Consider the following 117,033-nt stretch of genomic DNA (forward strand, 5'->3'; position numbering starts at 1 on the left):
AACAACACTTTGCTCTCGCACACCGACCATCCGCCGGTATGGTAGCTCGGGCCTCTTACTTAGGTATTGCAGTCATCAGCTCATATTATACAAATGGGGACGAGTAGGTTTGTTCACCAGAGGGAAGCAATTCAAACCCAACAAAATAAATAGGAAAATTTGTGAGCCATTTCTCCTTCCATAAATTTCCTTCTGGTTTGAGTCTGGTTGCTCCCGAGGCAAGCGAAGGGCCCGTGGGCGGTGTGGGACGGCCCGGGGAGCCAAGCAGCCGGGCGAGCTGGCACAGGGTGGGCTCACACCGTGCCCTGCGGTCCCCGAGGGGCTCGGGCTGCCCTCGGAGCCGTGCCACTGGCTGCAGAGCCCCCTGCCTGTGGCTCGGCCCGGCCCTGTCCCCAGAGCAATCCCCTGCCGGCCTTGCTAAGGAAGAGTGATTTTCAACAGATATAAATCAAAATGACTGTTTAGCAGTGCTGATTAGCTTGAAATGAGTACTTCTGGTGGCACAACAGCATCTAAACATGACATATCTATCTCGGCTACCATGGCATGGCACATCTCATTCAGTCAGTGTGCCCATTTGTATGTGCCCTTCAGTGCCTCCAAAGGTTTAAAATGGGAAGAAAAGAATTTTATCTCATACTGAGGATAATCCTATTTCACATGCACCAAATCTATACTCCAGCGAGTGTAATTCAGGATCAGAGCACACGTTCTTGCGGACACAGGCGTACATCATCTCACACCCGAGGCTGCGCGAAGCCGGCACCTAACAGGGCAGCTGACCGGGCATGGCCAGCCTTGTGCTGCCGCGGCTGCCACCGCGCTCCTCTCTGTCCTTCCTGAAGAGTAACTGAGCAAATGAACTCGCTGCACAGTTGCCCTGAAAAAGCGAAAGCATGAATCCTGAAGGCACGGAGCAGAAACAAAGAGGTCACTGCCTTAAAAAACGCTGCTGGTGCTGAGTGAAGCGCGTGGTGCTGGGGTGTCGGGTGCCTGGGCACTACTACCAGCGCGTGGGGCAGCAGCACCCGGCCGGGTCTCTGCACCAGCCTGCTGGCGGGCGGGAGCACTCGGGCTGGCCCCCAGGGAAAGACCAACAGAGACCCCCCTCATGCACAACGCAATTGGAAACAAGTGGGGAAATTGGTGTTGCTTAGCAATTTGCTACAGCACGCTCGAGTACTGGGGAGCAGGCAAAAGCATCGTCAGAAGCTCCAACATTATTATCATTACCATTTAAAGGTATCCCAGATGTGCAGGGCACTTTACAGACAAAAGTAATTGATGGGCCTTGCCCCTGAAGCTGAGATAACACAAGATCCAGCCACAGCTAGCACTGGGCAAGGGCTGCAGAGAGACGGCGTGGAGGAATGGACTGCGCACGGAAGGTGGCTGGCTGCACCTACTGTCACGTTCCAGTTTGCACTTCACCCTGTCCCAGCTGAAGCCATGGGAATTTTTTTCTCCAGTTTTAGTTGAACATGCGATGGCAAGGAGCAGGTGCTGATTTACATCATTTTGTACCTCCCTACCCGAAGCTGCCGAAGTGCAGGCACAGCTGCCGGTGCGCGGTGCTGCTCTGAGCCAGCAAGCCCTGCCACCGATGTGCACCTAATTACTTTGTTACCCGAGTGGCTGGCAAGTTCTGCCGCTCTCTGTAGGAACGGTGACATGTTCTGAAGGACTAATTAATGGCTCTTGTATTTTGGGATCACCTATTGTGTGAGGGTGTCCTTCTGCAGGCCAGCCGTGCGCGCTGCGAACTGTGCCAGCTGCTCGTTGGAAGAGGTGGATTTTTACCTCCTTGTGCGGACAAATCAGACTGAATTACTTTAGCAATGGTTTAGTATTTATGGTACAAAAGTGGTTTTGAATATTAACGGCACAGTACACTTTTAAATGCAGTGCATCGGGGAAGCTGGGCACTTCTGCCTGATGGCCCCGTCTCTGCTGAGCTGTGCTGCAGAGCCGCAGCGAGGTCTGGGCCAGGCCTGGGCCAAGCAACCCGGAGCCTGTCCCCAAGCGCCCCCGGGGCTGGAGCAGCGCGGGTGAGGGTGCTGCAGGCATCTGCCCTGCAGACATCGCCCCTCAGCCCACCGCAGGGTGAGGGCAGGCGTCCCAGCAGGGTGAGAACTGACGAGCCCACCAGGGTTGCAATAGGGGTAGCGACACAAAGGCAGTGTCCTGGGATATCTGGGGCTTGTACGCTGGCCTTACGGCTCTTCGGGGCTCTGCAGTCTGCGCACCGACGCTTTGCTACAGAAGGAATAAACATACCATTGTATTAGAGCAGTCATGGTAGTAAATTGCTGAACTCCTTTAAGTGTCTCCAAGATTGGGACCCAAAAATACAATGCAAGCTTGATCCAGAACACATCTGAGATAATGGAAAGCTTCCTACAGCTTTTATTGAGTTCTGGACTGGCACCCAGGTCGTTGTTGTGCTGTTTTGTGAAATTACTGAGATTTATGTCCGGCTTTCTAATACCAACCTGACCAAAAAAAAAAAAAAAAAAGAAAGAAAAAAAGACCCGCCTTTGCTCAGCTCTGTGTCTGGTGACCGCTGCTCCCCAACCAAAGATTTTAATTTTTTATCCTGTTCATTTTTTTTTCCCCTTTGCACAGATATTTTTTCTAATTTGGTGATCTCAGCAAGATGTTTTGGATGCACTTGACAGAGCATAATGTATCACCTGTCGAAAGATCCTGTTTTTTAAGAAGTTAGGAAATTACTGGTGTAATCAGGCAGTAAACACTTGTCTGGGGCCGGGGAGCTGCCCGTTGCTCTCGGGTGGTCTGGGAGCCTGTCCTCCCCGAGCCTGCGCGAGGGCAGGGACCGCGCTCCGGGTGCTGACGGGAGCCTGACAAGCGGTTTATAAACCAGGCCTGCCCTGCTGCTTGGAGAAGCTTTATAACTGATTGTTTTAATACCAAAGTGACACCAAAGGGGGGTCAAGTAAATAAATATGCATGCCTCACCAGTTCAAAATAATAAAATTCCAATGTGTGCAAGCCTGCTTGTTGAACATATGTTTGCGGCACGGCTAAGCCATCTGGCTCAATGTCAAGCATTTACACCAACTGCAGTCTTACACTACCTGACAGCAGAAAAGCTTTATTCCCTTGGTGTTTGGGCACAAATGGAGAAATATTATTGAAATGATTATCTGCATCAAGACTCAGATTTGGTTTGACATTTAGCTGGCTCTGTTTAATCCAAAGGGTTGTCTGAATGAATAAAGAGAAGGGTTCCTCCAGAAGATGCTGCAAGCAGCCAGGGAAAGCCAAATGATTAATGAGACTGAAAGGCTGGGTGGACCCTGCCCACCTCCACCCAGACCTCGGTGCCAAGAACTGCATATGAAATTAGTCTGAGGCTTTCTGCAGCTTGTCAGGAGGATGCTCGCGACCGGAGGGGCTCTATTTTTGGACCTTAAGAAAACAAAAGAAATAGCCACGGTGCCTCAAGCCGGGAAGGAAAGCTCTGTGTTCTAATTAAAAACAATCTCTGGAAAGTCGTAGGTCATCATCATCACACCTCGGCTGAGCAAGACGCACCCAGGGCCTGCCTCCCTCTGCCCCTGCGGCCCAGGGAGATGGGGAGGTGGTCGGCAGAGGAGCCGGCATGGGGAGCAGCGTGCTCCCTGCGTGCCCACTGCGTGCCGTGCACCCCGGCCCCTTGCACCACGGCTTCTGTGTGCTGGCAACACGAAGGCTGCCAGCGGCCATCCTGCGGGGAGCACGGTTTCGTTGCAGGCAGGGTGGCCCAGTTCTCCTCTAACATGGGAGTGGAGAAAAAGAAAGAAAAAAAAACAACTGAGAAGTTTTGAGCGAGTCAATAAAAAAGAGTGTGAGAAGGATCTGTTTGAAGTCAAGGGGTTGCTGAAGGCTCAGTCTGGCAAAGACAAATTTATCTGAGAAATCAGACATGCTATATTTTAAAATAAAATAGGATGGAGCTGCAAAGCACAAGATGATGATCAGCGTTACGGTCCAGAAAGTAGTTCTCCTTGGGAGTACTAGAGCGAAAACTCCTTCCCCCTTCCCACAGGAGAATGTACTGTACTGCTTTTTTTTTTTTTTTCTTTTTCTTTATATTTCCACTTCTGATTGCTGATTTGGATTTAAAATTAATTTGGTGATTTGAGTTTAATAAGAATGTTAGACATGATTTCCTTCTCACTCTTACTTTTAATTAACTTTTTAATTGAGATTTAAATGAATTCTAATGAACAGAATTGGTACCCTAATTGATTTGTTGCAGCAGCATAGTGAGGGATCAGTATGCTGGCAGCATTTTGATATATTACTCTGTGATGTCAAACAGTTTACAGGTTAATTTTTTGGCAGAGGTTACTTAATGTCAGCAGAAAACAATAATTTATTTTTGATTTATTAGTAAACAGTTCCTCGGAAGTGAATGGTCTATGATTTTTAAACAAACTCATGTTTATGCACAGCTGCCTTTGCCACCTACTAACGTCTCATTAGAAACTTGTTCTGGGTGTTTGTACGAGAACGAACAGGTTTCACCCAGATGTGCCCAGAGACAAACAGGTACGAGATGATTTGTAGTGCAGTCACAGGCAGGCGGGGTAGATGGAGTCTATGTACAGTCGGAAGGAGGTTTTCAGCAGCAGCTTTGGTTTTCCTGAGATACTGGGATCTTAAAAAACTTTGTCCCACAAATGACTTGCTGAGAATTTTAGTTCTTAGTGGATAACCCTTTCATGGTTTTCTCAGATAAATCCCTGAGAAAATACATTCTTTTATTGTGTTAAGAACAATGAGCAGACGAGGACACGCACTGTGACAGAACTGAGCATGGGCTATAATTCCTAACTGCACAAATCTTGTGTTTTCCCCTATTATGATCCAGACAGGCAAACTGAATATTTTTGAAAGAAAATGACCAACGCATGATTAATTGCAAGCTCGCAGATTTTGCAGCTTCAAGAGTAAATCAACTGCTAAGAAGTGCTAACTTGCTAAAATATAAACTAATTTTAGTCCCCAGATATTAAAACATAATCCATCTTCTTCCTCCACTGGGGAAGCTAATTAGAAACCATGACTGGCACAAGGGGAAGAGGCTGAGAAAACTGGGGTTAGGTCCCCCAGTCTGAGCAGAGCCTGGCCAATTTCGTCTACACATTCCAAAGCAGGTGATAGCCCAAAACCGCATCTGGGCACTGGCATCCCCCACGTGCATGGGAACAGGCACAACGGCTGTCCCTGGCCAGGGACAGCTGCTCCAGGATGGGTTATTTCTCCTGGATCTCCTGCCGCTGCCCGGGTGCTGCCTTCTCCCCTGGCTCCAGCCTCTATTCCTGCCTCAGAAAATATCTGTGCCCAGCTCAAAGGGCTCAATTTTCCTCTTGTCCTAGGTGTAAATCAGAATGATGTCGGACCTCTATTGGTGTAAATGCAAAGCTTTAGAGAAATTACTGCAGTCAGAGGATAAAGCAGGATGTATGGAAAAGGAGAATGGGGACAGTGTGAGAAAATAGGATGGAAGAGAGAAATATCACCCGCAGCGTCCAAAATGGTTTGAAATATAAGATGCTACAAAACTTAAAGAATCGAGTTTAAAAGTTTCAATCTATGGTTTGTAAGTATTTTATGTGAAAATAATACTCAAAGACTTGCACTTTTTTTTTCCAAAATACCAAGCAGTTGGCTGGTGAGAGCCACCCCTGGAGAACAGTAAAGGCTGCATTCCCCGGTGGGCGCTGGTCCTCGTACAGGCGATGCAGGCAGAAGGCTGACCCTGCTCCGGTGCGCCCCTGGATCGAGGACGGTTTAACAACACTGATGTTCTAGAGGATAACAAATCTCTTAATTACGTGCTTTCAATATATGAGCAAAGTATAAAAAATGCCATGTAGCCCTTCGGTACCCCTGGGTGCAGTGCTGTGCACCCGAGCGAGGCGGGAGCAGTGCGGCTCCTCGGGGCAGGCTTTGTCCTCATTCTTCGTCCGCCTGGCCCGAGGACATGGGGGCTCTGGGGGGCTCTGCCCCGCGGCCGGGCCGGCCTTCCTTAGGGTTCTGACTTCCGTGGGACGGGGGGAGGATAAGTTCACACCCAGCAGAGTCCCACGCTTTGGAGACGTGAAATTTTCAAATCACCCCCAGCAGCACCTTATGTCTGGTGTTATCTAAATAGAATAAATTGGCAAGTTGAAGGAGAAATGAAAATTGTTGATATCCCTTTTTGTTTCTCTCCCAGATACTGTGATTTTTCAAACATAAAATAATGAAACTCATAATTTGCTTCAATATGTTCCATTTGGAGTATTTCATACATTGAGATTAAGGATAGAGCCTTTCTCAAATGCAGCTTAATTTTGTTTTCAACTTCTTAAGCTTCTGTTAACACCTTTTCTGTAATCAGTACAGTATCTTTTGAGTTAATTAGTTCTGGAAAAGAATTACTAGTATAATTTGTGGTGGGACCTCCCCCCCTTTCATTCACCAGACAGAACAGCATCTGATTTAGATAAAAAGAACCACTGGAGGCTTCTTTAGTGAAGAGAGATGGTTAGATATGAGCTCAGATACATCTTCAAACCATTTATCCCTCCTTCAGCTCTGTAAGTGGGGAGAGCCCACGTTTAGCTGGCATGAAACATACATTTTAATAACCGTCGCAGAGTTTCCTTCTGAACTGTTTAGGTTCTGAAACAGGCCGTGTCCAGCCCTCTGACACAGCAAGCACCCGCCGTGCGGTCAGTGCCAGCCTTCTGGCGGCCGCCCGTCCCATGGCACGTCCATGTGGGAGCCCACGTCGCGCATCGGGGCCGCCCCTTCGTTGGTGCCGGTGGGCACCAAAGGCTTGGGTGGTGCCCCAGATTAACTCAGAGAATTCAAGTCATTTTCCATGTCTCGCTACCTGTCATAAAATCCTAACTTCAAATCTGGCATCATTTCTAACTGGAACTGTAGGTTAGCACAGTTCTGTTTGAAATTTGTCCGGAGGCACCTAACAACACGAGTGACGTTTGTTCGATGCTGCAAAAGGCTCCATGAAGCCATCCATGAAACTGAGCTCAGTTTTGGGCTCTCCACAGACCTGCATGGGGCTTAAATGTTTAAAATTAATTGTGTGTGTCATTGGTTTGCTGAAGAAGGCTGGGTGTTAGCAAAGCTAGAAGCCCCATGCTGTACCTTCACACTTAGCTTCAATTTCAGTGGCTAAAGAATCGGTCCTGAGTGAATGACGTCCACCGGTCTTATCAAATTCTCCGTGTGTCCATGTACACCGGTATATTTTAACATACAAGAACTGTCACAACTTTCACAACATCTCTTTGACTCACTGTCAAGCTCAATAACAGCAGAGATCAATCGGTAGTGCATAAATTTACCTTCAAAGAGGCCCAAAAGCTAACATGTAAGATGATGAGCATCCCGTTCTGAAGTGTTTCATCTCCTAGCAGGGAACAGAAGGGACAGTTAGAATCTCCTGTGCCTCCCATGCTGATGAAAGCCCGGAGATGAAGCTCTGGTGTTTGGCACAGGTTGCTGATGCCAGCTGTAAGGACGGGGCCGGGGCCGGCAGCAGGCGGCAGAGGCAGGCTCGGGCAGCCAGGTTTTGGCAGGCTCCTGGCGTGGCCTGAGGCTGTGGGGAGGGCCCGGTGTGCTCCTGACGGGCTGGCAGCTCCGGGACCCACCGGCGGCCACCAGTGCCCCTCGTGCATGCTTGCCTGGCTCTAAGACATAGCAGAAATGTGATGGTATTGGCTTCCAATGCTAATACTTTGAATTAAAATGATTAATTAAGTCTCCATGGAAACCATTTATGTAAATAATAAATTTCTCTCTCCATTTTTCACTATAAAGCCTAGATACAGCGGTGCTTAATCTTTCCTTTTTTACAGAGCTGGTGTTTCTAAGTGTGGTTACACTCAACCTTCCTCCTTTGAATGGAAGGAGGTTTATTCATAATTTGCAATACTCTGGGAAAAGCCTGGGTATTTGGCAAGAAACACAATGTAGTTGACTCTGACTTAGTTAAATGGTTATGCTGAATTAGCAAATAAGCTGGGAGAAAGTTTGCAACAACTGGAAAAAATAACTGTATGAAAACTGGCTACTAGCTGTGTCAATGGAAATAAGTTTTGTTAACCCATAATTGAAAGTAAGGATCTAATGTTTTCTTATACCATTGTCTAAGTTTTCAGAACCCTTATAATTTCTGAAATGTTACTGACAATGAATAATGGAGTACACAGATCAGAGCTCGGTTCAGTTTTCAGACAGTTAAGAATTCAGCCCAAATCACTGGTGCTTCCTTAACTTGCGAGGGTCAGGGCTCTGCTGACGTTCGTGGTACAGGGTCAGAGACAAGAAAATGATGAGCAAAAGGAGAAACATCCTCTGAATTCTTGCTGCCCCTTGAGGTAATATAATTTGTTAGAAAGAACGCAACAGCGAGAGCTTGTTCTGCACCCGTTCCCTGCAGGGGGGAAGCAGCCTGTGCTGCCGGGCAGCTCTGCTCGGAGGCAGGTCTGGGGTTTGGGCACCACATGCCTGCCCCGCTGCATCCCTCCTACTCCTCTGCTGCATCCCTTCCACTCCTCCAGGGGACCTGTGCGTTGGGATCCACATTTCTGACCTCAGGCTGTGGATGGCCGTGCTGCTCTGCAAAGCCCATCAAGCACAGCAACTCCATCTCTGTAGGTCCAATAGGTTTTACCTATTTGTTACTGGTAGCTACCTGTTGTGTTTCTGTTGTCTGCTCCTCTGTTTTTTTCCAGGCTGCTTTCTTTTAAGGCTGGATTATTTTGTAGGATGGGCTGTGTTCTTTTTTTTTTTTTTATATTTGATCTTCTTTAATTTTAAAATAGGCACACTCTGCATGTGCTCTTGCAGTTCACTGCTTCATTAACCAAAGCGTATCTTCTGTGACTAGATCCTTCCTATTAGCACCTAAAGTTTGTTTAACAAAGGGCTATTGCAATTTAACTGCCGTGTTCCAAATGGTCCTGCAGCATCTCCCATGGTCCTATTTCAGCACTAAATGCATTAGTAGAGTATTTAAATATGAGAGCATCGTGATAGACCCCTTTCATTCTCAGCAAAAGGCTTACCTTTCTGCTAGCTTTTTTGCTAGCAAACAGCTACAGAAAACCATGTACAGCAGTCAAGTGACTTGCCTGGCTTTCCTTCGAGCTTCCTGGGACAGAGGCATCCCACCTCCCACCATAGTGGCCGTGGAGGGTTCCTTGTCCCTGTACTCCGGTACTGGTGCTGGTGCGGGCGCAGTGCCGGCTTGGCAGCTGGTGCTCCCCGTGCAGGATGTGCATGACCTCCACACCAGCCCACTCATCCCAGCATGGAGCATGATCATTAGAGAGGTGTTATTTAATTTATTTTTTACATACTGCAGTTAATTACACCGTCTCTGATTGTGCTGATCATTTCTGCTCCCCCCCAGCCCAGTAATCAACACTTACTCGCAGGTCTTGCGGCAATGCCAACGCGCAGGACACGGCGACTCGATATGCTCCTGGTGTGAAGCCAATTCAGGCAGCCGCTCTGGGATTTTCCTCATGGATCCCCGCTCCCAGTAAAGGGATCTGGCATTTCCATTTGTCCCACATACCCCAGGGTGCCTGGTGCTGGGCACCGGAGGGCTGAGAGGTGGCTGAGTCCCTGCCCGGCTCCTGATGGCCATCACCACCTGCACCCGCGCGCCTGGGGCTGCCAAGGGCTCAAAGGCAGCCCGGAGGCTGTGCCCATGGGGAGCTCAGCCCGAAAGGGTGGGCGCCTGCGAGGACTGAAGACAGGAAGCTAATGGCCCGAAGCATTTATGGCTCTCCAGTCCTCACACCGCTCCTGTCCCGCTGCGTCCCCACAGGCTCGGTGCCTCGCCAGGAGTGCCCCTGCGCAAAGCCCGCGATTTCGTTTCATGCTCTGCACCGCTCTCAGTCTCAGCGCAGTCACAGCCTCAGCATCCTGTGCTGCAAGTTTTCAAGATTATTTTTTTTAACACGCCTTTTTGCCAAGGCATGAGAGCTAGAAACTGAAAAATGCCAGGAAACAGTGAGGCTGGAAATGAGCAGAGTCACACAGACTATGATTCTTCAGAAAGAATCATTATTCAAAAAGAATAAGAAAAAGGTGTCTATTTTTTCCTTCAGCAGCACAGAAACCAGTAGATGCCTCCAAAATGATTTCAGCTCGCCTTGGTGATACGAGTTTACTTACCAGGAGGGTTTCCTCATGTACGTATCACTTTTTTTTTTTTTTTCCTCTTTCTTTTAAATGATGCTCTGTAACTGCTTACATGATATCATCTGCCAAGGTCTTTCGAATTTCTGCTCTGCATTAAAGACAAAGAATTCTCCACAATTAATGTGCTTTGAGGGTTTCCTGTCACAGGAACATAATTAACTCTTTGCTGGCCTAACTAATTTCTGCATTTTAAAAAGTAGCCTGATAATGACAAAAGTGGAGCACTCGATCCACAGGATAGCCATTAACTGCACTCAGTTATTGTGCAGTCTCAGTTCAGACCACAATTACTGTCAGAGAATTGCACTGGAAGCTACTCCGTGTACGCAAACAAGAATACTATTCATTAAAGGCCACTTTCAATAAAATACAATCTATATTTTTAATGAATATTTGAGAAAGAAAATACGATCTCGGGTTCAGAAATCTGCAATACAGTTATTATTCTTTTAATAACAGACTTTCTCAGGTACAGCTACTGACAGGTGCTGTAGAGGCAGCAGAAATGAGATGGCTGGTGTGAGAGCTTTGGCTGCAGAAATGAAAAGCAGAGCTCGCGCTGTACTAAGCCCATGTTAAATAAGGCTTTCCTAGAGCCACCTACACCACACACAGCTCCCCCCCCTTTCCCCTCAGGGCTTTTATTGACGTCCCCGGCCTAGGACACTCCTCAGGCCTCCCGTGCCCGGCTGCACACCGGAACGCGGAGATGCAGCGCAGCAGTGCCCGGGCACTGCCGGGACAGGAGCGCGGCAGAGCACGCCGCCGCCTCCCCTTTGGCGAAGCGAAAACCCGACGTATCCAGAAAATAAACGAATACGTAAATAACTAAAATCTCGGTTTTTTCCCCGCGGCCCCCGGGCGCTCCTCGGGGCCGCAGCCCGGCAGCGCCAGGCTCCCCCCGCTCCGCGCCCGGGGCCGGCCGCCGGCGGCGGGGCTGGCGGCGGCGGGGCCGGTTCCGCACGGCAACATTGCCCTCTTTTGGCCGCTTCCCGGGAGCGGGCGACGGGCACGGGGGCCCCGCCGGGCCCCGCCGGGCTCCGGGCCCGCTGCAGCGCGTCCCGGGGGCGCCCACGCGGCTCCGGGCTCGTCGGGGCCCGGGGTCGGGGAGAGGGGCCGGGAGAGCCGCGGGTGAGGCGGAGAGACCCGGTAACTGAGAAGCCGGAGCGTTCTGCACGAGTGTCTCCCTGTGATGTTCTCTCCGCGCTGCTCCGTTTTGTTTTATAGATAGGCGAACGCAGCTGGAAATCACCAATCCGTCAGCAGCATTTGCTACGTTTTTATTCTTAAATGTGTAGAAATGTGCATATAAGCAAGGTAAAATTACCACATAATAATGCATTCACTATCTGTAACATTTGGGGTTAAATACATTGCAAGAGGATATATCTGCCTGATCTTATTTAACTCAATCTATTCTTTAAAAAAATGAAATAAAATAAAAATAAAACCAGAAGTAATTAGCGCAGTCGCATGGCCCGGCTCCTGTCCTGCACCCCGCAGCAGCTGGCACCGGCTGTGCCGGGCTGGGCACAGCGCCTCCCCTTCTCCCCTCCCGGCAGCCCGGCGCTGCCCCAGCACGGCCGCGGCCGAGGCTGGGGGCTGCGGGCTCGCACCTTCCAGGGGAGCAGAGAAGGGTCCGCAGCACTTCTTTGTGAACCTGTTGGCACGGAGCAGGCTTTTTCCTTCTCTTCTGCACGTCAGACTTTTAGCCAGCTGACTTTTTAAAAAGGTAAAGCAAGCGAAGTAAAATGCACAGCGTATGCATGCGGGCGAGGGACGGAGCACGTCGGTGCAGAGCTCAGCTCACACCCTGTGCACTGCTTTGTCAGGCCCGGGGTCAAAGGCAGTTTTCACTTGTTTGAGGAGCGCAGTGCCGGAAACAAACAGGGACCTGAGTCAGGACTGCATGCTCTGGGCACACAGTACGGGGTGCTGTTTATAAAAGATGTAACTATATGAATTTGATAGGCTATATTTTAGAAGATGATGCTGGCTGTGTGTAAGTATGTTCAGACATTAGCAGACCAAATGGCTGCTCCTCCCTGCACCCTCGGGTCACTCTCTGACCAGGGCATCATTCAGAGCCATGGGGCTGTGCTGGGCACTGCGGGCTCCAGTTCCATGCGCGGAAACCCACACCTGATACTTCAGGGGACTTCCGAGGCAATTGCACTGTGTCTCATAACTCAACTGGTACGTGGCCTTCCTGACATCTTTCTTGTCTTAAATATGCTGGGCAGTCTGTGCTTCTGCAGCACAGACTGCCCGGCACAATGTCTGGTGTATGCCCCTGCAGGCAGGAAGGTCTGCAAGGGCTACTTGGCAGCACTTTTATTTTTATTATTGTAAAGCAGCCTCAGCGTCGTGCTACTGATTTTGTGGATTTTTAGCCTTTTGGCTAAAGTTGTAAATTGGTTTAGAATTTGTTTCCAACCTTCCCTTCAAAGAACAACCAGAACTGGAGCTCGGCAGCAGTGTGGCTGGGCTGGGCTGCGGCTCAGCCAATGTGAGAGCAGGCGCAGAGCTGCGCTGGGCAGGGGAGCGTCGGTTCTGTGAGCCTCCAGGTCCAGCAGGGCCCCGATCCCCTGCACCCGTCCTGGGCTTGACAATAGCCAGGAGAAGAAAGCAAGAGTCCGGTGTCTTTGTCCATCCTGACAAGTAATTAAAGGTGAATGTGTAAAAAACAAGCAAACAAACAAACAAAACAACAGCAAAAAAAAATGAACTTCTTAATGATTACATGGGGTTACATGGTAGTATTTCTTCTGCACAAGTAAGAATTGATTAAATTATGAAAGAAATCAGTAACGATTCCAGTGTGGCAGTTTATATAGCTGAATATGCAGAGTAGCTAAAGAGGGAAATTTCTGTGACTGCAGAGCAATTACCTCCCGGGGAAGTAAAGAGTGACGTGGAGGGAGGAGGGCTGGAAGGATGGCGAGCCTTTCTCTGCATAAGTGGTCATTTCCAAAATAACTTTTGTTTCCCCAATACCAAAACTGTATTTAGTTAAGAGTTTACAAATGAATATCTTAATAGTCATGAAAAGGAGAAATAAAAATATCATTGTCAGTGTTAAATACTAGCATGGCTATTTAACTTAATATGACGGCACATGCCGATAAATCATGAGCGATCCCTCCCCCTTTCTCCCTAGTGGGATAAACAGGGTTTGTCACATTGAGAGAATGTTCTATAGTGCAGGAATAATCAGAACATATTGTTGGACCCAATTTTCTATCATTTACTTTTTGATAGCAAACAAAAGTAAAGCTCGGTACACAATTTAGTCATGGGTGGAAAGAGAATTAGCCATATAATGTGGACTACTTTTGAAAGTAAAAGTTGAGAGATATGTGGCTTGCACTAATTCACATTGTTCGTTGCCCTTACTAATACGATGAAAGGATTTTGATTTTCATTATTATGTACTTTGCATGTTGCTTGTATCAAATCAATGGGCTACTTACCTCCTTGCTTTTCCTGCAGCAGATCTAAAAGGCTTTCTGAAAGAAAACCGAACTCACAGAGACAAAGACTGATTCTTCATCCGTCTGACATGTCACGCCAACAAATGGGTTTTTGTGCACTCTGTCAGTGTCTTAATCAGAGTGTCACACCAGCCCGCAGCACCTCCACAGCTCGGAAACCTCTCCCAACACTTAATCCTTCAACTTGTATACGTTGTAAAGACATTCAGATGGGGGCCGATAATACAGGAGATTTACATGTTTCTGTCATCGCTTAGATTTGTCACACATCATAACCGGGCGGCCTCCCCGCCCTGGATCCGGGGAGAGCTGCTGGCTGAGGGGAAGGGGGCAGGAGCAGCTTTGTTCTGTTCTGGCCGGAGCATTTTGCTCCGGCGAAGCACCTCGCCTGATGGGTTTCACATGCCGGCTGCGGAGGGCTGGCGCATGAAGATGGATTGCGCGCAGCCGGTGAGGGGGGAGGCCGGCGCCACGTCCCTCGCCCTCGTACCGCCTGCCCCAGCCCCAGCTCCGCGGTGCCGGTGCCCAGCCCAGGCTGGGGCAGGTGCTGGGGCTCGGGGGGGGTCTGTGGGCCAGCATCACCCCGCGCTGCCCCGGACACGAGGAGGGGCCGGCAACGCCTTCTGTGCAGGAGCTTATGAAGGCGGGCGTTAACTCGTTAGAGTGCTCGCACACCCCATCGGCCTGGCAGCAGGGCGGCGCGGTGCTGCCCACAGGGCTCCGGCCACCCCTCACCTTGTGCTCCCTGTTCCCTGTGGCTGCGCGGTCAGGGAGGTGCATTTCCCTCGGCTTGGCTGTTAGGCTGTGCAAATGTAGACGGCTACTGCAGCAGCCTCCAAGTGCTTTAAAGATGCCACAAGCAAAGGCCTGGGTGGATTTGAGTTACACCAGTATAAATATGAAATAATTTGGTGCAAAGGAGCAGTACTGAAGTTCCCAGCATTTCCTCCTGCATTCAGATGAAGACATGCCTGTGACTTCCCGGTTACACTCAAACGTCCACAGATTTCCAGCCGCATTGCTTCTGCCCGGGTTATGCTCATGGCAAATTCCCAGGTTTGCTTGTTGGTGCATTGTGATGAACTCACCTGTTCAAGCAGGCTTCTGCATTTCAGGCTTTTTGCTGACAGTGCAGCAATTCCACTCCTAAAAGGAGTCATGGGGGATTGGCAAACCTTACAGCAAGCATCAAGGGTTCAAGGAGCACCACGGGGAAGCATTAGTGCGAGTCATCCCGTTTGTGGCATGTGGGATTTGTGTAGGACTTACAACAGCGAGTGAAAAGTACCAGGTACTGCGTCTGTACGCACCTGCTGCTAATGAAAAGGAAGTCACCAGGAAACCAGTCCTCGTGGGCAAGCACATCTGATTCCTTCTGCAGGACTTTCAGTAAGGCTCTGGGCACTCGGTAGAAAAAACAAATGTCTGGAGGGAACACATGAAACCAAACTTTTATTTCCTTTTTCAGAATTCCACCAAAATACCAGTTAGAGCCCCATTTTGCTCTTCCTGTGTGGTGAGTGGCCCCGCCAGCCTTTCAGCATCTACTTTATTGTTGTCTCCTAAAATGTGTAAATACGGCCAGCTCTGTGCACCACACACAATACTTAAATCGAGCTGCTCTTTGTCTGACATCCAGTTTGTCTGGCATCTGACATTAGCATTGCTAAGTACCTAATTGCTAAGTGCTTACCAATTCAGATATTGTACCACCACATCATTCATCCCGTCCAGCAGCCAAAAAAACAAAAAGGGAAAGCCAAGAGAGGCGAAAGACTTCCTAGCCAATGGGGTGCTCCCTGAGAAATAAAATATGCTAATGTAAAGGCTTCAGAAACGGGAACGCCAAGAAGAAAGTATTCTGTATGGGCTCAGATACGGAGCCGACGACTCGGGGCTTCCCAGGGGAGCACACTGCCTCCGTGCCCCTGGTGCGGGTGATGTCCTCGGGGACACTGATCTCGCGGGGTGCCCTGGCCATCGCTGTGGTATGGGGACATGGCCACGGGTGACCCTGACACTTGTGGGGGAGGCCCAGAGCATCGCTGTGCACCCATGGCCCAAGTGCTGCCAAGCCCCATGGGCTGCCTCCCGTCCCATCCTGTCCCGTCCTGTCCCGTCCCATCCCCAGGGTCACCGGTGTGGTGGCACCAGGCAGACCCGCTGCAGGGGGAGCCCGGCCCTGCTCCAGGCTGCAGCGTTACTGGGCTTGTGCTGGGTGCCCTAAAAAGTTGTAACGCACGGCAGAACAGAGGGTAACATCTACTCTGTGCAAACGTAATGCTTACATGTAATCACTTGGACACATATTTTAAAGTACATTATGCAATACATAAAAAATAATGATTTTGAGACAAATTAAGCCATAACAGCCTCAAATCAGTTTGCCTACACAGTTAATATGTTGATTAATGTCCTGTTAGGACTGAGACACTCATTTTTATCTCATTATTCAACTCAGTGTTTTCCCATAGCTATTGAATAAAAATGTAATTATTGCTCTAAATTATGTTATTATTAACTTTCACATGGTGTTTCTTGATAAACAGCAGCACAAACAGAGGGCTGCTGGTGGTGAGGAGACAAGAATAAAAATACTTAAACAGAACTGTTTACTAGCAGGATTTTGCATGTTAGCATTACAAAAACTACACGAGTAAGAAGTGGACAGTGTTTTAAAAGCACACAAACACACCACAGGAATGGAGTGCTTCAAAAACCGACATGATGGATCACCACAGTGCTTTTTTTCAATTGAAGTGCTCCTGACGTGAAAAATACTGGGCCACCCTCCAGTGGGCATCAGCCTGGTGCGCCCCGGCCCTGCAGCAGCACCTGCCCCGTGGTGCTCACGGGCACCGCGCTGCTCGCCCGCTGCCCGCCCTGGCATCGCCCCACTGCTCACCCACGGACACAGCAGGGAAACCTAAAATACGGGGAACCCAGCACGGCATTACATAGTCAGTGCGTGCTCCCACAGCGGAGGGCTGTGGAGGCAGAGCCCTTCGTCATCGGACTAACAGATGCATTTTGTTTCCATTTCTGTCTCTTATCCCATATTTATGGGGCAGTGTGTTACCTTGTCAGTGCCAGAGCTCTTCTACCTGTACATGTAAGTCATACGCGCTTGTCCCACGCATCAGTTTTCTTTTTCTTCATTCACTGAAATTGTAGCTTGGCTCTAAAATACACAACTGTTATTCAGAATGATAGCTATTGACATGAAAAATAGCACGATGGTCTGTTTTAGCACTCATTTTCTTTTTAGAGTTACCAGAGTGCAATTTAGTTGACAAGTCGAGAGCTTAAAACCCTTGAAAATGAAAAAGAAAGAAAATTTTCTTTCAGCACTTAAGTTTCACGTGGAAGGAAAACCAAGGTTTTCATGTTTTTTGATCAATTATAAAATATTTTTTTCAGCTTTGTTTGTTTGTTTATTCAGTCAAACAAAGCAAAATTCAAAATAAAGAAAACATCATCCCTGGTTCTTGTTTGATCTCTCTTTCTGGACAGATTTTTTTTTAATGCTGAAGGGCATGGAGACTGCAGTGTCAAACCCACTCCTTGTCTGGATGTTCACTTGAAGTCCTGTAAAAAAGGAAAAATAAAACTGTATTCCTAAAAGAGAATCATATCTACTGGGGGACCTCAGCTCTTCGAGAACCTCTGAGGCACTCAGGCTGTCCCCAGCAATTCCTGAACTAGAGCTGCCCGACGCCTTCGGGCCGTCCCGCTGGTGGCAGCGGGGCCGAGCCCCGCGGTGCGTGGTGCCGCCTGCCTGTCATCCCCCGAAGGAAGAGCCGTGGGTGCACAGCCGTTGTGGAGGAGGTATAAGGGATGCTTAGCTTGATTGAGAAAGGTTAATTACATGTGAAATGAGACTGGGATTCAGACTATGTTTGCTCTAGATTTTGTGTAATGTTATATCAACATTGGGATTCTCTGTTATTCTATTAACAAAATAAACTCATTTTGTTTGGTTTCATTTTACTGTTGTTTTAATCCCACTGAACATTTATACTGTTATTTAATTTTACTAAACATGTGTGGATAGTAAAATACCTACAGAATTAAACTACCCAAGGATATTAAAGTGATCCAGTTCTCATAGAGATTTGATCTGCTAATTAGCCACACCAATTTTATGGATCATTGCAGCGCACTTAAAATGTATTGTTATATGTTCATAATCTTTTCTTAATGAGCTTTTATTGAGAGCATAGGCCAGCCTCAGTGCAATGTTCAACAGAGGGGTTTTTTTTCAAACCCTGTGTGCCTGCGCCTAGTTAATCACAGCACTGTGCCGTACGAGGAGCAACCAGCTCAGATTTATTAAAACGGGCCCTGATGTGCAAAACCCGGGTGGGTGGCAGCCAGGGGGAGGCACGCAGCCCCCGGGGGACTGGCAGTGTCCCCAGGGATGGCGCCCATCCCCGCAGCAGCCCCGCTCCACGGTGCAGTCCTGGGACCATGGGTGGTGGTCCCATAGCACCTGTGCTCCTCTGCGTCCCGCTCCGGTTAGGCACAGGAAGGTTTCCAGCCACGTGCAAACCTGATCGTGTTTATTCAGCGTGTCAGTGCTGATGTTTCTGTACATAAAGGGACAGGTGAGGCTCGTGAGAGGGCTGGGGATGCTTTATGCCTAGGCAGGCGTGCTGTGCGGGCCACGGATCTGCATGCTGGGGTGTGGGCCTTTCTCCATGTCTGGGTTCCTCAGCCTCCAGCCGCAGAGAAGAAATCCATTGCCAGCCCCTCGGCACGAAGAACAGAAATCAAGTTTAAGCTTTCTTACCACCAAATATCATTTCAAGCCTTAGCATGCATGAATTAAATTTGGAGGCTGCTAAACGTTGGCTGTCCCTCAGAAAGGAGGGAGATGAAGGAATGGGGAGGACCTGGTGACCGTGGATGTTCAGATCCGGCGGTTACAGCCCTCAGTACGGGACTTGCTCCCGGCAGAACCGAGGCTGACCCCACATCCAGCAGCACTTGTCCCACAGCGTGGCGCAGCGCAGGGCCCGTGCCCTGGGCTCATTGTGGCCAGGCTGGCAGCCAGCTCCCTGCCCGGGAGTTCTCAGCACCCCACACACCTGCAGACCCGGGGGTGATGTCCCCACGTCGCCCCCTGCACACATGAAGGTGAGGACAGTAGTGCTCTGCAAGCCACCGGCACCGCCCGGCTGCGTGGTGTCGGTCCCTGCCGCCTCCAGCGTGGCCAAGGTTCGTCCTGCTGCAAACGCACAGGGTCCCTGGAACTGGACAGCACTTCCTAAAAACCACAGGAAGTTTTGTCTTTTTTTTTGACTCCTGGAGTTCAGAAGTGAGGATTTCTGGGGAAGCACCTCCCGGCAGATGAGCTGTGGCCTCTGGGCCTGTCCCAGCCTGGCGCGGGCACCGGGCACCGGGCACTGGGTACCGGGCACCAGCACGGGGCTGAGCTGGGTGCTGCGGCTGGTCGGGGTGCAGGAGGGTCAGGGTGCCCCCTGTACCACCCTGGGGTTACTGCTTAATTAATTAGGATGAAAGAATCGAGACTTAAGGAGCGCACTGCAGATCACGGAGCGAGCTGTTCGGCGCTGGCGCGGGCTAATTTAACAATTCAGGGGTCACTACCTGCAGAAGTGAGGACACAGCTTACAAGCATGCGGATCCAGCCAGTTACAATGTGCGCATCGGGATAATGAACTTAAAACAATTGCAATTAACAGGCTAAGACAAAGGATTAAAATTAAAAATGAATGGTGCAGTGCGTGCGGCTGGCTTGTAAAACAGCACTAAGCCAACTTAATCCATTTTAATTCCGAGTGGAACCCGCGGTGCCGGTGAAGCGGTGGCGGGGTCGGGTTCAGCTCCTGGGGACGCGCGATACATCCACCTGTGACAGTCCTTCCCGGCGTGATAAAGTAAGGGAAGTCTCTCAAGAAGTGCGCCCGACTGCGGGGCGTCCCCGGGGAGCAGGTGTCAAAGTTGTCCATCAGATGCCTGAAAGGGAAGAAGGGGAGCGCTACTCCGTGCTATTGTGAGACAGTTGTCATTGACTGATCAGGCCTTTTAAGCAAGCTTTCACAGTCAATGAAACCACCTGAATAGATGAAAGCCAGACAGCTTCTGACAAACAAGGGGCTGTGGAATATTCATTGTGCATCTGCGAGGGAAAGATTAATGTATTAGAAATTAAAATGGGGCCGGGACGTATGATCTTGCTCTAACACTTGGCCAGACCTGTGTCACCCATTGCTAGTGCCTGAAGTCGACAGACAATCCTGCCAAGGTAACGGGAATCATTAAGCATCCTGCTATTGTGCACGGTGAATAATAAAACTTTCCCCCTATTCTTTGCCCGGAGCTGACAATGAATAATTCTGGAGCTATTTGCAATGTTAACAGCACCTATCTTGCCCATCCATTCCTTTACGATAAGGATGGAAATATGCATTTCAACAGTCTGTACAGATACTGATTCACAGGCATTTCAAAGGACACCTGTCACTCAAGTGAAGGACCTGTCAGTCTCCAATGTATGACGGTGCCAGGAAAATGGCGAAAAAGATTATCTGTACTTTATTTCTTTTTTCCTCAGATTATAACACTGTTACATTTGCCATCAACTGACAAGTGATTTACACTCGCAACTGTAATGTGTTTAAGCTAGAAAAAGCTATTCTCTTAGGCAGCCCTTATTCTTTCAAGGTTTACAACTGTATCAAATATACTATCGCAAATGTGATCTAGACCATACAGAATGCCATTATGAGAGATATTAGAAGCATTTAATCTGTTTGCTAACATAAAGGTGACATTGATAAAGCCGTATCTTTGACGTCAGGACCAGGCTGGCTAAACCTACCTTTCCAGACCACAGGGTCAGCTGCAGTCCTGGAGGCGTGCCGGAGCGTCCCCAGACTTCTCCGAGCCGGGCACAGGGGGTGCCCGGAGCTCCCTGGGGCCTCCCAAGGAAAAGGGCTGACTGGAGCATGTGGCCAGTCTCCTGCAAGCAGGCAGGTGAAGGACAACTGGAAGTGTAAGCGGGCTTTGGTTTGGAAAAGTGTCTGGTTTGAAGAGGTGTCCTGGTGCAGGACAAGGATGAAGCCCTCCAGCAGGCGAGCTCCCGGTGGCAGCGCGCCCCATGGGTGCCACCCGGTGCCACCCGGTGCCTCTGGGAGCGAGGTACCCGCGGCTGCGCCGTGCGAGCAGGTGGAGCCGGAGGTGTAGGAGCTGTCCATGTGTCAGCTTGTGCTGGGGAGCCCCTCACAGTGGGAGAGTTTTGGTCCCATAGCCTTGGGGTAGGGCCAAAAGTGTAGGCACGTCATCCCCGAGAGCTGCTCCTGCACCTGGGGTCCGACCATGGCAGCACCGCACGCACCGACAAGGGATGGACCTGCAGAGAATGTGTGTTCACGAGGGGTTCAGCTCCCGGATTCAGCACCATCATTTCCTGCAGGTCCTGGTCTCACCTCTTACCCAAGAAGCAACCAGAAGGATGAGCCCTGACATCCAGCACTGCCGATCCCAGCGGGGGACACCTGGCTGGGCTATCCAGGTGGCAGAAGATGAGAGCAAGTGGTGAAAGTGAGCGGAAATCTTTGGGACCCCTCCGAATGCCTCAGTGCAACCTGTGGAGCAGCCCCGTGCACCTCTCCCCTCGCTGCCTTTCAGCAGTGTGGGCTGGAAGGTGTCAGCCTGCCGTCCTTCGCAGCAGGTTGTGCTCGGGATGAGATTTGGTTCAGAAGTGAAAATGAGTTTGCTGCTCCTCTTCTGCTCCCTCAGTCGCACACCTGAGCCATGCAGGCAAAGCCATGCGGGTCACCTCGGTGACATACATGGGGGTGTCCATGGGGCCACGGCCAGGCTGTGCTCCCATGGATGCTGAACACAGATAACACAACCAGCAGTGTGCCTCTAGAGCAGTTACTGCCCCTGAAATACACATGCACACACATAGTTATGTATTTATATTTTTATTTTTCCCCACACATTGCCATCCATGCCGTCGGCGCCTTCCCCCGTCGCAGCCCCCCGAGGCCAGCCGTCCCGCAGGTGCCTGCGCCGCGGGGATCCGAGGCTGGCGGTGATCCTCGAGCGGCTCGGCAGCTGCTGCTGCTCTGCTCCGGATTCTCCCAGGGAATAAAAAAATAACACTCTGTTCACATTTATCTTAAATATTTTCCAGATTATTTGCTTCAAATTTTTCCTCGACAATCTTCCTATTGTGGCTTTTAAGTGGACTCTGCAAGCAAAGAGGCTCCACTGGATGAATGTTCACTTTCTTTCGCCATCCAGTAGGCAGAAAATACCGCAACGTGACTCAGAGCTTCTGTGACTGTGTTCGAGTTCTTTCCAGTTTAGAAACAATTTTAGCTCCAGAGGAACAAGCACTGATGTGTTGTGTGCCCCGTCCATGCGGGCAGCAGCCCAGGGACCGGCCATGCCAGGCGCCTGGGGGGGCTGGGGATGTGCTCAGCACCACGGGCGGGCATCAAGGCCCCGCACCAACCTGCCCGGCGCACCCAGCCGCCGTGGCCATGCCGGCAGAGGCAGGACGGGGGGTGCCTTCAGGTGCCCCGGGGGGCTGAGCGTCTCTGGAGCTGCGCTGAGCACCGGGTCCAACGCAGTGACCTGGGCAGTGTGGGTGACACCCAGCCGTGGCTGACCGGGACACGCTAACCAACCTCGTTTGCTCAGGTAGTGAAACACAGATTTATTAACGACTGAATCTGAACCTAAATGGAACAACTTGGAAAGAGGCAAATGCAAGACCCTTGTAGCTTGCAAGAGGGGAGGTTTTGTGCAAGCCCTGGCGCTGCTGCTGGTGCCGTGCTGGTGCAGGGCCCCTGTCCCTTGGCACGTCCCCGCAGACCGCTCCTCCCTGCGAGAGGCACTGTCCTCCCACCAGCCCGAAGATGCCTGTGCCGGACAACGCCAGCCTTTTCCCCGGCTCCCTGAAGCCCTGACTCACAGACGGGGACCTACAGGGGACGTTGCTGCCGCCCTGCAGGTGCACAGTGCCTGCCTGCAGCCTGCCAACGTCCCGCCTGTCACCAGCAGCTCCGCACACGGGTTTTCCCAAGCTTTTTGGTGTCGGATCCAAGCCTCTTCCATCATTAACATGGGGCCACTTCCTACCCTCTGCTACCTCACTTCTGACACCAAATTAATTGAGTCCGTTCTCCATTTTGCCACAAAACATGGTAACCTGAATTTGTAGGGCCTGCTGAAGCAGAAAGAAGAACAAATTTAGCCACTAGTCATTCGCTTGGGAAGGCATAGCGATTTCTTGATTTACACAGTAAATTTTTAAAACCAAATAAGGGGAGGAAGAATGCCCTGAAATGAATAGCAGGCATGTCTTTGTAAAGGGGCACCAGAAAAGCCTCACCGCCATCAGCAGATCGTTTGCTGCCTGATGACAAGGCAAAAATGCTGGTGACAGAAGTGATAGCACCGGTGACAGTGGCACCAGCAGCTACATGAAATGGTTTCCTGGCGTTGACCATCGACTCCCTGGTGACAGGGCCCTGTGTCCCACCTGGGGACTTCCACTGCACACACCATTTCCATTAGTTGCCCAGGATAATTTACATTAATTAGGGGGAGAGCGGAGTTGCCCTCAAAGCAGAACCAAGATGTTTTTAAAATGCCATTGCTCAGGGAAAAAAGCCAATGTGGGAGAGAGGGAGTGGGAGAGAATCTCAAGAGTCAGAGGATGCTGCAGAGTAGGGTGGAAATCTCTCCTGGGAGAAAAAGTTTAAAACTAACCTGGCTCCCCTCCCTCCCTGCAGCTCCTCTTTTGGGATGCGCTGGAACATATCTGCTACTAAATGCCCTCAGCAGCTTGCAGCAGGCTATTCTCTTTGCTGGTGGTAGCTATTTCTAAAGTAGCCAGGTGGACTGGAGGGGAGCTATTAAGGTATTAAGGAAAGCTGGTGAAAACATGGTGCCTGCTGGACATTTTTTAAAGCAGAGCACAGGCTGACCCTCAGACTTGCAACCTATCTGCAGGCAAAATTTGCACTGAAATCAGAGCACATTTTTGCATGTTGCAGGGATGCCAGATCAGGGTCATGGTTGCAGGGATGGTAAATGGCACCTTAGCATTTCATATTTATTCTCTCTCAGTGACTCCCATATAAAATTTGCTCAGCATAAAAGTCAGAGCCAAAGTTTTATGACTACGAATGCTGCAAACTTGACCTCATACCTGAAAAATCATGCGGTGGTCTTTTTGCTTTGCACATTGCCAGCAGTAAAGATTTGAGAATCAGGACCTGGCAATTTCATTGCTAATTCATGAGAGAAGGAAAAGCAATTTGCTCGCTTCTCTCATGGCCAGATTTTGCTGTTGAGATTCCAGTTTGTGCGAGATGACTCATTTCTCTGCTGAAGCCGGCAGCTTAGGGAGCGTCCCGGCGATTCCTGCAGCACCCTGCAGCACCCTGCCAGACGGCGCAGGCGTCAGGGCCGGCTGCGGGGGGGGTCAGGCACAGCTCGCACCGCGGGGCTGGGAGCGAGAGGCTCCCTGGGATCCAGAGCAGGACCCCCAGGAATGCCTTCTTCATTTACCTTTGCCTTAACGTGAAACCTCAGTGCTCCCTGACTTAAATATCTTGCAGTTGGTCCTAGCTTGAGGTTCTGATTTAGGTTTTGCCAGAGAGCTTTCAGAAACATTTTTATTATTTTTTTTTTCAGCCCTCAAGGTGAGCACAGAGAGCAGCACAGGAGCCTTAGGACAATTGAGGGCCTTCTTGCGAAGGTCTCTTTCTGGGTCTTCTTGGAAAGCAAGGTTTGATGTTTGGGTTTTTCCCCCGCCGGGTCACAGTCAGCTCCGCAGGAAGGAGCGCTTGGAGCCGTATGAGTGACCAGCAGCTGTGACGATGCTGCGTGTTTGTATTTGTGTTATCACATTTGACGCCAGTCCTTGTGTGTAAGAGGTGCAGCACTGCCTGGCTGCATCCCAGCATGCGAGGGTGCCCCGGGCAGACCCACCTCCCGTGGCACTGGGGCACATCTGCTGTTGCTGAGCCCTTGTCTTCGGCTACGGGTGCAAACCCGTGCGGGGCGGAGGGACTGGACCATGCGCCCCCCATGGCTCTGCCTACGCTTTATTACAGACTCCCTGTATCTGGCTGCGGGATTTATTCACATTCACACTTGTCCCCTCCCTCCTATTTCTGCACGTGGTTGCCTGTTTCGGAGCCAAGGAAGCCCAGGCAGATCACACTCGGCACCAACGCCACGCTCCTCTCTGGTGCAGGGTGAGGACGCGCCGGGTGCACACCCGTGACTGCCACCACGAGGTCACCTGGCAGGCACAGCTCTGCTCTGACCTGGCACGGCAGGGACTGGATTTTGTTTCAAATGCTCCGTGAAATCCTTGTGATGCCAAAATTTAATTTTTCTGATGTTCATTTGTCCAACTTCCTTGTGTGGAGATGAGTCGTGAAAGATCTACTTTCAAGATACAGTGTTTACAAAACAGTTGATATTTGTCCAGCGGCATGAGAGGGTTGAATTGTCTGATGGAATTGGTACTTTGAAACAAACAATTTTTTTACCTTTAAACATTTTCAGTTAAACAAGGGAGTCGCAACAGTTACAGGCTACACTTCTGTGTTTCATTTAATGTGCTCACTGTCTGCCAAGGTCAGAACAAGTCCCATGCCCCCATTTCTCACGTAGATAACATGCTTTCGGGTGCTGTTGGGGCTGGATCCCAACCTGGCTGAAGTCAGCGCATCCCCCCTATGTCCCCACCACACCCACGGGTGCTTCACGCCTACAAACCGCGGTGGCAACACCCACACAGCCCCAGGCGTGAGCAGTGCCACGGGGAGCAGCCCCGCAGTGCTCGGGTTTGGGGCCACCCGCAAAGCCCTGCTCTGGCACCTGCACCCACATTTCGGGCAGAGGGAATGTGTGACAGCAGTGCCGAAGCACCAGCCCGCCCCTGCCAGCACACACGTGGCAGCACGGGGCTGGGTGCCCGAGTCCGTGTCTGGCCCTCGGAGCTCGCCCCCTGCCTCCCTGCGGGCCATAGGTCAGGTCTGACGCCTCTTTTTTGGAAACGGTGACCTGCAATTGTCACCATGGAAGTGTAACCGCTTCGATGAGGCCCCGGCAATAAAGGGCTGCACTGTTGGGCTGCCTGGGTTTTGTTTTTGTGCTCCTTCCAAAAAGCAGCACATAATCGATCTCATTATGCAACAGAACCAAAAAGGAAGAAACGATGAATCAGGTTGGAGCAGTGCCAGTGGGTATGAATAAAGTGGATTTTGTTCTAAGGAAGTGGTATTTTTCAGGCCGTCTCTTTGACCTGCAAGCAGGTTTTGGGGTCCCCACAACGACGTTCGCACAGCGCCTGCCTGTGCCGGCGGCTCTCCCCCGGCCCGCGGCTCCCTGCGGGTGCTGCGCAGGACCCGTATCCGTGTCTGCCTCCTGGCAGCATCTGCTTGTACACAAAAGTGCAGAGCAACATGTGTTGTAGGTTAAGAAAACACACAACGATCCCCTTTCCAGCCGATTTATTCTCCTGGATGAGTGTGGAAAGCGATCTCTTTTTATTTCTCTAGATTTTAAGCTTAATAGAACAGTGAATTCAGCCTCTGTCCCACTAAATTATCCGGCAAGGGCTGAACCCTATTTTTCTTTTGAAGAAGAACAAGGGCGCTGAAATAATTTGTGGATCTGGGTTCCTAATATTAAATAATTCTTACCATTTAAAACAGTTTTTGTAGGAAATATTTTATAGTTAGAGAAATAGTTTTTGACATTTTGGGGGGGAAAAGAACAATGGACCGTTTACAGGTCTACACAGTAGATTAATGAATCTAATTGAGTCTGTAGGGAAATGCTTCAGTTTAACTACTGGAACTAATTTATACATTCACTACATCGTAATAAGTCAATTTAAGTTTCTGGAAATAAAACTGGATATCCTGGGTATAGATTTGAACTATAAATTTCTGCAAGAAAGGAGTCTGTGTGTTCATTATACATTGTAAAATTACCATATGGACCTGTCAACACTTCTTAGCACAGCTTTGTAATAATGTCATTTAGTTTAACATTGTAATGTGCCAACTGAATTAATGCGTATGACACAATGAATGCCTCCCAACCGCTGGTTCTGGGGAGGTTTGCAACTTTTAAAAGATGTTTCTTATGCAAAAGAGTTTTGCCTGTATTTACACAGCTAATATCTGGCCTTTGATCAGGTATTATCAGCGTTAATGAGTGTCAAAGAATTGTTTAACTCCCAGCAACTACTTCTGAAGTTTCAGGAATGAGGACCGGTATGTTACAAATACAACAAAATCCTAATCGCCAGTAGCTGGACATGGTGCCCGTGCTCCTCTTGCCAAACTGCATCTAAAATCACACGTTATTTCTCTTGCCATTGCTGCCCGATTTCCCCCTCGCCCTACTGTTATTTATTGCTCTGAAAGCCGCTCTGGTGCTCCTCTGTTAGCCGTACTGCTGATATGAAAGACGCCCATTGTTCTGAATTATTTTATGCTTGCTACACTTCTCATTCCCCACTTTCTATAATTTTGTCATAATACCCTTTTCATTCATTTATTCAAAATAGGAAAAGTCCTCGGCAGTGAGCGGAGTCAGAAACACACGCAGCGTGCTCCGGTCCGCTGCTCCTTACGAGCTATATTAGGCGCTGGTGCGCTGCCGACGTGGGAGCCTCCAGAACCAAATTTAAACCCGCGGTGCGTCTCGCCAGGGCTGCCTTCCGCACACTGCCAGCCCGAGGCAAGCTTTGCCTGCACCGAGCGGGGACGAGCTCCGCGTGGGAGCCTCAGCGCGCGGCGTCCTGCCCGCGTGGGCTGTGCCACGTCTGGCTCCCAGGCGGCCCTCGCTCCAGCAGCGGCCTCAGCCCCGGGGCTGTGGGACAAGAGCTGCCCCGCGGGGCTTTGGGCTCCATGTCCCACTTCTCAGCTCTAGGGCGGCCCAGCGCTGCTGCTCGGGGCTGCAGACCAGCCGGCAGCCCGCGGGTGAGTGCCAGCACTCTGAGCGGCGACCTGGCGTGAATGGCACGGGGCAAAAAGCTGAAACACCCCTCCTGAGAGGTGCCTCCAGCCCCTGCAGGGTATTCCCATAGCGGGAGCTGGGATTTAGCGGTCCCACTCACCAGAGCTACCCTGAAGGCAGCAGAGACGGAGGGCGATTGAAGGGAAACTCCCCCTGCACATCTCGGGACAGTCCCTGCCACGATTACTTCTACCCCCCTGAAGTCAGAGGGAGTTTCTCCTGGGCGTGCTCTACATAACCTGAGTCACACCTTGCCCTTTGTCCTTTATTTGTCTGCTTCTCTTCCTTCATCCCCTCCTCCTTACCTCTACCAGCAGCCTTTCTGAAGGGACACTGGAGACTCACTGCAAAATACTGCAGTGTGTGGCTGGGTGACGGGTGGGGAGTTGGGCTGCTGCTCCAGGGTGGAAAAAAGAACTTCCCAACCCCTGTGCAGCTGGGCCACGGGCACCGAGGTGGGACAGCCCTTCCCTCCCCATGTGCGGCCATCCCGGCTGCCTCGGGCAGGACGACCCTAGTCCCGTCCCAGTGGGGGCTGCCCAATTCCCCCCAGGACACAGTCTTAAGGATTAGTCGAACAGCTAAAACTCCTGCCACCATGAACGAGCTGAACAGGCTAACCCCTGGAAATAGACAGGATCTAGGATTTGGTTCTGGGATTTTCTTACCCAGCAGCACAAACCCTTGCAGAGCTGTCCCGGAGCTGGGGAGCCCCGGGGGGAGGTCCTGGGTCAGTGCCGCAAGCCCGCGGCTCCGCTCCCCTCACCACAGGTCCCCGGGCTGGTGAGCGTGGTGAAACATAACGATTTTTTTGTAATTAAATACTGCAACTAAGGTTTCACATCACTAATTACATATTAAAATCCAGTAGTTATTTACATTTCTGCACTCTGATTTCTACTTAAAGCTATAATGGTTAATGTCACTACTTATGCAAACCTGATGGCATCTGCCTATAAAAGGATGATTATAAAAGATTAGCGCCTTACCTATAAATTCATCTCACTAATAAGCAACATGCTCATGATTGAAAGTCAAAGAGACTTTTTAAAGTAGTTAGATGTTTTATTTCCTTTTAAAAAAATGTGACGACAATGAAACAAGTGCTTGAGAAGAGCGTGTATGTCAGAAGTATTAGTGCCGTGCGTTCAATAATTCTGGAAAGAGTGATAAATAGTGGATCCTCAATTACATCTTTGCTTTATTCCCCAAGTGACTTGTATTTTGGTTGATATACAGTCAATGTGATTGCCATTGTTTCCCAATGCAAGGAAAATGCCCTTCATGAAAACATTATTAATTACATAGAGCTATAATTGTAGGGAATGCTTCAGGAGAGGCAGGCGGCTGACACAGAAGCAGGCCCTGTTTGTGCAGCACTAGACTTTGCCTGGATCCCTCGGCCAGATCTTCATGGCCTGCACCTTGCGTCTTCAGTTTCTTTGTGGCCACAGACACAGCTGACACCAGGACAGAGGCAGCACGAGCGGTGTTGCAGTGGCAGGAGGATCGTGGCCTTTATTTCCAGAGGTGTTTCCAAATAAAGCTGTGCCTGTACCGCCCCGGAGTTTTGTGCCAAAGCTATTTCTCTGGTTCATGGTGCTGATCAGGAGCAGCAGGAGCAGCAAAGGTTCCCAGAGGTTTCAGCACAGCGGAGGGGGCTCAGCCCTGTCGGATGCTGGGTGCTGCGTCCTGTGCCATGAGCTCAGAGCTCAGCGGTGCTGGGGGCACGGCCGGGGGTCCCCTTGCTGGGGGCTGGAGCAGCACCACGAACACAGCAGCGTCCCACAGCTCCTTGCAGCCAGCTGCTGGGGCCTCCTCCAGGAAGGGCATCAGTGGCAGTGGAAAGCCACCTGGGAAACTCGGGTAGTCCTCTGGTCCTGCGTGGCTGTGCTGTGACGGTGCCTTTCAGGAAGAAGCCCCAGGCTTTGAGCTGGTCCACAAAACCCAGTGTTATGCAGAGAGCCCTTTCTGTCCCCAGACTCCTCGCTGGGCAGACCTTTAATGCCTCCTTCACACACTGTGTCATCCTCTGCAGTGCACAGGCAAGTATCCGTGCTGCCAAGAGCACAAGACAACAGGTCTGTCTCCATACCTTCATTCCCGGTGGAACATCGTGGCTGGAGCTCCAGAGGTACAACCCCTGCTGAAATTGGTTTGGCTTTGTTTGAAAACTTCCACTCACTGTCCCTTATAAACCATTTTTTTTCCATTTATCATTTGGTCCTTGTTTCCCTTTAATACATTTGTAATTGTACATGCTCAAGGATATTTGCTATGCTTCATGCTTCGACATCTCCTGCGTGAACCTTATCCAGGTTAAGAGAGGTCACTAGTCAGTAATGATTTCCCAAGAGCCCCAAAACAGAATCTGTTGGGGTTTTTTTGGAATGCCTTCTATTTAATTGACCACCGAATCAGGCAGACAGTGTTCTGTGAACAGCCTACTGGTACAAGAAACGTTTCACTGAATTTCCATCCAGGGAGTTTTCCTTCCCACAGAGCAGCCCTGCTGCATGTTTGTGGGCAGTGCCCACAGCACCCGCCTGCTGCTTCCTTTCCCCCCCTCTTTCCCTCTATCTCTTTTTAATTATGAAAATCAAGGAACCCAGAATTCCCATGACAGCTGTGACTACATTCAGACTTAACCATAAACTATGAAGCAAATGCTTGGTTTGTAGAAAATCATGTTCTATAACATATGCTTCTCATTATGGGGTAAATTTGCAAAAGAATAAGGCTCATTTCTTTTGCAGGTGCAAAGCGAATGCATGCATTTCCTACTACCTGGTTTGCACCTGCAGCCCAGCATTTGGAGATGCAAGGACCGAGGCATGGTTGTGTCGGTACGGCAAGGGAGGGGAGCTGCCTCCTGCACCTCCCTCTGAGACCTCGCAGCCACCGCCCAAGGAGGAGGCACCGCCTCGCAGGTCCTTCAGTGCGGAGCCTTCTGCCCACGCCTGGCCAAGGTCTGCCCTGGTGGCACCGCTCAGCACAGTCTGGAGCACCAGGCAGATCTCCTGCTCCTTCAGAGCCCACCACGGGAGAGCTGTCCCCGCAAAATTGCAGGAGCAAATTGCTGTGGATAATTCTGTAGAGAAGTGTGTTGAAAAAAGATTTCATTATGATGGCCCCTCTTTGGTTCTTGCAAAATGAGATTACCTCCTCCTGCAGCACCAGCCAGACGAATAAGTCTAACCTAAGTCTACCTTGCAAGAATGTCCTTGGATAGCATATTTGATCCTCAACACTCCATTTTTTTCATTTGAAATCTATGCCAATTGGGATTGGAAATATAGAAAAACAAAGTATTAGATGCACAGAAATATGCTTTCTTATGTACATTACAAAATTGCTTAATTCAGTGTAAGACCAGAGTTGCCATTAGGTATTAACTAGACAGGTGTTAGCAATAGTCTGTGTCTCTTTTTTAAAGGAAATCAATATACAACACAAATGCAAAATCAAAAGGTTCTTCCCCAGATGGCATCATCTTACCAGCGCTGAACAAATAAGCACCACATCACCTTTTACTGCCTTCTGGCCCGTTCATCTTACTTGAATTGCCTGAAAGTTCCAAGCTCACACCCTGGATGTGCAGGGAGGACGGCATCCACGACACGCGTGAGCTTCTGAAGATCACGGTCCTGCCTTCGGCAGAGCCACCCCGAGGCACCTGTGGGGACAGATGTCCCCGGCTGCTGCCATCAGCCGTGCTTGGTGCCTGTGGGTTCCTGGCACACGGGGCAGCGCGAACACCTCAGTCCTGTCATCCTCTGCACAACCACACAAAGGCCAGGAGTATTTTTTGTACAGCACACCTCTGAGGATGAGTGGCTTTCAGACTCTCACAAGGACAAATAGGAGCAGCCTGTTTGTTTCAAGACTTCTCAGATGGATGATGGTGTAATCCTGATAGCCGAAAGAGAAAAGTGTTTTATATGCTGTATCTTCTGTGTCCTCTGTGTGCTCCATGGGCGCAGGAGGACCGACGTCCCCTTGCCTGCCCCAGCTGTGCCGCAGGACTGCCTGCGCACACTGCGCGTGGCTGCGGGCGAGCCTCTGCTCCCCGGGGCCCCGAGCCTCAGCACAGGCAGGGGGCTGCGGGGCTAAGGCCAAGCACTGACCAGCGCGAGCGTCCACCGCCGAGCGGAGTTAAAGCAGATCGGCCGGACGGATACGTAATCTCATTTTAATGACTAAGCCACGGGGGTGTGCTACCTCCCTGGAAACTGTTCCATATGTTTAATTATGCTCACTGCTAAGAAATTACATTTTCTTTCAAGGCTGGATTTGTCTAACCTCAACTTCCAAGCATAATTTTAAATGAAGAATAAAGATTATATTTTTAGGATGTGTGATCATTTGCTCAGAGGAAGAGTATAGAACGCATATCAGGAGATGTTGCCTCATTAGATTAATTAACTTGTGCAGGCAAAGCCTTACATGCCAGTTCTAGAAGGGTCGCAGAGCCCTCAGCTGCCAGCGCTTTTGGGGAAGCGGGGCGTGCGGGGTCCTGCAGGAACACCCGGACTCCCGCGAGCTCAGAAGGGCAAAGCCCAAAATCCTCAGCATGAAGGAATACGCAGCTTTTCTTTCTGCCCACGCTGCCCCTCAGGAGGTCCTGGCGGCTGAAGACAGGTGTCCCTGCGGCCCCTCGGGGAGCACCCTTGCCCTGAGAGCTGGAGGGTTTCGGGTCCGGCCGCCCCCACCCCTCTGCCTCCCCCCTTATCGGCTGCCAGAGGAACAAAGGGGACGAGGCTGATAACGTGCGTCCCCTGTCCTGCCTTCCTGCGGCTCGCAGCCCGCTCCCCTCCTATTGTGGGTAATATAATTCAATGTCAAGGGGGCTTATGTAATATTTAGGCGTGTATTACACTAAATTAATCTTAACATGAAAAATCTTTTGATTACATAGTATGTTTTTGTCATTGATTGATTAATTCATTTATTCATATAGTAATGCTATGTCCGACTCCTATTTATATTCAGTTGTAAGAGAAACTTCCTATTCGTGTCAGGGGAGATGAATTAAAATGGTTATCACTGGTATTTTCTAACCTACTTTTTGTAAGGGTCCTTTTGCAGCACCTACTTTCTCTGCTTCCTTTCCCACGCAAACCGCCCGCCGTGGGTCCCTGCACTACCAGCCTCTCCGTGCCACCCAAGCGACCAAGCCCACACCGGCGTGCCGAGCTGTGCGCCGGAGCGGGGCAGGCAGGACAGGACGGAGGTGTGAAGCACTGTGTGCCCTCGCCCTGCTTCCCTGCCCTGCGACCTGCACCCTCCCAGGCCGCCGAGCCCACATCCCCGGTGGGGCAGCCACGGACACCCACGCAGCCAGGCTGAAAATTGAGGCCGGCGTGACACCTGGTGGCTCACGGGACCGCGCCACCAGCACCCCGGCGTCTTCGCATCGCCAGCTGTCGGTGCGGCAAGATTTGTTCCCTGGCTGCGATGCTGCGGAGTTGAGCAAGTGAGAAAGGCTTGGTTGCCATGGCATGGAACTGCCCTGACATGGGAGAGATTTTTCTTAATTTAAAAATAATGTTTAATTAATTGTAATTCTTTTACGGGCTTAACCATGCCATTAAGGCAGAGCTGCTGAGGGCCCCGCAGGGAGGAAACGCCAGGGATGTGTGGGCCCCTTGCGTCCCCTAGCCCCCCGGCACCCAGCCCCGTGTCCCTTCGCCCAGCCCTTCTGCCCACTGCAAAGCTGCAGCAGCCCAGCCCCAAGCACTGTCCCCTGGTGCGGGGACGGAGCACACAGCTGGGGACCTGCTGCTCCACCAGTGCCCGCCTTCCCTGCACGCTCACTAACAATAAAGCAGGCTAAAATTATCATCAATATGTTATTTTAATTTCACACACAATAATGAAGCCATTGCAAAAGTGGTGTGTACACATGAAATATACCTTCTGCTATTTATATGTGTTTTTCTAAATTAAAGGGAATATAAAACCGGTGAGAAATCAACTTGGAAGCATTCCCCTTTCGGGTAGAACAAAATACATCGAGCCAAGCAGTACTAGCACAGAAAAGAGAGCCCACTGAGTGGCAGCTTCATGTCTTGCCACCATTCGTGCCGGCAGCAGGGAAGGTGAGGCTCTGGGCCCTGCAGCCTTGGGTGCCTGGCAGGCAGAGGCAGCACCGGCCGTGTGGGGACCCTGGCACGGGAGCCCCCCGGAAGCTGTGCCCTGCTCTGCCTGTGCTCAGCCAAGGGGATGGAAAATGAGCAGAGGGTGCACTGCTGAGCTAGAAACCACAGAGGGCTGGAGATCTTTATGAAACTCAAAATAAGCCAATAAGCATCCGAGGTGGTGCCAGAGGTGGCTTCAGCACCTCCAGAAGTCAGAACTCACAGGCAGGCTCACGGGAGCCCAGGTGCCCAGCACGCCGTGTGGTCTGGCTGCAGCAGGCTCACATCGGCCATCAGCTGGGAGACTTGTGGCTGAAGGGGGGTGCCGGGGACACAGGTGGTGACATTGGGGGTGCTGGGGACATCGGGGATGCTGAGGATGCTGCAAGGGCTTGGCCAGCCCTGTGGCGTATGCTGCTGCTCCCTGCGCTGACTGCACTCAGCCAGTCCTTCCTGAACGCGTCCGCAACCGATCCTTTTTGGATACAGAGCAAGAGATAAGCAGTACTTAGTGTGTTTGCAGGCCTAAGCTGGAGCTGACTGACAGATGAGAGCTGTTGCACCTTTCCAGCTGATTTATGCAGCAGGAAATCAAGTCAGCTAACGAGGACTTGGCTACCACCTTCTCATTTCACTCTTAGCCTCCTGAGCGGAGATTTATGTTTAAAACTACTGTGCTTTGCTTTATTTGAAAACTGGTGTTGTGGTTTTTACATACATACAGTTCATTCTGTTCATCAATATTTTACATATGCAGGTGTACATAATCTTCATTTTTATGCAAATCTCTCTGCAGCCAGACAGGTGCGTTTTCTGATCTCTATTCATCATCAAGAAATCCAATAACTTGGCTGTGTACTTACATCTGGTTAGGGGTTGACCCAATGTGCACTTAAGCATGGATTTCAAATATGGGCAGCAGGGAAATAGCTTATTTCCCCCCTGGCCTTTATAAAATTAAATGCAAAACCCCCCAGTGTTAATGCAATGTTAATGTTGCAAGATCAAGCATTTAAAAGTCAGGGAATTCCGTAACTTGTGGTGGCTCCAGCGATGCTGAGCTGATACATCACCCATCCCATGTCTTTTGTGGCATATGATAAACAGTATTAGAATATTGCTAGTACTTCAGCTAATACCAAAATAAAGGAAAGCTTAGTAGAAAACGCCATGTCTACTAGGAGGCCCTTCAAGATGCCCTTCCTTGCTATAGATAATGGTCTGACAAAGTGGTTTTGAGGAGGTAAACTGGAGTTTTGACAAAGCAGTGTGCTCGGGGCTGAGAAGTGCCCTTTCACCATGGTGATTTTCCAATTTTCTTGCACGAAAACAGCTCAAAGGCAGAGGCCTGGGGAAGGTGCTGGGGTGCTGCTGCCCTCCAGGCAGCCGTGCTGCCTCCCGGCCTTCCCCTGCCCTGCGCGGCGCCGCCTGTGCCACCGCGGGAGGACACCTGCTGCACGGCTGGTTCCAAACACCCTAACTCTCCTTTCTCCCTTTAACGATATAACAAAAAAGAAAACGAAACAACAACCCAAACCAAACTTTGCTATGGGGGAAAAGCCCTGAGCTGTTTTCTCGCCAGCCCCACTGCCGGGCTGTGCCTGAATCTCTTGAAGCCTAGTGCTCGCAGGCGGCAGTGAGGAGTGTATCCACACGGCAGTTCAGTGCTGTTCTCTGAATTGTGATGCTATTGTTAAATCAAATCTGTTCAAATTCAGAGAAAGGCATCTGTCCTCATTGGGGGCTATAATGGAGCATGCCAAACCTCAAGCATGGTAATGATTCTGCTATCGCTGTTTCTTCAAAACACGTCTCTTTGTTTTTGTTTTGTTTAAGTGGGAAGAGTGTGTTTCCTTTATTATCTTGGAAATACATGAAAGAAGATCAAATTAATTCTTTGAAAGAAGAGGAGCAAAAGGCCACGTGGCTTTGGGAATGGGCCAGGTATGAAGCCCTTCAACCTAAAGGGGGAACATTTCCTAAAGACAGGCTTTAAATCCGCGACGGGTTGGCTCCGCTCCTCTCCTGGGGGCTGAGGCTGCGTCGCTCGGCGCGGCACCTGGGCTGGGGCAGCTCTGGGGACACCGGAGGTGCCAGGGACTCTGAGCAGCGGCAGGTGGGCTCCTGCCCCCAGCGGGCACCGAGCGGCCCTTTGCAGACTGCGCCTCGTCAGCCCCGCTCACACCCAGCAGCAGAGCGGGTGCCTGGTTCCGCAAACCTGGGGGGCCTCAGGCAATGATTTTGGCAAAATCGTGCAGAATCATGGCAAAATCGTGCCACGTGGTGACCGTGTCTTCATGTACAAGCCTGCACAGGTCTCAAACGCCGCTCTTTGGCACTCCCAGACGCCGGTGTCAGCCGGAGAGCAGCAGGCGCTGGCTGCCAGCTCCGTGGGCCCTGCGCCTCCCGCGGGGAAGGGGAACGGCTCCGGCCCCACCGGCCTCTGAGAGGTGTCAGCAAGGTTTCGGGTCGGTTTTGACTGCAGCTGCTTCAGAGCTGCAGTTTGTATCGGGCTGCCACATACAAAGTACAGGTCGCATGTTACGGCTCTGATATCTTATTAACTTTTACAGGTTCCTTTGAATAACCAAAAAGACAGAACTGCTTTTGTTTCCTGCAATTCACCAACTCCTCCCCCACAAGAAAAGAAGGGAGGGAAGAAAACCCTTATAACTATACAGTGGTCTACTGCTCGGATTAATTTAGTTCACCAAAACAGTGACCATTGTCAAATGCCTTGCATCTCCATGGAAACAGTTGCCTTGGCCATAGACAAAGGTCTGCCTACAATACAATGCCATAAGAGTTTCTGAGGATGTGGACCCCATGTTTAAATCATAGTGCAAAGGTATAAGGGTATATCTTATATTATTCCTGCCTGTCTGCTGCAGCTGCTACGCCTTCATTCCAAAATAATATTTTTTCAAATGAAGTAGCAGAAAACAGCTTTACATTTTTGTTATCCCTTCAAGCACAAAATAAAAAATGCCTGTGCTGCCACTACCTGATTCAATCAAGTGGAGTACATTGGATACCCACAGGCTACGAGTACTGGAAAAAGCTGACTTGTATTTTAATTAATAATGCGATGCAGTGTCTCAACAACTAGGCCTTTGGCAATATGCTGTGCTTTGTTCATTATTTGCTGTAAACAATTTCCAAGCAATGCGTAGACAACCCTATTTTTTAATTTCTGCTAATTCATAACATTATCAGAATGCAGGATTTTTCTTGTGCAATAAAGCAAGTGATTAAACCTCCTTTCTAGCATGTGAAAGATTTCAGACTGGTTCGCTGCGTGACCAAAACACGGAGAGCTGCTCAGCCCAGTTCCCAGTACCCTGCAGGGCGGCTGCTTGGCGATGGCCAGAGTGGGGAGCAGGCAGCGGGGAGCGAGCAGTGGCTCTGGCCCCAGCGACAAGCTCAGCCCCAAGCTGGGCAGGTCCGGGGGCTTTGGTGGCCAGGATCTGTGAGCAGGCCCCCAGCCTCCAGCGCCTCCCTGAGCTCTGCCTCTGCCACACCTCCACGTCACGACCTGCCCGGCGCGGGCACAGCGGGCCATGGGCTCAGCAGGAGAGCCTCTCAGCCACGCTGACATTTTCTTGCAGAGAATAACTCATATTTGGAAACAGGCTGCACGCCTCCTAGTCTGCTTTCCCTGCTATTTGGCAGGCAGGGAAGGCCCTTCCAGCTTTTGCTGTTCTGCAAATCCTCGTGAGCACAAATAGCAGGCTCCCTGCGCACGGCAGAGCCCTGTTCTTAATTAACGTCTCTTTCCGGGGCCATCTGCTCAGCGAGGATGGGGCTCAGCCCCCCCAGGCCCCACGCATGGCCCAGCCCCCGGGCAGGGTACCGGGGGTCGCACACCACGCGCACCAAGCACACCGCTGCCGCTGCCTGCCCCGTGCGTGCCCCTTGGCGCGGTGCACGCAGGTGTGCGCTCCAGGACAGCACGACACGAGGCCGAGCCGCCCCTGCCTCCCGCGGTCCTGCCCCACACCTCGTGCGGCCCGCTCCGACGCGAGGCACGTCCAGCCCCACGTGCGCTCCGCTCTCCCCAGCGTGAATCAGCCCTTCTGCAGGCTCCCCGCTAACGATTTGGCAGCAGAGTTGCTATCCGATGCTACCAGGTAAGAGGCAATTGGTCAGAGCGCAAAGTAAAATGTCACCCAAATGTCACAGCAATTTCCTAAGTGTCCACAAAATGGCAGATGCTCCCTCTCAGTGGCACATGGGCTTCTTGGAACAGCAGCACCTTGCTGGTACCTGCCGTCCCCGTTGTCATTGCTGCGCACTAGCAGTGGGTGCTGAGGGACAGAGCTGCCACCGTGCTGGAAGGAGAGGCATTATCCCACCAGGAGAGGCCCCTCCTGCTCAGCGGAGCAGCTGTGTCCGTCTCAGCCCCCGCCTCTCCCAGCTTGGCTGGGGAGCCGCTGGTGTCCACTCGGCAGCTGATGCAGACTGTTTCTGCCATCCTTGCTTTTCTTCCCCAGCTTGTTCTGGGCTGCCAACACCCTTCACCCAAGGCTGAACGAAGAAACAAGTCCAAGCTAATTTTAGCAGGGTGAAGCTGAAAGGTAGCACGCTGACACCAGCAGCAAGCATGCACAAACTGGTGCCCGCACTGGCCTCCGTGGGGCTGGGACACTTCACTGCTGTGCACTCTCATGTCCATGAACCTCCCTCATCTCCTAAGCCAAAGGCAAACCCTAAGGCACTCCTAAGGCACTGGATTAAACACCGTGGTCACCAAAAACAACCCTGGAGCCTCTTAAGCATTTCTCATGCTCCCTCCAGGATGATTGCTCCCCAGCCTCTGCCACAGCTGTGGAGATGCTCTCTGAGGTGCACTGGAGTTCAGAGCCACGTGAAGTCCTTCCTGGAGGCTTCCAGGACCTGCTCATGGTCAAGGACCAGGATCTGCTGTACTCATAGCACCACTGCCCCACACCTTCTTTGGACACCTGAGGTTGCCTGGGCTGCAGGGAGGAATAGGTGGGGAAGAGGGGAATTGCCTCCAACTTACTCTGTTCCCAAGCCCCGAAGGGCTGTGAGCAGGCAGTGAGGTCTCCCTGCCCCGGTCCTCGGACATGGGGGACATTTTTGTACTTCTGACTGGTGCAGGGCTGGCTTCCACTGAAGATGACTGGGCCAACCCTGTAACAACCAGGGCTCCTGTTAGAGAGCTAGCTCTTCCTTTTGGTGCTGTGCCTCCTGACTAAAGGTTTCCCAAGGCAGCAGCATTCACAGAGTCCAGGTGGTGACCTGGGGCAGGGCTCCAGTTCAGTGTCGCCTTCTCCTGTGCCTGGCCACCTTCATACAACCCATTTCTGGTACTGCACTTGCTTCAAAGGACCAAAGATGCACTCCAACAAACGTAGCCATGATAGCATGCTTGTGAGGTGGAATCATCTCTGTAACTGCTACATTCATGGTGTCTTGCTGTGCCTAGCACTCCGGGTACAACACGCACTGCTGATGTCTGAGCTGGAATATTTCTGAAGGCGCTGGCAGAGCCGCCCAGACTGCTCTCTCCTGGCAGCACACTTTCTTGGACATGACCTCATACGACTGAAAACACGTTGCACCAGGAACACCTCTCCTTCTATCCTGCTCATCACCAGAACGTATGCAATACAACACAACAGTGACACATGCTCACAATGTAAGACAAGTGTCAGAAGCAGCGAGCTCTGACTGCTCTGATGAATATGTAAAAATATCACTAGGAGCCACATAGGAAAATGGACCAGAAATAAGAATATGTATTCTGAAATAGCACACCATCTGCTGCATAAAAAATCTTACACAACCACAGCCAATCCATTGGTATGTGGTGATGGAGACAGATCTCCTCTTCCCAAACTTCTCCAGTGGACTACTCTAAAGCCTGGAGGAAAGCTACATCTTCTGCATGAGCAGAAGACCCAGCAGAACGTTCCTGCCATAAACGTTTTGTTCTTTCATCTGAGCCCTGCACTCAGCTGACAATGACCACGCTGTCACTTCCACCGCAGCATCAGCACACAGCTATAGACTTGGTGGAGGTAAAACCCGGGTCCTGTCCAAGTCCTAGCAGAGATCCCATTTATGTGGCTAGGAAGATGCAAATTCTCAAGCCGAGGTTGAGGCCAGCATGTAGAGCTGCAGCTGAGAACCGCAGGCAGTTGTTGTGCTGTTGTCTTGCCTGTGATCACCCCATTACTTTGTGCCATTAATTCATCAGATCCCTTCGTGCTTGTATGTGCATCTAATTCTTGTAACTTCCAGATCAGTTTTCTAAATCTCTCTATAAAGTATGCATAAATAGCTATACTTTCTATTTTGCCTGCTTAGCGTACTAAGGACTCCAAACACTGCTTTAAATGATTTGTCAGACACCTACGAAATGTGCATTGCCATCAGAGCGGGTTTGATGAGCTGCAGTTTGATGAGAGCCCCCACCACCGCAAATACAGGAAATGGTAGTGTTACAGAAGGCACAGCCCTGTGTGGCAGTGCTGTAATTACACAACTCCGAACAATTAAGTGCTTACTGATTATGTGTTGAGAGGAAGCTTAACACCATCAGATCATATCATCGCTGATTTATTGAGTTGTTATTGGACACATCCTGAAGCTCTGACTGTCCTTACTTGATCAAAACTCCTCATTTACCTGAATAAAGATGAAGAATTTTGCCCTACAGTATTTCAGGCAATAGTGTATAATCTCAGAACCTTTTCAAATGCTATTTATAATCCTGAAGCATATTGTTTTATGCTTGTTGAGTTTTATAAACAACTATTCTTCCTGCAAGGATAAAAATAAAGTCAGCCAATGGCTTCTGCATTTAAGTCAGGTCACCACAAAGTGCAATAGGCAGGATTTTAAAAGGTCTGTTTTTAGAATTTATTGAAGACGAAAGAAAGATGTCTCTTGAAAGCCTACTGATTTTGTGTGCACCACAGTACATTATGTATAAAACAAGGTCATGTATGTATTATCTTTATGTCATACATTGGGAATGAAATGAAACAAGGCTGACAAGCCATTTTCTGTGTGTTTCTGTTAATATCACAAACTTAATTTAGGTGCTAGAAGACTCTTTGCTTAGAACTTGTCATTGTCAAAAAAAGGTACTAGACAATTGTAAAGAGAACAAGGTAAGTGATCTTCATTATTATTATTATTTATTCCATCTCTTCTCTTTTTCCCCATTAAGCATTTTACTTGGAAATTCACTGGGGAGAAAATGGGAGGAAATGCATTCTGCTTTCCCATCTGAATATCCTTAAGTCACATATGTTATAATATATTTGCATTTTTAAATAAATACCCCTCACAAAAACAAATTAGAAATGATTATTTATGTCTTATGAAGCTATGTTACCCTGCAGTGCTGTCAAAAGGTCAACCATTGCCTCTAACTTTGCTGTGCATACAATGACCTGGAAGTACCATCGATAATGACCCTATGGCTGCAAGTCTTGAAGACTTAATCATCTGACATACAAGGAGCCCTAAGGCTCTTGTACTTGGCATTTGCCTTATTGAAATGTACACAGACAATATGCATTTTAAACAATTCAAAACTGCGTGCCTAAAATAGTCATTGGGCCACAGATCCCTTTCCGAAGCAGGCTTCTCGCTATTTCAGCTCTCTCACTTTGATGAGCAAGTCAGCTAACGAAACAATCTGATGCATCTGGAGCTAGAAACTAGCTGCATTTATTATTGGCATTTGCTCCATATTGCAAGGGAAAGTTATCATCTGCGTCATCTGGAACTTAATTACTATCTGCCACCAGCCAAATTTGATTTTAAGCCTCTTTAAGAGAGAGTTCATAAAACACAACAACAAAAGAGGGGGGACCAGTGGGGAAGGAATTCTGCGTTAAAGAAGAAACCCAACCAAACCCCAGCAAAAGCAGCCGCCCTGGAAGCCTGCCTTAGCTTTGCTGGGTCAGCGGGTTCTGCCCGCGGGGCTTGTGCCAGGCATTAAAATGGATCAAAAGAAAAAAAAAAAAAAGGAAGGAAAAAAAAAAACAACTACAAGGAGGGAGATGAAAACTCCCTTGAATACAAAAGCTAAAGTCAGCATCAGCCATTACGATCACGAAGGACATTATTTAATGATCCCCTGTTTGGGGACACTTTTGCAGGACCACCGTGTGTTGCTGAGTGAGGGCCTGGAAGGAACAATGTCCGAAACACAGCCATGGGCAGGCTTTGCTGGAGAGTGTGACCTCACCTGGAGAGCTGGCAGAGGCACAGGGGGGACTCCCCACCACCTGCTGCAGTTTCAGCCCTCCCACCAGATAACCAAAAGCTTCTACGGCAGAAGCCGGACCCGCAGGCTCCCCTTCTCTGCAGGTCCGTGCCAAGCCCTCCAGGGGCACCTCCGCCATCCTGACGAGGCCGCAGCCCGCACCCAGCAGGGACGAAGCCCCTCCTGGCCGCCCGGGGCTGTGGGAGCTGCCCCCACCCCGCCGCCCGCTCCCCACGCCCATCGCAATGCACAGGAGGACGCGGAGATGTGCGGGAAAAGAGGCAGCATATGTCAGCGGAGTGGTGGCTGTGTTCTGTTACGTGTTTACCCTCCTACATACCTTCTCGGAGGCTTGAAGGAATTATTCTTAATGCAGAAAGAGACGCGAAAAAAGTCAGAAAGAAATCTTCCCTGTTCTACCTACCCTTGAAAAATATGCCAAAGCGATGTCTCTTTCTGGTATTTCACATCGCTGGGAGTCAGGAAAACTAGCCCATGCACTTGCCATGTCTTCTGTTTTAATAAACTGCACATTAGTTTCATTCAGCAGCTCCAGCCTCTGGCTATCCATTGTACTGTATATTAGTTTTAAATACACATTGCTTGCAATAACACTGGAGCAGGAAGCTGTGCCTCAAGTTAAGAAATGGTTAGGATTGGTTTACATTTGCAGTCTCATTGAAAACATTTATTCAATCAAAGGGAAAAATAAATGTGGTCCCTCCGCTCTGTCAAGTATAAACTGTTATTGATCCCCTAAATGAAATTTGTCCATGCTGATCGATCAAACACATTATCTTTTTTTCCCCAGTCTATTACCAGCAATTGGAAACTCTCAAGCATCAATAGCAGCTTGCCCACACAAACTGCAAACTTAGCCTATCAGCTCCCAAAATGTGAGTTATTCCGGTCCCCCTCCTTTCTCTGCAAACAGCTAGACCCCTGCATGATGACTATATTTTTCCCGAGCTGAAGGTTAGAAAAAATTAAATTTAATAAAGCGCTGGAAATCATTTGTGTCGTGTTAAACTCCAGCCTCATGGTAATGGCTGGGCACCGGCTGCAGGGCTGGCGCACACCCTGGCTCTCTCCTGCAGCCCCTGCTCGGGCTGAGCCGTGCGGGGCTCAGCCTCTGCTCCTGTGGCCCCAGGAAGCTGCTCCTCAGCCACGGCTGGTTGCATTCCTTCCAGTCCCTGCCCTTGAGCCGGTCCCCTGTGAGTGCCATACGGCTCCCACTCCGCCAGAGAGCAATGGGATGGGGCACATCCAGTGTGTCTGGGCTGAAAATGCAGACACAGAGCATAACAGCACTTTAATGGGTCACAATGTTACCTACCAGCCCTCTACGTGGCGCTCCTCATCTTCACAACCTAGAGAAAAACTGGGGAGGAGAGGAAGTTCATACATGCTTTTCTGACTAACGGGCCTTTTTGCCTAAAGGACGGCTGTGCAGACAGCGGTGCTCTCTTGACAAGGAGAAGACCAGGGACAAGGGGTACAAGCTGCACCGGGAGAGGTTTCACCTTGGTATAAGAAAGGGATGTGGTACAGTCTCCATCACTGGAGGCTGTTAAGATGCGATCGGGCTGGGTGCTGGATAATCTCATCTAGGCTCCCTTTTCCCATGAAAGGTCAGACCCGGTGACCTTTCGAGGTCCCTTCCAGCCTGGGCTGCTCTGTGGTGCTATGATTCCGTGATTCTATGAATTAAGTAATGATGAGGAAATATCGTGCCACGTGAGCTGGTTTATTCCAGGGTTCGACAGATTCCTCTCCCAGCAGCAGCCAGTGCTTTCTGCAGGGGAACCTCCGCCACCCCAGGGTGAGGCGCATCTCACGGTGCTCTCTGCGGGAGGGTGCTCTGGTGGGCAGTGCACACGTGTGCACGTGTATCTGTACCCACGTGCTGCAGGCAGCACTGCTCCCACGTGTGCACGGAGAGCACCGGGCCACCCCACTCTGCTGGTGCTCGCAGCACCACCACCACCTCCCGAGGACGCAGCCTCGGTGCACCTTTCTAAATCAATTTGCTTCAGAGACATTTTGAGGTTGTCTGAAGTGAACTCCCAGCAGCTCAGCTGAGCACCGATCTTCAAAAAGAACTTAATTTCAGGTAGGCTGTGAAAAAAAGGTAACTCTTGTCTCTTAATAGCCATCACGAGGGGCTTACTCTCTGCTGCTGTCAATAGCTCATATGTTTGTCTTCTGTCTTGCTGATAGGTAATAATTTTCCAAGCAAGCTTAGGGAGCAGTGACTCTTTATTAAAACTAATAAGGGTGAGAGTCACGGGTTTTTAAAAATCACTCAGGAAATTATTACTGACAACTCTTTCTTGACTCACCATGTAGAAGGAAAGCAATGAGTAGTTAAAATGCCTTTCAAGAGGTAAGCTCATGGTTTTGCTGCCACATACACTCAGGACATAGAAAACTTTATAATGTAATTCCTTGCAACAGTGGCAAACAAATACATTGTGAACAAAATCCTGAAATTTCACCTGGAGTAATAAAAGCTTTGAATGCAAGTTTTGTTGCAAGTGGCTAATTTCAATTAAATGACAGAAACAGCACATTAAGGAAGTAATTAACAGCGAAATATTTGGGGTGCTTTTAGCATCTGCTCAGGTACTGAACATTCAAACACAGAGGAGAAGTAGTGCCAGACGGCACCGACAGCGTGAGGTTGGGCAGAGCCCTCGGCTGGGCACGCAGCGGCTCCTCGCGCCCAGGGGCAGTGGGAAGGGGGCAGCTGCAGGGCCTTGTCCTCCTTCGTCCCCCTGCTCTTAACCCAGCGTCCGGAGCCCGTCTCCTCTCCAGATCCCAGACCAGTGACACCGCAGTGAAAGGACACCCTGCCCTGCTCACGTGGGGGAAGCTGCCCCCAGCCTGCCCCGCGCGGGATGCTAGCATGCAGTCAGGGCTCTTTTTGCTCCCAGACTGAAAACTTCAGCCAGTGACTCCCAAATCAAGCTCGTATCTCCTGTTTCAGTGTATCTTGCATATCTTTGTAAAAAACAAACAAACAAACACTATCTTGCCACAGCACAGGATCGGCTCCGTCCCCAGACAGCCTGACTGTTAATTGCCCTCACAACCCTGGGCTGTGTTTCAGCCCGCACCGACCCAGCTCGCATCCCCCGGCTGCACTCCACCACGCGCTCTGTTCCCCAGGGAGGCACAAAAGCCCTGCCGGGAGGTTGTTGCTTCCCACTCGTGGAGCAAGCCATGGCAAACCTGCCCTGCCATGAGGAGCTTGTCTGGAGCTCTGGCTACTCCCACAGCTGTTTTCTGAGCTCTTTCATGCTTCAAAATCTCCTTCCCGAGGAGCAGAGCCCAGAGCTGGACATCGCCCTGCTGTGACCTCCCCGCCACCCCCGTCCCCCCGGGCGGACGCCCTCACCCCTCACTGAGCTCCCGCTCCCCAGGTGCCCGCCTTGGTGCTGGGCACTCCTTGGGGCAGCATTTAGCCCAAAGCTCCCTGCTGCTCTTTCAGAGCTCAGCAGGAGCCCGTGCGCCAAACCCTTGCCTTCTGCAACTGTACGAGCTGGTCTAATAAAGGCGATGACCTCTGCCTGTGCTTCAGCTGGGAATGTGATCTCAATGAAGTTACTTTTATCAATCAGACTTTTAACCTAATAAAAAAGATGGGGAAATGACATAAAGACCAGTTTCTTGCCAATATTGTTGCATTACATACTATTATAACAATCTTCTGTGAAAAAAAAGAACATGAACACGTGTGGCAACATCCATTTCTGTCCTGAAGGATGTTGGCCGAGGCGCTGCCTTATTGCCGCCCGGGATCGTCCCTCCGGAGGCAGCCATCCTTTGCTGTTACTGGCCGGGGCTCGCCTTGGTCACCTGCAGGGCTCCTCTGACCAGCCCCACAGCGGGGTTTTCCACCTGTGCCATTTCATAACCAGGCTATCATACAAACAGCGGCATGATTTCTACTTCACTCACAGAGGGAAAAAGAGCCATTTTTTTCAGAATATTTTAAAATATTGATGTTGCCCTTGGAACAGCAGAAGCACATGGTGGTTCATGTACACACTTCTAAGCCACTCATGGTGCCCCCCCAGCATGGAAAATGGATCCCACAAAGCAGCTCAGCCCACTTCTGCCCAAAGGCCGGGCCATGGCACCCCAGCTGCTCCAGGGAAGAGATGGGGGAACACACTCAGACCCGAGGGGATGTTTCTGAACCATCTTTGAAGACCAAAACTTGCTCATTTGTCAGGAGCTATGAAAGGCTGCTGAAATATGGGGAGCAAGAGGCTTTGTGGCAGCAGCATCTTCATCCCCAGTCATCAGCCTACCAGGTTCAATGCTTTCGTGCTCAGTTGTATCTGCAGGCTGGGCAAGAGTGCCAGCACCTGACATTAAAACTACTTTATCTGCACCGCATGCTGTCAGGCGCTTCATTTAGAAAAATGCATGGGCTTTTTCTGCTTTCTTATTTTTGCACGCCTAGATGCAATTACTTTGGAGAGACAGCAAGGTGTTCCTGCTGTCAAATGGCTGGGGCAGGCCCCCCTGACAGCGCTGCCTCTGTAAATTATAACTTACCAACCGGAGCCCCATACCAGCTAATTTGCGGTGGGACTGACTGGGAGCGTCTCCAGTGCTGGATTCACAGGAGGAAGGAGGACAACGGAGAGGAGGAATAGGATGCACTCCCTGCATTTCACTCAGGTGCCTGCACTTTGGAAGTGAGCAACATGACAGTGCAATCACAGTAATTCGCAGTATCAGCCCCACAATCCTATAAGGGTTTTGCATTAGTATTCCACTTTTCCACTGCCTGCCTTTTGTGTTTCATTTCCAGGCTATGGGAACGTAAGTCCCCCGGGTTGGCGGCAATGCTAGTAGCAGCCCAAAGCAGAGAGGTCAGGGGCATGGGTTGCCACACATCCCCAGAGGGCAAAGAAAAGTGGGCTGGAGCTGCTGGAGGCACTTGGCTCTTTGGGGAAGGAGCCCAAGGCTTGTTCTTGGTGTCATGTAGGTTTAGGGGCACCTTGTGACAAAGTCCCCTATGTCCCACGGATGCTCCGAGTTTCTGCTAACAAAGACAAAAGGAAAACAAAACTCCCACGGGCAAGGTGACACTCGTGGTGATGCTGGCCTCGATTTGCAAACGGGCTTCCCCAGCCCCTGTCTCTCAGGGGGCAGCGGGGACAGCGCTCAGCAGCACGCAGCAGGTCCCGGACCGCTGCGGGTCCCCGCCGCCCCGAGTGACGGCCGTTGGCTCGTTCTTAACCACAAAGCCAAAGTGGCGTGGACTAAGTCCTGAAGCTGGACTTAAAAAACAAAAACTTCTAACTTTTCATATGCCTCTTGCTTTCCTCCAGATTGTCCAGCTATGTAAAACAAAGGGAAGTGATTATATTCCTGTGCCCTTTTGCTTGTGACCGCTTTGGCTTTTTAACAAATTGTCACAAAATGTGGACCTTCTTCCCCAGAACACCCCCTTTTCTCTTTACCTTTATTTTTGGCCATGTGCCTGTTCCATTTCCCATGCGAGTGCCAAGTCCTTTTACCTTGAAGCATTGCACAGCTCTCAGGATCCAAGGAGCAACAAGAGGAACCTTTCTCCCACCCGCATCATTTTTGCGGGCGGATTTGTGGGGTGCCAGGTGCCCGCAGCAGCTCCAGCAGAGATCCCTGGGTCTGGATTTGCAGAGGTAACATTTATTTATTCATTTTAAATTCTAAGCAAAGAGAACCATGCAGCATGCCGTGAACTCCTCTCGTGCTGCCAGTTTTGCCATCCGGGTGCGCACCTCTCGCTCCCAGCGCTCCGGCTCTGCCTCCCTCTGACACCCTGGGCTCGGCAGAGGCCTCACAGTGCTGAGAGCCAGAGCACACCCAAAAGAGACTTGGCGTTACCGGGCTCCCAGCATCTCCTAATTCCATAACTTATAATTATACAAGCTCTATAATTACAGAGTTAGCTTTGGAAAAAAAAAAAGAGAAAGAAACCCAGCAAAGTCAGTCAGGTTCTATATATGATATTTGCTGGTAGATAATTCAATTATTGTAAAAAATTATTTTAAACATTAAGATGCACAAAGTTCAGTTTTTCCCCGTTTCTACTACTATCATACAAGCTATTGATAAGATGTCTAAATTTATTGCAGAATAATTCTGCAGGAAAAGAGATAAAAGGTTCCTGAATAAAATATGAGGCGAGAGCTGTAAATTGTAGCAATGCATATCATTTCATTCAAATGTAGGAAGCAATTACCATCTGCTATACTCATCAGTTCCCTCCTTTATGACTTAATTATATGTTTAATGCTATCAGATCAAGGAAAGGGCACAATAGATGAATGAGTGAAAGAAATAGAAAAGATTCAGCAACAAGACAAAAGGCAGATGAAAAGTAACCCAAGAACAGAATTGATTTCATTTGTTGGGAGAGAAGTTAATTTAAATAGTATATTCTATCATCTCCTGTGCTGTGCCGAGATAATATAAATCATGTGTTTGTGAATTTGCTTCATACAATTTTAACAAAAGCATTCAAGTTTCTGAAAACCTAGGGTCTGCAGGTTTTGATTTATTTATGAAACGAGTAACATTTACAAAGAAAGAGCAGTGACTGACAACCAAAGCATTTAAATTATTATTAACAGTACTTTGCTGTACAAGTATCAGATGACAGCGGAAAAGCTGACAAGCCCTTCTTGTTCCCTCCCTCTCCGGGTTAAATACCCAGGGCTCACTGGCGGCCCCCCCCCCCCCTCCATGGGACCTCCTGCAAGTGGCCGGGTGCCGCAGCGGCTCCTCCACGCTGGATGGGGTGCCCACACCCTGCACCCTGTGCTCCTGCACCCCCTACCCCTGCTCTCCCCACAAGTACAAAGTTGCCCTCGGTACCACCCTTTCCGTCCTGCTCGTTCTTCCCTTCCCCAGGCCCTGGCGCTGCATTGCGGTCCTGGTCTCCCCAGGTTAAGACAGACCACATCTCCCGCCTTTATCAGCGGAATAACCATTCACACATTGCAGAAACCTCCAGCACCACATGTTTTGCACTTACACACTTACAAATCATCCTACCTTTGAAGGTCCCGGTAGTTTAAAACATTTACCAGCAAAGCCCGACAAGGTACGTGCCTGCTAAATGTTGTTCCTGCGCTCAGCAGGCTGCAAACACACTTACAGCCCGGCTCACAGTGCCGCCTGAACGAGGCAGGGTGACCTTGGAGGAGGTGGCGCTGCCCCAAACCCACACCTCCTGTCCTGCAGCAGCCCCTGGAGCACCAGAGAGGCCAGACCCCAAACCCTTGCTCGTGGAAAACCTCGCATTTCATGTGCCATGTGCCAGGGTGGGGCAGTGGTCCCACCTGCAACCGGGGCCGCTGATGGGGCTGGCACGAGCAACAGGTGTGAGTGGGGACCCCACCAACACAGCCCTGACTGCTCCTTCCCCTCCGAAAGCTGAAAGTGCCTTCTCCTGACATTTAGAAAGGATAAATGCTTGATTTAAACTAATCCACTTTAGCCAGACCTAGTCTGTAGGAGATTGTTTTGACAGAACAGCGCGGCACCCACCAAAAGCCCGGTAAAGCGGTCGGAAGGAGAGCGCCTGGCTCCAGCGCCCAGCCTGCCTCACAGGGTGCTCGCTGTGCCCCTGGGCCTTGCAGCACATCCCCTGCGCTCAGGGGAGCGGTTCCCAGCCCCGCAGCCTGCAGGGCCTCTGCCGGGCAAACCCTGCCACGGGCAGGGGCTGGGGAGCAGGGGGAGAGCGGCCGCAGGGGGTGCTCAGGGGGGACTCGATGCCCGAGCCGCTCGCGGAGGGCAGGCGTCTGTTTTCTGGTTATCCCCAGAGCAAGCAGTTGTAAGTGCCTCTGTAAGACAGCTCTCCCCGTGCTGCCGGTCTTCTTGCTGCTTCTGCCAAATTCCAGTCCGGGGGAACTGTGGCTGGTGGTGCTGGAAGAAGACAACCGTGACCAGGTCTGAGGTCCTCTTGTCTCCCTGGTCTTTGTCAGAAAAATTGGTTGCCTTCAGATGCCCTTGTTTTCACACCTGTTATCCTTTGAACCCATCTGAGTACACTTTGAATATCCAAGGCAAGGCAAGGGTACCACAACGGGCAGCCCAGAGCATCCAGAATCCCAGGAGAGCAGCCACCACCGGGCTGGTTATTGTGGTATGCTTCATGTGGACGGAAAGTTAAACAGGTTCTCTACTGCCTGCTATAGATAAACATACAAAGGCAAACCCACGGATGGTTTGAGATGGACAGAGGGGTGGGAACATGGGAAACCCACGAGAAACCCAAGCAGAAGCCATCCGTGCGGCACGGGTGAAGGCAGCCCTGTGGGTCCCGCCCGGGCTCCCACCTGCAGCTGGCAGAGATGGGAGCACGGCTGCGACGGCCCCACATGATGCTGCCCCTAGCAGAAGGGCAGCCGCCGCCTGCATTAACTTCATTTCCCCAGGGGTTTTACGGTATAGCCCCACGTTGAGCCTATTGCATTAATCTGTCCTTAATGGCGCTGCACACTCAGGTATTTCATTAAGTGATTTCGCTTTATGTATGTGCTCTCACTGATGCTGATGGGCCTGAGAAACTTGCCATTGATTTCAGTGGGAACAGTCTGCTCCTCTCCGTGTGAAATGCAGTCTCTTTTCCAGCTGCTATTGGAAACAAAAATTGAGGTACGGGTTCTCTCTTCCCACATTTCCAAGCATTTACAGAGCTGTGCTGGGGCGCAGCAGTGAGCTCCGTGAAGGGGAGGCTGTGAGACAGCAGGGCGTTTTTGGAGGGGTGATGTGGAGGGGTGGAGAGAGAAAGGCGTAGTGCTGAGGGATGCGAGGGGGCCCAGGGTGCTGCGGGGATTGGGATGCCACGCACCGCTCAGCTGGAGCCTCGGCCAGCCCATCCCGTCCTCCTGGCTCTGAGCAGCAGTGGCAGCACCTCCTGGCCCTTGCCCCAGGCCCGTGGCTGCGGTCAGCACGGGAGCGAGCAGGCGGCTTGTGCAGTGCTGCCGCCCAGCAGCCTTCCAACCGCAGCCGGCCACAGAGAGAAGCAGTCATGGAATCGTGTCATTTGCTTAAATATCGCGTGGTGGGGTTAAAACACAAAAAAAGTGTGTAGTCTTTTAACATACTTTCTGATGCCTTTAATTTCCCTTACTGGTTTCAGTAATGTGCAGGTGGCAATTACACTGCTGTCTAAAATTATGGGGTTGTAGGAAATAAAGCAGTAAGCCCTTTTAGAAAACCCAGGCAGAGCTGGAGTTAGACGCAGTTACAGGCACAGAAGCAGCCCCACGGGCTGTATCTAGAAGTGCTCATCCCAGGAGTTAAACATGATGAGCTCTGAGCGTTCCTTCAAAAGAGTAAAAAAATAAAAAATCAAAGTTTTTACTAGTTTTTATTTGAAGTTTGAATTCAGGTTGCACTCAGATCATAGCATCACACTGTTCCTTGCAAGCTCTAATGATACGGTGTTTGTCTGCAAGTGATTTTCTCTCTGGAGTACATGAGGTGTGCATGACGTGTACCTTCGTCCAGCAGCTGATGGCCCCCCTGGGGTCTTCCACCCTGACAGACCAGACCTACAAGCAGCCAGGAATGCACTGGGGAGAAATTACGCCTCCCAGGGGACGCGTGGCGGGGCCAGCCCTGCCTCCCTCGCTGTTGGAGCAAGGGGCAGGGCCCGCAGGCGCCGTCCCCAGTGCCTGGCTCCAGGCTTGGCGCCCACGCAGCCGCCCGGGTGTGCGGGACACTGGAGGTTTCCCCGGGCCTGGTTCCTTCTCCAGGTTCTGCCCAGGCAAACTCTGACGGCTGCTGACAGACCACATCACGGCGCCAGCACCTCCGGGGTGATTTCCGTGTCTAAAGTCCAGGCTGGCAGGTGCTCTTGACCTTAATCCCCACGTGTCCCACTTCCCCCTCTACAAGGTGCCAATACTACTTTATTCCTGCTGTGAATACTTCGGGTGCTTAGCCCCGTGGCAGACTGCCACGCCAGCCCGCCCTCGGTCCTCCCAGCACTCGACCCCGCTGCGCTGGCAGCACTCTCCTGAGCGCAGGCTTGCGTGCAGGACAATACATCCGTCACAGCTGGCACCAAGGCTGTGCGGTGGTGAACAAAACCCACATGGAGATGCTTTGGCTCCAGAATCAGGTCAGGGCTGGCTGAGCTGGAGGTAGGGGATAACATTTAGTGAAATGGCCTCGGTTTTGGACCTTCCCTCCGCTAGCACTGCTTTACTCTTCTGTATTCCCACGGTACAACAGAGCACTGGTGGGTTTGGCTGCCAGGAAGGGCAAAGGTCCAGAGGACAGCTAAGCACAGACAATCCCGCTCTGCACTTGCGGCTGCGGGGCTGCCCTGATGCTGTGCTCTTGTTCCTACATGGACACATGCAGACCATTGCCTTTGCACAGGATGGCCTTACAGAAAGCACATGCATGCAAATATGCGCTGGGAAGTCTACGAAGAAAGAACGCAGTTTTATACTAATTCCCTTAATTTATTCACACCAAATGTCAGTGCGGTGTCATATAAAAATCTTTAATGATTTTAAAACAAATGGTCCCTGAGGCAGGAAAATAGTTATAGTGTCATTTCTAAAATTAATTTAATTCCTTTGGAATAGAAATAAAAAAGAGTGCCTGCTCAATTGCATATGCATTACAAATAGCATTAGAAAATATCTGAGGACTCACCCAGCCACGACCGAGCAGGGTTTCCCAGCCTTGCTGCCGGTCCCCTCGACATGTGGCCGCCGGCCCCTCGCTCTGCCCGCGGGCACGGGGCCGCGTGCTGCAGGCACTGCTCCCGCTGCCGCTCCGCACACCATAAAGAGCACCCGGATTAATTAGTACCTGTTATTTTCTTTACACAGTAGCAGAACCTATTTTTATTACATTTCTAAATGACTCATAATTGTGTATCTTCTTGCCATATGTGCACAAGCTCAGGACAGCATTGCACTGATATTCTGGGCCTGGAATCCTTCCTCTCCGAGCTCATGGGATGATCATATATGGTCCCGCTTTGCTGCCCACCACCCCGCTCAGATGCTGCCGTACCTACTCACCATATGCTGTGCTGGTCTCACGCTGGGGCGCTGCTGGCAGCGGCTCCGACGGGCAGCCAGCCCCCTGACCCGGGGCCGGTTCCCCGTCCTGGCTGCAGGCTGCGCTCAGCCGGTGGCCACGTGCCTTCCCGCAGGCACCAGGGCAATGCAGCAAAGGGAAGATAAGCAAATGTGGTTAGAGCTGAGCTCAACCCAAGAAACCGGTAGCAAAACCACAGTTCCTCAGCTAGAGCTGCCATACAAACCCAAGGTTTAACCGGCTGCATGGCAGCTCTACCGATCAGCTGGGACCTCTGGGGAAACACGTGATAAACACAGCATGGGCACCAAACGTTCAGGTCACATCACCACCCCCAAGCCCATGAGCTTATCTCAGAAATCAAGCACTTTTTTTAAAGATCACACTATGATACTGATTTTTCACCTGCATTTTTAGATGCTTTGTGTGCCTCACCAAGTCAGACCTTGCTGCCAGACCTCCTAAATGCCCTGAAGGAGAAGAATTTGGAGCTAATAGTCCTCCACGCTGCTTATCTGTGCCAATTGCCTTCCAGCCTCTACCCAGCCTTCCAGATCCTAACTAGGATCTAGATTTTTCCTCTTCCCCAGCCCTGAAATTAATTACATATGCCTTGGTGGTCTCTCACCGAGAAGCAAAGTAACCCTGATATTTCCTAAATGTAAAGAGTTTGTCTTTGCAACCCAAAAGAACTGATTTTCTAGCTTTTAAAATGATGGTTTTAAATAAAAGCACCATTTATCCTCTGCAGATTGGCCCTCTGAAGTCAGAAGCTCTTCTGTGCTGCCACTGTTGAAGCTGCTGATTCACCTGCTCCTTTCCTCCGCTGCTCCCACGGGCTATCTCCCCTCAGGGAAATGCTTAACAGGAAAACTAGGCGAAGGAAAATTGCACCTCGCCAGATTCTGGACAGAAGCCTAGAAGGGGCAGCGTGAGATGGCACTGCAGAAATCAGCCGCCCCTCCCCGGCAGCAGTTGCGGGGTGGCTCTGCGGGCAGGGACACCTCCCACTAGACCAGGTTGCCCAAAGCCCCATCCAGCCTGGCCTTGAACACCTCCAGGGATGGGGCATCCACAGCTTCTCTGGGCAACCTGTCCCAGTGCCTCACCACCCTCTGAGTAAAGAATTTCTTCGTCATATCTAATCTAAATCTTCCCTTTTTTAGTTTAAAACCATTCCCCTTGTCCTATTCCTACACCCCCTGACAGGTGCTCCAGCCCCTTGTACATCTTCATGGGATCAGTCAAGGATATCCCAGCCTGAGATCTGGTCCTTGCAAGACAAGGCAAAGCTGTCTGCTAGGGAAAGCAAAGGGAAGTGTTGGCTGTAGTAATTTTCAGCACATTGAATAAAGAAATGCTTCTGCTGCCTAGGAGGCAGCTTTGCTAAAAGGCTCTGTTAGTAATTCCACAACACCTGTAACTGGAGAGTTTGCTAGGGTTTTCCCACCTGTAGCTGAGATGACAAAAATGTGCAGTGCTTTCTTCCAGGCACAGAACAGTACCGTTATCCATGCTGCTGTTACACGGAGACTGAAGCCTTCATTTCATGTCCTACATGCATGGTTGCAGCATTAGACCACCTGTAAATGCAGACTGATATTAAATATAGCAACCCGCTTAGAGAAAGGTGTCTGTGATTAATAAATTGGATATTTGTTCCATAATTTCACCTTGTAAGTACATTTCTGGGAAAGCACAGGCACAGATTACTGAAGGGTAAATCTCTTCCCCAGCCTTGCCATCATGGTTGTGATCAACCCATGTATCGGGCCAGGAGAGGAGGTGGGCTGCTGAGTATTTTCTGTAAAAGTATGCTAGTAAAAACAGCAGAGCTAACCCATACCTCCCATTGACGCGAGCATCGTTATGGGCACTGACAGGGAAGCATTAGGAGTAGTACAAAGGTGGGAGATTTCCTGAAAATTGCCAGTGTGGATAATTAAAAAAATACCCAAACACATAAAATTATGTTCAGTGACTCAGTCCACACACTCCCACTCTCTCCTCCCACATGCCTTCTGATGCTCTGGGAGAAATTAAGCGCTTAAGGTTTTTTCATGTTTTGTACTTACAGCCTTGCATTTTCTCTCTCCTTCTCATCTGAGGCTACCTTCAGCATGACAGTGAGTTAGCAAACCGACTGGAGATGCCTTCACCCATCCCAGCTAACCCGAAATGCTTCTGCAGAGAAGACTCACAGCAGCACAGATGCATTTTTAAGATAATGACTTTACATTGCTTATGGTTTTATTTAAAGTACCCAATTCACAATGGGCTTTTTAAAAAACCGAGCGATCATACAATTACCAGTTCCAAGGTTCTGAACAGGGCTCAAATTTATTGTGAATTATGCTCATTATGATTTTGATGGACTTTTTGCAGAATAATGTGGAATCCTTTTGCTTGTCTCCCACCTGTGTGGTTGAAGTAGTTCACAAATTGTTTGTGTTTTTGCAGTCTGTTGCTGAATGCTTTGTTAGTGGAGATATTTTCCAGAAATGTTCTCATGGTTCTCCTGGAAAACCTGAGAAAATCACACACACCTGACGCGATGCGAGGCTCCTCTAGCTGGCATGCTGGCCTTCGCCCGGAGCCAGCTCTTCCCATAGCATCCAGAGGCTTCTGTATGAGAACAATCACATTAAAGTCAGGAACCTAGAGGGAAAGAAAAAGGGAAAATTGCTCTTAAGTACTTTAGTTTGTTCTTATTTCTTCCAAATCCATTACAATATATGCAGTTTTATTACGGAGGTAACACTATGTTTAAAGAAAAAAAAAATCCAAAAGCATAGAAGGCACAAGGTGCCTACATCTCTTTTGTTTTAATTAAGAAAAAGGTAAACAAATCTGCTTAAATATATATATCAAAGATCTGGTGTCAACAATTCAGTGTCCTTATTTCCAGCATTGCTGTGAAGTAAGTTAAATACCATGACTTTGAATTAGTGGCTGCACTTAAACTGAGGTGCCAGGTTCTAATTATTAACAGATTCGATAGCATCCATATGACAGTAGATTACATTTCAAATGGAGATTTGACATTTTAATTTCAGCTGTGCCTTTAAATTTATTCAGGTGGAAAATAGAACAAATGACCATCTCCAAATATATCATTAAGCCATATGTTCTTAGCCTGACTCTTCTTTCCTTTTAGTTTAAAAACTGGGCTAAAACGCAAGAGGACTCAGAAAAAACTCCAATCCCAGCCAGCTAAAACGCTTGATTTCACCCAAGGTGGCCACTGCACCTGGCTGCTTATCAACAGACAGGAGTTTCTGAGCTTTCGGGAAGCCTGGGGACTGGACAGAGGTGTCTGTATGCGGCAGCACGCCTTGTAGCGAGGGCATGTGTGACATGAGCCGCCGTGGTGCCAGGAGCTGGACATCTCCCACGTGTCAGGCACCTTGCACATCTTCAGCCTTCAAGAAACCTGTCTGCATAGGATGGGGCTTTCCAAGCGCTGCCCAGCTCTGAGGCACAACCTCTTCTGACTCACAGAACTCCATCGGCGGTGTCTGCGTACTTGCCTGCTAAGGACAACTGTTCCTCAGTCACAACTGTGTGATTCGCTAGTCCTTGGGACAGGCCTCAACAAGGATTTTCAAGCTCATCTCCACGCTGCAGTGAATATGCCTTGCAACAGGTCTTGTGTTCCAAGATCCTTTAAAGCATTCTTAAAAATCTGTCCCTGGGGTCATCAACTCCTTCCACACTGGCAGACCTCTGTAGGATGGGAATAATTCTTCAGACATGAACATCAGGAAGATTTGAACAAATAGCATGCTGGACAGATGATTGATTATCATTTCCAAAGCCACCAGTTCCATCTACAATATGTGCAATTCAGCAAAATAATGGGGTGATTAACAGGTCAGGGCATTAAGTGCAGGTAGCATATTAGCTGGTGACATGTGGAGGGTCAGTCAAAGACATTTGTCTGTGCATTGGAATAGGCTATTATGGCTCCACACACACAGAAGCACATAGTTTTAGCTCTCAGATCTCTCTTGAAAGTAACTTTTGCAAAAAGTCTGATTCATTTTAACCCACTGAAAAGTGGTACTAGTACTCACCCAGGAGAGCCCCCCAATCTGTCTCCTGATGGAGCCGGAGGCGTTGTAAAATTAAAACAAATTTATACTAAACTCTTAGAAAAAAAAGAAAGCTAGCTAAACTTGGGACACGTGAAAAGAGGAAAGCAGTGTTGTTTCCACTCTGTTTAACATTTTTGGACAGAGCAAGCCAACTGTTGGAAGCATGCCCAGCCACGACCTGGGAACTTGTTTTTTGCCATAGCACAGCCCTTGCTGACCTGGTGTGGGGCTGGCTCAGGGCCGGTGGTCACGGCGGGGAAGGGGCACACCGTGGGGGTCTGCTCCCACCAGGACTTGTCCCTGTGGCCGTGGAGCAGCCAGGCTCTCAGGGAGTCCTTGCACCCTTGCTGAGCGAGTCTGAGCACGGCCACGAGCGGCTCTTGCTCCAGCGCAGCACCGCACGCTGCTGCCAAAGGACAAGGCACGGGATTGCTGGGCTTGTGCCTCGGTGCCTGAAACTCCGCTGGAGTTGAATAGGAAATGACAGCGCTGGTGTAGGTACTTCAGTGTCCTGTGGAAAATAAATAGGCAATTAGAGCTGTGTTACAAAACATTCTGGGACATCCAATAACACAAATGGAAAATGTATTTCATTTACGTGTTAGCTGAGCACGGCTCACCTGGGCTGAGTCACTAGGAAATCCTGACAGACTTTCCCACACGGAGCAGGCTGCGAGGATTCGGAGTCGCTTCACTTGTTGTTTACACAGAAAGGCTGCACGGCGGTGACCAGCGCCCCGGTGACCAGCACCCCGCGCCAGGCAGAGTGCGGCCTGCGAGCCCTGCCGAGCCCCGGCCTGCTGGCACGGCCCGGGCAAGCGCCTCGGCCCGGTACCGCACCGCGCGGCGGGGGCTCTGCGGAGCCTAAGGACAACTGCTTTGGTCCCTAACGATTCTTCTAAAATTAAAGACTTTCGTCAACAGTTCCCGAGCTATTTTTGCTGTACTGCCAGGCTATAAAGAGGGCAAAAGCACCACCCTGTGGCTAGAGGAGAAATACTTTTCTCGACGAGGCACTCGGTTGGACAATCGCGGTTGTTCTTGCAGCAGCTGTTTTCTGAAAACACTGCCCATGTTCCTCGCTAAAAAGTGCGCGTACCTCCCTTGCCCAGAGCAGCATCAGATGTGCCGGGGGATGCCTGCTGGCTCCTCCAGGCTCCTGATCCTGCAATGGAAACGAGGTAAATGCATCGCGTTACTCTACGATAAACAGTATTTTCAGCGTAAGCCCTTAAATCCGGGCTCTGTCGATAGTCCACCAAAGACGTTCTCCCAAGAAGGCCCAGGGCTGGTGCCAATCTCTCAGGCTGATGCAAGCGGGTGTCCCGTGGGCAGCCCCTGCCCTGAGGCAGCTCACACCAGCACCGACGGGCACGGCTGCCTGTCCCGTCATCAGCCTTGCTGGCTGCCAAAAAAAACTCGTTGCAGTGGTTTTGCATCAGTTTCCCTGCATGTACAGCTATGGAAGATCTCGCTCTGACCACCCTCAGTAGGAAGGACCAGTTTCTCAGTTTACTACCCCTACTGCATTAAAACAACTTTAAAATATCAGGCCCTGGTTATTTGCTTCTTCCTTTCTATGCAGGGTCAGCAGAGGTGGCCTGGTGTCCCAGCTCCTTGCTACAGGCACCCGTGTGCAGTGGGGACACAAGATTTTATTTTGGATGCAGCAGAAACAAGATCAGGAGTGCATTTTCAAATAACCTATGGGCTTTTGAAATTGCTTAGGAAACCATTTTGATTGGCAAGTCTAAACAGTACATTACGTATTACTGATTACTTTCCCCAGCTAGCAATAGATTACTGATTATTTTTACTTTCTTATGCATCATGCATGCGAATCGCTCAGCAAGACAATGACAGACTGCCTTATGGCGATCATGCTGACTATCTTTACATGACATATCGTTTCATGGCCATCAAACTACCAAAACATCGTCACTCATTCTCAGGACAGGACTGTCAAGTACAATGACCGCCTGGTTACCCCGGATTTCATGGCAGGTTTTTTTAGATCGATCCATTCCTGTGACCACTCTCGTTAAAATATTATGTAAGGAACAGGCATTTCCTGCTATTAGCTCTTTTAACATTTAGAATATTTTTAAAATATTAACATATTGCACGAGCAATTGAGGACATGTAGCATGCACTGCCTAGTGTCTTCCAGGACAGATGAAGCTTAGCTCAAAGGAGCCACCGCAGCGGTGCACTGGGGTGACGTGCTGCTATACATATTTAGGGAACAGCTGGGCCTTTCTTTCCCACCTGCAGAAACTTCCAGAAGACTTTACTTCCTAAGTTACTTAAACGATTTTGCAAATTTTATCCAACATCACTCAGAGGACAGGAGAAAAATCAATCGGTGGAAGCAGAACCTCCCAAAGCGAAACTCGGCTCCTGCGGCTCGCCGAGACACAGGGCAGGCAGGAGACGCACGGTGAGGCGGCACCTCCATTCAATTCAGGTCGCTGCCCATGGAATGAAATACAGGAGCGACTTGACGAGGCAGAAGTGTGACTGCAGCCAGACAAACGTCTCCTAAACCGTGTTTGAAGACATTTGTCTCAATTCCCCGTGGCTGCATAGGTCAGCCATGTCCCGGTCCCCCAGTATTTGCTATTCACCAACATGTGTGTGCCCGGTCCTGTTCACGCAAATATTAGAGGAGCGTTGCCTTTGGTGCTAATGTCCACTTCCACATGCAAACAAAGGTATACATGATTGCACACCTATAATTCATCATATATTAGCCAGCACTTGTGATACGTTTATTAACGGTTTTAGCCCTTCAGGCAGGAGGCAGAGAAAATAATGTATAACTTAGGAGAGCAGTCAAGTACCTCAAATATTAAATAATTATTTTGAACAGGCTTTGAACACCCTACCTTGTGAGCTGAGCACATACAGAAGTATATATTTACAAAAATCTGGATCCCTTCATGCATTAATTAGGATCAGAATAAAAGGTTGAGCTTGCCTGCTAATGTATTCATGGTGGGGCTGTCATCCTTGAAATACAGAGCGAGCAGCACCGTGAAGAAATGGCTGGGCTACGCGCTGTGTGCCCCAGCCTGGGGGCTGCCTGCAGCCACGCTGGATTGCAGCAATATTTTGGGGTAGACCATGCAGATTTCAATATTTGGAAGCAAAGAGGGAGAAAAAGATGTGCCAAGTAGGCAGGGGGCTGCTGGCAGCTGCTGGGGAGGGAACAGCGCAGGGAAGTGTTGTGGTGGGTGAGATGGAGGGGTGGGAGCGGGGATGTCAGATGAGGAGTGCCTTCATCGCAGAGCAAAGCTGAGGACAGGGCCTTCGCAGCACTGATGGGTGGAGGTAAGAGGTAGGATGGCCCTGGCAGCAGGGCTTGTCAGAAAGTCTTGGGTGGAAGCTTCTCATCAGAGAGCACCCATTTGCCCCGTCCTCCAGGAACTGCTGCATGTTGCTAAAATTTAATTTAGAGAAAAAAGGAAAACCAGCCCTAATTAAATTAACATGCTTATGCCAATGTTGTTGCACCATTGTTTCTCTTCTAAATTTCCTCCTTTAATAATTCTGAAAATAATTTCTCTTGTATTCTGCTTCATGGAAACGCCTAAAAGTAATAGTTAAATTAATATATTTTGAAGTTATTCTAAATGTTTTGCTTTTTTTTTCTGGAATTTTCTTGCAAAGCTGGACACTTTTGATAATAATTTGAGCTCAAAGACATTGAAATCTCAAAATCCTCGGCAAAGGGAAGCCCTCCCCCTCTAGAAGCTGTGCTCGTTAGGCCAGCCCTGACGCGGGAGAAGCACGGGATGGTGATGCCCTGGGTACCACTTCAGCTGCGGGAGGAGAGGAGGGGCACTGACCTGGGCTGTTAGCAGGAGGGCCAGCTGGGCTGAGGACGCAGAAAGGTTGTGTACTCCGTATTTCTTCGGGTTTAGTCAGGTAGACAAGGAAAGATGCAACGCTGCCTGGCACCGGAAGAATGCCCTGAAAGCTGCCCAGCACCGGGAAGGAAAGCACGCATACCACCAAGCACAGCAAACAATGCTTCCACTCCGGTGTGGTGTTTCTGCTGGCCTCCAAACGTAAGCTCTCCTTGCCGTAGGAAGGCCAGATGTGGAAGCCGAAGTCTTTCTTTCTTAGAATCAGCAAATCGCCCTGCCAGGGCCCTGCCGCTCTCGAAGCAGCTGGTACCTGCACGGTGCTATCTGTCTGGTTTTCTTCGCAGAGAGATGTCGGGACAGCAAATCGCCTCTGCCTTCGGTGCCTGCCGCGGGTCGAGCACCGTTTCTCCATCAGGCGTGTTGGCACCTTCCCGAGCTAGGCACCAGCCGTTCCCATCCCTGCTGCTCACGCCTCCTCGCCTCCCCGGCCCAGCAGAGCCAAACGCCGCCGACCACCGACCTGCCCGGGGGGTCCCGCGCCGCGACGGCACCTCCGAGCGTCCCCAGCGCTTCGCCGACAACTTGACAAATTTCCTTTAACTATTTTGATGTAATAACGTAATTAGGTAAAAGGGTTCAGCAACCGATTGCGTTTCACTAATTTCAACCATCTGCTTCAACATTTGTTCCTGTGTGTGCCAGATTTCAGAGTGTCTTTGCTCTAATAGTAATTAATGAAACTGTTAATAAGCTACATATATCATATTATGCTGCAATAATTTATCAAAGGATAATGTTATGAGACAAATTATATATAACAATTATAGAAAACGGCTTACATTACTAAACGTTGCACACTGCTAACTAGTTTCTTTACTCTTCTCTTCTTAATGAATTCCCTAATTAATTTAATGCATACTTTATGCATAATTTGAAATTTAAAAACATCTCTGGGTCAGGTTTTAACCATCCTCTTTTACATGCTGTCTGCTTCTACAAGACACATATTAGCAAAACATGACCTCTATGCAAATTACAGAGACCCGCTGCTATTTCCATTCCCAATCCCGGCGCAGGCGCTGGGGCGCACTCCCTCCCGCGTCGGAGCCCCGACCGCCCTCGCTGGCATCCCGGCATCCACGCTGCACAGCAGCACACGCACCCGTGCGCGGCCCAGGAGAGCCACTGTGAAAGTAGGTCACTATTTATACCAAAAAAATAAAAAAATAAAAAAAAAATAAATGGCTGTTCTAATCTTTTATTACATAACCAGCTCCGTTTTGGGGAAAGCTGTTCTCAGTTATAGTTTGTGCAAACAGACATCTAAAAATAGAGCTTCTCCACCATCATACATCAAAAATCACCCTGTCCCCAGAATAATGGGGTCAGCTTAAACATCAAGACATCTTTAAAAATGGAAATGTAAAGTTTAGTGTCTTAATCTTCGGATGTTTAAGCCTCCAACACATAGTTTTCCAATATTCGCTAGTTCTCTACATCTACAGCTTGGCAGCTTTACTGCAGAACAAGACCATAAACTTTCCTTTCAGAGCCAAAGCTTCTATTCTTGTCTGACTGTAGGACTAACTATTTTGTGTTGGGATTTCAGGAAAATCACCAGCACCCCGGCATTCCACATAAATTACAAGCATACTCCAAGTTTAACGTTTCCTATTTTTTTCTTCCTGAATTTCCTTAATAAGAGATAGAAGATACCGCTGAGCAGGACCCCACTCAACCACAGACGTTACAGCGTGGTAACTTACGGACTGGACCACTAGCGAAATCCACAGAGAAGGGTGAAACTCCTTTTTGGCACACACAGGAGAAGCAGAGACTTGGCTCAAGTTTTGACACTTGTCTGTGACTTGCCAACTTACCGTAGGACACATCTGGTTTAGGTACTGCACATACCTGCTACTTCATTACAGTAACACCATGTTACACTTTATTATATGTTATTTAATAAAGGGCTGTGAATTTTGTCTAGGAGCAGGCTCTCGGCGATGCAGAGGGCAGATGTTTGTTTCTGTAGCACAAACATTTGCTGACGCACAAACCATCCGCTCTGCTCCTCATTCCAGGGCTAACTTGTTCCACTGCTCGCTATGGAAAACTTCACGGGTTCAAGTTTCTGGACGCAGCGACGCTGCGCGGACGGAAAGCAGACGCTGCGCCATGCCGATCGGCGCTCGACGGCTTTGTGCTCTCTGCAGGCTGTGATGCCTGAAGCCTCTCTGCAGGGCTGCCTGTAAATACATACAGCCCGCGCTTTAATATCGAAAGGAGAGAAGCATTTCCTCCCAGCAGTAACAACTGTTCAGTAAGCAGGAGCACCGACGTGTTTGGGAAGGGCTGCACTACGAGCCACAGACCGCAGGACAAGTATCGCATCGGCCGCCCGTGCCCCGTGCCCGCCTCCCCCGAGCTGGGGGAGCCCCTGCCCCATGCCGCGGGGAGCACGGCCAGGTCAGCTCATCGCCTGCACGTCCCCCGCGTGGATTCCTGCCCCGTTACTCACTGTCTGGAACCCAGTCCGGCGCCCCTGCCAAAACACGCTCAGCGCCTGGCCAGGGAAAGCAGGAAGCAAGGCAAAACAAGTAGCTCCGCCACGTGGTTCTCCCAGCCCCTGTGCTCCCAGATGTCCCGTATCGCACTGAACAAGGTAACAGTCTGCTGCAGCACATCCTGCTGCTGAGCCCTTCCTACCAGCCCTCCAGTGTGGATTCTCTGATGCCTAATAGTGTGGGTGAGCAGTCGCCTTTTCGTTCAGCGGGGTGCTGAGCTGGGGCTGTCTGTCCTCCACTTGAGCACCTAAGGTCTTCAAGGTACGTACTGCTCTGTCAAATTCAGTAAAGGTTAATCAGCAGATGCAAAAGCTAGCAGACCTCAGAGAAGGTGCACGGACACAGAGAAAGATTTATCATACATTCTTAATTAGTATAATTAATAGCTTATGGAACTCAATATCTTAATAAACAAACCATTCACAAATAAAGTTATTACGGTGAGTTGATTATCATTTGGTAGGCACGATTGTATTTCAGAAATGAAAACGTGATTCGTAACTGGGAACACATACGAAGGTACGGCGTGAGCTAGATGGAAAGAGCCAGAGCGCTCAGGTGGCTTTAATGACCGAGATGCCTGGGGTGCCGGGAGGAGAAGGCGGACCCGTCTCATGCACCACCGCTGAGAAATGTGTACAAAATTTAACCTTCAAATGTAGCAAAAGTGATGATAGGATACATACACCAATTTCTGAGTAAGATCCTTAAATGCAAAGTTTTCCCTTCTTCTACTGGCGTTCATGCTTATGTACATCTAAACTGCTGCTGTCCCCTTCTGTGCACAGCGCAGGGTTTCTTTAAACGAAGGTGGTTCTCAGCATGGCTTGCTTAGTGCAGTGCCCGTGTCCATATCCATGTCAGAAGTGATTAAGTCATCAAGTAATTAAGATATAGCAGATCCTGCCTTATGGCAAGAGGAAGAGCCTGATGGCTTTCTGAACTATCCATTTGCACTATTTTCTGCTATTTTCAGCCAAAAGGGCCCTTGTATTCTGCATGGTATGATTAACCACAGGGGTCTAGTCTTGCCATTTGTGGACCAAGGTGTTGTCTTCAGCTATGTTTGGTCTCTTATGCTCCAGAGCAGAAAGACAAGTTACCAAGCCAGCCTTTAGTATGGCATCATTCCTCCCCAACTGCTCTTCGGACAGTATTTTTTAATACATTAAGAAAATATTATACAGAGAGCCAGAGCGATGTATTGTAATGTTACCTCACCTTCTGGCACACCTCTGGCTGGAAAAAAATGTAGAGTTTTCATCTTCAAGTTAGCTTGCTTCTGTGCTTTTCAGTCTGACACTTTAGATTATTTTAATGATGGAGTAGCCTTGATTAAATAATTTCTCCCTACAGAAGCAGCTGTCTTGTGTCAAGGAATCTGTTCAAGTATCTGGAACGTTTATACTTGCCAAGGAGGAAAGCCAAGGTGTTGAGCTAACAGTGGGAATGCCTGACCATACCCAACCAGTGACGACTTTGTCGTAACTCAAAAAACTGAAGCTGAAGCTTGGGGAAACATTACAGACCTCCCCTTCCCACGGGTCAGACATCGTGGGGACAAGCCCAGGGGCTAGGGAAGCTTTTCCCTTCCCTTCCCTTCCCTTCCCTTCCCTTCCCTTCCCTTCCCATCACAGAGCACCCCGCAGGGTCAGAGGGGACACGTGGCCCCGCAGGGACATCGCACCACAGCAGGACCCCGAGCACTCCTGCCGCTGGGACACGCAGACAGCAGCAGCAAGGGAAGAAACCAGAATAAAAACAAAGAACTGGTGCCAGCGTGGTAAAGGAAACCACAGTCTGTGGTCTCTCTTAAATCTTTACTTCTAAACTGAAGGTATTATTTGCGTTTAATCTTGACTCAGAGCTATCCTAGTCTCAGACAGCTACTCATTTTTTCCCTTTTAACAATCCCTTTGCAACCTTATCCTTCACTCCCTCTTCCTGAAAGTCCTTAAATGTGTACCACCCGCACAAACAAATCCTGCTGAAATCAGATCTGCCTGGCACGTCTGAGTGAGCTTGCTTTACAAAGAAAAGTCTTGGAAGAACAACAGAATTGCCATTTATTTCAAAAAGGTATGCCTTAGATCTCACAATGTAAACACAGGCTGGGCTTTGAAACTACTATTTTTTCTTAAATATGAATAGGAATGCAATTTTTTTCCACTTATTTATTTCTTTCAGTATTCATATATGCACTACAGTGGGTTGAAGACTTAAAAAATGCTTTAAAAATATGTTGTTTTGTGATTTGGGATACTGTGCATTGCTCTTGAATTTGTTAATACCAGATTTTAAGAGAGCTGCAAAATATTGACTTGAGCTTTTCCCTCTTCCACATCCGTACCCATATCCTGAGTTTTTGCAAGCGGTGCCCATACACCACGAGCGGTGCCCATACACCACGAGCGGTGCCCGTACACCATGAGTGGTGCCCGTACACCACGAGCGGTGCCCGTACACCACAAGCGGTGCTCATACACCACGAGCGGTGCCTGTACGCCACGAGCGGTGCCCGTACACCACAAGCGGTCTCAGCTCTTTAAGCTGACCGTGCCTACAGGCTGCACCTGCCATGACAGCGACCGCCCAGCGCCGTCCCCGCTCGCTGGCTGCCCTGTGCATCGATGGATGCACCCAGACCCCACGCGGCACGTCTCCTGAACACCCTGGGCCCACGCAAGCCACCCTACGCGACCATCTCTGCAGAACAGCTTCTGCTGACGATTCAGCGGGCTTTGTCCACACGCAGCCTGGGGGCCTGGGCAGCGGGGGACACGAGGGGACACCGCACCCAGGCGTGCCCACAGCCGTAACCCTGCTGTGCCATAATCCACAGCCACGGCCGTGCAGACCAGCAGCACTGCCCTGGGGGTGTTTACGGAGCTCCAGGAAGCCCACCGTGTCCTCACCCGCTGCCCAGGGCAGGAGCAAGGCAGGTGCTTCCCCAGCCCTTTTTTTAGCCCAGGCTCAGCAAGCACGGCTTCTGTGCCAGCTGCCCGAGCCAGCGCCGTGCACTTGTGGCTCGCGTGCCCCGGAATTAAAGCGGCGTGGGACGAACATCCACATGTTCAGCAGAGGCTTAACCTACACGCTGCGGCGACAACTGCCACGTAAAACACACACCAGCGCTGCTCCGGGACCGGGCCGTGCCACTGCCAGGCAGAGCCCTGGCCACATCCGTGCTCCCCCCCGGGCTGCCCCGTCACCCGCCGAGCACCGGCTGCAGTACCTAAACCAGACACCTTGCATCCTGTTCCTCTTCCTCACCCGCAGAAACCCCGTGGGCTGGCCCGGCAGCGCGAGGGCCGCTTCGTGCCTCCCCCGCGAGCCGCTCCCGTGCGCGCTGCGGGAGCGCTGCGGGGAGCGGGGCTCGGCGGGGGCAGCGCCGTGCGGCCGGGCGGCGGGGGGCGGCGGGGGGCCGCGGGCCGGGGGGAGAGCTCCGGCTCGGGCAAAGCCCTGCCTAAACGGTTAACAGCCGGGAGGACCCGGGAGGTAAGAGCCCGGCAGAAAGTTTGCTGGGTAATGGCCTGAAATAGTTTCCTTATGCGAGGAGGTGTTGAGTTACAGCGCAGGCTTTGAGGGCTGGGTGGAGAGAGGGAAAAAAAAAAAAAAAAAGAAATCTGCCCCGCCACCTTCCTTGCTGTCCGGACAACGCGTGCAGCAGCCGGGCCGGGGCGCGGGGCGCGCTGCGGGGCCGCTCTCCCTGCCCCGGGCCGGCCGCAGGATGCCACGCAGGCAGCGGCCGGCGGGCGGCCGGGGCTGAGGCTCCCCCCGCCGGGCCGGGCCGGGCCGGGCCGAGCCGGGCCGGGCAGGGCAAGGCAGGGCCGGGCCGGGGGCCGCACCGCCCCCCCCACGGGCCAGCGGCCCCGGCGCCGCCCGGGCGGACGGGGATCGCGGTGAGGATGCACAAGCTCCGGAAGCTTTTCCGCGGCAGCGGGAGAGCGCTGGCCTTCGTCTTCGTGGCCTCTGTCGTGTGGCTGCTCTTTGACATGGCAGCGCTCCGGCTCTCCTTCGGCGACGCCGCCGGGCAGCGGGCGCTGGCGGCGGCGGGACGGGGGCAGCGGGAGCGGGGCCGGCTCTGGCGGGGCCCCCCGGGGCCGGCGGGCGGCGGGCGGCGGGACCCCGACCCCTCCAGGGCGGCGGCGCCGCGGGGGCCGGGCGGGGGCCGAGCCGCGGAGAGCGCGACGGCGGCGGCGGCGGCGGGGAGCCCGGCCGGGGGCGCGGCCCGGCGGGCGGCGAGCGGCACGGCGGGGCCCCCCCCGGGCGGTCCGCGGGGCCCGCGGCCCTCCGCTGCGCCGGGCCGGGGAGCGGGGCCGGGGCCGGGGCCGGGCCGGGCGGGGGGCTCCCTCGAGCCGGCCGCGCCCCGACGGGACGGGCGGCCCCCGGCTGCGGCGGCCGCGCGGAGCGACGTGGCACCGGCGGCGAGCAGAGCCCCGGCGCAGGCTGCGAGGGCGGCAGCGGGCACGGCACCGAGCGCCGTTGCGAGCGCGGCCCGGCTGCCCGGGGCACCGCCATCCACGGCAAGCGCCGGGGGACCGTGGGACGAGGCCCGGACCCCGGGCCTGCCGGCGCCTGAGCCCGCGGAGCAAGCCGGGGCTGGGGCGGCCGTGCCGCAGGGAGCCGCGCACGGGAGCCCGGCGCCCCCCGGCAGCCCACCGCGGCCGCCTTCCCGGGCAGCGGGGCGGGGAGCCGCGCCCGGGCACCGGGGAGCCCGAGCGGGAGAGGCAGCGGCGTCCCCTGCGAAACGCTTCGTCCTCATCAGCAAAGCGGGGGCGAAACCCGGCAGCAGCGCAGCGACCCCGAGCCTCGGGTCCGTCACCGTGGGAAACTCCTCGCGGAGCCCCGAGCCGCGCCGAGCACCGCAGCCCCGAGCCACGAGGCACGGCAGCGCCCTCGCCACCGGCACCACCGGCAGGGCCGCAGCACCGCGCTCCGCAGCCCGCGGCTCCCCTGGGGCGGCAGGGGCAGGGGCAGCGGGAGCTGCCGGGGGGGCAGCCGAGCGGGGCAGGCAGGGGGCGGCGGGCAGCAGGCGCGCAGCCCGGCCGGGGGGCAGCCCCGGGACACACAGGGTCTTGGCCGTGGACGCAACGCTGGCCCCCAGAGACCCCCAGGCTCCCGGGCAGTTTGGGCATCCTGTGGCGGTCCCTGACGACAAGCAAGAAGAAGCTAAAAGCAGGTGGAAGGAAGGAAACTTTAACGTCTACCTCAGCGATCTGATCCCTGTAGACCGAGCCGTGGCGGACACCAGGCCTGCCGGGTAAGATGTGCTTCCCTGCGCAGGGGCTGCGCCGCGCTGCCGGGGGGCTCCCGGGGAGGGCAGCGGGCGCACCGAGGCCTTGGCTGCGGGCATGGCAGCAGTGAGAGGAGCTCGTTGCTAACTTTAAAGCTGGGTAAAATTCCCAGCTCAGCTATTCCCTGCTGTCCAAAGAGGTTGGGGCGCATGAGGGGCTTGGGCCTTTTTGTGCCTTAAAATGTTTTATTTGTCTTATTGCACCGAGCATTGCTTTGTATCGCTCTCCGTGCGTTTGGTTCCTCAACCACTTCTGCACGCCACCAACGTGCCCGGGCAGCTGAAGCCCTCCCTGCCCAGGAGCACTGGTGCTCTCATGCCTGGAGCTGCCGCTGCCCGTCCCTCTCCCCCCGCAGAGCTACCCCGCTGGCCTACCACCTAAAGGGCACGGAGGGGACTCCTGGGCAAAGCCACCTGACGAATGCTGAGACAAGGACTCGGCACGTGGCTGCCTGCAGCTGAGGCAGCGCTGGGACATCCGTGGGATTGCTCCTTTTTCCCCCAGCATCGCTGGCTGCTGCATGGCACTTTTATTCTTGTGCTGCCCAGCACCACGTGGGTGTGCGCTGTCTGAGCTCGGGACCCGTGGGCAGAATTGTGATTTGGTAAGCAATTGCTTCACAGCCATCCCCCTGCAATGCGTAGCTGAGTCTGCAAATGTCAGTATTGCACTTTGAAAAACAAACCAACCCCCTGCCGTAGTCCACATACAAAAGCAAAGCAAGATGTGGGCAGTACCTTGCCAACAGAAGGGGCAGACGTTCACAGGGCTCCTTTCTAGAGCAGCTGTGCCTGAATAACTGCAGACAAGGTCTAGAACAGGTGCAAATTCAGGTGAATCCTCCTGCCCCCACCATGGGAGCAGTGGCACGGGCTTTGTGCTGTGACCCGTTCCCCATCACACAGGACAGTATGCAGGTGTTCCTGTGCCGCTGTCGTTACTCGCTTTGTGAGCCAAGGTGGAGTCCTGGAGAGGCAGGAGCAAGGCAGGGAAGGAGCTGCAGCACCTTTCCAGCGTGCAGAAGATGCCAGCTATGGGAGCCAGCTGCATACAGAAAAAGAGCCGACGTGGCTCAAAACCAGACTTGAAAGACGAGCCCTGGAGAGCTGTAGAGCAGAACACCTGCCTTCCAGGAGCACCCACCCGCCTCCGATGAATCAGGCACCTGTCGGGAAGGAAGGCGTAGCCGCTGGGGTATCCGGGATAACACCTTAGCCAAACAGGGGCTGGTCCCAGCACCCTGGCTCCGGGACGTGTGCTGCCACATGGGGTCAGGCTGCACCCTACGGATGGTGACGTGGGGAGCACCCGCGGGCACCCCAGCGCTGGCAGGAGCCGTGCAGGCTCTGAGCACGCAGCCTGTTGGCACAGGGAAAGCCGGATGTGAAGGCCAGCTCACCGCAGTCTGTCTCGATCTTGCTGAGCATTACTGACCAGCACTGGTGCATGCTGAGCGCCGTCTCTCTGCAGCGATGCATGCAGGCAGAGTCCCGCCCACAGAGGGGCAAGATGCAAAAGCCACGCAGCCTGGGTTAAATGTCCCAGGGCAGCCGTGACGTTTGCAGGCAGAGCACTCGATGCAGAGCCTGGTTCAGGAGCCCTGCACCCTGCCTCAGCCCAGGTGCTGGCAGCACAGTCCCCTGTATGCCCCAGGCTTCTCCCAGGCTACCACGGTAGTTTCCGTGGAACAATCAATTTACCTGGCTTTAGATAGGGACCCAGATTTCATGGCTTGGCAAAAAAAAAAAAAAAGTGCTGCAAGCCACTGTACAGTTCAGTGAGTCAGCCCTGGGTGCCAGCAGGCATGGCATGCTGGCTGCGCTGGGCAGGTGGGGCAGAGCAGGGCTGCAGTGCCAGGCTGCTGCCGGGCTCGGGAGCAGGAGACCCAACGTAAAGATCTTCCAAAGCAACTTCAGCAATGTAAGAGCCTGCACTTGATTGACTTCAAGGATGAAGTTAGCCAAACACAGAGGCTATGGACTGTTTTTCTTTAGAAGCCTCTCTGGGGGTGGAATTCCAACAGAATTTGACTTCTGCTTAATAGTAGTTATATATTAAGCATTACACATACATATGTAATATATGTATTTATGTATATTTATGTAATTAGCAAAGAAACAGAGCCCAAACTCATATAGAACATTGTGAAAAACCTTTAGCTGTGGGTCAACAGTAATGAACCCACCACTCTGCCTAGAAGGCCTATTTTTTATGTAATGGAGAAGAAGGCACTCCTCACATTGAGGTTGCCTCAAAGAGCTGCTTCAGCCTGTTGCAGCCACTTCCCTCCACCACGTGCTGCCTTGGCCCCGTCCCGCATCCTGCACAGCTGCCCCTTGGAGGCAAGGGCCCGGTGCTGGGGAAGCTGCCTTGTGAGGGGTCTGTAATTCGGGGTCTATTTTCACTTACCCAGAGCACTCCTGGTTAGCTAACACCTCTGAGTTTTCTTCAAAGCACCGCGCGTGCTGGGCTGTGTGGTGCCCTGGTGTCAGCATCTGGGCCGGCACCAGCCGAACCCGAGGACCCCTTCATCCAGACGAGAGGAAAAAGTCACTTCTCTGTACAGGCCCACATATATATATATGTGTGTATATATATGTATATGGCCCTGTTTGCTGTCCGCTGTTGATAACAGAGTGGACAGGAGCTTTCATTCACCACTGATAAATTCGTTTTCTGCATCCGCAGGCAGGCTGGTGCCTGTCCTGCCTGCAGGAGGTCTGCTCTGGAAGAAAGAGAGGAAAACCTGTTATCAGACCTCAGCTTATGGATGAGAGAAAGCAAGTCCCAGTGCGTCATGAATATTCTGGATAAAGCGGCGCATTCGGGGGCGAGCAGCTCTTCCTTGAGGCGTCCCGGGTGCCTCGAGATGCCCTTGGAGATGGATTGCTGCAGGAGCCCAGCTCCCCGCAGGCAGGCAGCGAAGCGGTGCTTGAATTGCAAATAGCGATGAGAAAAGCTGCTCATCGACCTTTTGTTCAAACACTGCAGACACAGGCCTGACCCAGCCGTTGCGTTTTGGGCTGTCACAGAAGAAAATGACAAACTCACAGGCAGGGGAGAGATGTTATCGCTCCCTCAGCCCCCGGGACGTGTGCTGCGGGCGGTTTGCGGGGGACGTGGGTGCTGCTCGCAGCCCCTGGGCAGGGCTGGGGCACGGCCGGCGGCGCTGGGTGTTCCCGGGGAGGTGTGGGTGCTGGGCCATGAGATGCAGGGTGCTGGGGGAGCGGACCCGCCAATGCCGGTACACAACAGGTGGATTTTTGGGCATCTTCCCGTCCTGCACGGCAGTTAGGTGCGGAGGTTGGGCCGGGAGACCCTTCCTCACCATCTGCCGGCTGCACAAGTTGCCCTGCCGAGTGGCCCCTCATGGAAATGGCCATTCCCTGCACTCTGAGCGTGCTGCTGACTTTTCCCTGACAAGGCAACCTCCTGAAGCCCGGGGTCCCACGCCTGCAGGTGCTCAGAGCATCACAGCAGGGCACCCTGTGCACAGGGGTCCTTTCCCCGCAGGTGTCCCCAAGACCAGGGTGCAGAGCTGGGACCGGCCTCGCTCCCCAGCACCTTCCTATTGCTCATAGGAAGGAGATGTTGTCACCTGGGGGTGGGGAGGAAAAGAGAGGTCCCTGCGGGAAAGAAAGGGTGGGTGCATCCCGTCCCCGCAGGGCTGCCCCCTGCTCTCCCGACCCAGCCCCGTGGCGGGCCGAGCCCCCGTGTTCCACGTTTCCCGCTTCCCCCTCCCTGCGCATTTTGCAGCAGTGCTCAGCCCGGAGGCGTTCAGGGCACAGCAGTTGTGCTGCCGTTGCAGGTGCTCCGAGCAGCGGGTCCATGACGACCTCCCGACCACCACCATCATCATGTGCTTCGTGGACGAGGTGTGGTCCACCCTCCTGCGCTCCGTTCACAGCGTCCTCAGCCGGTCGCCTCCCCACCTGGTCGAGGAAATCATTTTGGTGGACGACTTCAGCACGAAAGGTAGGCGAAGCTGCTTCTACCTTTATGAAACTAATATAACTTGAGGCCAAAATACAATTTGTTCTCCGTAATTCAATTCTGAATTGCAGGAAGAAATCGCATTTTCTTCTTTCGATGTATTGAAGTGTTTACGCAGCCTGCGCACACACGAGGTGTCCTGGCTCGAGGGCACGTGCGTTTATAAAGATGTTCTCGGCCTTCTCTGCATAGTTTCCAGATGGGTGCACGTGGTTTTCAGTGCTGGTGGCAGGCGCACACGTCCAGGGTTGCTCAGGTGCGGGGGCGGTTGTGATAAAAGCATTCAGGATCTGTCCCTGTCTGCATGCACAGTGACTTCACTTGTGTAGTCACAGACATTTCACATCGTATCAAACCTCTGCTGTGTAATACTTTGGCTCCCTGCTGTCTTCAGCCCTTACAATTTTTAAAATGATGTAATTTTTCAACTGCTGGTTCTTCACTGAAGGTGCTGTCTCGACAGCAAGGCTGATGGCAACACATAACGTTTTCCGAAAGAGCCCATAATGCAACAAGGCAATACATGTGAGAGACAAGGAAAAGGGCTCTGTTTGCTCATTTCTTAAATAATTGTTAAACATGTTGATACCATCTCCTCTCCAAAATGTCTCTGCAGTTTTCCTCTCTACTTTCCTCCTGGCTTCCCTAGGTGTCTTCTCATGAGCCAGTGAAGCAGCAGAAACCTCGCTAGCGCGAGTGAGTTACGGGGAGCCGTACTCTACATTGCTGTCACCTAATAGCAGCAGCAGTGACCCCCTGCAAACGTGTCTGCAAATGCTTTGCTCGTGGAGCCTTTCGAAACCTGTGGCTGGCAAACGGCTGCGCCCTCCTGCAGACACAAAGCAGGGGTGGGACTGCCCGCGGGGGAGCTGGGCCCTGCCCACGCACCGTGTGCCGGGGGCAGACGGAGGCAGCCCCGCGTGCCGGCCCCGTGCCACCTTCCTCACACCCTCTTTGTCCTGAGCGTTTTCCACCAGCTGTCCCCACAGCATGGGAAGCCGTGGCAAATGTGACCTGAAAAGCAGTGATGTGCCACAGCACACCCTCGTGCTGGGTCTTCAGATGTGGTGCGTAATACCAAGAAATTTGTAAAGCACACACACAGAAAGTTGTTTTAGCCAAAGGGAAAAAATTGACAAACAAATTTTAATTGCAGTTATACTGCAATTAAAAATAAAAATATTTTTTGGAGTCTCTGACCCAGTTAAATACCCAGTTAAATACCCATTTTGGATGATGAACTACCCCAGTTTGCGCCCCAAACCTCTGGACTCCCGTGTGTCCTGGAGATGCCTCCAGGAGGACTCTGCCCGCAGCTTCCCACACCTGGAAGTAGGCATAGGACAGGTACATCAGCCTCACTCTCTCCTTCTCCACAGAGTACCTCAAGGAGAAGCTCGACGCATACATGTCACAGTTCCCAAAAGTGAAGATCCTGCATCTCAAAGAGAGGCACGGTCTGATACGGGCCAGGCTGGCGGGAGCGCAGGTTGCCAAAGGTAAGGCGAGGCCTGGTCATACGCCTGCACAAGCTCCCCGCCGCGCCGCATCCCGGCTGCCCGCACCCCGCTTCGCTGCCCGAGCTGAGCTCGCGTGGCGGGTGGCTGGACACCGTGCTGAGCAGACGGACAGACACCGTGCTGAGCAGGCACCGTGCTGAGCAGACGGACAGACACCGTGCTGAGCAGACGGACAGACACCGTGCTGAGCAGGCACCGTTCTGCAGCCCTGCCCTAGCGGCACCAGCCTGCGGAGCTGAGGAGCTGGTGGCTCACAAGTGGCTGGGAGGAAGGCATTTTGGTGTGCCAAACCCAGCAGCCAGGCAGAGGCTGTCTGGCACCTGAAGGTGTCAGCAAGCGTCCGTTCGGATCTGCAGCTCCACTCGCTGTAGCTCTGCTTCCCGGAGAAATTTCGGGAAGTGCCGGGGTGTGGGGCTGTGGCACCGTCAGCCCATGGGGTGCCCGGGATGTGAGAGCCTGATGGTGCCCGTGGCTCCTGCCCACAGGTGACGTCCTGACCTTCCTGGACTCGCACGTGGAGTGCAATGTGGGGTGGCTGGAGCCGCTGCTGGAGAGGGTCCGCCTGAGCCGGGCCAAGGTCGCCTGCCCCGTTATCGAGGTCATCAGCGACAAGGACATGAGGTAACACTCTCACAGCACCGGGAAACCCAGAAATTCCTACCATTGCCCTGAGAAAACCTCTTACCCTGGCCATAAAAATGTTAATTTTAAAAAGACATACGTACAAACATTCTAACCAGCCTTCCACAGTATTTCACAGGAGATATGCAATATAGCTGACTTCTACACAGTCAAATTAACATTAGCAGCAGCCACGGCCACTTTATTTACTGCACACACCTTTTCACTTTTTCATGAATTTTAAGCAGGATTCCTGATGAAATTTGTTAGAATCTTGTTTTAATTATGTACAGATATTCCTCTTTGCTCATTAAGTGTGACATTTCAATCAGGAATGTGACTCAGAATTAGTCATCTCCATCTTTTCTGTGTTTAGCTACATGACCGTGGATAACTTTCAACGTGGGATTTTTACTTGGCCTATGAATTTTGGATGGAGGCAGATTCCACAAGAGGTCATCGAGAAAAATAAAATCAAGGAAACTGATATAATAAGGTAAAGAAAGTGAATCTGAGAAGTTTGTGAACCAGCCTGTTCTGCTGTTACTGATTTAGCAACAGAGGCTTCTTCCAGGCCAAGCATTTTGCTGGTAAGGACGGTGGATGCAGTGGCCCAGCGCAGCAGATCACCTCACCTCACCAAAGCCCACCAAGTGTTTCCTGTTCCTGCAGCCCCGTGGGTGCATCGTGGTGCTGCCGGGACGTACCGTTGCGTGCTGTGCCACCCTGTGTTTCCCTCCCATTCCCATTACAGAGTTCAGGCTCCGAAACACCATCTTTTTAATCTTGCATTTGTCAGGGGGCACTGAAGGGACAAATCCTATGGTCCATGCTGTAAGTGCAAATTTGGGCACCATCCCCGAGCATTCAGTAACTGACATTTTCTTGATGATTCCTTTGTAGAAGCAAGGTGAAAGGGACGGGTATTTTGTGACCGACTGATGTGCCACCTTGCTCGTCTGTTCCCAGGTGCCCGGTCATGGCGGGTGGCCTGTTTTCCATCGACAAGAAGTATTTCTTCGAGCTGGGAACATACGACTCAGGACTGGATGTTTGGGGAGGTGAAAATATGGAGATTTCATTCAAGGTACGTTGCTCTCAGCAGCCTGTCCGTTATCTCAGAATCACAGAATCACAGAATGTTAGGGACTGGGAGGGGCCTTGAAAGATCACCTAGTCCAGTCCCCCTGCCGGAGCAGGAACAGCTAGGTCAGGTCACACAGAAAGGGTTTTGAATGTCTCCAGAGGAGACTCCACAACCCCCCTGGGCAGCCTGTTCCAGTGCTCTGTTACCCTCACTATGAAAAAGTTTTCTCATACTTAAGCGGAACCTCCTATGTTCCAGCTTGCACCCATTGCCCCTTGTCCTGTCATTGGGTGTCACCGAGACGAACCTGGCCCCATCTTCCTGCCACTCACCCTTTACATAGTTATAAACATTAATCAGGTCACCCCTCAGTCTCCTCTTCTCCAAGCTACTGTATGTCTGGTTTGGGTGCTTGGGGGACCCTGTCCCTCCTGGCAGGGCACAGCCCAGCGAGCCCGCTGCTGGCCCCCTCGCTGCTTCTCTCCTGGCGTGCGCAAAGCCAGAGCACAACCCGGGCCCGTGTTTCTCTCAAAGCAACCTCTGCTCCTCAGGTCTGGATGTGCGGAGGAGAGATTGAGATTATTCCGTGCTCCAGAGTTGGGCATATTTTCAGGAATGACAACCCTTACTCCTTCCCGAAAGATCGGATAAGAACGGTGGAGAGGAACTTGGCCCGTGTCGCAGAGGTCTGGCTGGACGAGTACAAGGAGCTGTTCTACGGCCACGCGTACCACCTGGTCCTGAGACGCCTGGACGTGGGCGACCTGACCCAGCAAATCGCGCTGCGAAAGAAGCTTCAGTGCAGAAGTTTCAGGTGGTACCTGGAGAACGTCTACCCGGACCTGGAGGCTCCCCTGGTGAAAGCCAGCGGGCTGGTACGTACCCGAACCACTTGGTGTTCTTCATTTAAAAGTGCTTTCAGCTAGAGATGCGGCAGCATCCTGGTGCGCCTGTCTCTGTACGCCTGGCATGTGGTAGCACTTTTGAGTACCCAGCCTGTCACGGCGGTCGGGATCCCGTAGTGTGTTTGGGAAGAACTAAAAGCCCCAGCTCCAGGGTCTGACTTCCTGCTGGGAACCTGCCCGGGGTCCAGCAGGGCACAGCACGGGGCCGCTGCCACCACCCGGGGCCCTGCATGCTGCGGGGCCGCTTCAGCACAGGCAGGAGGGGAATGATGCCGGGACAAAGCGTGGCTGCTGAACCCGGCCCGGGCCTAGCCCCTGGCAGAATATCAGCTGCTGCTTGGAGCATCCTGAAACCTGAAATGTGCTGCTCAGAAAACAGGCTCGATTGCTTGCAATTTATTTATAATTGCAATAATGTACGTTAAATACCTGGTTTGTAAGACAAATTGCAGTGATGCCAGGACTCAAAACCAAAGGGCTTGCTGCCTTCCGTGCCCGCCCCGCGTCTCCGAGTGTAGCCACAGGAGAGGCTCTTGCAGAGAGGAGGTGGCCAGGACCCGGTGACCACGGGGCTGGCAGTGAGAACAAGCACTGCCTGTCCCCTGCCTCCCTGCCAAGGCATGCAGCCTCGAACCTCTCCACAGGCTGCTCAGGGAGCCGGGGAAAGCACAGCAGCCCTTTGGCCACGCTTCAGGCTTGTCTGCAGGCCAAGGGCGTAACGTGCAGGCTCCCACTCACGGGCATCCCTCGCAGCCCAGCCAGGCTGCCTGCTGGCCGCGGTCAATGCTGCAGTTCCATGGCTGAACCGTAAAGGCGCTGGGCGGTGGCTCTGCAAGCACGGTGAGACCTCTCACTGCTCATGGAAAAGGCATAGGAAACCCCTGGGGTTGGGCACGTCAGCGCATTATGAGCAGCTCATCCCTTCGGAGGCCGCCGTCCGTCCCAGCGTGCCCGCAGCCTCGGTCGTTGCCTCCCGCAGCCACGAACACACGTGCTGGGCACTGCCCGCAAGGGCAGCCCGTCGGCCGCTGGTACCTGGCCCCCTATGCTTTCTTTTAGGAAACACCATTTGGGTTAGAACAAAGGTTTCAGTGAAACACCGGCATAGTTGACTTTTTTTTAAAAATGGTGACTTTTTAAAAAAAATGATTAGCAGTAATAATCTTGAGAACGTCAAAAAAAATGAATTTTTGGAAAACATCTACTTTTTCAGCTCTTTCACTCAGAGCAATAAAACCTTATGTCAAATCAGTGCAAAGCAGTCAGACCATGTATAGAGACCTTTGTTTCAATAGAAGCAAAATCTCCACTTTTCAGTTTTGTGTTCATGAAAATGTTCACAACGGTGCCTTGCTTTGTCCTGATTCAGGTCACCTGAATGGCTCTTTTATCTTCATTCTCAAAATTTAATAGGGCAGAAAATCTGTTTTTCAGCTAGCTCTGCAGATTCCAGCTGTGCTGAACTCTAACCAAATTTATTTGAGAACTTTTTTTCTGAATAGCCTACTTATTCACTGGGATTAATTCAGAAATTCTTCAGCAATCTACATTTGCAAGGAATCAAAGACAGGCCTGGCCTAACCACAGCTGCATTCCCCCACGGGTGACGGTGCCGGGGCCGCCAGCCTAGGTGACAAACAGGCCGGTGGGGCAGCGAGCGCGTCAGGTGCAGCACTACACGCAGAAATCCCTCTGCTTCCTGCCAGGGGAAGAGGGAAGGCAGGTCCCTGGGGGTGGCAGCAGTAGGGGGGTGGCAGTGGGGGATGGCGTCCCCAGGGGGGCCGCACTCCTTCCCGGGGTGGCAGCGAGACAGGGGTCATGGTGGGCAGCTGGTGCTCGGGGCATCTGCAGAATGGGAACATCAGCTGTGTCCAAAGGAATCCCAGGAAAAAGCCCGTCTCATCCAGCTGTGGATGCTCCCAGAAAGGGATGGTTTCAGGCTTCTCATGCTAGAAAAACGTGTAACAGAGCACGTGTGCACTTACACACCCCACCAAGGACTGTGACACAATGCCTCTGCTTCGCTCCGTTGGCAGTATTAATCAGTGTCTGTATTGTAACAGCCTCTCCTCTTTCTTGACAATTTGTGTCTAAATTTGCATTTTGTTATTTTCTAGCTTGTTAACATAGCCACAGCAAGATGCATCACTGTGGAAAACACCACTCTAGCTTTTCAGACGTGTGATGTTAACAACGAGGTAAGGATGCCCTGCGTACTGAGCATGCAAAAGCACCTCCCCACACTGACCTCACCTCGCCTGCAGGGCTGATGCTGACCGTGCCGTCCTTCCTGCCCCAGACGCACCAAGCGGAGCTGGGAGCAGCGAGGGGCAGGATTTGCCTGCTTGCAGGGGCTGTAGCCAGGCACAAGCTCCCTGCCCCAGAACTAGCAGGAAGGTCAGATAAATCCATGAGCCTGCACGTGAGAATGGGGACAGACACACACAAACCGTTGCTTAGTGTGCTGCGGTAGCACCAGCTGCACCCCGCTGAGCGCTCACCCCGGTGCACCAGGGGGAGCAGGCACTGCCAAGGGGCACACAAGTGCTGGGTTCGGACTGCCCTGGCACGAGCTCTCTCCTGAGCTCTGCCAGTCCCTGAGATGTCCTCTCCCGGGGCACAGCTCCCACGGTGGGTGCTGAGAGCATCGGGTGGGTGGGCTGCGGCAGGGCAGCGCGGGGCGCAGGCTGACAGCTCCCTGCCATCCCTCCCACAGGACCAGAAATTCAACTACACCTGGCTGCGGCTGCTCCGGCACAGAGACCTGTGCGTCGCCCCTTCAGGCACCACGGGAGCGCTGGGGCTGCGGCCGTGCGCGGGCTGGGAGAGCAGCCTGGCCTGGCAGCACAGCAGCCTGGCGGCGGCCCGGCCGGAGCTGGTAAGTGGCCTCGGCGGCGGCGGTCCCACCACGCACACGCGGAGCGGCACGAGCCCACCGTGGGGCCCAGAGCCTGGGGGCCCGCTGGTCTCACCAAAGCCAGCTGTCACCCAGAGATGAAGGCAGCCCCTTCGGTCCCCTGCCCACACGGCCTTTCACCGCCTGGCTGTAAACCTGCGCTCTGCTGTAGGTTTCGCCACCCAACACGAACCGTAGCCTGATGCTACTGCACAGCACGGCCAGAGAGCGAGATGGAAACTTGCTATGCCAAGGCACTCGCTCCAGCGGGACTTTGCCATTTGCAGCACAACAATAGCAGAAAGTCCTGGTTTTACATAGAGGCGATCAATAGCACTTACGTGGATATTACTTGATATCGATTGGCATTCAGTTCACAGTGTTGTTTTTCTAACTGAAAACATTTATGAAAAGGAAGAAAATGGGTACTTACATTTATTACCTGCACTGCAAAAAGACAGAAAGTCATGGCTGTATCTGTGTCAGCCTTCTGTAAGTGGCGTTCTCCCTAAAAAGCTATAAAATGGCATACTTTACAACACTTAATTTAGGAAAGAAAGAGTAGCTGTTAAGTAGCACACTCATCCTATAGACAAGATCCCATTCCTCTTTAGTCTAAAAAGATAATACTTTCAAAGCCAAAACACTGCAGCATCAAGGCTGACAAAAGCCACGATATTTTGTGAAAAGTACAAGAAAATTGTCCTCCACTTAGGAGTCCAGAGAGCAGTACAGGTACACAGTCAATCGTTGTCACCTGTTCCAGACTGAGCTGGTGTTAGTCATGTCCGAAGGTCCCAGCCAGCACGGGGAAAGCCGTGGTGCCCCCCGAAGCCCGGCTGCTCCAGAGGGGCTGGGTGCGGGCAGCACCCAGCCGTGCCCGTGCCCCGGCAAGGCTGGCCCATCGCCGGCTGCAGCGGGTCCCCGAGGGCATGGGCACTGCCACTCTCCCCAGGGTCAGTCCCGTCTGCTGGTCCCAGACACCCGGTGCTGCCGCCCTACCTGTGCTGGTGTGCAAGGCACGGCTGGAAATAGGAGCCAAGTGAATGTGCCAGGCTCTGATGTGCTGCAGTTTTACCATCTCTGCACGGTCACTTTATTCATCTCAAGTTGCGGAGCTGGCTGACCTCTGTGCTGGCATTCACGGGACAGTCCCTGCACGAGCAAAGCGGCGGGGCGGTGTCACTGCCACCGAGCCCAGCCCCTGCACGCTGCTGCCCCAGCAGTGACAGAGCCGCAGCCCGGCCAGGTTCACGCTGCGCCTCCTGAGAAGCCCTCCTGAGCTGTGTCCAAGGGTGGCAGCAAGCGAGGGTCAGTGTGTTTGCATCAGCCTTACTGGCCGCAGAGTGGGAAATCTGGAGAAAAGCTCAATTGCTGAGGAATCATAGAATGACGGAATCATTTAGGTTGGAAAATACCATCAAGATAATCAAGTCCCACCACCGACCTGACTTGCCAAGTCCCATCACTACACCATGTCCATTAGTGCCATGTCCACACGTCTCTTAAATCCCTCTGGGGATTGGGAATGTGGGAATTACGATGCTTTACCTTCTGATACTGCAGTGATTGTGTCAGATTAATGATGGGAAGCATATTTGCCACTTATAAAAAGACCCGATTTTTGCCCAGACAACAATTTACTTGTCCTTTCAGGAATATTCCATCTAGGTATTAGCCAAATGATTGTAAGAACCATTGCAATGCTAGGAAGTGAAATGGAGCATCCCTTACCTTCAGCAGCACTGATCGTATTGCCTTGCTGGCCACATGGGTTAAGTAGATAAAGATGAGCAGATGTGAAAACCAAAAGGACTGATATCACTCAAATTCTTCATTCTTTCATAATCCAATTTACTACCCCAGCATTTGAAGTTCACTGCTGAATTACCTAGTGTCCTTTTCATTGCAGTAAATGTGCTTTGAGTTCATTAGCAGAGAAACTCCAAAACACAAAAATCCATCTCCTGCCATACGTTTCCCTATATTGCAAATACCATCTGGAGTGATTTCCTTTGCATGGTAATTGCCACTCGGACAGGGAGAGAACTAATCTTCAATTTCCAGGGAGCTAAAAGCCACGAGGCACAGAAGGTATGGTGTAATCGTAGCTCAGCAACAGGTGTAAGTGCTGGATCCCACCCAAAATTCCTTTGAGTCAGCAAAGAGACCTCGTGTTAGGGAAATGCAGAAAAAAAAAAACAAAAGCATATCATAAAGAATCAAGCTCTCTCAGTAGAAAAGCAGAGCAATGTGCTTTCTTGGGCTTCAAACAGCATTTGCTGCGTGAGTCCAAGGACCTACCGTCCCTCTCCCCTGCAGGCGGACCACCTCGTTTCAGAGCACCTCCAGCCGCCCGCCTGTCTGGAAGTGGATCCGTCTCTCCAGGCCCTGAGGGTGAGCGCCTGCAACTCCGCAAATCCTTATCAGAAGTGGCAGTTTGGCAATTACTATGCAGACTGAAGGGAACACAATCGAACCAGAAACAGCGTGCTTTCATCTTGTGAATTCAGCAATGGCATCTGTGGGACTTGTGACAGCAATTACAGAACTGGAAGTTCATTTCCAAATGGTAATTGAAATCCGTAATTTAAACCGGCATATTGAGAGATCAAAATACCAAGAGTAGCACATCTGGTTTAACAACGTTTGAAATGTGGGTTTCCTTCAACTGTGAGACACTTTGGCAAAAACTCAAATAATTTTTCTGTTACTAAATGGAAACATTTCCTGAAGTCCCCCCCCCCATCCTACTCTAAGCAAACGTTCAGTAGTTACCTCCAGACACGACATAAGCTAACAGAAATAATTCCAGGGCTCTCCAGTCTGTAAACAGTAAATTGGGCCATTTGTTTTTCAACGGCCCGGGGAAATGGAAGCTTATTGAGCAATGCATTACAAAAATCCATCCGACATGCCCATGCTGGGCCTGGTGGCAGGATCCTGCCCAGCAGGACCTGTTGCCTCTGACAGTTAAGCATCAGAGTTCACTTAGGAATTGATTGTGCATTGAAAAAGCCTGTTCTTGATAACGCAAGGCAAGCGTGGGTTGATAGCCAGCTGGGGCAGTGCCCCCCACCCGCAGCCCTCATGGTGACGGTGCAGGTGGCCCCGTGGGGCCTGGGGCAGGCAGCAGCCCCCAGCAGGACGCTTCATAACCCATGGCCGCTCCCTGCCATGATCAGGATGGACAGAGGCACCCACGGGAGCCAGCAGGCGCTTCTCCTGGTACACAGGCAGCCGTGAGGGCGCGCAGGCCTTGCACAGGGAGCGTGGCACCGTGGAGTTCGCCCCTCACCGGCCCTCGTGTGGCTGGGCCGTGCCGGGCCGTCAGGCCCCGCACACCACAAGTCCCTCCGAACTGGGTGTTGCAGGCAGCTTTTGTTCCTACTGTGAAACTTTCATCTCCAAAAGCTATTCACGTTTTTTTAAAGTCTGGATTAGACAGAACAAATTCAGATGTGACAAGACATGAGCTCTGATATAGGTGACGCTGCAGCGCCACAGAAAGGACATCGCCAGCCCCGTGTCACACAGCTCCCAGGGGCTCGCCACAAGGAGCTGCCACCCGCACACGGCGGTGTCGCCAACAGGAAGGTGGTGCTGCTTCCCCGGGTACCAAACGGGCTTCTCCAAAGACGGGCCTTCTGCTTTGCACCTCGGGATCTGCAGGACTGAGCACTGCCCTGGCTCTGACGCTGCTGCTTACGATGGCCGAGCCTTCACCATCCAGCATTTGCAGGCTGATACAAAGCAACTCACATCTCTCCTTTGATTTTTCAAGTGGCACCAGCATAATGTTACCTCTCACGTCAAGGATCAATGCTGACAGCACTTGACAGGCTGCGTCTGCCAAAATATTGACTGGCCTAACAGATTTTCACAATTGGCTCCTGTTCCAAATGTCTTCCTGATTTTATCTCCCTCCTTTGGTGCTGCTCGCCTGCAGTCACTATCAGAAAAATTACACAGATGTTGTTTGTGCAGTCATGTTTTATCAGGAGCATGAATTTCATTAAATGCTGTTTGCTGACATTCAATCATTTGTCACTGAATAGGCAGCGAGTGTTCTCATGTCATGGTCACATCACATCTCCAGGCTTGTCACTTGCACTTTTATCGCCCGTTGTGTAAATGCTCACTTCGATGCTGGTATCTTTTACTTACAGACCTGAGCATGCCTTCAGGGACTGCTGGCCATGAACTTGGCGGCGCTGTTACACAACACCCAGAAACACCCAGATCTCCCCATCAACCAGGTTTTCAGAAAGGAGAGCATTTTCTCAGCACGCTCACAGGCGCGTGGGGCACATGCCTGCCCATCCCCTAACCTAGCACTGCGAAAATAGAGAGGAATTATTTTCAGAACAAGTCTGGGCCTGCTGTTATAGCATCCTAGAGCTGGTCACCCTTCTCACCATCCCCACTCTGTTTTCTGTGCAAAATTTCCCCATGTGGAGCAGGGGCGTTTCCAGGGTCCTGTAGCACACTCTCCCCCCAGCTGCTCACAGCTCCTGCTCCAGCTCTCTGCAGACGTGCTTTGGGCAGAAGCAGCCCCTGCTCTGTGCTGTGCCCTGGGGTGGGCTGGGTGGCAGCACCCATGGGAGAGCATTCAGCTCAGTACTGCTCACTCGCTGCTGTGTGCCCCTTGATTTCCGTTTTCCAGCTCCCCTGAGGGTTTGGCAGGAGGTCTGTCTGTAGAAGAGGCCCTCAGAGCATCCCCAGAGTTTACATTTTACTTTCCAGCCACCAAGCCAAGCAGGAGAGGGGGGTCATTGCTCTCAGATGATCGAATTTGCTTTCCACAGAAGCAAAAAACTCATCCAAGCCTCAGTGGGAGGCCATGCTCAGCTGGAGCCTGACCCTACAGTCAGCACAGCAAGCGTCCCCACCATGCACGGCCCTGGCAGCGCGGGGAGCGGTGCGCTGGCTGGCTCCAGGAGCGTAAGCCGATGTTGCAGACCGGCAGGGACAGACACGGTAACTCCAGGGGTGTCTGCCTTTTGTGCTACACCTGCCCCTGTCTTCCACCCAAGCCCCCACTGCTCCTCCTGCAGACACCTGCATGCACCTCCCCGTGCCATACACATCCAGGCATTGGCCTTACCCTCAGGTTTTTGTTTCACCTGGGGTCTTTGCCGTTTTCTTCCCCATTACACTCTATAACTGCGGCTGAGCACATCTGCAACTGGCCCGTTGTCCCGGCGAGCAGAGCTGGCCTCGCTGCAGGCCGGGCTGTGTGCCGGGAGGTGACCGTCGGCAGGTCATGGGGAGCTGTCGGCGCGCCCCGTCTCTCCCAGACAGCCCAGTAACAATCTAATCGTTAGGAGAAACGTGTCGTCATCCTTACAGGAATCGCTGAGAGCAGAAGTGGGTGGGGGTGCGGGGCAGCTGTTGGAGAGCAGGCGAACAAACTGGCAGTATAAGTTTATACAAGCAAACCTCTGAATTTTTGCGAGCCAAAGAGCAAATAAACAATTCTGAATAGTACAATGAGGACTGTGTTTTGTTTGTACAATACAGAATTGCCATTTATTATTTTGACGTTGCCAATAAATAATTGCCTTTATGTGGAACAAAAAAAAAAAAATCAAAGCAATATTCAGTGCTGCTGGAAATGTAAAACTAATAGTTTAAAAAAGCAATTGTGGCTAAAGGAGGCCTGCAGTTGAAGTCACAGCCTAACCCCCATTCTTACCTCCTCTCCCTTTTCAGCTTCTCTCAACTTTCCCCAGTTCTTTCTGGGATGACATCTGCAAAGCTTAGTTCCAACTCAAGACAAAGCTTTCTGTAAAACAGTTTGAAAGAGACTAAATGAATAGCACTGTAGTTACGCAAAGATTTTTCAAAATGGAGAAAGGCTGTGTTCAGATGACAAAAATAAATCGTGATAAAAATCTGCCCCGCCTTGAAAAAAGTCTTTAAATTTTGCATCTAAACTTACCCTGGAAATTGAGAAGAAATGTATGAAAGCAAAAACTCACCATCCAAACTGCTGGCATTCAGGAGAACAGATTTCTGGTGCCAGCCGGTTTTATTGGATGCCCAGGTGGCATGCGTGAGCTGCACCAGTGTGTGTCCGCGCTGCACCGCGCGGCACCCATGCAGCACCAGAACTGCCCCGGCCTTCCGACAGCCACAGCAGACTTACTGCCTTCTCGGGTGAGAGCTTGCTTAATTCCTGCCCGCTGCACTTACCCAGGAATGCAGCCAGCCCTCCGTCCCACCAGCACAACGTGGAGCTGAAAACGCGTATGGTGGTTTCTAGCACAGCACGAGAGGCACCGGATGGCAGCAAGGACAGACAGCAAAGGAGCGTGCTGCAGTTGCAAACAGTCGTGGCGTTTATTATTCACCCTGTGCTGCCCAGCGCCACTGGGACGGCTGCACTGCCGACTCGTTACCAGCACGGCTGCTGGCATGGATCACCTGTGTGCCTGCAGCTACAGAAGCCCCAGCTCATTCCAGACATACCAGAGTTTGAATATGGTTACAAAAAAAAAAAAAAAGGATAGAAAATAAAGGGTAAACTTCAAATCAAATGGTATTACACTTAGTGAACTGATTATTCTCCTGTTCTACGGATGCCTCTGCCTGCTGGCAAAGTGAAGCACAGAAGTTAACATTTTCACAATGTTTTATGAAATCATACAAAAAGCCAAAAAGCGGTGACTTCATGTTGCATGAAGAAATATGTCGGGGGGCGGGGGGAGGGAGACAAAAACCAAAGTGAACTGTTGTCTCAGTAAGCAATTCTCCACCTCAGTTTATAAGTGCATCATGGATTCAAATTCATCAATTCTTTGTTTGGTGTTTCCTTTCCTAATCTTCCGGTAGGAGATGGTGTTGTACCGGGAGTAGCTGTGTCTGGAGATGTCATTTTTTTTCCCCAGGCTGGGCTGCTCCCCAGCTTTCTCCGCCTGGGCGTTGCAGCCGGGGCTGGTGGGGGGCGATACCTCCTTGCCGCTCTCTTGCTGCTGCCGACGGGACGCCTCGCTGGTCTCCCGCATCTCTATCACCTGCACTTCGTCCTCCTCGGTGTCCTCCTCTTCTTCTTCCACCTCCTCCTCCTCCTCCTCCTCAGCATCGTTCCCTCTCTGCTCAGCGGTGCCCGCGGGGGTCCCCGCCACCTCCCCGCTGGGGCCGGCCGCTGTCCCCAGCGCTGGCTGCCCGCCGCCCGGCCCTGCAGCAACACAGAGGTGTGCGGGTGGGGGCTGCCCGCCTGCATGCCCCGTGCCGCCCGCCTGCTGCCTGGCACCGCTCCTCCCGCCTCACCCCTCCAGAGGCCGCCCGCGTTGGGCGTGCGACATCTCCGGGCTGAATCCCACCGTGCCCGCCCCTGTCTCCGCAAGGCTTCGCACGCTCACAGCCACGTCGTTCACGGCCACCTGCCCCTGCATTTTTTAGTGACCGCCCCTCCTGTACCACCTTCCTGGGAGCCCTCCCTGCAGCCCCCTGTTAACGAGAGGCGGTGCGGACCTGCAGGCCGTGCAACGTGCCGCTCCTGCGCCCCAGGACCAGAGGCGTCGCGTCTGTCTGCATGCACTGCATCTCTGCTCACCCTCCTAGAGCTCAGCTGACACGTACCCCCATGTGGGGCCCTGCTACAGTGCCTCCGCATGAGCCGTTTCACTGCTTTGGAAGGAAGGGCAGTCCCAAAGCTCTTTGGTTATTGGCCTGGGCAGGTACCAGCCCCTGACGTTTCCATCAGCTGAACTCCCTGTTCTGGAAGGGCATCAGAGGTGTTGCTCAGGTGTTTCATAACCCGCTCCATACCCTGTGCCACCTCCTGGCTGCTGCTAGCACCCCTGACGCCCCAGTCAGGACGTTCGGCCCCGTGGGAAGGTTCGGCAGGACGAGCTGCTCCCACCCACCCCAGCTGGGACCAGAGCTACAGCCCCCAGGCAGGCTGCGGTGTCACGGGTGGCACCCCCAGCTGCAGCTCACCCGCCTGCACCCGTCTGCGTGGCCGTGGGGCAGGGACCCCACCGCAGCCTTCCCAGGGACATGGGCACACGCACGTCCCTGCTTCAGAGGTGGCGGGCGACACTTGGATGGCTATCTGGTATTTGTCCTGTTTGGCACATCTCTGCTCCAGTGTCACAACAGTCTATTCAACATTTTGCCTGTGGAGTCCTGAGTATTAATTAGACTAAATTGGTTAGGTACTAAAAAGCTGCCTGCAATTTAGAGATAAAGTGCTTGTGGCTGAGATGGATGGGGGGCTGTGCAAGATCGTTTAATAGGTTTTATTGTGCACTTGTAAAGCAGCACAGCTGGAGTGTAGATGTCAGCTCCGAGTGGGAAAGCCACCATCATGATTCACCTCCTCAAAGCCCATGCAGTTGCTAGGAAATATTATTTTGCCCAGGACAAATGTTCATACATTTTTTTTTCTTTTCTTAATCAAAGCAGCACCAGTTTCTGTTTACAAGGCACGACCATATATCTTTTATAGCTCTGTTCAAATGACTTTAAGCTTTGCCAGCACCACGACAACTCCTCTGAGTTGTTAATCTGCTCTTCCATGAGGAGAGGTTCAATATTTATGCGGCAGCTGACATATAGACACACCAGCTTATCGCAGCCTGGTGGGTGCGCCAATGGAGGGAGAGATGCGGGATGGCTGTGGCCCGAGAGCATCCCGCTGGCATTTGGGACATCTAAGAGGATGTCCCAAATCTTCAAGAGGACTTCACCCTGCACCATCAGCATGCAGGTCTGTCCCCAAGGCCATAAAATACTCCTCCTTTTTCAGTGACCTTTCGCATGATATAACTAAATATGCTGATAGACACTGACTGTATTTTGGCGTACCCACAGAGACAGAGAGCGTGCCGTGCCCCCAGCCCTGCTCTGTGCAGGGGCAGGGGGGGGCAGGCTTGGCTGGAGCATGCTTTTCTGTTTCCACCCAGGTGCGAGTGGAAGGACACAGGAACAGCAATTTTCTGCTAGTTACTTAGGGATCAGGGCATTTTAGACACGTCATAAATTGTGAAGGAAAGAGTTTGGGTTCTGAGGATGCAAAATTCAGACTTACAGCCATCCAACAAATCAGCAGGTAAACGTTATCCTGCATGGAGCAGAAGACGAAGCATCTCCCATCCTGACAGGAGGGCTGGAGACCCCGTGTGTCAAGGCCCCAGGGTGCTTCGACCCCACAGTAAAGGTGTCATGCACAGACCGCGGGAGGAGAGGCAGCAGCTGCTGCGATCCTACAGATGGGAGTGAGTCACCCTCCTCTGCAGCACGAGGGTTTGAATGAATTTGAAAAAGATTAACATCTGTATAATATCATCTCTGAAGGCTACTCATTGCTATGCCTCAGAAGAACAAGTCACATCACACGACATTCTTCATTACCTTCCTCTGACTCCTGGCCACCGGTTCCTGTGTCCTGGAGATCAACTGATCCCTGCTGTAGCGTCGCATCATTTTCCTCTTGCTTTTCTTTAGGAAATATAAAGCATGAGAAGTGTACTTATGGGGCAGTTAGTGCCAATAATTAGGTTTTAATGGCTGCAGATTGGCAGCAGAATTCTAGAGCAAAGTGAAAAAATTGCTTTTTTTCTTTGGTCATATACTTTTCATTTCAGCCTCTGTAACCTCTAGCTCAAATCTGTCCCCGACCCTCCATTATTCTGAGCCGTTGTTACTACTAACTGTAGCTTTGGAGTTCTGAATAACACACATAATACATGCCATTATTCATAAGGCTATACATAAAACAGAGGCTTTTCTGTCCAAATACTCAAATAAAGGCAGCATCATACTTTACCTTCGCGTTGCTTCTCTCCGTCAAAATCTCCACACACACTGTCCTCCACCAGCGAGTTTCTACTTTCCTCCTGATTTCCTTTTGCGAGCGGCGCATCAGGGCTGGTGTCTGCATTCGTGTAGGGCCCCGTCCCGACAGACCTCGCGATGTCATCGATGATGCCAATGACCTGGAGCGGTCCCTTCTCAGGAACCACGCTCCCGTTGCACTCGGGCATGCTGGGCACCACCGGCACGTCCTCGCTCATGCTGAGCACCGTGCCCGGGGCACTCAGGCCGTGCACCTGCCGGCCCCGTCCCGCTCCGCTCGCGGGCTGGGCCGCTGCTCCGGGGGTGTCCTCGCGGTCACCGCGTGTCCCCTCTGTGGTGCGGCGGCGAGACGGGGCCGGCGGTGACAGCCACGGGCTGGCGGGGGCTCGTCCGCCGGCACCGCCACCGGGGCCCAATCAGCACCTCGCCCGGCGCTCGGGCTGCTCCGGCCTCATAATTAGATGCGCCGCTGAAATTTACATAAACAAACAATCTGAAGCAAGGCAGCTTTTGTGCTGGCATGTAGAGCGGGTCTTTCAGCATGTCAGCCCGCGGTAATACACAGGGATTTTGTATCCTGCACACAACGGCCCTTTGTGCTTCCCCCTGCGACAGGAGCACCGACTGTTCTCGCCTCCTAATCCGCGGAGGGTGACCTCGCTCCTGCCACCGCCGTGTAACCGGCTTAACGCAGCCCCCGGTTCCTGCCCCGTAAGCCCCATGGGCTGCGGCCGGACAAGGGCCCCAATTCGCGCTGCCAGCGTGGTTTGAGGGGCACGTGTGGCCCACGGCTGGGCCCGGGCACATCCTGCGCGATGCCCAGTGCCTGCAGAATGTAACGTGCCTCCGCGAGGCAGCTTTGGGCCGCGGCAGCTGAAATGCTCCTTAAAGGAACGTGAAAGGGGCAAGGCAAAAGATAAACACGTCGTGAACCAGCAGACGGACCTACAAGCTAGCCGGGGTGCGAGGGTCGCGTGAACAGCACTGGCCATTTCCTGACCACAGCTGAACTCATCTCAGCTCTGCCGAATGAAGCCAGGTTTACATAAGAACGTAATCGCCTGCTCTGAATGATTTTTTGTTTTCATACAATACAACATTTTTGACATCTTTGGGCTTTGGGATTTGGAAATCCTCTTGTTGAGATCAGACCTTGATTAGAAACAGAGCCAAAACGCTTTGACTGTTCTTGTTCATCTGTGAGTTTGCATCTTTTAATCAACAACTTTTCACTGTGCTGTAAATGAGTTTGGTGTAATTGATTTAAAAAATCGATCCTTGGTTGGAAAACTTTGTCCAAGACAAATGGATGATGACATTTGGAAGCAGTTGGCAGCGCCCAGTTGCAGGTGCCCTCATGAGGAGAGGGGTGGGTACGTGGCACAGGCTGACAGCTGGAGGGCAGAAAGATCATTTTCTGTTCTTCCCAAGCTATTTCCACAGCCCTGAAATAATCTGAAGAGCCCTTGCATGTGATTCCTTATTTGCCAGGTCCTGTCCCTAGGGTTCCCGTGGTCTGGAAACACCATTGAGAAAGGCCTGGCGGCTGGGAGGCACCTCAGCACCTCAGCACCGCGCTGCCAAGGGGAGCAGCAAGGCTGATCCACAGCGTGCGGGAGGCAGGGCTGTGAGCACGAGCAGCGCGGGGTCCCACGGGTCGGGGCGGCCCCTGGGAGCCGAGCTGTCCCCCGATCCTGGTGGGGGCAGGACAGGGACAGGTCCTGTCCACCTCTGCCCAGCACCTGCCTTTCTTTCTGTTGCAAAAAGCTCCGGGAACATGTTGAGATACTTCCTGGTGCCATCTATTGGTGACACAACCAGCTCTCACCCATTCACAACGTCCCAAATTAGCGGCTCGTGGTTGAAGCTCCATTTGCATGAATCTATTCTAAACCATTTTCCGAGTGACCTTTTAAGAAGGAAGTTTCCATTCAACAAGTCCTCCTTTTTTCTAAAATTTTGTAAGTAGCACCTGTGATTGCAGAGACACCAGAGCACAGCAGGAATTTGAAAGTAAGTGAGCCTCATTAGGGCCACAGTAACTCAAATTCATATCAGAAATATTAAGAAGCAGGTGCTGCAGGGTATTTGCAGGGTTCTTTAGGCTCATCTATCATTAATCGCCTACCCCCCCGTTTCTGCTCCAGTCACACATTCCTAGGAGCAGCAGTGTCCCCACCTCCCAGCCTGGGAGGAACACGTGCACCGTAGCAGGTCTCTGTAGCAGGTCCACAGCAGAAGCTGCGTAGCCCAGCGTCACCGCTGGGGATGCAGTGCCACCCAAAGGACAGGGCAGGGTGGCTCTGGAGACCAGTGTCCCGCAGCTGCACAAGCCAGGAGAGGTTCACCCAGAGACCGAGCGCTGTGCATCCTTTCAACAACCTGCAGCGAGGCATTTCCATTTTGTCAGCTAGATAAATACCTTACGTTTATGAAAAAAGTATCTTGGGATTCCTCTCCCACAGAAGATTTCAAAATCCTAACTTGCCACCCCACCAAGGGATGAAAGGAAACGTAAATGTGTGAGTCGTCCCCAGCCGAGCTGTGTGAGAAGGCACACGCGTGCGTGCTGTCCTCGTGTGCGTGCTGTCCTCGTGTGCATGCTGTCCTCGGGGCTGGATGAGGCTGCCTCCAGCCGCTCAGCGCCAGAGGGGATGCCGTAGGAGGAGCAGCTCTTTGCCTCTCTTCCAAACAGGAATGCGTTCAGGAGTGGCAAAGCAGGGGCACACTACCTGCAGGTCATGGGCACAAGCAGAGTAGTTCAAGTGCTGACACCCTGAAAAACAGACCACTGCTGCTTGCTTTCTGGGAAGCCCGGTAAGAAGAGACCGAAGCGGTGGCTGACGGTGGGAGAGCATCCCACCTGGCCACAGGCACCGCCGGCACAGGTCCCGTGCCAGAGCCACGCCAGCAGCAAGGAGCTGCGCGCCCCATCCCCGTCCCCATCCCCGTCCCCATCCCCGTCCCTGTCCCCGGGCTGCCACGGTGGCCAAGGGCCCGGCGCTGCTCAGGCACCGGTGCGGTCCCAGCCGATTTTCACGCAGGCGGAGTTGGAGCTGGACACAAGGGAGAAGCAGCTGCGGGTACCTCCCACCGCTGGCAGCTCTTTATAAATAGAGCCAGGCAAAAACATGTTTCGAGCCTACACAAACATTTCATTTGCACAAAACGGAAGTCATCACATTTCTGCCTCTTTAACCTTTTAAGAAAAATATTTTTGAATGAACAAGGCGAACCTTACCAAAGCTGTTCCAGCTGCAGATCCCCCGAGGCAGAACACTGTCTGGTGCCACGCTGCCTTGTGGTCCCGGCCACTTCCATCAGGTCTGTCCCCACTTGCTCAGGGCAGTCCCACATTGCCGGCAGCAGCCCCGGGTGCTGCCTTAGCTTTCCTGGCCCAGCCCGGCTGCAGGTTGTGCACCTAGCAGGAACAAGCAGGCACGCGGTGCGGTGCTGAGACACATGCGGCAGTGCTGGGGAATGCAGCGGGCATGGGGCACGACGCAGAGGGGTGCAGGGGATGCATGGGCACAGGTGGAGACCCCATGGCCGTGCACAGCTCACCCGCAGTCAGCCAAAGAAAGGAGATGGGCAGAGCTGGCCTTAGGGGCTGCAAAGAGAACAGGAATTAGTATCTAACATGCTAAAGGCACCACGCATAGCAGACACCCTACTTCTTTTTGTGTCAGTTGGGTCCAGATGAATAATTACATCAGATTACAGTGTTAAGAATTGAGTGATATTAACAATGAATTCTTGGCTTTATGCATGTGCAAGGCGTGCTTGCTATTTGAGTTGCAGAGGCAGGCAGGAACATAAGCACGTCCCGTGATCTTCTCACTGCTACAAGAGCTAGGTGCCACCAGCTGCTACGGAACACTTCTAAAACAGCTGCACGAGAAAGGAAATGTCTGGTCTGAAAGCAGAAATTACCAGAGCAGAACCACATGCACGAAGGCAGAAGAAATGCAGCCATCCCTGAAAAACAGTGAACTGGCCACCGAAACGAGAGGTGCCTGCCCCAAGCAGAACTGAAATGGAACAAAACCAAGGGCATGCAGAAACTCGAGTCTGAGACAGGGAAATGCAAAAGCCTCACATCTGTCAGTAGCTTCCAGGACTGGACCTGTAATCTGCGAGGGGTGAGTTTTTGTAGGGCAATACAGCCTTGAAGCCAGCATGCTTTTCCACTGCACTTGAAATTTTCCCAGCAGAAGCCAGAATGCGCTTCATGGCTTTGTAGAAAAAGCTTCAGCAATATGAATTACAGGCCAAGAGAGCCGAGCACAGTAACTGCAAATTGGGAAGGTCACTAAAAAGGGGCACGGCTGACCGGAGAGCTGCAGGAGCGTGGAAGAGGTGAACAGGTCTGAGGAGCAGCAGATGAGGCACTGCCAGGCCCTTGGAAAACCACACTGAGCTGACAACAGCCATTGCCTGAGCAGCAGACACCAACCCATGTAACCAGAGGGAACTTCGCTGCGCCCCGCTCCCGCCGGCTCCCCCCTTAGCGCCGCAGCATGGGCAGTGCGGGGCGCGGAGGCGCTGTGCCAGCCCTGCTGCTGGAAATGCCACCGCATGCTCGCTCCCATCACCATCACCTCAGGCAAGACTTCTGCCCATTTACTGCTAAACCAGGGGCTGATAACGTGACCTTGTCCTTCCTGTGGTTTATGCACGATCCGGGGCTCAGGGTCACTCTGACCCGGGCACCGGGCAGGGCAGACTTTAGACTAAAAGAGGGGAGATTTAGATTAGATATAAGGGAGAAATTCTTCACTCAGAGGGTGATGAGGCACTGGCACAGGCTGCCCAGGGAAGCTGAGGATGCCCCATCCCTGGAAGTGTTCAAGGCCAGGTTGGATGGGGCTCTGAGCAACCTGGTCTGGTGGGAGGTTGGCAGGGGGCTGGAACTAGATGGTCTTTAAGGTCCCTTCCAACCCAAACCATTCTGTGACTCTTCACCGAGAGGGTGGCTGGGCACTGGAACAGGTTCCCCAGGGAGCCTGCTAGAGTTCAAGAAGCATTTGGACAATGCTTTCAGACACAGGTTTGATTTTGGGGTGGTGCCGTGTGGACCAGGAGCTGGACTCGATGATCCTTGCGGGTGCCTTCCAACTCACGTTATTCTGATTCTGTGACTCTTTGATTCTTTCTGTTGTCAGCTCGGATTGTCCCCTTTATCCACGGGGGAGAAGAAAAGTCAGTCCCCTGGCTCTCAGGAAGCCAGGCAGCCCCATAAGCGCCGTGCTCAGAGCCAGCACGTCCCCAGGAGCTGCGGCTGGCACAAAGGCTTGCAGCGCCGCACGCTCCCCAGCCAGCACGTGCTGCCCCGTGCCCCTGGGCGTGCTGGCCCTGGCCTCGCCACAGACCCAGCCCATGCCATTGCAGCATCCCCGTGCACGTCCCGGGAGCACAGCAGGAATTGCTCCCAGCTGCTCCCTGCAAGAAGCAATGCAGTTCTAGAAGCTTTCTCCTTCTTTTTGCTCTCTCTTTAGTTTGCCTGTGTGTTTCTTCCTCCCCTCAAGAGGCTGTGGCACCTTTGATCTCCAGCCACACTGCAGAGCCCCACAGAGCTTGCCGATCGCCCACATCCTGTTTTTGATCAGCCGCGCAGCTCACGGCCCTCAAAACACCGTGTTGCGGTCACACATCATGTTGTAGCAACCCGAGTGTCCTCTCACCACCACTAGAATAGCATCATTTATCTAACTGCCTTTCTTACGCTTGCTGGGTGCCCAGGCTCACTGGGCCTTCCCAATGCTAAAAGCAGGCACGTATCTCCCAAGATAAGGCAAACTAACTTTCCATACCAAAAGGAGTCACTGCTCTGGGCCATACAGCTGCCCTCATTTCCACCAGAGATGCAGCCCTAGGGAGCAGAGTCCATACAGCATTGTAAATACCTTTTATATAAGATGAGGAGAAGGATGCACGAGAGCAGCGCACCCTATCCAGCCCCCGCCTCTGCCATTGCAGTCTTTATAAACCAGCTGCAACCAAGGCAGGAGGCAGTGTTAATGCAGAGCTCATTTCTGAGCAGTTGCAGGAGGCAGAAGGTGAAGCACACCCAGCCTGGCTGCTGCACTGCTGTCAGCCCGCAGAGCCCAGCCAGCCCCGCTCTAGGCGAAGGGCTCTGGCCTGACTTTGAGCAGGCACTGATTTTCACCCCCACGAAAAAGCGTCTGTAGCACAGGTGGGCGAATCTTCAGCCTCCGTTCGTACAAACAAGACTAGGAATATTTGCTTCTTCAGACATAAATGCCTACGACAGCCAGGGCCCCGAGTCCTGGGCCAGACGGACAGAGGTGTGCTCTGCTGTGGCAGAGCAGGACCCGCCAGCGGCTCACGGCGACGGGCAGCTGGAAGCACCCCGGCTCTGCAGGCACGCAGGCTCTGGGCAGCTCTCTTCCCTTTCTTTGAGGTCTGGTAAAGACCTCAAACAGTATCCTAGGCTTAGGGTAAAAGCAGAGTAACCATGTAAGATACTGTTCTGTGCGGGTCTCTGAGCATTTGCCTCTCTCGGTTTGACCTCGCAAGGGCCCTTTGCTGATGCCTGTGTTTCCCAGGAAGTCCAGCAAATAACAACATACATTTACTTGCAAGTGAAAATTAACACATCTAAGGAATTCCTAGTCTGTTTCTTAGCAACGCTATGCACCAAGGAAGAATCTTGACCCTGTTGAAATATAAGTATTTCAAGCATTTCATTCAGACTCTGATACGGACACAAAACTGCAGGTACAGTTAGCTCAGGCATAACTTAGTAAGAATAAGTAAACAGATTAGCTAAGTTAGACATATTTCCACTAATAAGTTAGGCATGTTACTTGGCATGAGTTACAAAATAATAACATTTGCCTTACCAAATTGCAAAAACATGACTGAGTTTAATGTCTCTTTTTAAGTGTCGGATCTCTTTGTTCTCTTTGGGGTATTAATCAACCTTCGCCAGATTTTCTGGTTACTGTGGCCACGGTTGCTTTCACTTGGACACCCGTACATCTGCCTTTAACTCCAAGTTGTCCCCGTGGAAATAATCTCTGCTTTTCTTTCTTCTCTCTGCCGCCATGACTGGCAAAGCGAAGCTGTTTCTTGAGGCAACAGCTCACAAGCCAAAAACCCGGTGTCCAGAAATGAGCTCCAGTGAGACTCACGGCGACTCCAGGCCCCAGCCCACCCGTCTGACGAGGATCAGCCCCAGGCCCAGCTCCATGCCCAGGTGCCGGGGCTGTGCCTCCCTCGGGGGCTCCCCGCCAGGCCTCCAGCAGCCCGCGGAGCAGTGTTTATCGATTACAGGAGTACCGGGACAGGCTGTTTTTATCTGGGGTTCGTCTCCACGGAAAGCTATCGGTTTCAGTCTGAGGTTTCTGAAAAGACCAGGAAATCCTGCCACAGCAATATCTGAATTGCGAACAGCTGCACATTCTTCTCGGTCAACAGACAAACGAGGCACACAAGGCATTTAAATTACATTTAAAATTCTTCCAGTTGTACCTGGAAAACACAATTAGGCTGCTTGCTCTGACCTAACAGCCTATTTCTGTGTTGCCTGAGAGGAAAACAAAAGTTCTCTGTTTCTTCACATTTATCTCCATATTTATTATAGCACCTCATACGAGCTGTCAAGTGAGCCCTCACTGCCTGCAGTCTCTGCCTCCGGCCCAGGCGAGCGTGGGCAGGCACCAAGCACAGCCCGCAGGGAGCCCCCCGGCCAGCGCCTGCCTGCACCCCCACCAGAGCCAGCCTCGGTCGTCCCTGGGGGAGATCCTCTGCTCCGCTCACCTTAAAGAGGTCAAATTAACTCAAACTGTGTGCTTAGATCACTGCATGCTGACGAGCATTTTCTCCAACCTGCTAAAAATCCAGTAAGCTGATTTGACCGCAGTAATCTCAAGGGGTGATGGTGACGACACCCGGCACTGAAATGACCTGTCACTGAGCTGACACAGCACAGAGCATGCTGTTTCTAGCAAGCATGATAGGAATTGCACAAAAAAGCTCTGTGGCTTTGACAGGGCTCCACAGAGCCCCACCGTACCCTTCGCGGATTTGGTCATTGTCACCAGCCAGTTTTCATCTCAGAACATCTCCCCTGGGGTCTGCCGTAAGCTCCGGGCTCCATCCTGTTTCTAACGGGACTTTGTCACTGACTTTAGTGGAAGCGCTTGCTTTATTAGACACCTTTGAGGACTCTGACTTCAGTAACAGGAAATAAATAGCTATAAATCTTGCATTCAATTAAAAAACATTATTAACACTAAAGTATGCTGAGGAAGTTCTGCAAAGGTTCTTCACTTCACATCTCGGAGTTAGTCGTTTTTCATGTTAATGAAGAAGTCCACAGTGCACTCTGATTAAAAATTAAAATTAAAATAATTAAAAACCCCAGAGCATTTTAAATACCATCAGTCCCACCATAAGGTTGTGTGAGGAGAGGAACAAATGCAGCCTTGAGTTTGACCTGCTGCAAGCCTCCAGGTGAGCTGCCGCGCATGTTCCCTGGCCCTGCTGCAGGCTCCTGAGCAGAGCCCCAGACTTCATGGACAGCACACGCCGTGTCAGACCCGACTTTCTTCCTCTTCCAGCGCCCGGTGAAGGCCTGGGATGAATTTCAGAAGATGCTTTCGTACGCTTGATCTCCTGCTCTTCCGTGGGAGTGTCCCAAAGCTACTCGAGCAGCCGCTTCCCTCCCAGAGGGGGGACATGGACCCGCTGCTGGCCAGGCTGATGCTGCGGTTCCTGCGCAGGGAGGACCTCCCGGCCACGCCGTCGCCGTCCCTGGGGAAGAAGCACTCGTCATCGATGCTGGACTGGCGGCTCAGGCTCTCTGCAGCAGAATCATCGAAGGCGCTGCTCTGGTAGAAGCTGTCCTCACTGTCCACAGTCATGGAGCTCAGCCGGCTTCGGGAGCTGCTCTCGCTGGAGAAGCGAGGCTTGATCGGAGAGACAGGTCCCGGTGTGCCACAGCCACCAAATAAGTTGGCCTCTTCCAGCTCCAGCATGTCCAGCAGAGCATTGTCATTCACCTCTCCTGGAAGCAGAGGTCAAGGAGGAGCATTATTCAAAGGCATCTGCTCAAGGCCAGAGAGCTGGAAGCCTATGCAAGCAGGGATGGCCTCGGGCTCTGCAGCAGCTGTCCCAAAACAGCGCTGCAGGGAGGTCAGCATGGCCATTCCTGTCCCTCTGTTCAGCCGAGGCCATCAGCTGTGTCTCTCAAGGGTTTCACCCTTCCCCTCCGCCCTCCCAGCCGGGGCGACCTGAGGGGTGCGGTGGTGTTTCTGCGCCACGAGGGAACGGGGGAGGATCGCGCCCAGCATCCCTTCTCACCCCGCATTTCCCAGCTGTGTGGGGCTCTCTACCCCTGCCTTGCCCCGAAATGCAGAACCAAAGTTGCTCCCAGGGCAACCTGTAAATAAGGGGAGGGCTTTGTTTGTTTGTTTTTAAGCCCAGAAAAAGAGAATGGAAAAGAAACTTTGCAACCCACATGAACTCATTTCCTAGAACTCATGCAAAAGAGCCTTTAGTCTACATCAGCAAAGCAGCATCCAAATTCATTAGACACTGAAAAAAAGGCTTTCCCATGGGCCAGCCCCATGCCCTCATTAACAGGGGAAAAAGCAAGCAAATGAAAATCAGGCTAAAGGAATGCTTGCTACTGATCAGCCCGGGTTTCCGCAGAAGGTCTCAGCAGTGCTGTGGTTTCCGACCCGGAAAAGACGACTTACCATGCAGCAAGCGCTGTTCCCGTAAGTGCAAAGAGCGGAACTCCACCCATTTCTGCTGCAGAGTTTTCTGTGAAGGATAAAGAGGGCTACCTGTCATTCACACACTTCCACAGAGGTTTAAAACACTGCAGAAGAGAGGGTTCTCAGGCAGTACGCTTCACCTACGGGAAGCAGCTGTGTGCCCTCGTCTCACCAGCATGACAACAGTTGTCCTGGAGTTTCGCAAACTTCCCCCACAAAGCACAACTGCCCTCATGCCCTGAGTGCTCTGGCCGAGGCGCTTCACATATGAGATTTGCAAAAGTAGAAGGCTGAAATCTGGAGAGCATGCAGCATGCATTCGGACAGCAAACCTAGAAACCAGTTTCTCAGGGGGGCGGCACTGCCGACCTCTGTCAGAAACCTGCCACAGCCCAGAGCCGGCTGGCTGCTAGCAGGGCCCCGTGCCCCTTGCTCCTGGCTCTGCCAGCAACACAGGCACATCGCAGCCAGCGATGCCCTGATCCTGCAGTTGGGAACACATCACCCCGACTGTCCTTACAGCCTGCAAGTGCTGACATACCATCCTAACAATGAGCAACACTTAATTTTTTTCCTCTGTTGCAGATGATCTTTAGATAAAGAAAATAAAACGCTGCATAACTGATTCAAAACCAGGCAGGTTAACCTCTGCCTGGAGCAGGTGCTTCCTCAGTGACCTGCATGAACTTGGTGCACCTCAAACACGCAGCTAGGCACTCTGACAAGTCATATTTATACATGCAAACTGCCCAGGCTAAGCTTGTGTGGGCCATCTTGCTACTCCTTGCACATTTCTCCCCTGCTCCACACTTCAGAAAAACCAATCAAGCACACACACACCATCCCAAGGGTAAAGCACCGCCACCCATCCAGCACCCAGACAGCCTCCCCTGCAATACGGGAGCAATGACCGCTGTCGAGGAGGGCCTGAGACACCGCCGTGCTCCCCACCTGCCTCTGGGTGACCACGGCGGCAGAGCAGGGCTGGTGGTGCCCGCACCCAACACCGCGACGCCCCCGCTGTGGGCCAGAGATGCTGGGGAGTTGTCCAAAGACATTCTTCACCCCTTTGGGACCCAAGCAAAGCAACCTCCTAATGATGGTTTCTCCCGTCTAATTAGGCCTCATTAGCAGCTCATTAACTGGCACATGGCACATGTACCCACTCGCTGCTGCCAGCTGCCCGTTCGGCCCAGCTGCTGAGCACCTTTACGCAGGGCGTGCTGGTGGAGCGGCCCAGCCCTGCGACGGCGCCCACCAGCACGCTGCTCCCTGGCTGCGGTTACATGGCTCCCAGCTGCTGAACACATCCCGTGGTGAGACATCAGACACAGTCACAACCAAAATTAGGTTCTTTCCACTGCCGCCACTCTCCTGATCACGCAAGGGCCAGGCCCACACCCAAATTCTGCACTGCAAGAACTCTCATTGCAGAGATTTGGCACTTCTGGGAAACAACTGTTTTCTAAAACCTGAAAGCAGAGAATTTCACAGCAGATTTGGGTTTTATAAATTCTCTGAATGGGGGGTGGGAGGGGCAGCCTGTGTCTTGTGACTGTGCCATTATTTCGTGAAGCTGCCTAAGGGAGAAGCCCGGGCGGCTTCTCACGGCGGTGGGGCTGGGACCAGCGGGCGGGCGGCAGCAGCGGGGCTGAGCGGGACTGGGAGCACCACGGCACAAACCAGGGCTGGCACTGCCGCCACTGCCAGAGCAGTGCCTCCGCTTCAGCCAGCACTTTGTCCTCACAAACTGCCCCGGGTGTTGCAGCAGGTCATCTTAGTGCCGGTACCCCTCAGAGGTTTCAGCGGGGCAGCTCCATCAGGCTGGCAGGCGAATGCTCTGTGGTGGCGCCTGTGACAGCCCACACAGCCTGGTGCCCCCCTCGCACGGGCACAGAGATGAAGTCTCTGGCATGTTCCCCACTCTCTCCAGACTTGGTGTCCAGCCAGGTGGTCTCAGCATCCCTGCTTGCTGCCGTGGCTCCCGCCAGCCCTGGGCACAGGGGATGTGGTCACAGCGCTCCCCATGAGCCCAGCACTGCACCTGGACCTGCGGCACTGCCCCCTGCATCCTGCCCCGCCTGCTGCAGCTGGCAGCCCCTGCCTGCCTCCTGCACCACGCGTGCCACAGCGCAGCTCTGCACCCAGACACCGAGCAGCCCTCCGGGCTAACAAAGGTGTCCCTACCTCCTGGTGGTCCAGACCAGGTTTGAGTATTGCCAGCAGTCCTTTGTCCCCCATCACCCTAAAGCTGAGAGCATCTCACAGCCCATGATTAATTTTACCTCCTTCAGAGAGAAAATAACAGCCAGCTGTGGGGCAGTAGCACCTAAACCCAGCCCAGATATCTCCAGAAGCATCCTCCATAGCCCATCTTAGTTTAATGAGTACTGAAGGGCCTCATCCTTCCTCGTTGTATCCTCGCTGTACAGTCCCCACGTAGCCATTGCATTATCTACATCATAAAAGTCATATACCAAGCTACCGTGCCCTGTGCTATATTCTCATAAATTCAGTGCCAATCAGATCAAGGTTCCTCATCAATCTTACAATTTGATATTTTAGGGGGGAAAGAATACTCCAATATTTCTACGCATAATGTTTTGACATTTTCAAAATGTTGTTTAAACTTAACTGTTTACTTAGAGTACTAGTTAATTTTTAGTCTGACAAAATTTAAGAAGAGGTCGAAGCTATCAGACTTTTTTTTTTTTATATATAATTTTTTCATCATTTGACCTAATTCAAAACAAGGCTATGAAATGCTGTCAAGATGAACATTTTTTCTTCCCTAAACCAGGGCAGGGAAAGAGCTGGAGAAGCTCAGCACCCCAGGCAGGGAGAGCACTTGAACCCATTCAGAAAATGCCCAGGGGCTCAGGGAGGACCCCCAGTGCTGGAGGTGTGTGAGTTGCTGGGATGTTAGGAGGAACCAGACCTCCAGGGCGGTCGTGGCGTGACTGCCTCAGCCAGCACCGCGGTGCCATGGCCTGCGTGGTGCCGCAGCACGCTCAGTCCAGGCAGTCCTGGCACCGTCCGTCCTCGTGCGCCCGTGGGACCTGGCAGCTGCAGCACCACCCTCGGAGGTGCCGTGGCTGGCGGTGCCAGCACGGAGGACACGCGGGTGCCATCCCCCTGCCACGCCACCCGGCCACCCCCACGAGCAACGGCCCCACAACAGCCCTCTGCTTTGCGCAGCAGAGAAGCGGCTCACTGCGTTACCTTCAGCAGCTGCAGCTTGGTCTCGAGCTCCATCTTCCTCAGGTACATGGCCCCGTTGACAGTCTCCAGCCTGGAAGGAAGAGGCGCTTTGGGTACCGGCGGCCCCACAGCAGCACGTGGTGCCGCGGTGTCCTCGGGGAGGGGATGCACGCAGGACAGGGGAGGCCCCGCGTGCTGTCACCTCTCCTCAACAGCTGACTTGAGCAGCGGTGGTGTTGGTGCCAGATGGGCAAACACACGGTGCGGGCAAGAGACACGCACGTTACAGTCCTACGCGTCTGAGACAGCATGGGGCTGCTGGTTAGCACAAGAAGGTTTCCTGGTTTCCAGTGGGACAGACTATTAAACTCAAAACACTCTGGAGGACAGATGCCTACCTCAAATAGTTCCCTGAAGACTTTATCAAGTCTACTATTTGCTTGTGACTAAACCCATCAGTGTTCACTCCGTTGATATTGGCAAGGATATCACCTGTTAGAGATAAGCAGAGGCTGTAATGAGCATCTTCAGCAGACGTATCCCTTCCACTTTCTCTAAAATAAAACTAATGGGGATAAAAAGCAAAATAGGGCCACCCATAGTGGGAAAAAAACGCTAATAGTTACCAATTTGAAGGCCAGATAAATGAGCAGGACTTTCTTCTTGGATTTTGCAGACACAAGTGCATACCTCCAAGGAGTAATCATTTTGGTTTGGAAATCTAATAGTCTGTAAGTAACAAAGCAACAGTATTACCAATATTAAAGTCATGATAACAATTTAATACTTAAGATACTGTCATACAGCCTAATTTGTTTTCATAGTCTTTTTACACCTTTCTAAAATGGTAAGTCTGTGTTGAGCAGATTATATGATCGTAGAAGTGTGAGCACTAAAATGTTGCAACTTAACGATTAGAAATAGCTTTCTTATGATTAGAGAACAGTAGGCACCTGACAAATGACTGTACATCGTTTTTGCAAAATCTAGTTTTAAAGCAAGTTGATTATTCATTATCAAAAACTCAGTGACTTCAGTCAAGAACATCTATTAGCAGGGATGCAAATTGCTTTCTGGTTTGCCCTACAACTGGAAGGATATTTCATGTTCCCAGTCACGACATGGCAGGGCACGGCCTTGGCTTTTCAAATGATTGACTCCTCCTCATTGTGAATGCCACATTAAGCCATCAAGTGTTGCCAGACAGACCAGTCAACAATAACAACTGAAAAGATTAACCTACCTTTGCTCTTCTGGTCTCTTAAACTCATTATCTACATATGTCCCTCCCTCCCCTTAAAAAGTGCTTTATATTTTTGACTTATACATTTATATGTATGTTAAATAACTGTAAGCAAAATCCATCATCTGATTATCAACTCTGACATTCATTTAGAAAAATGCTAAACTAAGAGATGTAACCCGAGCAAGTCTTATCATGACAGGAAATGTCTTTTTAGTTACATGCAAATATCACTATTCAGCCACATCCTCTACCAAATTTTAATACTGAAGCTGAAGTTCCTGAAAATCTATGACAGCCAAATCTACCCTAGATATAAGAAGTCATGTTAGATTCTCAAATTTCTCGGTCCACATGGAATGAAGACTGGAATGAGTTCAGAGTTTATCAGGCCAAATTACACCAATTCAGTGCTTTCAGACTTAGACCAACAGTAAAACTTTCAGTTAAACTAAGGACACCATGAGAAACACGAGGATTTTGAAGGCCTTCACATGCAATACAGCAAATACAGCAGGCCAATTATTTTGGAGTAGATACCTAGGTTTTAGGTGGCTGCAGAGTGGGGAGAGACATGGGACTCAGAGTGCCTTCCTGCAAACATCTGGGCACGTACAGACCCATACTGCATCCATCTCGCCTCCAGACTCCAGTTCACGAGTGGGAAGTACTAGTAGAAGCAGCAGCTCGCGAGAAACTCTGGCACTCAGCCACCACTGTAATTCTCATAAATTCCCTGCAGATGGTGGACCTAGAGTTTCACATCATCTTATTCTGGTTTGCTTAAATTTAAATTATAGTAATGGAACTGCAACTTCTAAATAATGGATTATTTTTAGTACCAGACAGATGCTGTCTTTTCAGAGCCTGGACTTTCTAGTGAAATGCTTACACCGAATGTACGTTCAGGAAGAAATATGCCAAGAACAATTAATTTTAATCAGAATGTCACATATAATGAAAATCCACCCTGACAATTTATACAAAAGCCCAATAATTGACTCAATTATCTTCACTTCTGAAAGCTCTCTACTGTTCCTGAGCTGAACACTTCCACATTCATTATTCAGAGAATCAAAGCTTAAAAAGTTAGGTTTTTCCTAATGCACTCATTTCACTGAAGTTAGTATTTTCCCTTTGTGTGTAGATAAAGGCAAGTGCTCTGAAGATGCGCTGCAGCAGCAGTAAATGAGACCAAAGGGGCAGCGTGGGAGGTGTTCTCATGCACCGCCGGGACAGAACAGCTCCTGCTCTCACAGAAGAGGCGTGTGGCTCGGCTGAGATGCCTAATGCTTCCTTGAGGGTGCTTCAAAATGCGTTGTTCATATGCTCTGCAGATGTTCCCATGTGGTTTATTTCACACCCTCAGTTGTGCCCCGAGGCAGTAACCACACTGCCTTGTACAGCAAGCACAAGGTGTTTTTTAGGAAAAGAGCTGTTTGATCTCTCTCTTTTTATATAAAAATATTTCCATACAAAATTCTCTGAAAAATATTCAGCTAGGGAGGAAAGAACATGTTACTTGAGGTTTCTCCTGCTCTCAGCGCTCTGACTTCTGGCAGGTCAGAAACTCTTATCTGCGACCTTCGCTATGAAAAAACATCAGAAATGCACCCCATTTCTGCATCACTGCTCTATTAACATAATTTGGAGGATGTGACACTTAAGAGTTTGCACCAGATTTTATTTTTAAATGAATTGACTCGTCATTTAAGGCTTACCTGTATTTCAAACCCAAACGTCTCTTTGTCATCTTTGAATATAGCAACAAGGTGTCTGTAAGAAAAACACTCAGAATTACACACAGCCCCCGGGGTGCACGCCCTTTCTAGCAGGGTCCTGTCCCCGTCGCTGCCCCGCTCCGTGCTGGCAGGGGAACCAGCACGCCTCGCTCCCCGGGCCCCAGCCTGGCCGGCTGCGCTTCTCCCAGCGCACGCGAGTGGCCGTGGCTGTTACAGAAGGGAATCTTCCTACCTCTGTGGCCTGGAGGAGTCACCCAAGGAGCTGGATCTGGTTAAAGCGAGCTGGAACCAGAAATGGGAGAGGAAAAGGGTCAGTGGGTTCGCAGTTCCGTGGGGCACTCTCTAAAGCAGGTGCTTTGGAGGAGGCGCAGGGCGCGGAGCCGTGCTGAGCTTGCACCAGTCACCGCGGGCAGGACTCAGGAGCCCAGGGGCCGCAGCCCTGCCCCGGGACAAAATCAGGGGCAGGAGAAGCATCTCCCCACTTTGCACAGCCACTGGAGGCTTCCTGAAACGGCCACACATGCGGCACGACGAAACTGTGAGCAAACGGGGCACAACTTCAGATGAAAGCTTGCACTTTAAAATAGAAAACTGCCGTCAGTCAAACGCGAGCATAAATGCTCAGAGCGTCAGGCAGAGCCAAGTGCAGGACTGCAAGAGCGCTCAGCACCGCCCTCAGAGCTCTTTTCAATGCTAGCAGCAAGCTCGGCGAGGCGCAGGTGGCCACAGCACGTTCTGGTGCAAAGCACGGCACTCGCCTGCATGAGGCCATAGTTCAAGGAATTCATTTATTATGTTGGAAATTAAGCCCTGGAAAAATGAGCTGTTGCATTTTTTCCAACCTTCTAAATGCAAAATGAAACACTACTGTGGTGCTAACATTACAGAGTAAAAAAAAATAAAAAATAAAAATAAAAGCACACACACAAAAAAACAGGTACTCTTAGCACATAATAATATTGATTCAGTTGTTCTCCTCCAGTGAAGATCGAGGTATCCTCACTGGGAGACAGTACTGCAGTGCCAGTTCCACATTTATTTGAAAAAAAAAAATCAGTGTAACTACTCAAGACAGTAGAAACTGGAAGAACAAGAGGCACAACCACTAAAGAGAAACCCTGCATTCAGTAGGGCTTCAGAGATGGATCTCCCATCACATTAACTCTAAAAGAGTGAGGCTCCAAGATTAAAAGCCAGGGATTGCCATCACTTCATTAAAACTGTAACGATTACCTATATGGTGCCTAAATCACATTTCTGTTAGGCTAAGACTTCACCTTTCTTTCACACCTTTCCCCTAAAAAATCTGTGGGCATTTATAAACTTAACACCTATGAGAAAAAGCAGAAAGCGCACACACACGCTAAGAAAACTGCAGCCAGCTCTCAGCAGTTTCTAGTGGTGGCCACATAGCATTTCCAAGCTGATGCATGGCCATGGCAACAAGCACCTGGCATCCCTGCTCCAGGCAAGGCAGACCCATGACTAAAGAGGCCTGGAGAAAAAAAAAAAAAAGATCAGTGCTAAACATTAATTCTTCCTTTCACTTTTAGTGAACAACAAATAAGGAATTACTTTATCGATATATAAAACATCCCAAGCTTCAATGGCATAAAGTCATGCCACTGTAAGACCACCTATAAAACCTCCATTTCATAAATATGCATTTACTTGGAGAGAGAAAAGGAGAGGAAGGAGAGGTGACATTGTAATAATAAACTGTGCGTAAGGTGGGAGAGTTCACTGCAGGCGTAAACCTGGGCTGCTCAGCCCCACTAGGCGAGGTCCGTGCAGAGCAGTTCCCATGCCTGATGTACGTGCTGTAATTTATCTTTAACACACACACAGTTGTGTCACGGCCATTATCATTTGTTTATCTCTACATCTGGAGCAATCGCCACGCAAAGTGCGCCTGTCACTGCTGGTGGTGGCTGAACCAATGCACTGACAGCGTTCCCAGCATTTGTCTGGTTCTGGCTCTCCTTTATCTTCCCAGGCTTGTACAACGAGATGGATGGAGTGCGTTTCTGTTACTGCGCAAAGCAAAGCCTTAAGTGTACAGACATTGTGTTCCGGTTTTCTGATAATACTTTGAAATTATGTGTTACAAGCGCTTTCTATTTAAGCGTATTCACACTAGACAAATAGACAAGCTAGAATTGCTCAGCTGGCAATTTGCAGCAGCAGCAAAAGAGTTTTGTTCGACTCTGGTTGGAAACTACAGAATTTTACTGTTCTGCACGAAAAACACAGTGAAATAGACAGCCAAAGTAGCTACAATAGTCATAGCAAAATACTCCAAAGTCTGGGAGGAAGCAGCTCACGATACATGAGCTTCCTGCCAGAGATGCAGAACAAAGGAAAGCCCAGACAGGCCACCATGCCGAAGCAAACCCAAATTTAAGGGTACCCCCAGTAGCAGGAGCCTCTGTGCCTTGCAGCACAGCTGCAAATGGAGAAGAAAGGCAGCCCGGGCAGGGTACCAGCTGCAGAAGCTCTTCTGGCCCCCAGGCGCCTGTGGGCAGCCTCCTCCCACATCTCCTTGCAAGAGCACCCTGCAAGGTCACTGCAGGCAAGATTTCATTACAGCCCCAAATCCCCTTCGGCCCGCGGCAACCACTCCAGCACAGGGAGACCGCGCAGCAAACCCCGGGGCGGTGGCAGCCCAGCTCGTGCCCCCAGGGCTGCGGCCGGGCTGCGAGGTGCCCTACCTGCTTGCGGCCCCGCGGCAGCGTGCCCACCGTGCTGGCCAGGTGCTGCAGCCGCCTGCTGTCCATCTGCGGCCCCGGCTCCCCGTGGGACGCGCACGCCGGCCCCACGCCGAAGCCCACGGCGCTGGCGTTATGGTTTTGCTGAATGAGCTTTCTTAAAGACATGCCAGCGGAAGGGTGCCTAAAGAGGCATTGCTGAATGCTGGCATGTCCGAGGGAGCTCAGATACGCTCTCTGAGCGATCAACAAGTATGAAAACGGAAAGCGGGCCATGTGACTTGTGGTTTAGGTGCACATTACATAAATCTCTTCTTGCAGATCACCAGGGCTGCTCAGCATGTTTTGTGCTCACAAAAGAGTTAAGAACTAGGCTTGGCAACTACAGAAATCTGCTTAATTTTTCCATTCCTGCACACAGTAATAATTTTCACTGAACAGCTTCTACTTTCTGCAATAATTTGTCCTTAAACAACTGTTTGCTTTAGACACTTGCTTGAATTCAGCTTGCTCATTCTTTCACTTGCTCGGCATCCCTTGCTTTGCTCAAATTACCTTTGGGCAGAGACAGGAAAATAATATTTTTTCTGGACAGCCGTGTCGATGTGTGACTTTCCAGCCACAGGGAGAGAAGCAAGAACTGAAGGCCACAGCCTGAAAGTAGAAGCTGAAACCATTGCTCTGCTCTTGCTCCACAACGTTGTCAGCAGAGCGCTGACAAGGAGAGAGGGTTTGTGAGCAAACAACAACATAAGCACGGGGTCAGAGGACAGGGACATGAGGTGCTGCCCCAGAACCAAGGGACAAGCACGGAGCCAGGATGAGTGCGGCCAGAAGCTCTCCTTGCCACCGCTCCTCACTGGCTGTGACGGTGCTGGCTGGGGGCCGAGGCAGAGCCACGGGAGCTGCGTGCGGGTGAACCGATGGGCAGCAGCAGAAGCACCGTGCCTGCAAGGCTCTGCACACTGAGCAAAAAGGGGGCAATGCCCGCACCCCTCCTTGCGCACGCCGTGTGACGATGCCCCAGCAGGGTGCCGCGTGGGGCAGTGCTGCCGGTCCGCCCTGGAGCAAGGTGGAATGGGCACCTTGGCAATGCCTGCCCCTGCCAGAACATGGTGCAGTAGCTTTAAATTCAAGTTCTGCACAAGATTCCTTTATTTGAAAGGTTTTTATCTCAGCAACAAACATATCTGGGAGGACTCATGACTGTTGTGGAATTTGAGGCTATTTTGTTTTTTCACTCCAGTGATCCTGCAACCTTTCAGTAGTTCATTTCTGCTTGGTTGTTAGCACCCTTGAAGCGCTGATGATCTTCAGGTGGGTTACTTGCTCCTTGGGTGTTACGGACAAGCCTGGGAGGAAACACAGAACAAGGTCTGTCTCAGCTTCCCTTTGGCGATAGGGAAGTGGTTCAAAAGGAGAACTGGAAGCCCGGGAGGACCAGTGCTGCACTCTCGCTCCGCTGGCTGTGCTGGCCACCAGCCCTCCAGGCAGCCCAGGAGCAGCTGGCAGCCACAGGCAGCGAGCCCAGAGGCCGAGCCCAGAGCCCCCTCTCTGCCCCAGGTAACGACTGCGGGGCCGCTCTGGAGCTGAGGGGAGCCCTCTGCCCCTGCCAGCTGCTGGTGGCCAGCACCAGCAGGAGTGGTGCATGTCTGCATGGGACTCACCTGGAAACCTCATTTTTCGGTTGAGAAGGCTGGACAAATATCAGGGAAAATAACTTTACAAAGGAACTGAGTGTGTCACAGTTAAATTTGGCTTGCATTTGAATCTTAGAGGGGAGTTTTGACCCTTAAAACAGGGAAGCAGTACAAACCCAAAAGTGGCACTCCTTTTTCTCGGCAGAGACGTCTCTCGTGCCTCTGGAACACCGCAGTACCGGAGCTCAGGCACCCAGCCTCCCGGGACGAGGCAGGCAGGGGTGCAGCAGCGCGGCGCTGGAGCGAGCTCTGCTTGCTGCTGATGCTGTGGGAGCTGGGTGCAGCCCGGCAGGAGCTGTCACAGCATCTCAGTTCAGAGCGGGTCTTAATGCCTTTATGAGGGCTCTGCCTTCACAAGTGGCTGCGGAGGAGGAGCACGTATGGGTGTCCGGCTGCGGCTGTGAGTGTTCACACACAGAAAAAATAAAACCTTTGAAGTAAAGGATTACGAAAGAAGCAGTATGAGTTCTTAAAATAAGTATCATTTTAAAAAAGAAACCTGTGTCTTCTCTTATGCTGTAAACAAGTTCATTTTTGGACTGTGAAGCACTATAAATCACACCAGGATCTGAGAAGAAACTCAGGGTAAGTAAAACCATGAGCATGGTGGGATGGGCCATTCAAACTCAAAGATAAGTAAAATTTGACTCCTAGCATAGTTTTTTTTTCTGGTGTTTTTGTTTGGTTGGTTGTTGTTGTTGTTCTGCTTTGTTTTTTTCCACCAAACAGAACTCTCCCAGAGCCAGGCTGGCAGCAGTAGTTACAGCGTGTGGCTGGGGGACACTGCCAGGGTGCAGCTCCACCACCGCCAGGTGACACCGATGGTTCACCAGCCAAAGCTTGGCCCTGCTGGCCCCCCGCAGCCTGGCAGACCTCCGCCTGCCTGACACACCCTGAATTCTGATCTTGTAATTTATCTTAAGCTTACTGAAGACAATGGCTAGTTTGAAAAGTAAAAGCAAAAGCTGCCATGGCCTTAAGCTGCACCAGTCATTTTTGTCAAAATTGGAGCACCTCCCAGGAGATGCAGGGAGGTCTGCCCCTTCCACCAGCCCTGCCAGCTGGAGCAACCTGAGCACGCCTCTTGGCCCAGCAGAAGTTGCATGAATAAGCCCCAGGTAAAACTGAACAATCAAGACTCTTCCTGCCTATGCTCCAAAAACAGAGATGACAAGAAAAGACACAAGTGCATTGATGACGTTTCCTGACATATCATGCTGCCTCCCAGCCCTGCAGCTTGGATTCCTGGACCATGTGCATGGGCTTCTGCAGCTAAATGGTGCACATATCCTGGCTTTGGGGGTAGGTTGTTATGTCAACCCTGAATGATAAGACTATCAGCACGCCAAAACTTTTGTTTCCCAATACCAAAATTCTAGTCTATCAAAAGCCAGATAAACCCCATATTTTGCAGGTGATGTGTGTGATACAGCAGGCAGGAAAACAATATTTTCCACTTTTAAATAAGTACTGACAATGCTTTGGGATACAATGGTAAATGAAAGGATTTTTATTTTCATTTCATAGAAGTCCTGATTTCTGGAGATGAATGAGCTGCAATGCTCTGTGGAGTTAACCCTCATGAGTTTGAATGTCTGTGTGAAGGATGGTGCCTACCTGTATCTCCCTGGGGACCTTGACAAACGTCATTTCTTTCTTCAGCCAGTGGTTGAGTTACCATCAGTACTATTAAGTATAACCAGTTTAAAACGCAGCCACTGAAATGTTTTTATATTTGGCAGGTATTTACAAACTAATCGAATGCCCTGGAGGGGAAAAAAAACAAACACCTTTCTGGCCCAAGCTCAAACTATTTCAGTTTGTAAGTGCTGTCAAAGTTCTGTGGAAGTTCATGTTTCCAGTCAACATTCCCTCTTTATCCACTCCCTCTTTGTCATCCCAATTTCACCTCACGAGCTACCCCGTGCTCTGCCCTCCACGCCAGCAAGGAAGGGCGCTCACCAGAGCAGAGTGGCTCAGTGTCGGGGGACAGGGGCCCGGGGCTTTCCCCTTCCAGGGGCATGCATTTGTGCCCCTGGAATTTTAAAAATGGTGGAAAGTTCCCATCTTAAGCCTCCATCCCTTGAAAAAAAGAGCATCTTACAGAGCAGGGTGCGGCACTGCTCTGTCCGTGCTGGCAGCGCAGGCATCTCCCACCTCCTCTCCATGGAGCTTGCTCAGGTGAGAGAAAAAAGGAAAAGGAAGAAGGGGGAAAAGGGGAGGGGGAGAGGGAAGAAGGGAAAAGGGGGAAAGGGGGAAAGTATGACAGGAGGAAAGATCTCCCATTTTTCCTGAGCAAAGTGATCTGTGCCCCAGGGATGGCAACAGCTCAGTGCCTAAAGCAGGCTGAGTAATGCAGGGACTGTGGTGACTCAAAGCCTCTTCCTTCTTCGCTGCTCACCCTCACCCCGCCGAGTGCCTTTGAAAACAAAAAAAGTGCATTTCAGTTCCTCAGGCAACCCTCTTTTACGTTTCTGAAACCAAGTGACTCATCTCCAAACAAGCCAAGAAGAGAAACAAATTAAATCTCCCATCGGGACAGGGTACGGGGGACCCGCACCAGCAGCCCCACCACCCTACCCATCATTTGCCGTGAGGACATGGGACACTCTTGTACCTCCGCGTGGCCTGGACAGACACGCGGCACTGGTTCCTCTGTGCTGACAGAAAGGGCAGAGCCAGCGGCTTCTCCGGTGCCATCTCCTCAGGCCTGGCCTGGCTTTCCCAGGCACGCCCAGGCCCGGCCTTTCCCAGCAGACATCTATCCCTCATATTCTTCACCCTGCTTCCTTGGTCTAATTCACTGCAAAGTTCTAGCTGTTGTGAAAAGAAACTAACAAACTCACGTGACGTTAGGGGACTGATTTTGCATTTCGATAATTAGATGGACCACCACGGACTTGGAAAGGGTTTGCATGCATAGCACAAAACCAGAAGTGGTTCTTAAGTGATCTTGCTGAAAAGGCACCAGGAGGGTGTCCCTGTGAGACAGTCTAAGCTGAGTGACTTTACCTGCAGTAGTACAGACTGGTTTGATGAGGGTGTCCCCATCCTGGGGCCTGCATGAAATCTGCTGCGTGGTTTCAAACAAATAGTCTCTCTCTATATTTTTCTAAGACAGTTTTCTAAGTTATATATTTTCACACTTTAAAATATAGAAAAACCACAAAAGCCATTTTGTATAAGTGGCTAATCCTTTGTGCCACCAGATTTTCCACTTGACAAGTAGCTGGCAAGCCATGCAATGACTCAGAATAACGGTTTGCATACCCAAATGAGTATCACCCCATGTGCCTCTCCCCTTAGCTGCTAATCTATCCCATATGCTCTTCTCTGCTTTCCTAACCAACACATGAAATTTGCAGAATACTAACAATACTCATGAAACATAAGGCTGATTTTCAAGAAATCCTGAACAGCCCTCTTGCTGAGAGTTGAAATTGTCCTGAAAAGCTTAGATTTCTAACCTTCGTTTCCATGGTTTTACATTAGATTTTCAAACACATGCAAAAATGCAAGATAATGATCCTCAGTAATAGTCTTGGTGGCTTTTTTTTATAGCCAGTAAATTTCTAGCACCTCTCATCTAATTTATCAATTAAATCAAAAAGGTGTTTTAAAACAGATCTAATTGAATGCAGCTTCAGCTGCATGAGCAGCAGTCCAGAAGTATGCCAAGTATCTATCTGTACAGTTCATTTTTAAGCAAATACATACCAAGTACTTGGCAGTATATTTAATGAAAATAACTAGTTGGAGGAAAACAAAATCCTCATTTTTTTCAATGCAGTATAGAGATTTGTATGGTTCCATCTGATATATGTTAACGTGTATGTGTATAAAAACATAGAGGAAGATTTTTATATTCACACAAGATGACAAATCAAAGATACACAGTTTGTGTGCAACTTCACACTGACCTTGGTGTCCTCCCCATGAAGGCAACAAGAGCTTTGCCAATCCATGCTAGAGAAATCCTGAAAGACAAATTTGATTGTTTGCTGTCATCTGACCATTGTAATAAACCTCTGGGCACACCAGGATTTCACAATGGCTGTGCACCACTGCGCAGGTGTTTGGGTATCTGAGAACAACACGTTTATGATATCAGGGATAAAATGCAGGTTGATATGTTTCTCAGCAAGGCTGTCATGTAAAAGAAGATTTCTGCTACCTATCACTGGAGTACATCTGGGGGACACAGCTTCACATTTCTACCAGCTCTCAGGGCATTCAGCTGCACGACTATGTAAATAACTGCTTATAACAATGGAAGATCCCCAGACAACTTCAGTACAACTGTATTGTAGCACCCCACCTGGTTTTGTTTTATTAAAATATAATTTTAATGTGTCCACCTTATATACTCTTCAAAATAACCTCAGTGTTTAAAACATTTTTTTTCAGTGTTACATTCCCTACCCCCCCCCCCCACTAGCTCAGTTGAGTATCAATTTCATATTAAACTTTCCCATAATTTTGCTAGTACCAAGACATCAAACCAAATGTCTCCTATGGCACAGTTCTGAAAATTCAGCTTCTTAGCTATTGCATTCCACACTAGGGAAGAAGGCCTAGGCAAATTATATAAATCTCATTAAGCCTCAAACCTGCTGTTGTCCTTTATGTTACCACCGCAACAAAATCAGCACAGAGTAGTTTTCAGGGCTTTTATCTACTTGCTTTACTCCCGCTGCAGTGGACTGTTCATCCACGAGAGGGCCTGAAAAGCTAACACACTTATTTTTACCCTATGATTTTTTTTTTTTTCTGTTTCACAGGAAATAAATTTCTAAATGGCAAACATAGCTGCTACTGTTTTGGTAGTCCTATGAAATGAGTGCTTCTCAAGAGTACTCCTCTACCTCTGGAGGCTTCTAGAGTTACAGCAAACGTGCCCAGCACTGAGCAACTTGAAGCAAATCTTTCAGTAAGCTCATAACCATCCCACTCGGAGTGCAGAAATCACCCCTTCCTTCCCCTTAGATGCTTTATGGAAAGGATTAGCACGAAGCAGGAGAATAATGTATTTGTAAGACACATCGTATCAGGTCTGGAACATGAGCTTATTGAATTATTACAGGCATACTTAAAGTCCACTGCAAAGCTTTAGAATGTTATTTGCAAAGAAAAACTTTATAAAAATATTGCAAGGAAAAAATCCAAGCATCTTTCAGTTTCTTTTACATGTACTTTGAACCCAGGTTCCAGTGAGATGCCAGATCCTATTCCCGTTATGGTATTAACGACAGCAATATCTGAAGTGTATTCTTTAATATTAAGTGACAGAACCTTGAAAGAGAGTCCCTTGCTTCCAAAGAGAGCCCTCAAACTGTGAGGCAGATGGATGAAGTAGTGCCCTCCCACCCAGACTGTTGCAGACACAGGACACATGGGCAATGACAAACAGGGAAATGTAATTGCTACCAAACATGTAAGACGTAATCAAACACAATGAGAGAGGAAGAGGTCCTGCCTTCACAATATGATAACACTACGGCCTCTTCACTGGGGATTGTTGGGTTTGGGTTTTGGTTGGTTAGTTGGTTTTGCTTTTGTTTTCTTGCTATTTTTCTTCCTTTTAGTTTTCTTTATGGACCACCTACACATTTCCCTGGCTCTCCTGAACTGACACACTTCCTGTGTTCTCACAGTCCAGCAGGCTCAGGAAAGAATGAAATGAGGTGCTTCAGCTTTCCAAAAGCCCGAGTCATTTGCTGGTGGGACTCTGCCATTCCCATAGCTGTGGGACAACCCCTGCATCCAGCCCCCAGTGCCTGGCAGGGGCTCGGCAGATGTTGTGCAGACATGGACTGCTCCTCCTGTGCGCAGGCATGCGAGTCCCTTACATGAATTAGTGCACATGTACACACCACCCTTCAGCCTCTTAAAGACTGAAATCTTTAAACTTCATTACAGAATCATCTAGGTTGGAAGAGACCTCCAAGATCACCTAGTCCAACCTCCGACCTAACACTAATAAGTCCTCCACTAAACCATATCACTAAGCTCTACATCTAAACGTCTTTTAAAGACCTCAACCACCTCCCTGGGCAGCCCATTCCAATGCATAACAACCCCTTCAGTAAAGAAGATTTTCCTAACATCCAACCTAGACCTCCCCTGGTGAGCTGTTCATTAACAACTTCCATTACAGAACGAAGCCTCTATGCACTGCATGCTGCACCACAGTGATTTCTAGTCAGTCACTGCTGTGCATTCAGCTCAGTGTGTGAGCAACAGGGACAGGAAACACCAGCTACAGATCTTGGAAGAGAGTCACAGCCTCGTGGACGCAGAGCAGTGGTTAGCATCTCACCATGGCTTTGCAGCTGAGTTCACCGTTAATCTAACTGAAACACTCAGAATGCAGGGGGAAGCGCTCCCGGGATCAGAGCTCGTGTGAAGCCACCCACTGCTGAAGAGCCCATCCTTCCAGCTCCGAGCTGCCGGCAGGGCTCTGCCTGTACTCTCGTTACCCAGGCAGGAGGAAAGCAAAGGGAGGTATCCTCTGCAGGATGTGGACCTGCAGCTCCATGCATCTGCAGAGCTGGCTCTTCACCTTTGACTCCAGGTGTACACCGATGACTCCATTGCAGTCCATTTACCTGAAGACAAGGACATGGAGCATTAGCATTTTCTCTTTTAGACCCCAAGCACACCAACTAGTTTGTCCTGAACACCTCCCCACATGAAAGCCCACATGTTGCTGACGTGCTGATGTCAAGCCAGACGCCGAGCACAGCTGCAGAGGCTGGGGCGCAGCGCCCGCACACGGGAGTGCCCGC

General features: G+C 51.4%; 3 protein-coding genes and 1 long non-coding RNA gene across 11 annotated transcripts; 1 reads left to right on the plus strand and 3 right to left on the minus strand.

The window, feature by feature from the left end:
- Positions 1-51,530: 51,530 nt before the first annotated feature.
- On the minus strand, positions 51,531-67,273 carry LOC308198182. Of its 6 annotated transcripts, none has more exons than XR_013953705.1 (7): positions 66,692-67,273; positions 63,731-66,532; positions 57,958-63,458; positions 57,556-57,848; positions 56,771-56,966; positions 55,787-55,898; positions 51,531-54,823 (listed from the first exon to the last, which is right to left on the minus strand). It is a non-coding gene; the product is annotated as an uncharacterized lncRNA (long non-coding RNA). The 6 variants fall into 6 exon arrangements; XR_013953707.1 differs by having other exon boundaries at positions 57,958-58,502; positions 61,189-63,458; positions 63,731-67,273; XR_013953708.1 differs by having other exon boundaries at positions 51,531-53,345; positions 54,691-54,823; positions 63,731-67,273.
- Positions 67,274-67,292: 19 nt separating this feature from the next.
- On the plus strand, positions 67,293-85,752 carry GALNT5 (polypeptide N-acetylgalactosaminyltransferase 5). The gene is made up of 10 exons (XM_080598739.1): positions 67,293-69,039; positions 72,882-73,048; positions 74,446-74,565; positions 75,072-75,207; positions 75,584-75,703; positions 76,177-76,294; positions 76,846-77,169; positions 79,317-79,397; positions 79,916-80,077; positions 82,418-85,752. Exons 1-10 carry the CDS (start codon positions 67,685-67,687, stop codon positions 82,556-82,558), a joined length of 2,724 nt encoding a protein of 907 aa, XP_080454865.1. The 5' UTR covers positions 67,293-67,684; the 3' UTR covers positions 82,559-85,752.
- A 669-nt stretch (positions 85,753-86,421) lies between these two features.
- On the minus strand, positions 86,422-90,290 carry ERMN (ermin). The gene is made up of 3 exons (XM_080600125.1): positions 89,874-90,290; positions 89,459-89,545; positions 86,422-87,278 (listed from the first exon to the last, which is right to left on the minus strand). The coding sequence occupies exons 1-3, from the start codon at positions 90,118-90,120 to the stop codon at positions 86,863-86,865; spliced, it is 750 nt and encodes a 249-aa protein (XP_080456251.1). The 5' UTR covers positions 90,121-90,290; the 3' UTR covers positions 86,422-86,862.
- A 2,165-nt stretch (positions 90,291-92,455) lies between these two features.
- CYTIP (cytohesin 1 interacting protein) lies at positions 92,456-108,854 on the minus strand. Of its 3 annotated transcripts, none has more exons than XR_013953696.1 (10): positions 108,549-108,854; positions 106,070-106,119; positions 105,817-105,871; positions 103,479-103,581; positions 103,251-103,344; positions 102,874-102,943; positions 99,631-99,697; positions 96,769-98,936; positions 93,144-93,512; positions 92,456-92,634 (listed from the first exon to the last, which is right to left on the minus strand). XR_013953696.1 is itself a non-coding variant. In XM_080600124.1 (8 exons), the coding sequence occupies exons 1-8, from the start codon at positions 108,819-108,821 to the stop codon at positions 98,464-98,466; spliced, it is 1,185 nt and encodes a 394-aa protein (XP_080456250.1). In that variant the 5' UTR covers positions 108,822-108,854; the 3' UTR covers positions 95,123-98,463. The 3 variants fall into 3 exon arrangements, 1 of the variants encoding a protein (XP_080456250.1); XR_013953697.1 differs by having other exon boundaries at positions 92,539-92,678; XM_080600124.1 differs by lacking the exons at positions 92,456-92,634; positions 93,144-93,512 and having other exon boundaries at positions 95,123-98,936.
- Between the last annotated feature and the right edge of the window lie 8,179 nt (positions 108,855-117,033).

Source organism: Anser brachyrhynchus (genome assembly GCF_964034855.1).
Source record: "Anser brachyrhynchus genome assembly, chromosome: 7".
Lineage (NCBI taxonomy): Eukaryota > Metazoa > Chordata > Aves > Anseriformes > Anatidae > Anser > Anser brachyrhynchus.

Bases quoted from the DNA above. Each gene is read 5' to 3' on its own strand.
- ERMN (XM_080600125.1), bottom strand. From the start codon at position 90,120: ATGAGCGAGGACGTGCCGGTGGTGCCCAGCATGCCCGAGTGCAACGGG. The intron at 89,546-89,873 runs GTAAAGTATGAT...TATTTCCTAAAG, and splicing joins CGGAGAGAAGCAACGCGAAG to AAAAGCAAGAGGAAAATGAT. The intron at 87,279-89,458 runs GTAATGAAGAAT...GTGTTGCTGCAG, and splicing joins TGGCCAGGAGTCAGAGGAAG to GGCCGGGCGGCGGGCAGCCA.
- GALNT5 (XM_080598739.1), top strand. From the start codon at position 67,685: ATGCACAAGCTCCGGAAGCTTTTCCGCGGCAGCGGGAGAGCGCTGGCC. The intron at 75,704-76,176 runs GTAAAGAAAGTG...GTCTGTTCCCAG, and splicing joins AAGGAAACTGATATAATAAG to GTGCCCGGTCATGGCGGGTG. The intron at 76,295-76,845 runs GTACGTTGCTCT...TCTGCTCCTCAG, and splicing joins ATATGGAGATTTCATTCAAG to GTCTGGATGTGCGGAGGAGA.
- CYTIP (XM_080600124.1), bottom strand. From the start codon at position 108,821: ATGGCCCGCTTTCCGTTTTCATACTTGTTGATCGCTCAGAGAGCGTAT. The intron at 103,345-103,478 runs GTAACTATTAGC...TATCTCTAACAG, and splicing joins TTTATCTGGCCTTCAAATTG to GTGATATCCTTGCCAATATC. The intron at 99,698-102,873 runs GTAACGCAGTGA...TATCCTTCACAG, and splicing joins CCAAGCTGCAGCTGCTGAAG to AAAACTCTGCAGCAGAAATG.